This window comes from Perca flavescens, chromosome 8 (assembly GCF_004354835.1).
Source record: "Perca flavescens isolate YP-PL-M2 chromosome 8, PFLA_1.0, whole genome shotgun sequence".
Taxonomy (NCBI): domain Eukaryota; kingdom Metazoa; phylum Chordata; class Actinopteri; order Perciformes; family Percidae; genus Perca; species Perca flavescens.
This window is the reverse complement of record NC_041338.1, coordinates 694,141-837,500: the sequence shown is the minus strand read 5'-3', so window position 1 is coordinate 837,500 and position 143,360 is coordinate 694,141. Positions and strand designations below refer to the sequence as shown.

Below are 143,360 nucleotides of genomic sequence, written 5' to 3'. Positions count from 1 at the left end.
GTGCCACCCTAATCCAAGGAAAACTGCAGGTGAGAAAACACAAGGACTCCGGGGAATAAGCTCCCCAGAGCTACTGTAGTAGTACTGTAGTACTGTAGTAACAAGCATTTCTGGGACATGAATGCACACAGATGGAAAGAGAGAGGAGAGAGGAGCTCAGCTCAGACTTTTTAAAGATCACTTAGAATTTACAGTAAGCACCTAAGAGGTAATATTCAACAAACACACAACAAACACCAAGAGCACTGTAGAAAAGCAGTAGTAGAAAATAAAAAGTAGGAATAGGAAGGCAGTTTGAAAAGAGTAAGTTATACATTAGGCTATCAAAAGACATCTGTAATATTATCAAAAAAAAACATGAGGCATTAGAAAAGTATATTACTTGTGATCAAAAGTTAGATAATACATTTTATTTAAATTTGGATTTCAGAAGCTTTTTCTGCTTTATTGCTAGAGTAAAGGAATTTACAGCACCTTACCTGTTATTTAATCACGTTATTAGAAATATTGGACATTTTACTCCACTACAGCTTAAGTTACTAGTTACTTTACAAATTAAGATTTCTGCACACAAAACACATGTAGTTTATAAAATACGATGTTTTAAAGTACCCAACAATATCACGGCCTATAAATCCAGCTGAAAGGATTAGCCGATTAAACTCAAGAACTGTTCGGATCGTTTCCAGTTTCTAAAATGTGAGGATTAGGCTACTTTAAGTACATTTACCTGATGATACTTACATACTTTTACTGAAGTAACATTTTTAATGCAGGACTTTAACTCCTATTTTAACAGAGTAACAGTTTTTTACATTGTTGCCATCTGGCAGGAGGCTCAAGGTCCCACTAGCCAGAAAAAACGGGTCATTCATGCCCTCTGCTGTGGCTGTCCCAAACACAGACATCATAAAATACCCCCCCTAACAAAGACCCTCAGAGCACGGGACTCCTGTTACTGGCTCTGGTCCCGCCCGCCTCACTACTCTCCCATCCACCCTGCTCTATCTCTGATCACCAGCCCCCGCCCCCGCCACTCACTGCCAGTCAGCCCAGCAGCAGAACCGCTGGCCACGTCTCAGAACACGGCTTGGTACGCAACCGGACGGTCCGTCAGTGGAAGTAGCCGAGCAGCAGCAGCAGCAGCCGGCCGAGGGGAGGAGGACTGCAGGGTGTTGGGACAGAGAGCTCTCCGTAACCCGGCTACGTCGCCAGGCAGCACGACCAAAAACAAAGCCAAAGGTAAGGAAAATAATAAGATAATAAAATACATAAACTAACTCCTCCTTGGCCAGGAGCCTTGTTTTCTGTTCACCTTGGGGAGTGGTAAAAGTTAGCCCGCGTTAGTTAGTTTCCACGGGACCGCTGGGGAGAAGCTAGCGGACGCACTTTTTTTTTTTTTAGTACAAACCATCAATACCATTCGCTCTTTTCATCCACAACATTCAGACAAGTGCGGAAAATAACGTTTTTTGGTGACTAAACGCACACAGAAACTTTAACTAGAGCCTACTTGAAGCACATTCTGAGTCTATTAGCTAAGCACACAGAGGGGACTCCATAACACCCCATTATCTCATTTAGTATGGGTCGGTACAGCTTGTACCGGGTGTACCCGGGGACACACAGTTATTTTTAAGAACTGGGATAATTCCAATAATTGAAAAATTGCACATTAGACCTCTCTGAATCCCCCTCTGAGTACTCCTGGGGTGTCCCAGTTTGAGGCTCAGTGACTTAACTTGTTTGACCCAGAAAAGGAGTAAACTTATTTAAAAAAAATCTAAACTAATACAAATAATAAATAAAACTAATAAAGTAGGCTTTTTAAAAAAGAAAAAGAAAGGATGACAGCCATAAACATACAAATTGGGTCATAGTACTTCCATGACATGATAAACCGTTTGACCCACTACACTCTGGAGCCTATGGGATATACTGTAGAGTGTATGTGTATGTGGGGAATAGTCTGGCTGGGCAAATATGGTTCAATGAATCAGAATATTTATGGGATTATTTTTCTGATGTTGATTATATATCGCAACATAAGGCAAAACTCATGTAATAACAAAACAAAGAGTTAGAAGAGTGAATTATGCCTACAGCTGCTGACTCAGTAGAGATGATTAGAGAAGTCTATCTACAGGAGTATTAAGGCCTATTTGAAAGCAATACAGAATGCATGAGAGCCTTACTGCATTATATTCCATTATGTTTTTACATTTGGATTTTCATGTTTCCCTTTACATAAAGATATTTCCAGCATAAATTGATTCAGAAAAAGGTAGAAATGGGTGCATACAAATTCAGCAGAATGCAGGCAATTAAGTGTTTATTGCTCAACATTTTTGGGGAGGACATCCAGACCCCCCACATCGTATGTCACCCCACAAATCTGGAAACAAAACCTATGGCCTTCCTCCACAGTGCTGCAGATGAAGGTCTGACTAGTCCACACAGCATTCTGGGATGGGAGAAAAACGTGCTCTGGTTTATTGGCATTTCTTTAAACCAATCACAATCGTCTTGGGCGGTGCTAACCTCCAGATGGAGCCACGGTGCCTCTGCTAAATAATCTCAGGAAGGAACTTGTTTTGGTGGAACATGTGTACGTTCAAAAGTAGTTTTAGTCGTGCGAGAGAAAACTCTGATTGGACAGATAGTCTAGCTAGCTGTCTGGATTTACCCTGCAGAAATCTGAGGAACAGTTACCCATAGTCCTCACAAATCCACCAAAGGTTAGAACGCCAACACAAAGAAAGAGGAAGGGGACGGACATCCGGCCGGAAAAATGGATATCTGGTGAAATTTACGGCGGCACCGGAGCAATCCCGGAAGTGGAACGTCGTGGATATAGACTATTAAAAATGTAATTTCTCCTTGCAAGAATAATAAAGCATGTCTTCTTCTCTTCTTCTTCTTTAACAACATTTTATTACCTTTTCTACAGAAATGTCTGCATAGGGTTAAACACAATAAACTGAAGTTAGCCTACAACAAAAAGAGTTGATAAAGTGGGCAGCTGTTTGAGGTTGTTGTTGAAGAAGACAGCTCTGTAGTTTATTTTTACTCTGAACACAGTGCTCTTTCCTCTGATACTCATGGCTGTTCTCTGCATGCTGCCCTGAAGCAGCCCTGAGAAGCTTGTCGGGTTGTTGTTCCTTCATTTAGACAGCTGAGCACAACAAGCAGCTTTAGACAGCATGTTTTTGGTAACATAACACTGTTGCATTCTCAGCAATAAGCAGAACAACTAAATCTTGCAGCTGGGGCAATACCTTATACAGGTGCGATAATTATGCTTACTTGCAGGTCAATTTTTGTAACGCTACGATTTGTACCCTTGATTTTTTTTGGATGGTGAGTGAAGCAAACCTACCAACCACGTTTGCATATTTTACCAGCATTTGGCTAGTAGGTGGTGCTAATGTTTATCACAAGTGACGAAAATTAAAAAAAAACAAAAACAACTTTCTAACAATGAGAGTGAATACAGTCCTAAACTAGTCCTCAGTAACAATGAGAAATGGGCAATGCCTCCTGCACTGCAGACCCTGTTGCTGTAGTCTATATTGACAACATTCCACTTCCAGGATTGCTCCAGTGCCGCATTTTGTCAGATGTCCCTCTTTTTTGTTGGGATGTCCGTCCCCTTCCTCTTTCTTTGTGCTGGCGTTCTAACCTCTGGTGGATTTGTGAGGACTATGGTTAACTGCTCCTCAGATCTCTGCAGGGTAAATCCAGACAGCTAGCTAGACTATCTGTCCAATCAGAGTTTTCTGTTGCATGAATAAAACTACTACATACACATGTTCCACCAAAACAAGTTCCTTCCTGAGACTATTTAGCAGAGGCACCGTGGCTCTGTCCGGGGCTTAGCACTGCCCAAGACGATTGTGATTGGTTTAAAGAAAGCACGTTTTTCTCCCATCCCAGAATGCTGTGTGGAATAGCCAGACCTTCCTCCGCAGCGCTGTGGAGGAAGGTCTGGCTATTCGGGACTATTGTTGCTGCTACCCACCACTGTTGTCCTGTGGAAGATGTAGACTGCCACGTGTTTCCTATAATACATGTTTCTTTTCAAAAGAAACGTGTTGTTCACATCCAACTTCACTCCGTGGATGCACCACAACCAATAAGTGCTAGTGTTGCTGCATAAAATGGGCAATACAGATGTGAACAGGGTTCTGCAATGCAGTATTGCATTTCACAGTTGTTTGGTTGACTTTGGTAAAGTATATTCACACTTTTGAAGAAGTTAAGGAGGTGTGCCATGTTCTGTCAGTCAGTCTTGTGTTGCTGGTGTGGAACGATGTGACAGTTATCGAGGCATAGTATCGCTTTTTCTTTTAAAGCCAACCCCCCTTCTTCCTCCCGATAACCCTCGCCCTCTAAGCCCTCTTCAGCCGCACAGCCGTTACAGATACTGTCAGCGGGGCGGATGGTTAAGCCTATATTAGAGGAGTTGTTTCAGATACTTCCCTATGGTTACAGTTTTTCTCAAATGCTAAAACACATTTCACAAACGTTTCCTCCATGGAATGGCGAATCCATCCTTGGAAGGCGTCCACTGGGATGTCAACACAGGCCAGCTCCATTGCCCTTAGGAGGTTCTCTCTAGTGTATGGTTGTCATAAACCTTCCATCTCCACCATGAGAAGAACTCCTCTATAGGGTTCAGGAAAGGGGAGTAGGGTGGCAGACAGACGTTTAAAAAGTGGTTACTGTTGGTGGTGAACCACTCTCTGATCTGGTTTGTTCTGTGGAAGCGTACATTGTCCCAAATGATCACATAAATGTGATGTGCGGGCCCAGGATGGTGTTGTTGGCGGTCCAGGAGGATGTCTTTTAGCTCCTTTAGGAAGGTGAGGAGACGTTGGGTGTTGTAAGACCCAAGGACAGCATGCCGATGGACAAGCCCCTCCAAACCCATGGCCGCACAAAGAGTAATATTACCCCCCCGTTGGCCAGGAACCTCAGTGATGGCTCTTTGGCCAATGATGTTACGGCCTCTTTGCCCTTGTTTCTGCAGGTTGAAGCCAACCTCATCCAGGAAGAGGTACTCATGAGGTCTGGCCATCGTGTCCAACTGTAATATCCTCTGTGAAAATGTGCACAGGTGTTCAGAACAACAGTCAATCAGGTAGCACAGTATTGTCCAGAAGTAATGTAGGCCACTGAGCAACACAGTATGTCCACTAACTGTACTGTGAACATGGATGTATACTTACTTACACATACTCGTAACATAGGTCTTTGTGTCACGCAGAATTGCGCTCAAAGGGAACCCTATAGACCTGTTTCAACCGCATCTTTTGGCGCCAGAGAACTCTGTCTATTGTGGCCAAGCTGACATCATCAATGCTCTCAAAGTTGACATTATCGGCAATGACTTTGTCTCTGATCTCCCGGAGTCTGATGAGGTTGTTTTCACGAACCATATCCACAATGAGGGTTTCTTTTGCCGCTGTAAATATGGCAACCCTCCCACCTCTCTGTGGCATTCTTTCAACTCTAAAGAAAGAAACGTGTTGTCAATTGACATGTTTTACAATACAGTAACAACTGATTTGAAACCAATAGACTACTTTCACAGGCTTGTAAAATTGTATTGTGACAAAGAAAGCAATAGAGTACAATACCTGTTGTGTTGTCTGAATGCCCTGATAATGGTGGCCAATGGTGAACCTACTCAGGTTTGGACGGACTCTTAGTCCTGCTTCAGCCAATGTCATGCCATGGACAATGACATGGTCAATGACTGTTGCTCGCATCTCGTCCGTAATGATGGTGCGAAGTTGTCTTGCTCTCCCTCCTGGACCTTCTCCTCTCCCTTGTTGGCCTCCTCCTCTCCCTTGTTGGCCTGCTCCTCTTCCTCCTCTGATTTGAACTCCTCTTCCTCGTTGGCCTGCTCCTCTTCTTCCATGGCCAGCTCTTCTCCCTCCTCTGACTCGAATTCCTCTTCCCCTGACTCTGCCTTCATCCATTGTGTTTGTTTGGAATCTTCAGCAAACTGTGCACTCTGAACTTGCTTTTATACATGTGGTCACAGCATTAGCAACAAGTGTCTTCAATTTTGAGTCGTTGTGTGTAATGAATGACGCCATGTGTGTTCATTGTGTTCAAATATTGCTGACTGTGGCAAGCATTTTGCATCACATGAGCTTTCATTTGAGAATATGAGCAGAGTTCTTTTGCAACTTGTGTTTTAGCAAAGAAAAATATGTTAAGATTTATGAGAACAGAGGATTGTGTTTTGTGAATTGTGTCTTAATGTGAAATGTGTTTATGATATTGGAAAATGATGGCTAGATTTAGTAAATGTGTTCAGAGAACTGGTCATTTGGTTTAGAGGATTGGCTTTTGTGTTTTAGCATTTGAGAAAAACTGTAATACCGTAGGTATTGAAACATCATAGGTTCAAATACTATAAATATTGTATTATAACTATTAATAGGTTCAAATGAATTAATTGAAATACTTCCCTATGGTTTAGATTATTTTTAGAGAGACACACACACCCCCGCATTCGCGGGTTCTCGCTACAGCGGAAACCCGATGACGAGACAAGAGGCTTTTGATTGACAACCTAGATGTCCCCCGTATGAGGTCTGCTTGTCATACACACGCTGAGGGGTGCTGATTGCGTCGTATCTGACGCTGAGAGCCACTGGCCAAGCGTCTGTATTTAACAAGTTGGGAGTGCGAACGGGTTGGCCTCCTGCATTTTTTGTTTTCCTTTACAACAATAAAGATGTTTCCACCGTACATTTGTGCATACAAATTTATCAGAATGCAGGAAATGAAGTGTTTGACACTCAAAATTTCTTGGGGGAGGACCCCCAGAACCCCCACTTGATATGTTTCCACCCAAATGGCCCATTCTGAGCCAGGACAAACCCCTGAAAGGGTAATGAAACAGCATCTCAGATAGATAGTGAGGATAGGAAGCTCTCCCCTGTTGGATTGTTTTTTTTGGAGCTGATTCTACAGTTTAGTTCTGCAGTGCTTAGGTTTTACAAATCAATCCAGAGTTGTATTTAAATTCACGTTGTCTTCCTCCTGCAGACTGTTGAACAATCCAACATGGTCTAGACTTCAAGGAAATAGAAAGTTATTTTAAACTGCCAATTACCTGAATCCAGTCCATGTGAATCACTGGCAATCCCACCTAACTGTACGTACACACCGCCGCCGACTTGAGCGTCTAAAGATACCGGAAGTCATTAATTTTCAATGGAAGCTGGCTTCTCTCAGCTGCAAGGAGCGTCAAAACTGTCGGCGTTGCGTTTTGGTATGTTTTGAGCGTCAATCAGAAAGTTGAACTTTGGTCAACTTTATGGTAATGAGCTATGACGCGGTTCAGCGGCGGCAAGCAGCGGCAAACAGCAGCAACCAATCGGAATATAGACGTCCTTCTCGCTGGCTGATTCTGGAGAAACATACGATGTAAACTTTTGTTCCTACCAAGACATTAGTTCCATGAAAATGGAGGGAAATCTCATAATCGCCGTTGCTGGGTTCCCCTATCATTTATGATGTGACGTTGTTTGCGTATAGGGACCAGTTAACGTGCCGTCTCATGGTCTCTAACCAGTCCGCTCACGGTGAAGTCCGGTGTTCTGTCGATTTATGCTACCTATCGAGATGTGCTACTTAGCAGTTCTGCGCATGCGCACGACCCACAAGCATGGTCTGATTCCCCGCCCATAAATCTATGCAACCTTGCGGTCGGACATACGGCCGATACTGTGGTTAATAGAGTAATATCTAATAAATAATTTATTCATTGTACCTTTTGATAGGGTATATTTGTCTATCAGAATACGCTACCACTGAAATATTCAATAAATATAATTTAATAGAATATCAAAATATGCTCCTTATCTCCTGACAGTGCACATGGAGTGAGTAGTGGTGCAATATATTCAATTTTATTTTTCAATTCAATTTTATTTATAGTATCAAATCATAACAAGAGTTATCTCGAGACACTTTACAGATAGAGTAGGTCCAGACCACACTCTATAATTTACAAAGCCCCAACAATTCCAACAATTACAGTAATTCCCTCAAGAGCAAGCAGTGCGACAGTGGCAAGGAAAAACTCCCTCTTGGGAAGAAACCTCGGACAGACCCAGGCTCTTGGTAGGCGGTGTCTGACGGGCCGGTTGGGGGTGTGATGAACAGTGGCAATAATAGTCACATTAATAATGGAACAGTGACTGGATGTAGCGGGAAGCTGCCGGGTTCAGCCGGAAGAAGCATGACATTGCAGGGCACCGCTGAGCTCGGCAGGGAGTGCAGCAGGACCACGCGGCGACAGCTGGAACCAGGATCTTGGTGCCAACGTTCTCCAAGGAAATACGCTGGGGAAAAAACATAAGGACTCCGGGAGTAAACTCCCCAGAAGCTAGGATAAGTAACAAGCATTTCTGGGACTGGATACACACAAATAGTAATAGTAAAAGTAATAGAAAGGGAGAGGAGAGAGCAGCTCAGTGTGTCAAAGGAAGGAAGGAAGTCCCCCGGCAGTCTAGAACTATAACAGCGTAACTATAACAGCGTAACTAAGAGAGACAGGTCATAAGGAAAGGTAGCTTTTTCGGGCTTAGAACTCTCCCCTGCGGATCGGGCTTGGCTGGCCTGCCTCCCTCTACTTTGTTATGTATTATTAGTCTAACAATTATGAAGAGAAGCAGGTGGGCCAGTTAGGTGAACACTGCAACTCCTCACTCCCTAACTATAAGCTTTATCAAATAGAAGAGTTTTAAGTTCATTCTTGAAAGCGATTACAGTTTCTGCCCCCCGAACCCAGATCGGGAGCTGGTTCCATAGGAGAGGAGCCTGATAACTAAAGGCTCTTGCTCCCATTCTACTTTTAGAGACTCTAGGTACCACCAGTAACTCTGCATTCTGGGAGCGCAGTGCTCTAGTGGGACAATAAGGTATTAGGAGCTCTTCTAGATATGATGGTGCTAGACCATTTAGAGCTTTGTAGGTCAATAGAAGGATTTTAAACTCAATCCTGGATTCAACAGGAAGCCAGTGCAGAGAAGCTAATACAGGAGAAATATGATCTCTTCTCTTAGTTCTTGTGAGAACACGCTGCAGCATTCTGGATCAGCTGGAGAGTCTTAAGGGACTTATTTGAGCAACCTGACAGTAGGGAGTTACAATAGTCCAGCCTGGAAGTAACAAATGCATGCACTAGTTTTTCAGCGTCGTTTTGAGACAGGATATTCCTAATTTTGGCAATGTTACGAAGATGAAAAAAGGCAGTTCTTGAGGTTTGTTGTAGATTGGCATTAAAGGATATATCCTGATCAAAAATAACTCCTAAATTTCTGACAGTAGTGCTGGAGGCCAGGGCAATACCATCCAGAGTAGCTATATCTTTAGATAATGAGGTTCTGAGGTGTTTAGGTCCCAGTACAATAACTTCAGTTTTGTTAGGGTTTAACATCAGAAAATTATAGGTCATCCAGGATTTTATATCTTTAATGCACGTTTGAAATTTAGCTAGCTGACTGGTTTCGTCCGGTTTGATTGACAAGTATAATTGGGTGTCATCCGCATAACAGTGAAAGTTAATTGAGTGTTTCCTAATAATATTGCCTAGAGGAAGCATATATAAGGAGAATAGAATTGGTCCAAGCACTGAGCCTTGAGGAACCCCATGGCTAACTTTAGCGTACTTGGAGGATTTATCATTAACATTAACAAATTGAGATCGATCAGAGAAATAGGATTTAAACCAGCTTAGAGCAATTCCTTTAATGCCAACCAAGTGTTCCAATCTCTGTAACAGGATTGAATGGTCAATAGTGTCAAATGCAGCACTAAGATCTAGTAAAACAAGAATGGAGACAAGTCCTTTGTCTGCAGCAGTTAAAAGGTCGTTAGTAATTTTCACCAGTGCCGTCTCTGTGCTATGATGCTTTCTAAATCCTGATTGAAAGTCATCAAATAAACTATTGTTATGTAGAAAATCACATAACTGATTAGCAACCACCTTCTCAAGGATCTTGGAGAGAAAGGGAAGGTTAGATATAGGTCTATAGTTTGCTAAGACCTCAGGATCGAGGGTGGGTTTTTTCAGAAGAGGTTTTATCACAGCTACTTTAAATGACTGCGGTACATAACCTGTTAATAAGGACATATTGATCATATCTAGTAATGAAGTGTATACCACGGGTAACGCTTCTTTAAGTAGCCTCGTTGGGATGGGGTCTAAGAGACAGGTAGATGGCTTTGCTGAGGATATCTTTAATATTAATTGTTGAAGGTCTATAGGATAAAAGCAGTCTAAGTATATGTCGAGACTAGTCGTTATTTCTAGCGACTCTGCGTTTAAAGGTGAACCGTTAGAGGTTGAAGGCAAAAGGTGATGAATTTTATCTCTAATTGTTGTAATTTTATCATTAAAGAAGTTCATGAAGTCATCACTACTCAGAGCTAGAGGAATAGATGGCTCAGTAGAGCTGTGGCTATCTGTCAGCCTGGCTACAGTGCTGAAAAGAAACCTTGGGTTGTTCTTGTTTTCTTCTATTAGTGATGAGTAATAGTCTGATCTGGCCTTTCTTAGGGCCTTCCTATAGGTTTTCAGACTTTCTTGCCAATCGAAACGGGATTCTTCCACTTTGGTGGAACGCCACTTACATTCGAGGTTTCGCGAGATTTGTTTTAATTTGCGGGTTTGGGAGTTATACCAAGGTGCTAATTTCCTTTGCTTCATCATCTTCTTTTTTTTATATATAATGATTCTGTTGGGGGAGCATTATTTGATAGGGTATATTTGTCTATCAGAATATGCTACCACTGAAATATTCAATAAAGATATAATGGAGTATCAAAATATTCTCAAATAAACATAAGATGTCAATACTGTTAGAGTTATACCTCTATGGGATTCAGCCTGCTTGCACATTTGGAAATATGCAGGCAAATATATCACATGAGGAAGCACATTTCGATAGGGCAGCGCGACTCGATAGACTCTACTATCGATTTACGCTACGGTAGCATTTTTCGACAAGGCAGCATAGATCGTCAGAACACCGGCACGGGTCAACAGCTGGCGGCTGCTCGCTCTGCCTGCATTCTGCTGACAGACACCGCTGTGACCAACAAACAATACAAATGATATCCTTATATGTGTAATTTATAAAAGGTTTCTAGTGTCAGTGTATTGGTCGTGCAGTGGCTGCTTGTGCTTTTTCTTCAATCGTGTGTTGAACATGATCAAAGAATGCTCCAACGTCAGAGCGGCCAAAGCGTCAAACAGCTTCCCGGACTTTTTGACAAGCGTCCTCGACAGGGCGGCCAGAGCTTCTTTGCAGCTCAAGTCGGCGGCGGTGTGTACGTACAGTAAAGAATACGGTATGGGGCAACTCCTGGGGACTGTCCTGACCTGCTTTGGGCCAGAGAGTCAGAAGGGAAGTTTTAGATGCCCGTTTTTTTTTTTTTTTTGGGGGAAATGTAGCTGTAGTATGACTGTTTATGTTGGCATGACTGTTTGTGTTTTTAATGATGTGTTATGCCATCAATGCGGAGCTGCTAAATTGCTTTTTGTTGTCAGTAAAGCAATGACAAATAAACTATTCTATTGTATTCTAAATCACTGTAATTGGTTTGAATAGTCCACTATTTTGGGCCAATCAAGGATATTAGAAAATCACTTTTGCCTTATGATTCGCTATATAGTCAAATTCGCCAATGAGACATATGATAAAGCACAGAAAGTTGTAATATCAAAAGTGGGGATGGAGTTGAGGCTACAAAGACCCATATCACGTTTGACCATTTTTGTTTCCCAAAATGTCAAAGTGATTTGGTATAAATACAACAACAAATTCAAAGGGATTTTATTTATCAGACAATAATTGTTCATATTGATCAGTGTTTTCCCTCGGTTTGTGGAAGACTTAGGTGCGCATATTTCGCACGGGGGGGGGGTCTCTTTGTGGGATTTTGTCTCATTGTGAATTTTTGCATCTCTTTGTAGTTGTGTTGTGTCTCTTTTTGGTAGTCGTGTGTCTCTTTTTCACATCATTTTGTAGCATTATTATCACCATATCTATGTCTAAAACGTTGGAAAAGCTAGAGCCACTGGGAACCAACTACAATCATTAGATCTGAGAAAAGGCTTTAAGTTACATTCATTCGGCTTAGGTGGTGCCCCTAAATCTTATAATGAGAGGGGAAACCCTGTGAATCTGGTATAATTTTGTAATCGGCCAGGGCTCGACATTAAGTCCAACAATTAGCGTCGCAAATGTGCAAAATTGGCCATACATTTTTGTAAAAATGCCCATTTTCTAACTCTACATAGTTGATTTCTCGCATAAAAAAGTCTCAGAAGTGAATTTGGTGGTGAAATAGCGAACGAAAATTGTCGGACTTCAGAACCACCAGTCTTACGTGACAAGCCAGCTGGTTGTGGCCGGCATTGCCTACTCGCCAGTCGGCCAGTGAAGCTCAGAGACCCCGCTGTCAGCTGGAAGTCTCTCCACACCCCCCTCCAAACTACCATGCCTCCTCATTTGAATTGACAAGTGTCACTTCAAAATGAAAAGCCTTAATGTTACCAGTAAATAGAAATAGCAAATGTCAAAAGGCAATTACCAAATGTAAAATTCAAAAGAATTGAAAATTGAAAATTATTAAGTGCAAAGACTTTTTTTTTCTATTTGAGATTTTAATTTAAGTATTTCTATTTAAGCTTTTCCATTTCACCTTTTGAGTTTCATATTTTATGTTTCTGTCATTCAATAAAAGATTTCAAAGATTTCAGTTTAAGCATTTATAGTTAAGCTTTGCATTTTACATTATAATTTTACATTTCCACATTTCCTTTTTCTCTTTAAAATTTAATTATGGCATGATTTTTCTAGTAGCGTAGTAAAATAATACTATTTTTAATTTGATCTTGCTTCGTTTTGACTTTGGACTTTCAATTTATGAATAAATATATCCTCCATAATGGTTAACCTACTGGTGAGCCCAGCTAGCCTTTTCTCTCTGAGGGAGAAGAGGAGTAGGCTAGCCTCTGATGCCTCCTGGGTGAGCCATCTCCATCAGAGTGGATTCAATATCAGCTAATAATTAACTGTGTACAAAATCACCCCCATTGTTTAACAAGGGTTGATCACAGTCTTTCGTGTGTATTCCTGGTTTGGAGATCAGCCAATCTGATAAAATGAAGCCTTTATAGCTTAATAACTACTAGGGACGGAGGGAAGTAAAGAAGAGGGAGATGGATGTGTCAGGATGTCGGGTGTTTACCTTTCTATCCTGAGGGTGTAAAGGTGAGAAGCTCGTGTCAGGGCTTGTTCAAAAGCACAACATATTAGGTCCGCTAGCATGGATCCCCTCAGTCAGCAGTGATCTTGATCTCCCACTGGGACAGTCCCAAACACTGCGTCTGTTTCTTCTTTTTGCTCTTGTTTCTTTTCACTGTTTGCTGAATGGATTCATTTAGAGGCTGGGATCGACCTGCCTTTAGTCTAACCCTAAAAGAATATTTCTGTTTCATTCTCCCAAGATGCTCTTTTTCAGAGGGGTTTCCACTCTCAAACTCTTTGGAGAAACACGTCTAACCTAGGGGTGGGAATCACCACAGGCCTCACGATCCCATATCATCACCATACTTATGTCATGCTACCATATTATTGCGATTTTTAAACATATTGCAATATTCTGCGATATATTTTTACAATGTAATACCTTTTTTCCAACTCAAAATTTTTCCCAATTTCAAAGGAAAACTTTGTCAACATGTGATACATTTCTCTGTTTGTTCATATCACTTCAATGTTATTGCTGCAAAATGGGATTGTCAAGCAGACAAACTGACCAACACATATATAATAACAGATCCAACTTGGCGTCTGTGTATCAATACAGTGTTGCCACGGAAAATATCGCGATACTATGCTGTATCCATTTTATTCCCCAACCCTATTATAACCTTGTTTTTTTTTTTAAATGCTTTGCCAGAAACTTGAAGTTTTGATTAATAAAAAGCAGATAATACAAAGCAATAATAGTGTATCACTGCCCACTGAATATGGAAAAACATCAAGGCATGAGAACATTTTTGACTTCCATCTCATCTTTTCAGCTCACCTACAACGTTTTCATTACTGGGAGATGAAGATAAAAATATTTATATCACAAACCGCAGAGGTGATAAAACCCCCCTCACATGTCATCATCAGCACCATAAATTCTAGCAATAAAGTACTTCTAACGGCAGGTCTCTGGTGCTGATAGCCACTGACCAAGCGTCAGTATTTTATGAGTTGAGAGGGAGAACGGGTTGGTTGACGTGCTGCGGTCAGCCCAGCTCATTGTTGCAGCTGGTCTAACAATGGTCCAGCAGCCGTTAGTTCCTCATTGGTTCCTATTTTAATTCCTTTGAAATACGTGTGTGTGTATTTTGTCAGACATGAGGCATGTCTGTAAAAGTTATTTTGACACAATATTCTGAGCTACACTACATGACCAATTGATACAAAAAAATGTTGTTCCTTCAAAAAATGGTTGTTTTTATCATGGAGAGAACAGAGGAACAGCAGTCTGTATATTCATGAATAATTACTATTTATTCATAATAAGTACAGACAATAACGTGATTTCAAAATAGAATGTCGAATACGAAACATTAGAATTCCATGTCAGATGCTTTGATCTTTATCATGTTGTCAAAATGAACTGGTTTTAATTTCACTGCAATGAATTTGAAGCCACAGTTACTTTGTGAAGAAATTATAAATTTAGCAAACTCCATCCGATGATGAAGACCGTGAGATGCAGGAGAAAGTTACAAAAGTTGACTTTGATTAAAACAAAAATTAACTTCTACTTTTGAAGGTTTGATCATTTATTATGTCACAAAGAAGAGCCCCCTTTAACAATGGTAAAACATTAACGGGACGTCCCAAAAACTGGTGAATCCCGTTTGTTTTTTAAAACTTTAAACAGTACGATACTTGGATGATACAACAAGCTTCTTTTTTTTTAAACTGATGAACTTGTTTACTTAACAGGGTATTACAACATTTATGGAAGGTGACTGTGCTTCCTTCCAGTAATTGAAATAGATTTTTTTTCTTTACCAGAAATATTCCTATTCTTTTACCACGGACCAAGCCCTGATGAAACAAATATTGTGAATAACTTTATAACACCATCATTTTATGAGTCATTTTGTTTGTACTGTAGTTTGTATTGTTTTATTTCCTCGGCCAAATGGAAAATCCTATTTTAATTCAGATCGGCACAAATATGTGCATTGATTTAATTGATTCAATTCTTTTGCTGTCTCTGCCTGTAGAAAGTAGCCTACATTTCAATAAAAATAGTATGAATCTACATCCCTTGATGATATTATTCTTCATATAAAACCTGCCTATCTATTGTTTTTAAGCGCAACAATAAACATGGAAAATATTTGCCCGGAACCTTTCCCATTTGACCGGTAAAATGAAACCATACAGGTCACATGCCCGGTACAAATTTTTTGCATTACAGTAAACAAATACTGATGGTTCCGGAGGGACAGAGCCAGGCTGCAGGGTAGAGGTGTGTGTCCAATGTCAGCGTCATTTCAACTCTTCCCATTCATTTCAGTGGAAGCAGCCGTGCAATGCATTCTGGTAGTGTCGCGGGGACTTTAGAGGCGCGTCAAGTTGCCGGCTCCTTATTTGCATAAAGTTGAATCCAGCCAACTTTATGCAAATAAGGAGCAGCCGGTTCGGCTCGCCGCCTCTCAAAATCTGATGAAAAACTTTGAAACTGACCTTTGTCAATCTGAAATAAAGACAGATTCAGCAACTGCTGCATGGCCTAATTCTCGCTTAAAATGTTTTCAGAAACACGTTTTGATGAACTATTTTCGTAAAATACGAGATCGTATTCATCGTGGTTGGTTTTGAAATTCGGGAGCAGCCAGACTCATGTGATGCATTCGTCCAGTCAGCTGCAGCCATTGCGGTTGTCGGAGGGCGGAGCCTATTTTCTTTGCTTGTCAGTGGTCAGTGAAGAGAAACCAGAATGCATTGGACGGCTGCTCCCATAGAAATGAATGGAAAGCAGGGAAATGACGCTGACAATGGACACAAACCTTAATGCTGGGAAGCGGGGCGATCCCATCTGTGAAAACAACACGTATATGGACATGTAGGGCGCATGGCAGCCTGCAGACCCAGCAGTAGTCCTGCAACTGCATCACTCCTGTCCTACCTTTGAAACCAACATGTTTAGGTCTCGCCTGGTTGTCAGAGGACATTTGCTTTAAGTTGAACAATGGATAGCCACCTATTGCTGTCCCAGCTTTGAAATTGGTATGTGTGAACAGACAGGCCTGTGTCTGCTGTTAGTTGGTCTTGTGCTCTGTTTTTGTGAACTTGTTAATGGGTTACTTCGGAGGGGGGGTTTCAACCTGGACCCTATTTGTTTCATCCTAAAGATTCAGCGTGCCAAAATATCTATGTTGCTCTCTCTCACTCTCTCGCTCTCTCCTCTCTCACTCTCTCTCGCTGTCTCTCTCGTTCTCTCTCTCTCTCTTTCTCTCTTACTAAATACAAATTCAATTTGCTTTATTGGCATGACAAATCAATACATCCGTGTTGCCAAAGCATAAGAACAAACATACATACAAACAACAACAAGGAGTAAATACATCTGATATAAGCAAACAGGATAATTATGATATAATTGCAGATAAAAAACAAGTTCTGTGTATGTCCCTCAACTTTCTCTCTTTCTCTCTCTCTCTCTCTCTCTCTCTCTCTCTCTCTCTCTCTCTCTCTCTCTTTTTCTATCTCTTCAATTGACTCTCTCAATAACCCTGTCTTTTTTCTGCAGCTGAGGCAACACGCAGCTCCACAAAGGGAGAAATATCCACATCAGGCCCCGGAGACCGCCTGTGATCCTCAGCCATCATGCCCCGCTGCAGAGTGAACCTCAGCACCATGATTTTCCTGGTGATCCTGCAGGGGGCGGCAGTGGTGCTGTTCTGCGGCTGGTACGTCCAGCTCAGTCCCTGCGCCTCTGCCCCCTCCAACGGCAAAGTTCACATTCTGCTGCTGTCCTCGTGGCGATCCGGCTCGTCCTTTGTGGGTCAGGTGTTCAGTCAGCACCCGTCCGTCTTCTATCTCATGGAGCCGGCTTGGCACGTGTGGACCAAACTGCAGAAACCCGGCGCACGGGCACTCCGGATGGCTGTGAGGGATCTATTACGGAGTGTATTTCAGTGCGACTTGTCCGTGATGGAGGCCTACCTGCCAGAGCAGCACAACGTGTCCTCCTTGTTTATGTGGAGCCACAGTAGAGCACTGTGCTCGCCGCCGGCCTGTCCGCTCACGCCACGCAACCAGTTCAGCAACCAGACCCGGTGCGTCCAGACATGTGATGCTCGCGGCCTGCAGGCCGTGGAGGACGCCTGTGGCACGTACAGTCACGTGGTGCTAAAAGAAGTGAGATTTTTTGAGCTGGAATCTCTCTACCCGCTCCTGCAGGACCCGAGCCTAGATCTCCGCATCATCCACCTGGTCCGGGACCCTCGGGCTGTGGTGCGATCCAGGGAGGAGTCAGCCAAAGCCTTCGTGAGCGACAACGCCGTTGTCTTGGAGCAGAGGAGCATTCCGGCTGCCGAGGTGCAGTATCAAGTCATGCAGGAGATCTGCCGTAGTCACGTGCGCATTAATGAGAGGGCCATCCTGAAGCCCCCGCCGTTTCTCAAAGGCCGCTACAAGATAGTCCGCTATGAGGACGTGGCGCGCAACCCACTCCAGGAGATCACTGCCATGTATGACTTTGTGGGCCTGGAGATGACCAGACAGTTGGAGGAATGGATCTACAGGGTGACGCACGGAAAAGGCAAAGGCTCCAAGAAAGAGGCCTTCAAAATCACTTCACGCAACGCTGCCGACGTCTCCCAGGCTTGGCGTTCCACGATGCCACACAACAAGGTCAGACGTATCCAGGAAGTGTGTAAAGGAGCCATGTCATTGCTCGGGTACAGGACGGTTAACAGTGAAAAAGAACAGAAGAGACTTGACATAGATCTACTTGTGCCACGGGAACCGTATCAGTTCAGCTGGTTGCCAGCTAAAACAGAGCATCCCAGTAATGGTTAAAATGACGTTTTAGTATCTGAATGACAAAGACACCGAGAGACTACATTGAACTGAAGTCTATCTTTTTTATAGGCTGTAACGAGTGCTACCGCAGACTGATTCATCAACTGAGGGACCACTGGCATGTTGACTGAAGTTAAAGCATTGATTTGTGACGAAGACACACCTCACACTATCAGTGGAGTGAGAGGATTCAAATTAGGGCTGCACAATATATCGTTTTTTTTTTTATCAACTGGCAATTAACACATCGCGAAAGGCTGCGACATATCGTAAAATGAAACAGAGATTTTCTTGTTTTAGTCGCACGAAAATATCAGTCGAAAACTGCACTTTAAAATGCAACTGTCATTCTTTACTTTACTTTATATTCAATATAACATTCAATTTGTTCAATGAAACAATGTCCCTTCATTTGTTTTAAATTCAACAAGCAGTTTATTTAAGTAGAATATTGAAAGCAGCCGAACTGAATACACTTTTAATCTAAAGTTTATTTATCGCAAGTAATATCGTTATCGCGATATTCAAAAACGTTATTGCATATTGTCCTCATATCGTGCAGCCCTAATTAAAATGTGACAAGACAGCACAGCAGTTATTGTATGATAATACAATACATGTACAGAGACAGAGGGGCTGATGCAAGGGCTAGAAAATACTATATCCCATACATTTGGAACTAAACTGGAAACTACATTATGTGATTTACTAAGATTTACTGACATTTTCCCTCAGTCCCTGAATTCGGAAGCCTGGCTCGTGTGTAAAAATGACGCAACTAACGAGGAGTGAGCCTCTTTATATGGTGAGCTACCTGGGTGCTCACAATTTTTTTTCTTTGTCCATTAATCATTAGTTGTTTGGTCTATAAAATGATTAAACATGTGGATCAGTGGTTCCCAAAGCCCAAGATGACGTCCACAAATGTCTTGTTTTGTCCAAAACTCAAAGATATTCAGTTTCCTGTCACAGAGGAGAGAAAAAACTAGAAAATATTCATATTTAACAAGCTGACATCAGAGAACGATTTGTTCTTTTCATAAAAAAATTACTCAAATCAATTAATTTATTATCAAAATAGTTGGCGATTAATTTGATAGTTGACAACTAATTCATTAATCTCTGCAGCTCTAGTTTACAGGAATTGCTCTTCTTTTATTGGTTGATTGATGAACTGACCAGTGTTCTGAGTATTTAACAATGATTGAGGATCAAAGCGTTCAGCCAACAGCGTGAATGTTAAATCATGTTGATTTTTACAAATTAGAGACAAATTGAATGAAGCTTAGTAGAAACTTCAATCAGGAATACTCCTTTTACTCGCTCATGTATTCCCATCTCTCTCCGGCTTCTACTCCGTGGACGGTCACTCTAAGTAGTCCAACCAGATCTGGCCATTATCTCTCACAATTCAAGATTCAGTACTTTATTGGCATGCAACTAAGTTGCTAGAAATTTGGTGCAATGTGCTCATTACAAAAACAAAATCAAAAAGCATTCATAGCAGGACAGTCAATACCTGTTAAAACACATAAAGACACATATAGACACAACCCCCCCTCCCCTACATGTTTAAAAAAGAACGATGCAAAAAAAACTCACAGAGCAGATTACACAAAGAAAACAGAAGCAACATGAGAAGTGGCACTCCCATTGAGCATTTAAAGGAAAGCTCCAGCATAAATCACATTAAGACAACTCCAAAATAGCAGCTCATCAAGAAATACTAAAATGTCCTGAGCATTTGTGTGTAACATTACCATTTGACACTCTAAAGACTTCACCTGACACATTGTAGTGAAAGCATTTGTGCACCAGATGTTGAGTTAGCTCAATGGCTAACTGATAAGTTTGCAGCTTCTGGCACACACTTAGATCAATAAGAAGTGCTTACTGCCAAAGTTAAGGAATAGTTTAAAAGTCAACATATTACAGTACATCTTACTGTGTTGAAAGAGTTAATATCGCTGAAGACGAGAGTCTGTTTCTGTGCTCTGCGTGTCTGCCTCAGACATATGGAACATATGGAACAAAGTGTTTGTTGAGTACACTGTGTACTCTCAGTGTGTGTGCAGAAATGTTGATGGATTTCCCAGTGGACCGAGTGTTACTGTATAATGTGTGCTGGCCTGTCAGATATTCTGCCCTTTGCATTAATACAAATCTGTTTAGCTCGGATGTGTTAAAAAGAGAGTTGAACAGCACACTTCAAACAGCAGCGTTATCAATATTGTTAGATATAAATCACAGTAGAGTTTTTTCCCCGTTTTGCTCCTTAAGGCATCACAAATCAAGCACACATTAACACTTATGTGGTCGTTTTACTCACTGATTCTGGTACTAAAGAGTGATTCATTGACGTAACATGAATGAATGGAGTTTCTGCACTGTAAAACTTTAACCACAACAGGATCAGCAGTCCAAACTCATACTGTATGTGTAGACAAACTGGCGATGTGTTAATGCCCTGACCCATTTAATATGTTGGGGAAACTATAGAACATCAACATAATGTGTTTTTCACTGTGGAATGAATCAAACATTTTGTGAAAAGTCGCCACTGATTTCATTAAGTGGCTGAACAGTACAGTTAACGTGTCCCTATGCAATGTGAAAAATATGGAAGTTTATTCTTATGTTTAGCCCTCTTTATATTCAGTGTATGGTTTAACCAAGCGTCTTCTCTTTCTAAAGTGTTTTAGTTTGTATGAAGAGTAGGGATGCACTGAATCCAGGATTCGGCTTCTGATTCGTCCGAATATTGGGCTTTTTGTCCGGGTTGGGTTTCTGCCGAACCTTAGAATTTGTTCCCAGGGAACCGAACCCTACGCTTGCACTCAGTGTGCTACGCTGGTCACCGTAATGACGGCGCCGTTGATTATGGGAAGGTGTTTATGTAGATGGAGCGTTCAATGCAGTAGGCTGTGAGAAAGTGGACATGGAACTGGTGAGCAGAAAAAATGTTGTTTGGCACTACTTTCAGTCAAAAGAAGGCCATTCAAGTCCAGCTACATGTTCAATCTGTAATGCTGATTGGTCTGGTGGTGGCGAGGACCCTAAACTATAGGCCTACACAACATGGCCGCTGTTACAACATCTGGTCTGAAACATCTGAAAGAATACGAGTTGTTCATGAAGGAATCTCCAGACAGCAGCCAGAATGCAGCAACTTCAGGTACAGCAAAGGAAGGACAGTCCCCGTTTACTTCATTCATGTGTTTACTGGGTTCATGGACTGAGGATGGGACGAGGATTCGGTATTCGGTTTCGAATTCAGCAGAATCTTAACCAGTGGATTCGGTATTCGGCCAAACCCTCTGGATTCGGTGCATCCCTAATGAGGAGTCAGTTGGCAATGTTGGGACCTTTCAGAAGGGTTGAGCTGCCAGACCTGCCAATTTGTTCTTGTATTTAAATAAAGAATGATATGGTACTAATGACTGCAATAAATATGTACATATAACCTTTAGATATTTCTATTCTGTTGCCTTTAACTGAAAGCTGGTTATAAACCTGGCTTCTCAATGTTTGTAAGAAGATGACAGGATTTTCTTAGCAGTACATCATTTATGTTTGGGCGCCATCTGTTGGCTGAGTCTAGTAAATTATGGGAATGTAAACATTACAAAATATTCATTGTGCCTCTACACTGATTCAATATTTACTGAGGAAAGACCCTGTATGGAAAGGTTTTATATATAGTAACCACAAAATGATCCCTTACTTTTGTATAAAGGGTGTTTACTTTTACTAACTACACTCCCCACACTGTTCACACTGTTGGCTGCCTGAGGTTTCCTCCGATATCCCACTTTACACTTTTCCCAAACATAATTCAAGTAGATTTACACATTTATGACCATTATCCTACAACAGTATTGATACATGTTATATTGTCTGTAATTAGTCAATGAATGTCCCTCCATATAATTATACATAACATTTACAAAGACACACTCTATACACATACATATCTAAAAATACATACTGTATAAAAATAAATACACGATAGGAGCATAACACACACACACACACACACACACACACAAGCAGCTGTTGAATATGGCTTAGTACATTTACATTCTACAGTACATATGCATTCTGAAGTCCAGTCAAAGCTATGAGGCTCCAGCAGTCAGAGTTCGCCAAATTAAAAATTCAAGTCAAGTTTATTGTCAGTTCTGCAATATGTGCCGGACATAATGTATGTCTGTATGTCCGACCCACGGTGCAATGAGGACACATGCAACAAGTATAACATAAAGGATAAAACATAAGTAAGTAAGTAAAGATAAAGGAAATACATATATAATATATACAAACAACAAAGAACAATATGTAGTATATACAATTAAAAAAAGATAAATAATATGTACAATACAGTTATACATTTTAATTCAAATGTAAAACCAAACAGTATAGAAAACTAAGGATAATGAAATGGTTATCTTCCTAATATACTGTCTTTTTGGTTTGACATTCCCCTCTTTGTGTTACTATTCCTCCTGTCTGGATCAGAACCAAATGCTGGTTCTGGGGGGGAATTGTTGGGTCTTTTTAAATTATAGAGTGTGGTCGAACTCTACTCTATCTGTAAAGTGTCCTGAGATAACTCTGAATATGATCTAATTGAATTCATTGAATTGAATCAACACAAAAAGGGAATTTCAGACAGATGCTAGCAACACCTGCATCTGTGTCTTCCAAATTTAAATCTCAGAACTTTTATATTTATGTAAACGACAACCACATGGTAGGAAAGGATATCTGAACATGTTCTACCTCCTTGTTTCTCATGAAGACTGTATGTAGCCTTCAAGTTTGAGACAGAGGAACTGAAGGCCAGACATGTAATGAGAACAATTTCTTCTGGAAAGTGATGTGTGTATAGTGGGATGTGTACACTGCATGTGGAAAGTGTTAATGTTGGCAAACATTTCCTCTGCTTTAGTAATTGTTGGAAAGTGTAGTCATATATAATTAAGAGACAAATGCAGGTGCAGTGTTCTGCAGAGGGAGGATGCTGCAACAAGATAACATAGAAGCCAGAGTAAAACAGGAAACTAAGCGATGTGCCTTCAAAATAAAAGGTTTGATAGGTCCATGAAGCATTAAAGACTGACACAAAGTGAAACATATTCTCCTGAATCTCCATGGGAGTTTGGCAGCTGCACATAGCTAAACAAATGGTTTGAAATACACAACTTATGCTGAAAAAATGCAGTTATTGTGTCACAGTGTTCATTCTGAATGTTACCATGTAGAAATGGATCATATAAAAACTATCATATTATTACTTTTGTGCTATAAGCATTGTAGTTATTTGCGTTCTCTAAAACCTTGTCTTGGTGATAGCGCCATGATGACATTATGTAGGCTAATGCGTGTACAGAAAATGAAGCTGTTGAATGCAGGGAAGAAGCAACTTGCAGCTTGGAATCTAACTTGTCATTAAATTCACCAACAATTCAATTAAAGGTGCAATATGTAATATTGTGTGTAATACTGGCAGCTAGCGGTTAAAATAGTTACTGCACTACCAATTCAAAATACTGGAGAGTCGTCTCCCCCTCCCCCTCCTGCCCAGACTTGAAGTTCACGGGGGTTGCCAGGCTGAGACCGCAGCATTCACAACAATGTAGCTGGACGCTTTTCTCACATAGCCAGACATTACTCCACAGCCCAGCGGAGTAGCTAACGGTAGATGCTAGTCTCACATAGCCAGACATTACTCCACAGCACAGCGGAGTAGCTAACGTTAGATGCTGGCTATATTGACAGTCATAAAAGCCCGTGCTCACGCAGAGCTCTGTAACCAACTGACAGACACACTTTTTTGGCTTAAAATTACAGTATGAACCGCTAAAAACACAACAACCTCACTGTCCTCTCCACACGCCAGTCAGGCACACTTCCTCGGCTTAGAATTACAATACGAAACGCTAAAAATACCACTACCTTGCCGACGGAACACACTTCATTGGCTTAGAATTACGGCAACAATCGCTAAACACACTGCAAACTCATAGTCCCTTCTTTCCGATTTACAGCCCCCCTCTCGTGGCTTAAAATAACTCACCGTTGTCGGCTCCGGCCGCTGAAGAGGCTACACGCTGTAAACAGCCATAGGCTGCCCGGTAACGTTAACAGTTAACAGGGTTAGCATGGCGGCGTTAGCCAGGACCAGTCGGGATCACTTTACTGGCTATGTCTCAATTGTTTTTGCGAGTAACCAACTCGGTTACTCTAGCTATATAATTCAATGTGAGTACACAAATGTTGAAATGACAAAAAATGCCCATCCCTAGTAGCTGTGATAAATTAGCCTGAAGCTAATGCTTACCTGTTCAGGAGAAAATAAGCCAACTCTGCGTCTTTTGGGCTCTAAGCTGTTTCCATCTTTCAAATACATCTCCAATATTTACCAGGGGGTTGTTACGTCTCTGGTCACGCAACTGTTAGAAACATGCTGTTTTCTTTTTTTATGTCATGTAGAATCTATCTCCGTTGATCCTGTTCATTTGTTTGCTGCTTTCATGGCTGTACTACCGTTACAGCTGTAGCGCGCTGGGTTTACGTTTTTACAGGTATATCTGGCAACCCGGCCTGGCTGTCAAACTGGGTCGTTGATAACAACACACAGATCAAAACATAAACGTAAATTCCGTCACGGAATGTAAATTTCCAAAAGAAAAAATACTGAAATTAGCATTGTTGTCAGAAAAGATAGTATTTCAGTTTAACATGTTTCCTTAATATCTGATGAGGCATTGGTGTCATTTTTGGATTTATTACAGTACAAATATTACATATTGGACCTTTAAGGCAAATGAAATGCTACCATAAAGGTAAGAAATTGATTTAAAAAAAGATATGGTGGGCTATACTTTGAAAAATAGTCCGCAGTAATGTTAAAACAAATGTGATTCAAAGTTAATAAGCTACAACATGCTAAACCATTTGGTCCCTTCATTCTATCATTAATTTATATTTGGTTGTTCTAACATATCCAAGACTATGGTAAAAAGATATCAGCTGTTTACACAATTTAAACACATTTAATAATTGAAATGTTGCAGAATGGTGGTTTGGGAGTAAGAGCTTTATTTCTTTTATTTGACAGTGGTGAAAAGAGCTGAAAGAAGAGAAGGAAAGTGTGATACCTGCAGTTAAACACTCATATGATATATAACTTTATTTTACAGAATCAAGGTCCAGATAGAAAAGTACACATAACATATTACAAGAGGGGTACACACAAACACACAAACATAAATACATACGGACATACTGACTACCACATATTACATAAAGGGAACATACAAAACATACATACAGAAATACAAATAACTATGCACAATAATTAAAACTGGTACAGATGCGTGTTCCAGTGTTTCCAGAGTTGGATTCTAAGTGCATCATTGTATGCCACCTTTATCTTATTTTTCTTTACACTAGCTGCACCATAGGTGAGCTACGTCATCACATAGTAAGAAGTGATTATGAAGTAAAATATTCCCAACCGTTTCCCTTCCCCTCCCCTCCTCTCGGCAACTAGCAGGTGGTTAATGCGACAGCCAATCACCGGCCGTTGATTGACATTCCCCGCAGATCCAATCGTCTCCTTCATTTGCCGATATGGCAACAAGCTAAGTCAAGACACCGCAAATTAACAAGACCGTGATCGGAAGCATAGTGGCTTCACCTTCAAAATTAAAGCAAAAGAGGTCAACTGAACCCTTGATTATGTTTTGGTCTTTGTAAATGCAGAAGAAAAAAAAGTATATAAATAAATGGCTAAACTGTTATATTGCAACCCAACTTTTTTTCCAGACGCGCCTGAAACAGATAACACAGACATTGCAGAAATATAGAACACATTTTAAATATTGTGATATGAAAAATATTCCAGGTTTGGAAACAAAAAACTAATATTTCCCCCAAAAATATATGGTAATATTTGTTGTTTTGACTGCAGGGGCCATTGACAGGTTATGTTTAGTATAAGAATGTATGTCTGTCTGTCTGTCTGTCTGTCTGTCTGTCCATGTATTGTTGCTCAAAAAGTTACACGTTGCTTAACATTGGTTTTATTTTGTTTAAACTTGGACCGGAAGTGCTGCGTTTATTACGGCTACCTTGACACTGTTGTGGTAACGAGGTGCAGCTGCAGTAGTTGAGGAGCAGTAGACGACAAGAAGACGACAGGAGAGACTGGGCCGATTAGTAGTTAGTCAGCGGATACCATCAATGGCCCCGGTGCCTAAGAAGTGAAGAATGGACTTCACGCTATCGCTGCCATGGCCAGATCCACCAACAGAAGCGCCGAGGACGGGGAGTCAAGGGTAACCGCCCCCACGGATCGCGTAGAGTCGCCCCGGGAACTGTCTCTGGAAGAGGTGCTGAAGTCGTACGAGCAGCCCATCAACGAGGAGCAGGCATGGGCGGTGTGCTACCAGTGCTGCAGCGGGTTGAGAGTGCCCCGCCCGCCGGCCGGGAGAGTCATTCGGGTGAAAGACCCGTCCTCCATACTCCTGCGCAGGGACGGAACCGTGGCACTGCAGCAGGAGCCCCGACACAACGGTAGGACAACCGGCCGTTGATGCCACCAACCTCCCTCTGCGTCGTCGCTTGTTTACAAGTAAATAACGTTAGCTGAGCTCCGACGCGAAACTCAACTATAAAAAAAAGTCAATTCTAATAGTGTGTCCACGCTGTGCAAAGTAAATTAGCGCCTAACGTGTGACACAACATGGTGTTTTAGCTAAATGTTAGGAGACACTTTTCAATTCGGCGTAAAGTTTTGTCCACGAACCACCATTCGTTTAGTATGTCGACTTTTTTAACTGGTCCGCCGCTAGCAGGTGAACGAACTGTGTGACCCAATATAATGTTTACATTTCACTAGACTATCTACATACTGCTTGGCGGATATCAGCGCCGAATTAAACAATGTCTACCAGTGATATTGAATATTGATACAATATATTGAATCATGTTTTATCCAGCAGCAACCTGAACTATAAACAATGCCACATAAAATGATCAGAACTGCTAACGGACAACATCCTGTTCAAACAGACGCATCGGTGCTATCCCGTCCCAAACAACATTTAATATTTTTACATAACCAACCTTACTACAACTACATTATTTGATGATAACCTTACACAAACGGACACAATGTTTTGTTTCGAATAGTCGCTATATTTTGTCGCACTCCCCATGCCAACAAGGATGACTCGTATTATGCCGGTAAATGATTAATTATTCATAGAGAACATCTTCACCCTAGCATTTCCTCTTGCAAAGACTGTTTTTGGAGACTTCAAAGGGTGGATGGAAGCCCAGAGGATTTTACGCAAATTCTAGTTGGTTCCCCCGCCGAATTTAGCCTTCTACCTGCATAATCTCCTACTGAATGTGAAGTATTTCTGTCCTCACTGCGGGCTGCATAGGCCCAGGAAACCTGTTCCAGAAGACCGACTAAAACACAGAGACATATTCATACCAAACTTAATTAAACTTAATTTAACTCATATTCTGTACTACTTGTGCTGTACCTTTTGTCCTAAAGCAACATACAGTCAGACTATTTGAATATCCTTCTGCTTTGTCCCTGCCAAGAGGTCAGAGAAGGCCAGGTAAATATTAAAAACATTAGTAAGAAATGTTGAGAAAAGCAGGAATGTGAGTTATCAAATCTTAGTAAACAGGATAGCCCTGGCTCTTGTTAACTATGTAACAACACCCTTTTTTGCTGTGTGTTTAGCACCTTTTTTAAAGGTTCACAGTCTGCCTCCAGGTGTTGCTCAGCGACAGGAGGCAATCTATCTTAGTTTATCTTAGTTTTATAGTGTTAACATAAATAAAATCAACATAAAAACCTAAACATCAGATCAACGAAGCGTCCTAGGACACAAAAGAAGGACACGCGTGAACGCACAGGCAACACAACATCCTAAGTAGTAACTGTAATAATTAAAGTGCTGCTGTATTTATTGCCCCCTGCTCTGCTGGGCTAAAATTTACTATTGGAGTTCAGCAGCTTAATGGACGTTGGGGTAAACGATAACTTTTTAGTCTGTTTGTTTTACATCTCGGCACACGGAATCTTCTCCCTGATGGCAGAAGTTATTATATATAATATTCCCATATTCAGGGAAGAGAGGGTGTAGAGAGTCTGCAGGGATTCTTTCAGCTTGTTTTCTAACCGCTTCCTCGTACCGTCTCTGTATGGGCTCGTACTCTTTCCCCCTATTACCCTCAGAGCTGTCTTGTGTGTGCTGACCAGCCTGCTTCTTTTAAGTTGCCAAACAATGTTGTAAGGACAATGCTGTTGGGTCAAGGACCATCTCCTGTGTTTTTGTGACATTTAAGATAAGATGGTTGGTGTTTGATAAAGGTGTCTATCTCATCGTGGTACACAGAAGTTTATTTTAGTTTATTGTCCCCGTGGGGAAATTAGGTTGCAGCAGAAATCACATCACACACACAAGGCATTTTTAGACCTATAGACATTACTACACATAACATAGACCAGGGCACTCATGCATGGGGTGGGGGGTGGGGGGGGTTCCAGATCAGCTGGGAAAACAAGAAAAAAAAACAAGCCTTCTCCAGAAGGGTTTATGTCCTTCTGGAGAAGGCCCAGAATTGCTGAATCATCTGCAAATGTATTATTTGGGTGTACTTTCCTGTACAGGTAATTTCATCCTGTTTGTAATTTATGTGATATAACAGACAAATGTAAAAAATGCTCACTGACATAGTGCCAGTGGCTAAAATGAAAATGATTGATGGCGCAGCCCGGCATATAGCATGCTTCCAACGTCATTTCCCGCTCTAGAAGGATTTTGAAATAAACCAATACCCATTTTGTAAACAAGCACGCCTCAGCAATGGTTTTGTTTTGAAGGAGGAAGTTACTTGAGTAAAAAACTGGACTCGGTCGAGACCAACTAGAATATTTGGCCAAGTTTGAGACAAAAGAACATCTGGAGTCTGGACTTGAGTACAGAGTACTACAGCACTGCTGTCTACATGGTGAGGTGGTAATAGTGGTGAGATTTGAATAATAATTACCATTTTGTATTCGATTCAACGAGACTGTAGTGACTTTAAAGTGTTCCTCATTTTGCTGGGGACCCATTGGATCCGCCTTACGGACCGCAGAGGGACAGTGGAACCACTTAAGATCCTGGCGAACCACCGTTGCAAACAGGCTGCTATGATCATTCATGTTTAGCTCTCATTAACACAGTTGTTTATCCATGTAGCCTGTGTTGGTTAACGCTCTGCTGATCCATAAGTAAACCCAATCCACATCAAAGCAGTGGTGCAAATCCCTTAACCAGCATGAAGTGGGTTTATTATAGTGAGTCTGTCTACATTATTAATGCAGCCAGTCAGCTGGAGGACCATTTGCATTCTTTAAGTGGCCAAATTCATCCGGTTATAGACAGCTGGGCTATAGAGGAAACAACTATTGTTGACCAATAATCTGAGGTCCAAGCTTCATTATTAACGCAGAATATTTTTAATTGGCCACTTTAATTGACATTTGTACCACTCATGCAAATTTGTGGTAACCATAGTCTCACTAGGGTCTGGCTAGTCCACACAGCATTCCGTGTGTACATTCAGAAGTAGTTTTAGTCGTGCAACAGAAAACTCCGATTGGACAGATAGTCTAGCTAGCTGTCTGGATTTACCCTGCAGAGATCTGAGGAGCAGTTAACCATAGTCCTCACAAATCCACCAGAGGTTAGAACACCAACACAAAGGAAGAGGAAGGGGACGGACATCTGAAAACGGACATCCGGCGAAATTTCCAGCAGAACGAGAGCATCCCCAGAAGTGGAACGTCATGGATATAGACTACACATTTAGTTGTTGTTGAGCATCCCTATCTTCTTAATAAGACTATATGTGAGCGTACTCCGCATGTTATTATATTCAATGTGTTTAATATGTCTAGGCCTTTACATATTAATGTTTAATAGGCCATACTCCTGTGAAAAATGTGCCTAATTTTGCTGTGGACATAAAGCTTTGAGGAAAAAATGCATTTACTATTGTTTAGTATACAAGCAAAATTTAAGTTACGTTTTAATTGCCATTAATCGCTTAATTGATTATAAATGTTACCAATGATCATTTAAGGAAAGTGCTTACAATTTGCAACCCTACTGTTTACCAAATGACATTCTGGTGTCTGGTGGTATACAGCCAGCAGAAAGCTTTCCTTTCCTCGTCTGTAATCTGCTTTGGTATGAAACATGACAGACCGTCCCTTTTGGTAAACATGAGTGCGTGTGTGCACATTACTGCTGTCCCTGACATCAGCTGTTGCAGTGACTATCTGGTTAACACAAACTGAATCATGGTACTGCAATAAGCTCATGTTAGGCAGAAATGTTATTTTTCCACCACTCAAGATGTGTCAGTGTTTTTATCTCCAGTAGAAGAACTAATCTCCTTTTAAACTAACACGCCCAAACCAAAATATCTCATCATCATTCTGGTATACTGGACATAAACAGGAGGCAGCGTGGAGACTCCGCCCTTTGCTGGTAGTTGCCATGGTAACTTTAGTAGCTTAGTCTCAGAGAATGAGCCGTCATGACCCAATCGGAGGGCGAAACGTTGGCGTCAGTGTCGGTGTTGCCAAAGGTCTCTGTTTTGGCCGCTCAGACTGTAACACAACCCCGCAGATTCCAAACCAAAACGGGTCAGAAGGGTTTCCTAATGTCTCCGGTTTAGGGGCTCGGAAACACCAGAGCAGGGGGAATGAGAGGGGGAAATGTGGCAAAAGATAGCTATTTGTTTTTAAAGCAAAACGTAGCGGTGTAAATGTAGCCTTCCACAAAAGCAGGGAAAACACTGTATAAATATTTCATTAGGGGTCCATCATTAATCATGTTGCCATTAAAACAACTTGTGTTTCTGGCCACCCGACATATAGGGCTGTATGATTTTGAAAAATCTGGATCTTTCTACATCTTTATTCTTATTTAAATTGAAAAACATCATTGTTATGGTGTGATTTTTGCGGCGATCTTTAGCAAACAAAGCTGTTTTCTTAAGTCTGTAGGATATGATGTGTAGACCAGGACATCTGTGGAGCATGTCAATATTTATTTAAAATGGTATTTAGACACGTATGTCGCCTTTAACAAATATTGTGCCTCTTGCGATTTGAAAATTGCAGATCAAATTTAGATTAATTGTTCAGCCCTAGTCCAATATCCTTATTCAGCTGCTAAATGCTCCACTATGTTCAGCAGCTAGTCGCTAGCTTTGGCTGTCTCTGTTTGGTGGTGTACAGTGGGGCAATCAAAGATTCAAAAACACTGTAAAAACAACACCAGTGTTTTTACAGCGAGTTAAGAGGCTAAAAATGTCCCTATGAGCAGGGGCTGCACAATCATTTGAACATTCATCGATAATTCACTAACTCGATAGTTCCCTGTAATTACCGTGATTTTTGCGTGGTATCTGACGCTGAGAGCCACTGTCCAAGCGTCCATATTTTACGAGTTGCGAGTGAGAACAGGTTGTTCATTCCTTCAACCAGCTTCTTGAAAAGGTCGCCGGCCTGTTGTGCATATCCAAAACCTGTTGGTATCCAAGTCTTTCATAATGTTTAAAAGTAGCTGTGTCTGTTTCTCCTTCTTATCTTTTGGCCATACATCTCTATTTGATAGTTGATTTGTGTATAGCAACCATAGCAACACACAGAGCTGACTGTAAGTCGTAAACGGGCGAGAGGCCGTAAACTGCCGTGAAAACCCCGATTGAGACGCATAAAACAAATGTACGCTGTATACGTGTCCAAAGATACCGGCATATCCCAGTAAAGTATAAGAGACGGAAATGTTGGCCCTTCACTTTATTCCTTTATAGTTTGGTTTTCTTTACAGTGAGAGGTAAAGCCTCACAGAGCTGATAGCATGTGTGAAGACTCATTGTCTTGTTGGCCCCTGTTATGACCAACAGTAATAACATTCCCATAAGCTCATAACCTATACTGTTAAAGCTAGGGGTGGAAAAATCATTCACCTAAATATTTTCTGTTCATACGGTACCGCCGACTACATCATATCTGTTTCCAGCAAAATGAAATAAATGTCAGACTGACTGACTGACGTGATGTGCATTCTCCTTAGAAAACAACTAGTTTTTAGAAATGTCTCATGATATATTGTCTCTAGGTAAATAAGTGTATTATTATTATTATTATTATTAATATTAAGTGTATCTAGAAGTGTATTATTCAACTTTTGTTTTTGATAAAGAAGGGAAAGACAATCCCAACACTCAATACTATTGAATTGCGATACTTCTAGAACCGCAATAGATGAATATCTAACCAGGGCAGCCAATGTATTGGGAAAGAATCGAATCGGGACAAATGCATATCGTCCCAGCCGTCGTTAAAGCTGATGTTTGCAATGCCTCCAGTTAGAAAAGCACTGCAGCTCAATGGAGAAAAACAGAACATCCCTCCCCTGTTTATATGGCTAACTGGGTTATTGGGTTTTCCACAACATCCAAGCTTCTGGTCTCTTGGAAGTCTTTTTTCGATGCAGATTCCTCTCCTCCTTTGTGTGTACTGACCTGTGACTGTGGGAAAGTGGGCAGAGGTATCATTGGTTACACTAAGTGACCCAGCCGTGCATGATTTGAACCTGTCTGACAGGTTTTGCAGCGGTTCATGTTATCATGTCTCATAATAGTTTCCTCGCCCCCCCCTGTCAGCGTCAGTTGCTGCCTTTTTGTTGCAGATGAAGCAGCGTCTGTGTTCACACAGGGAACAGAGTGACGCTCTGTTGGTCAGAGGTACACGTCCTGCTCACAGCACTTTATTTGTTGACAGGGGAGGAGGATGCTGCGGTAAGCTGACACCCCCCCTCCTTCCATCACCTCATGCAGACCAGCGCTCCCCATTTCTTATCTTTGTTTCTGCTGATCTCTCATCTCTCTCTTTTGCTTTGTCTCTCTCTTTTCTGATGTTTTTTTTTTCGCGGGTTGCATCTCTGTGTCTTTGTCTCCGTGTCCTGGTTCTCTCGTCCATCCATTCTCCTGTTTCGCTGCAGTGAGAGCTGCTGATCAAGGAGTTTCAGGCCTCTCGGGTGTCATTACTGACATCTGAGCTGAACTGGGAGAAAGAGACACACACACACCAAACTATCCTACAATAATGTGTGGGACATATGGAGTAATGCCTTTTGATTTAGTAGAAAATGTAATTTTTTTTTTTTTTTACTATTGCTATAAAATTTGCGATGTTAGGCACAACTATAAATGTGTCTCCAACCCCAAGAAATGACAAATCAAATGTAGCATGATGTATAAATCTCTCTTCTGCACATTACTGCAGAGGGTGCCAGCTGTTAGTTGAAAACTTTATTTTGGAAAGAAAATCAGAAACCTTAAATAGCACCTGTTTTGTCGTTGTGGTGTTCCTAAATGCTCACATTCATATGAAAAACCACTTCAGGAGAACGCTGACAGTGTTGGGGCAGTTTTAGTGTGGTTAGGGAGTGAGTTCCACAGAAAGGGGGGCAGCGACTGAGCACGCCCTGTCACCCCAGGTCTGGTGCTCGGTCCTGGAGGAAGGTTGGCGTCAGCAGACCGGAGGCTTCTGGAGGGGGGCAGGGGGAGGGAGTCAGAGAGGTGGGGGGGGCTTTGAGCATTGTAAGCATTGAGTAGAATCTTAAAATGAATCCTGTGTTTAACCGGGAGCCAGTGGAGCTCATGGACAAATGGGGTGATGTGGTTACGTGCACGCTTACTGGTAAATAAGTCTTTCATTAAGATAAGATAAGATATACTTTATTGTCCCTGAAGGGAAATTTGTTTGGACTCTGTCCGTTCCACAGCTTTACAAAGACAACATACAGAAAATTAGCATCTCTCAACACATCCTCTCATGCAACACAAAACATGCTCTCATATACATTAGACAGGTGCCTATATAGTTGCACATTAAGTCCTCCTTTCAGTGGCAGTTTTTAATTGAACAACTATGGAGTTATATTCCTATCTTTATTCAAGAGCGCATTCTTTCAATTTGAGAGCATTTCTCACTGATATTACGTTCAGATTTTGTAATAATTTCCCTCAAAACCTTGCTCTCACACTCAAATGGTCATGCTCGCGCTTGGATTTGCTCTGCTTGTGCTCAAACTTTGTGCTCGGACTCAGATATGTTGTTCTGTGGACAGATTTCCTGCTCTCAGCTTTGAACCTTCTCCTCGCACTCAGCCTGATTCTGCGCGCTTGCAAATCTGCTGCTCTGGATCTCTCCTGCGCGCTTGGATTTTTCTGTGTTACAACCATATACTGTCTATGGTTACAACACTATCAAAATTCCACAACCAATAGAATGCCAGGTGTAGTGTTGACCAATGAAATGATCCCTGCCCCGTTGAGGGTGCGTTCGTTTTATGTGAGAACATCCGTTGCGGCCGGCTCCTATGTAACCATGGGTCTGTAACCCAAGTTTATTTAACCCCGCCGTCCATCGCTTTATTATTAGTATATGTCAATAATGTGCACAGAATGGTCGACGGTCTTTCACCTGCACCCATCAGGAAACGGGAGAAAGCTTTGAAGTGGGACATATCAAGTTACGTAGCTACACAACAATAAGGGTGAGTAACATAAATTAAGCACATAGCATATGGCGCTAGCCATAGCTAGCCTAGCTTGATGTCCGTAAACAAATAGCTTTTCTTTATATCGGTAGTTTAGCTAGCTAGATAGATTGAACGACATACTGTATGACGGACAGTATGTCTGTATTTACAACTGGTATTTAATGACCCCACTTTGTAATTCGTCCTCGTTTGGTTAACCATGTTCCTGGGGATTTGGCTAATTTCAGACATGCTAACATACAGCCTAGCTTGATGTCCGTAAACAAATAGATTTTCTTCATAGTTTAGCTAGATTGAACAACATATGACCGACAGTATGTGTATTTTTCCTTGTTTGGTTAACCTTGTTCCTGGAGATTTTGCTAATTTAATGTTAGAGCCAATAGTAAAACCTAAACTGTAATATAAATGAAAGAACACCAGAAACTGGATTGTTTGTGTTCGTTTTTGCATCACTGTTGTGTGTTGTTCATCAGAATTTAGGCTTCATTTCTTCATATAACATTAGTTTGAAAATGATGGATTCATATCAGTCTGTATAAAACGTTGTAATGTTAAGTACAATGTTATCACTATAATAAAAACAGATCTAGAATAATTTGCTCCTTAAATAGCAGTTTTTTTTAATGAATACAAAGCAAACTGAACAGAAAAAACAAGCATTTTCTTTTCTTTTCTTTTCTTCCAGTTGAGAATGAAGGGCTCGACCAATGCTGCATCATAGCAGCAGAGTCTTATCACCAGCCCATGAAAGCTAGAAGTCACCCTGCTGCTCCAGATCTACCTACTGTATGACTGGCTACAGACTACAACCATCTGCAACATCATCAACAGCTGCAATTAAAGTCTCTTGGGGTCATATGGGACTCTGTTGTTCTCCATACTGCATCGTACACTATATTATTTTTCGGTTTTGTTATATTAGTAGTCTACAGACAACACTAAGTATCATTACTTAATCACAGTATATATTATTCTGGTGTACACTGTTGATGTGACTCACTGCTATTGATTATTCGTCACTTTAGCTTGCTACTACCTCATAACTTTGCCTTAATTGCTCTTGTTTAGTTAATTTATTTTCTACTAGTTATATATACCTCCTATTTAATTCAATTATTCTATAACGTGTGTTGCAATACCTGAATTATCCCTCTTGTGAACACTAGGCTTATCTTTATTTTAGTTCATATCATAACCCTGCTCACAAACTCACCTGTACCTGGGTCATCAGTTTGCCAATATCAATGTTCCTGCTACAGTAAATCCTACAGGCAAAGTGTACTGCTTCACAGGAGTATGAACCATACGCTTTTTAGGTTTTGTGTCAAATATTGTGCAGTTGGTTATGAATTACTTATTGTTTTGACAAGGTAAATTAAAGCTGTTGAACAACCTGCAAGTGTCCACTCTGGTAAATTTAATTATACTGTTTTTAGATTTAGATTACAGAAAATGAAAAACCTATTTGCCTTGATAAGGGTTTTAATTGGTTGCAAGTATGAACATGGCTTTAATAATCTTATTGCTCTGAAAAACCACAATGATTTAAGAAATATCAGTGATACTTAACATTTATTAATTGATTGTTTATGTGTGCAGACATTACAGGCACCTATTCATGTAAGCAGAGAACAAAATAGTTTGCTCTCTCTTTTATCACTTAGATTATGCAGGTGATGGTGCAGAAACGGGTGAAGTCCTTGTAGATCTCTGGCACTTTGAGGACAGACCGATCCAGCAACTCTCCACTGTTGTCTTTCTATAGTGTGCTCCTATTTAAAACAAATTCATAGACATCAACACATAAGGTATTAGGTGTACATAGCTTTCTTTAACATCATTACTATTATTACTTACCTTACCTTCTCTTCTTTGGATGTGTGGACATCACAGTAATTGTCTCTCCTGGGCCTTGTTGTGCACCCTGTGAATTTAAGCAAGAAAGAAATAAGTGTATGTAACATGATTTTACAATTAAATTATTATCAGACTTGCCAACGTACTTGGTTTGTGCCACTAATGCCTGCCCTCTGCACGCAGGTGAGTACAGGGGGAACCAATGGGATTTTGCGTTTGGAGTAATGTACTGACTGGAACAACACAGTAGTGTGGTTGTACAACACTGGTCCATGCACACGGTGCAGCTCAACAGGGGTACTTCAGCCCCACCTGGAAGAAGGGAAACTGAAACAAAATACTTGTTTTTTTTCTGTTCAATTTGCTTTGTATTGATTTCATAAGGGTAAAAATAAATAACTGCTATTTTAAATAGTGTTTTATTATAGGAGTGGAATTGTACTTACAACTTTCTATACAGATATATATATATATATATATATATATATATGAATATGAATGTTATTGTTAAAATAATGTTATAAGAATTTAGAACATCTGAAAACATGCAACCGTGATGTAAAAACTTATACAAACAATCCAGTTTCTTTTGTTTTTCAGTTATATTACAGTTTAGGTTTTACAATTGCCTCTAACATGTCTGAAATTAGCCAAATCCCCAGGAACATGGTTAACCAAACGAGGACAAATTACAAAGTGGGGTCATTAAATACCAGTTGTAAATACACACATACTGTCCGTCATATGTCGTTCAATCTAGCTAGCTAAACTACCGATATAAAAAAAAGCTATTTGTTTACAGACATCAAGCTAGGCTAGCTATAGCTAGCGCCATATGCTATGTGCTTAATTTATGTTACTCACCCTCATTGTTGTGTAGCTACGTAACTTGATATGTCCCACTTCAAAGCTTTCTCCCGTTTCCTGATGGGTGCAGGTGAAAGACCGTCGACCATTCTGTGCACATTATTGACATATACTAATAATAAAGCGATGGACGGCGGGGTTAAATAAACTTGGGTTACAGACCCATGGTTACAGAGGAGCCGGCCGCAACGGATGTTCTCACATAAAACGAACGCACCCTCAACGGGGCAGGGATCATTTCATTGGTCAACACTACACCTGGCATTCTATTGGTTGTGGAATTTTGATAGTGTTGTAACACAGAAAAATCCAAGCGCGCAGAGATCCGAGAGCAGCAGATTTGCAAGCACGCAGAATCAGGCTGAGTGCGAGGAGAAGGTTCAAAGCTGAGAGCAGGAAATCTGTCCACAGAACAACATATCTGAGTCCGAGCACAAAGTTTGAGCACAAGCAGAGAAAATCCAAGCGCGAGCATGACCATTTGAGTGTGAGAGCAAGGTTTTGAGGGAAATTATTACAAAATCTGAATGTAATATCAGTGAGAAATGCTCTCAAATTGAAAGATTGCGCTCTTGAATAAAGATAGAAATATAACTCCATAAACAACCCTCTCGGATGCATTCTCTGCAATAAGTGTAGCACAGCCTTTGCACAATGAGATATTGCACAAATAACATATTGCACAACCCCAATAGCCTACGTATTGCACAAATGACACATTTCCACATAACCTATGCAGTACACAATGACATATTGAGCAATCCAACAGCCCATGTATTGCACCACTAGCATATTGCATAACCCCAATAACCTACTTATTGCACGATGACCTAGTGCACAACCCAGCCAGCCACCCCGGCAGGGGGTGAGCCAGGTTGGGACTAAGACGGACAGAGCAACGGTGCCTCTGCAAACTAGCCGCGGGAAGGAAGTTGTTTTGGTGGAACATGTGCACGTAGGGAGCCTAGCTCTGGAATTCATTTGGCTGTCGAGTGTGTCTGATTGGAATTTTATTTAAAAAAAAAAGATGGAACAAAGGAAAAAATCCTGCACTCTGCTCTTGCTATAGCATCACTGTTTAGTTACAGAAAACTAAAGTTTCGGTCCCTCCAGACCTTCATCAAGAGTATCTCAAACAACAAACACAACCGGGCTTAACTACATTTCGCCCCTCCCATTCTCTGTCCCCAGGTGTGGGACGATAGACGATCACTTTTCAATGGGAGTCTCTCAATAACACGTGTCACATGTGCAACTTTTGACATTCATACAGGCAATCAATATCTTAATTCAATTGCAATACTACATACAACAATCTCATATCCATATCAGGAATATACAGTGACTCAAAAAAAGATAACTATAATTTGGTTGTCTGTTGTAGTTTGGAGGATGTTTCCCGAATCGACCTGAGTTTAGAATGGCAACACAAACAGAAGGTGAGGGACATCTGGCCGAAAATGAGGGGCATCCTGCGGCAATGGAACAGTCCCGTAGATGAAACGCTGTCGATATATAGACGGCTTGAGCGCTACCATAGTGGATATTGTTGCAGTAGTCGATCCTGGATGTTACAAATGAATGAATGAGGGTTTTTGTTTTTTTTATGCTGTTTAGAAATGACCTAAAGTGATTTAGCCCTTGAGTTTTGGCCGAAGTATGAGATGTAGAAACTGTCATGTTAACATTTAAATGGATTAAAAAGTTAAAAAAAAAAAAAAAAAAAAATCCCCAGCATTGTCCTTTGTGTAAAATGGTGTGTGTCTCAGGTCCTTATTGTTTGTTTGTCTCCTCAGATGACACTGATGGACCTCCTCCTCCTCCGCCTGCTGCAGAGCGTCAGGTGAGAAAGAAAGAAGAGAGACATAGAGCACGTCACTCTTTTAAATGTGATTAGTAAAATGCATTTCGTTGTACTATTTTTATTTTTAAGGTCCAATATAGTGAAATTATTTATTTTTTTATTTATAGTATCAAATCATAACAAGAGTTTTCTCAAGACACTTTGCAGATAGAGTAGGTCTAGACCACACTCTATAATTTACAGAGACCAAACGATTCCCCCAAAAGCAGGCATTTAGTGCTTTAGATTCATAATAATTATAGCAGTTGGTATGATGAACAGTGGCAATTATAAAAACAATAAAGATAATGGAACTATGACTAGAAATAATAGTTGTAGCAGTTCAGGGCGGAGCACGGCGTAGTAGGGCATAGCAGGGCGTGGCAGGGTGCCGAGCAGGACCACGGTGACAGCTGCAACCATGATTTAGGAGCCATCGCAATCCAAGGAAAACTGTGAGGCGAGAAAATATAAGGACTCCAAAAATAGGTTAAAATTGGGATTTTGCGTTTTTTGCTCATAAATATTAATTAGTAGTGGGCTGAACATTAGGGGGGGGGATAAGCACTTTTTATTTTACTATATCTCTTTATATAAATATTTTTTTCTACTACTATGGGCTAACCGTTAACATAGAAACAATCAGACATACATGTAAATGCCCTCTGTAAATAGACAGTATTTTACATGGCTAAGCTGCCACCTGCTGGTAACCCTAACCCATTCAATAAACAGAAACATAACTCTTGCAGTGCACGTGAACAGATGCACAGTATTAGCTCACACATAAAATACCACACTCGTGAATTAGCCTACTGTTGCTAATGTCCATTCATAAATCCTACATAACATCGTCCCGTACCCACAGGACATCAGACTTACTTATTGATGCACGCACAGAGCAGTGTCCAAAAACGTAGTCCAATGAGGGGAGAAAGGAAAGTGTGATAGTGTTCCACATAACGCCTTTTCTCTCTCACTCGAGACCGCTGTGTCCAAGCCGGGGCACAGAGCACGACCTTACTGCATGCTGATACGTTACAGTCTGCGTACGTTACTAGTCCAGGTAGAGCGAGCTGTTACTGACAGGGAGAGAGAGAGAGACTGAAAGGGGAAAAAAAAGTAGCTTCCACTTAAGGGGTCCTGTCTTGCACCTTGCGCAGCACAGCGCAAAGCCCGATGCAAGTCTCTTTGCTAGTTTCAGACCGAGGCAGTTGTCAGTTTCCCTCCAGCGCTCGCAACTAGGATTAGTGTTTCTGACAGGGTGGGGGCGTGGCATCACGATGTTGGCTCTCCATCGTGATGTTGGCCAGCCATCACGATGGACGATGATATTGTCCATTGGCACAATCCTAATCACCGGTGAATTAGCCATGCGCTACCCTTGGCCATAACCGGACACACCACTATCTCCTCACTGTAAACACTGAGTGTTGCTGGTTTTTCGAGGGTATTAAGTCCCATCAATGCTATAAAAAGTACCGGATCGAACTTAAATAAAATAACATGCTTCAACAACTCTGAATTATACAATAAAAGCTCCTTAATTTCCGGTACAGTAAAAATTTAAATTTTTAGAAGGAAAGAGTGTCGGCCGAGCTTCGCCCAAGCGTCCGAGGTTAGGTTTTGCAGTAACAGACAACGTAACGAGGCAGAAAGCCATTCTGTTGGTCATCAATCAAATGACCATGGCCTTTCTATCCATTGTATTTCTGTGATATTTACTATTGCCTTGTTGTATGTCCCCGTCCGTCCCTCCAGCTGGTCCAGTCGCTGGGTGTGGCCATCTACAGAGCTCTGGACTGGGGGCTGGACGACAGCGAGGAGCGGGAGCTCGGCCCGCAGCTGGAGAGCCTGATTGAGCGCATGGCCGGGGGGGACCAGGGGGGGGAGGAAGTCTGCACCGGCAGGAACGGCGCCACAGATGAGGGCTACAGCGGCCAAGAAGAGGAGGAGGAGGAAGAGGAGAAGCAGGAGGGAGTGATCAGGCCGGTGTGTACGTTCCGCCAGGTGGTGGCGCTGTGTGCGTCTCGGCTCGCCAACCCAAGCTTGGCTCCAGAGCACTACCAGGCCGTCTGCAGGGCTCTGTTTGTAGAGACTCTGGAGCTGCAGACCTTCCTCAGCAAGATCAGAGATGCTAAGGAGGTATGTTAGGTTGTCGTGTCAATATTAAGTTAAGCCAAGTCTCCTATTGCCTGCTCTATCTCCACAGCGCTGTGGAGGAAGGTCTGGCTACACCACAGATACATTCTGTGATAGGAGAAAAAATGCTCTGGGTTGTTTGCATTTCTTTAAACCAATCACAGTCGTCTTGGGTGGCGCTAAGCTCCAGACGCGGCGATGGTGGCTCTGTTAAATAGTCTTGGGAAGGAACTTGTTATCAGAATACTTTACTTTATTGATCCCCCTCAGGGAAATTATTCAGTTGCAGTTGCTCACAGTCACATTCAAGATAAAATAAGAGTAAGAAAAGAGCAAGTCAGTAAGTGTATACTGTAAATAAGTAGAGAGTAGAGAGAGCACCAGCCACCACAGACTTCTAAAACATCCTCAGCATCTTCTGACAGATGTTGAAGGACCTTAGCCTCCTCAAAAAATAGAAGCGACTACTCCAGAGTTTTTGATCCGGTCCAGTTTATTGTCTGTGTACTTCCAGGTATTTGTAGTCCTCCACTATGTCCACACCGACCCCTCGGATGGAGAAATGGGTCACCGGTGCCTTCCTCCTTCTCACTCCGTCCACTACCAGCTCCTCTGTCTTTGTCACATTGAGCTGCAAATAATTGTCCTCTCACCATGTGACAAATTTAACTGTTCACACAATACAGTAACGTGAGCTATTTAATATTTTGCAGAGCCACCGTCGCTGTGTCCAGAACTGCAGCCCTTTGCTTCATGTCATTTCCCCTCTCTCTCCCCTATCATGTCGCAGCTGTCCTATCAATGCCAAAAAATATGTGTGGTGAATTGTTTTTTGGTTTTCTTGTTTATTAGATTACCAATTTCAAGACGAAAACAGAAAACATTTCAAATTGTATTTTATATAATTTCTAAACTGTATGTATTTTATTTTCTATCCCTCTTTGCCACTTGTCAGGCCGCCTTTGTAAATAAGAACCTGTTCTTAATGACTTGCCTGTAAAAATAAAGGTGAAATAGTTTGATGAGTACAACCCCTTTTAGATCTTGCACATGTGGTAGCTAGTGTTTGAAATGTTACCGTTATCACTGTAGCTTGCAATTAATAAAATAAAAATAAATAAATGTGTCTTTGTTTTGTTGCACAGATGCTGAAGAAGATCACAAAAGAGGAAGCACCGGAAAACAGGCCTACATCTGAGCTGGACGCACTGAAACACACAGACTGGGTGAGACGAAACAAGGGAGGACAATATGGCAGTGTGTTGGACTAAAGAAGGCAGTGTTGTCGTGCTGACGCGTGCTGATGTGTGTGTTGTTGTTTCCATCCCAGGCCCGTCTGTGGGTGCAGCTGATGAAGGAGCTCCGGCAGGGCGTGAAGCTGAAGAAGGTGCAGGAGCAGCCGTTCAACCTGCTGCCCACCGAGTTCAGCCTCACACCCTTTGAGATGCTGATGCAGGACATACGAACTCGCAAGTTCCAGCTACGCAAAGTCATGGTGAGAGGCAAGACTTGGTTTAAACTAGGGATGTCCCGATCCCAGTATCGGTGGGGTATCGGCATTCACCCAGTTTACCTTACTCCGATCATGTACATCAGCTAGTAGTGACCGCCGCCTTTCATCACACACGCTCTGTGCCACAGACGCACCGCCAGACTGCTTGGATGCCGGCACCTTTAAACCAACATGGCGTGCGGCCACTCACCAGTGTCTGTCACAGTGTCTCGCGGCTTGCCGGCCCTTGGCAACAATTTATAAAGTCCATCTTTCTTAGGTTATGTTCACACTTGGTGCCAGCTGCCACTGTCTGTTTTACATTATAATCCTATGGAGTAAACAGTGCTTTTTTGAACGCCACTGCCGACTTCTTTTCTGCAGCTCAGAGCATCTTTCTCATAACAAGAAAAAAATGGAGTTGAAGCACAGCGAGTTATACGGTATGACCGCGTGCTCCCTGTACAGGGAACTCTCTTTGTTTTATGTAACGTTAGTAGCACTGCTCTCTCTCTCTCTCTCTCTCTATTCTTTTTTTAGCTCACTCCACCGCTTTGTTTTATTTAACGTTAGCACCGCTCCACATAGCGCTCTAGGATGCTGTAGCTGTTGTTATAGCAACAAAAGATGCTCCGGGCTACTTTTTGGAACCAAAACGCTGCCAGCAACTACAAAAGCGCTCTAGTCAACTTTTCCTTGTCAAAAAAGTTGTGAACATAGCCTTAGTGACCCGTGTAAACACGAAAAGAAAATCAAAGATTGAGTATTAAGTGCAAGAGCCATCACTAAGTGTAGTTTTCGTAGTCCAGCAGGGAACCTAAAACAGTTTATTCTTTGGTTGGGTGTTTGCTGGGATCCTAAAGAAAACTGTTTTGGCGTTGAGAGAAAAGACTCACTTGCTGCACTAATGTAAATGTATTAAGCGTAAGACATGTTTGAGTTACTTTGTTTACTTAGTTATTTTTGTAAACAAAAAAAGGTGTGCAGCTCTATTATCTGAGCAAATACAAGTATTTGATCAGGACGCGGTATCGGCAGATATTCAATATTTAAAAAATCGGATCAGGCGTCAACAAAGCTGATCTCTCGTTTAAACTAATCAAACATTAGGTATGATGTGAATATGACAATATGAAAGCAGTTAAAATGTCTATGCCATGAACGCAGATGAAATGTCAGTTGAAGAGTAATAGCTGAGAGCAGATCAGGTGAACTGTAAACAATTATAGCACTTTAAATTTCAGTTGTAGACTAAGCGACAGAGATGATGAAAGTGTCTGCTCTGCATATCGTTGATATCGTCGTTAAATGCTTAAAGCTGTTGAAATGTCAGTGAGTGACTTTGGTTTTCTTCAACCTGGACTCTATTTCCCTATGTTGTTGTGTCTAAGTGACTGATGGGAACAACTATCTTTGAAATTAGTCCAGTAAGCAAGACTGCCACTGACAGACTCAGATTATTATTGATTAGTGTCTGACAACATTATGGAAAAGATCCCAACAGAGATGGACCTTTTTGTTAAAGTGCCCATATTATGGAAAAATCACTTTTTCTGGGATTTGGGGTGTTCTTTTGTGTCTCTGGTGCTTCCACACTTTGAAAAAAATCCATCCATGGTGTTCTGAGTGAGATACGGTTTCTGAATGTGTCCTACCTTCAGTCTCCTGGTGAGCTGTTCAAAATCGTGTCGGACTGTGACGTCACAGTCCGAAATGAGCTGGCTAACCACAACCGTTAGCTTGTAGCGTTAGCGTTAGCATGCTAACGCTAGCATGCGACGTCGTTCTCAATAGCAAAGCACTGCTACAACACACACAAGTTCACCATAATCTACAAAAGAATTACTAACATGTGCTCCCTCATTTAGAAGTCTCCCAGCTAATCCTGCCTTGTAACTGACCAAAGTTGGAGAAACAGGCTTTCTTTTACTGTCTCTAGAGTTAGCTAGCTGACATGCTCTACATCTGAGCTACTGAGCATGTGCAAGTGCAATCAAAGATAGTACAGAAGAAGAAGATGAAAAGAGGTCTCACTCTGTAGCTAAAACAGAAATCAGGTGAAAAGAGGATCTGCAGCAGTGAGAGAGAGCTGTGCAGTACAACAAAAATCTGGTGTTTTTAGAAAATTAAACCATGTAAACCTATTCTGGTACAACCTTAAAATACAGTTATTAACCTGAAAATTAGCATAATACGGGCGCTTTAAAGAGTAAAAATGTAGTTTAATCAGAAGCGGCTCTGAAATCTGCATCGTCAAACTCAGCTGACACTTAAAATAAACATCACTTTTATGAGCCAGCATATCTCTACATGTAAATGGGTGAATTAAGGGTTTATTTCAACCAAACCAGAGTGGGGATTGTTGGAACAGTGGTAAGATGAACCAAGACAGCTTTTGGTAGTTTTATTTAGTTTCTGTCCACTTTGAATGAAGTGTGTTTTGCATTGGTAAATTACTGTTTAGTTAAATCTAGTCTGGTGGGTTTGGTGATAGGGATTTTTTCACAGTTTCATGTTAAACTAAAAGGATCTTACTCTTTAACTAAAAGGTCTATCTCTGTAGGGATCCTTTCCATAATGTTGTCAGACACTTAGAATAATAATCTGAGCCAGCAGCAAAAACAGAACTTTTATCAACCCTAACTGACGATTTTGACACTATATGTTTTGGCCCTACGTGATTAAATTGCAGCCCGGTTTGTGGCTGCCAGTTAGAGTTCTCCCTCAATACTGGACCAAATTCAAATACGGTTGATCACATTACTCACTTAGACGACTTTGCATGAGAAAATAGGGTCCCAGTTGAAAAATACCGAAATTCCCCTTTAACTCCGGAGAAATGTTTTCATCATCACTTGACTCTTCTTATTTACTGTTCCAACGGGGCACGGGGACGTTGAGGGCAGACAGGACTGAGACTGTGACGCCGGTCTGTCATTTAAAGACCTTGAAGACACTCTCCTCTGTTTTCAGGCACTCCACTGCACCATGTACGGTATAGGCTTTATTACAGGAGGAAAATGCAGTCACCTTGAGGCCTTCTCCACGGGCAGATACATAATTCAGCCTCAGAACACAAATATTAATGAAGGCTTCTCTCAGCCTTCTGTTCTCGCAACTCTGCAGATACCCTCAGCTCTACGGAGCACTTTAGCTTCTTACAGCTCTTTGTTTTGGTTTCATGACCTCAACCTAACCCTTTTGGTTCAGTCTCTTTGCTCTTATCAACTGTGTCTCCACCAGCAGGCAGCTCTTTTCAGTGAGAAAGCTGCTGTACTGTACCTGCTCAACACCAAATGGCAGACAAAGTTAGCAACTCTGCTGAGCATTTAGCAGCTAAAGAGAGATTTTATTTAAGATGGTGCAGAAGACCCGGAAACACTGACCAATCAGAGCAGACTGGGCTTTTTTGGAAGGGGGCCTTAAAGAGACAGGTGCTAAAACGAAGCGTTTCAGACATAGGGTGAATACAGGTATATTCAGAATAATGTGTTTTGTTAAACATTAAACATGTAAACATGTTTCAGTAGAAACCCAAAATACAAGTATGAACCTGAAAATGAGCATGGTACGGGACCTTCAAGAGTTGGTGGAGACCCAAACAGAGCTAAAAGGAGAGTTAATTGCTGCGGGATGTGTTGGTGGGTACATATGCTAACATGTTTGCCATATCCCCTTTATCAGGTGATATGCCAATGTGTTGACAGCTTGTTGCATTGCTGCGTCACTGTATGATTTACAGACACTACAGTTGGTGTGGTGTTTCTTGTTTTACTCAGGTGGACAGTGACATTCCCACGAGTGTAAAGAGAAATGCCCATGAACTGATACTGGATTTCATCAGATCAAGACCTCCACTTAAACCAGTGAGTGGGTTTCGCCTTTTAATAGAAGTTCACTACTGCAGTGTGAAGAAGGGTACATGTGTGCAGTTGTTCTTGCCGTTTACAGTATACCCTGAAAACCTCTGAGTGGGTATCACACAGAATCGGTAGAGAATGCTGTATGCAATAACCAGACAGGTAGAAAGAGACTTGTATAGATGAAAGTGAATAGTATTTGTCTGTAAAAAAATATGTATCCATTCCTAATAGACCTGTTTTAATAACTGTTGCCAGCATTTTCCACAGTAAAACCATCACCCTAGCCTTGATACATACTGATATTAATAATACACACCCAGGGATGTGTTTTGCATTAAGTTGTAAACTTAGAATAATTTGTTCTGTGATTAGATATAACTGTATATAGAGTTACACCGGTTTATCAGCCATTTTATAATGCCTCCGCCCAAGCGACAACCGTGGCCCAATTTTTTCGGGTTGTCCGTCCCATTATTGTGAACGCGATATCTCAGGACCTCCTGGAGAATGTTTTTTTTTTTTTTTTTCTCTAATCTTGCACAAACGTCCACCTGGACTCAAGGATAAACTGCTTTGATAGTGGTGGTTATAACTCAAGAATTCCTAGACTAATTATGACAACATTTCACACAAATGTCTTAACAGGATAAAATGATGAAGTGATGATATATCCAAAAGGTCAATTTCACTCTGACATCATAATGTTCTGCAAAAACACCGTTTCTGGCCATTATTCCACAGCCATAACTCAGGAACACAAAGGGCAACATTTAATCGTGAAACTGTGGTGATTGTTTAGATCTTCTGTGCTGCCGAGTTGATGATGTGTGTGAAGCGTGTTTTTGCCAAAAAAGATACACTTAATACCTTTTAAATTAAATTGCTTCAAAGTCTTCACAACCTATATTATTTGAGTCTGGATAGACATGGATGTAAACTGCAACTTGACATACAACTGCAAGCCGGTGATTCTAGTTTAGTATATTGGTCAGTCAGCAATGTTCTTCACTGATATATCATGGCTATGGTGCTGTTTGCTTCATTACATTGTTGTGAATTATGCTCAAAATGTATTACTGAGTTTTTACCATCAATCGACTAGTACTACATGTTATTCTGTGTTTCACTGTCTAATGACGGTCTAAACGCTGTTTCAAAAGCTTTTACACCCAGTCGAAAAAACACCGGAGACATTTTGAATGGGTGGTTACATCATATCTTTAAAACATGGCACCTTTTCCTCCATACATGTTTGTATACATTTTGGCCTTGACAGCACCAAGAGAAGCAAAATCTTATCATGTCTTTTAGGTTTCTCAGAAGTATGGATATGTTGTAATTGTTTCTCCTCATTAGGTTTCAGAGCGCAGCCTCCCCCCTCCTCCGCCGCAGCAGCAGTGCCTCCATGACCGGGTCCTGGCCGAGATCAAGCAGGAGAGAAAGCTCCGGCCCGTGGTCCTGCCCAGTTCCAGACGTAAGGGCACAATCCTTCTCCTTGGTTTGTGGTGCTTGGGTGGGAGATGTCTGGGATTTCCCCCTTTCTGGTCTACATATCCCTGCCTCTGCTCAATTATTTGTATTAAACGACTGTTGGTCAAGTTGTTTACCTTTTTCGGTAATTGAAGCATTATGTGGAGATGCCACTAGAGCGGAGGTCTGCATGGGTTACCATGGTTACACGTCTCCAATGGCTAGGAGGCTCTCAGGAAGTGATGTACAAAAGTATGTTGGAACGATAGTATATATATTGAGTATGTAGAGCAGAGTATGTATGTATGCAACCAATGACTTCAGGGCTGAACTATAGACTGTACATTCTGTACTGTAGCCTGTGAGGGTCACACTACAGTTAGGCACTGCACACAAGTCTGTAAGCTGTAGTGTCTAATGAGTATTTTTCCATTTCGAGCTTCAGTGCATGTGTAGGTGGCATTGGCATTTCATAAACATTGACCAGCTATTTACAGATCAAGGTCAGTGTAGTCCGGTGTGTGGGTCACTGATAAAGGAGTGACACAACACACCACCTAAACAACACCGTGACTGGACAACTTGCTTTGTTTAGAGCTGCTGTGGGTTATTTGTGAAAAGGAGGAATCGGATTTGTACAGTCGGGTGACCTAATGCTTAGGTGTGCTGTCCCTTCAGTTCAACCCTTTTTAGTAAGCCTCATACTTTCTGATCAGAGTCAGAAAAGAGTTTATTGCCACAGTAAGTTACACCTACGTGGAATTTGCTTTCGTGAATGGTGCATACATACACAAACTAACATGTTACACATAAATAGGAAATAAACAATAAATACAGAAACATAATAGCTATTTAGCTTAAGAAAAAAAGAGACTGAATGGGCTGAGTGTAGAAGAATGCACCAAATTCTGTTGTTTTGTAAAACAACAATATCTTAGTAAATTAAATTATTTGTACTTTTAAGATGTACAAATGTACTTTCTATCATTTGAAATTAAACATACAGTGTGTCGTATTTAAAAGCAGTATACTACGAGTTTGCATGCTGCCTCCTGTTTACCCCGGCATGCACATGTCCAGTATACCAGAATGTTGATGAAATATGAGGTTTGGGCGTGTTAGTTTAAACAGATTAGTTCTTCTACTATAAATTTAGCTCCAAATACGACTCGTTGACTCACAGCAACATTAAGAGAAGTGGAAAAGCTATATGGGGACTGCAACATAGCTTTTCCAACATTGTTGGTTTACATTAATTATACTAATGTCTCAAAATGAGTGTGGTAATGTGTTATTGATGCTAAAATGCTACACAGGGTACATCTCAGAATGACTGCCCTCTGATCTCACCGTCTCTGACTTATTTGTTCCCTGACGGTGTTTTTTGGTTCCTCCTCCCTCAGCATTTGGATCACTGCCTTGCCTGGCTCAGACTTGTCCTTGTAAAGGTAAATCTACTTCATGCATCGACCTGTCCGTGTCCGAGCCCGGGCCTCGGCCGCCGTCCCGCCCTCGCATCCTGCTCAAGGCTCCGACTCTGGCAGAGATGGAGGAGATGAACATATCCGAGGTGAGGCCAGGCAGCAGCTTGTTTAGGGGGTAATGTTGGAATCATTAGCTGTGTTTGAAACTGTTCACTCATTTACTCATTCGCTATTCCCTATAGACTGTTTATTAAATATATACATATAATATAAACTATATTGGGAACGACCAAAGATTTGAGACCCTGAAAACATCGTTGTGTCAGTAAATGCTCCAGTTCTTTGTTTGACGGAGGCGGGCGCGCCCACATCATGTTAACAAACCGAAACAAAAAGACTTGAAACAAACGGAGCCCTCAGGAGGAGAGTAAGAGGTTTTATATACTGTATGTTGCATATTACATTTCCACTGTTTAGAAACCCAAGCCCGCTCCATTTTTCCTTTTTCAGTTTTTCTCCTCCGGGAAAACGTGGCACTTTACAGATAGAGTAGGTCTAGACCACACTCTATAATTTACAAAGCCCCAACAATTCCAACAATTACAGTAATTCCCTCAAGAGCAAGCAGTGCGACAGTGGCGAGGAAAAACTCCCTCTTGGGAAGAAACCTCGGACAGACCCAGGCTCTTGGTAGGCGGTGTCTGACGGGCCGGTTGGGGGTGTGATGAACAGTGGCAATAGTAGTCACATTAATAATGGAACAGTGACTGGATGTAGCAGGAAGCTGCAGGGTTCAGCAGGAAGCAGCAGGGTTCAGCAGGAAGCTGCATGACATTGCAGGGCACCGCTGAGCTCAGCAGGGAGTGCAGCAGGACCACGGCGACAGCTGGAACCAGGATCTTGGAGCCAACGTTCTCCAAGGAAATACGCTGGGGGAAAAAAGGACCAAAAAAAAGGACTCCGGGGAGTAAACTCCCCAGAAGCTAGGATTAGTAACAAGCATTTCTGGGACAGGATACACACAAATAGTAATAGTAATAGTAATAGAAAGGGAGAGGAGAGAGCAGCTCAGTGTGTCAAAGGAAGGAAGGAAGTCCCCCGTCAGTCTAGAACTATAACAGCGTAACTAAGAGAGACAGGTCATAAGGAGAGGTAGCCTGTTCGGGCTTTGAACTCTCCCCCTGCCGGATCGGGCTTGGCTGGCCTGTCTCCCTCTACTTTGTTATGTATTATTAATCTAACAATTATGAAGAGAAGCAGGTGGGCCAGTTAGGTGAACACTGCCACTCCTCACTCCCTAACTATAAGCTTTATCAAATAGAAGAGTTTTAAGTTCATTCTTGAAAGCAAATACAGTTTCTGCCCCCTGAACTAGGCTCTGGTGGTACCTAGACTCTAGGTACCACCAGTAACTCTGCATTCTGGGAGCACAGTGCTCTATTGGGACAATAGGGTATTATGAGCTCTTCTAGATATGATGGTGCTAGACCATTTACAGCTTTGTAGGTCAAGAGAAGGATTTTAAACTCAATCCTGGATTCAACAGGAAGCCAGTGCAGAGAAGCTAATACAGGAGAAATATGATCTCTTTTCTGAGTTCTTGTGAGAACACGCGCTGCAGCATTCTGGATCAGCTGGAGAGTCTTAAGGGACTTATTTGACCAACCTGACAGTAGGGAGTTACAGGATACAGGAGTAAAATGTAGGGTACATCGTATGTACACTCAAATTAGCTGTGCATTAGGGGTATTTGATAGTGGACTATATAGTGAATGAAATTAACCGCTGAGAATTAAGACACCACTACAAAATGGCGAACACACTATATAGGGAACTATTTCTGTGATAGGGAACGGTTTCCAACACAGCTAGAGTTGCCGTCCCTTACAGGGCTCACTGGTGTTTTCCACAGTTACACGTACTTTGTTTCCCAGCTTAAGTGGGTTAAGATGCCTCTGCACAGTTGCATGATGACACAGAGGGTGGAAAGTGAAACAATGATTGAGATGATCCTCTTCTCTTTTGCACAAAGACTCAACAACATGGGAAATCATCTTTAGAGGGAAAAAAGTAGCATAACCATTTTCAAAGGGGTCCCTTGACCTATTACCTCAAGATATCTGAATGAGTCTTAAGTCTCCGCTTTACAGACAAGCGCACTTTATGCTAATCCCTTGCAGTTTGGGCAATAGACATGCAGTTTTTCTTATGCAGTATTCATTTATTTCCACCTGTTCTAAAATGGTGTATTAAAATATGTCTGCATAATGGGGACTGGGAAGCTGAGACTCTTGTGTGTGATGATGTAAGTCCCCATTGTAGCCATTTCAATTTAGTGAGACCATTTTCTGAAACCTGACCTCCCCATTAGATGATCTGTTTTGACCTCAGGGGTAATCTCATCCTCATGACCCTTTACAACCACAAACTGGAGACCGAGGACTTTCAGAGGAGGTATTGCTCTCCTTGGTTTGTTGACTATCTTTCTCAGCAGTTTCCAGAACAGAAGTGCTCCCTATCCAATCGCCGAAAAACTTAATTCTCGCATAAATCTCCAAATGTCAACATGTTTTGAAACCACATCGCAACATGGCTTTTTCTATGGTGTTCCTCAAAGTCTTGGTGTCTTAACGTGGTATTTTTGGAGAAGATTCTTGACACTTTTTTATCAATTCTCGAGTGATCAGAAATAGTTAAATGCTGCACCAAATCTGTGTAACAAATGGTATCAACCGAAACGTGCTGCAACAACCTATTAGACATCAGTGGGCATGACATCATCACATAAACTCATTTCATAATGTACTGAGCCCTTATACTCATTTACAATTAGTTTTAATGATTTAATAGGGATGTAACAAGGCGTTGTGAACTGGTTACAAATCAAATTTAAATGTGTAAAGATAAAAAATTAATCGCGATGCAATTTTTGAACAGCCTAGGTTCGTGACGCCAGCTAACATACAGCAGGTAACGTTAGCCTACCGTTGGCTAGTAACGTAAGCTGGCCTAAACACGGTTAAAATGCTGACTGAGTGTGTCTGTATTTCACTGGGAAGGATTCCAACAGCGGGACGTACAACAGTCTGCAGCTAAAGACACGGAGGAGATTGGCTGCACTTTGAGACAGCATGGACACTGCTACTGTCAGATAAACAGTGAGGGGACAAATTCCTTGTATGTGCAAAAAACGTACTTGGCAATAAAGCCCTTTCTGATTCTGATTCTTTAGTGTTGCGTTTGGGTCCGGCTCCGTAAGCTTGTTTTGCGTTTAAAGTTGTTGTAAAACACCCCTTTAAAGTGATGGTTCGTGGTAATTTCACCCTATTGTCCTTTGCACCATGACCTCGAGCCAAACACCCCCCCAGAAGCTTTTTTCAGCTGGGTATAACATTGGGAGAGTTAGCATAGCAGCGTTATCAGCTGAATAGCTTAGCGCAGGGGCTAATGGACCCACGTTTGTATCTCCTAAATGACCCCACTAATGATGCCCGAAATGATGTTTGGCTCGAGGTCATGGTGCAAAGGACCCTAGGGTGAAATTACTCCGAACCATCACTTTAACCATCTAGTGTTTCTTCATTTTGTGGTTTAACAGCAAACCAAAAGTTGTTGTTGTAAGTTATGATTACATTTTAAATAAATCATTTTAAATTTAACTATATGGCCTTAGCAATAAAGAAGCTTTTCTTATTATTTATTTTATTTAAGATAGAATACTATTTCAGTTGCACTTTTGATAAGAGGAAACATCTGCTGTTTTGCAAAGTTTGTATAAAGGAATATTTTTCAGTCATTTAATTCTGTTAAAATAAATTGTGAGGAAATCGTATCATGAACTTAAAATCGTAAGTTGAGTGTATCGTTACATCCCTATTAATGAATCAACTAATATATATTTCTGATGTATGACTAGACACAGTACTGAGTTGCATGTCAGAGTAGCCCCCAGGTTCCCAGCTTTCAAATGCTGTGTACCACTTCTATGTGGAATCTACTGTTGACCTGTTATCAGCCCCTAAACATCCCCTGTCCCCCACCACTACCCCCCCTATCCTCCCTGGCCCAAATGAACCACTTTAAAGCAGATTGGAGATTAAATTCTGCAAATATTTCATGAAGGACCAGCTGCAAAATATTGGATTTTCGATCCCCATCTTTTTAGGTCCCCTTTTATTTGGACAGGAAAATTATCATAGGGTGTAAAATAATCCCTTGACTATTTACAGTGCTAGAGTAATACTGCCTTTTTTTCTTTTTACAAGTGCTTTGCATTTCTGTATTTGCCAAGCTGATTGTGATTTTGAGGCTGTGTGGTTTTGAGGCTGCTGAGGCAAAAAGATTGTTGAACTAAAGTCTTAGTTTAGCAGTCCAAGCAGACCTTGACTTTATGAAGTTAGGAAAACTGCTATTTTTGTGGTCAATCTATGAAATCTCCATGACTCAGTCAACATATTGTGTCGCCCCTTTGATCAAACTTTGAGGAAGTTAAGGAAGACTGAAAGTTCAGAGGAGTGTTTCATAAACCAAGATTACCAGTTAAACCAGGCTTGTTTTCAGGATATTGTTTCATAAAAGGGGGCTAAAATAAGTCTGGCTTAAAGGCGCCCTGTGGACTTTCTTGTAAAGGAACAAAAATTATGTTACAATCCAGCGTTACTCAGCCAAATGCATTGTGTGGATCTTTGAGATCTGCTCTGCGTCAGCTCTATGAAAGTTTAATCCTGGTTCAATTTGTTAGGTTCATTCAAAACAGGCTACGTTTTGGTTTAAAAACTAATATATTTTGCTACGTTTACACCTCGCATTCACACAGCCCCTAAACCGGAGACATTAGGAAACTCTTCTGACCCGTTTTGGTTTGGAATCTGCGGGGTTGTGTTGCAGTCTCAGCGGCTCCAAACGGAGACCTTTGGCAACACCGACACTGACGTCAACGTTTTGCCCCCTGATTGGGTCTTATTGGTCACAAGTCCCATTCTCTGGGACTAAGCTACTAACGTTACCTTGGCAACTACCAGCAGTGGGCGGAGTCTCCACGCTGCCTCCTGTTTATGTCCAGTATACCAGGATGTTGATGAGATATTTTGGTTTGGGTGTGTCTACTGGAGATAAAAACACTTGGTGCACAGAGATCACTTTTGACTTAAAAACCAAAACGTAGTAATGTAAATGTAGCCTAACAATACTCTACTACAATACTACAGTTCTCCATTTGCAGCAAATTTTTTATCCTGTGTCGCCTTCTGTCCTTCACTTTACCTTTTCTTCATGTTCCTCCTTCACATCTAACTCCTCCTAATGTTGCCTCCTGCCTTACTTTTACTGCATCTGCCCCTTACACAACCCCCCCCTCTCCTTGCAGGAGGAGGAGTCCCCAGACAGCGGGGAGCTGAGGAGGGCGGAGAGCTCGCCCACCCCTCTGAAAAGAGATCGCTCCTTTTCGGAGCACGACCTGGCCTTGCTCCGTGCCGAGATGCTTCCTTCACTCTCTGAGTCGGCCCACCTGGGCGGGGGGGTCAGGCTGAGGGGGGAGAGGCCTCAGTCCAGGACGCTGAGCGGCGCCGGGCCGCCTCCTAACCACAGAGGTCAGTGTGTGTAAATGGAGACTGACTATCCTTGGTTTATACTTTTTTTATTTTTTATTTTCAAGTTTATTTATTGGGGACAATGCACACTAATAATACATAAAAGTAAAATCTGCCAGAATTAGCCTGGAGGCCTGGTGGTAAGGAGTCACCTCCTTCCTGGAACAGACCCCAGCACATCAGCTGAACTGTCAGGCCAGATCTCTCTCTCTCTCTCTCTCTCTCTCTCTCTCTCTCTCTCTCTCTCTCTCTCTCTCTCTCTCTCACACTTACACACTCACACACACACACACACACACCGATCAGGAGAGACAAGATGGCAGCATGTTTTAGTCCCTAAATTAATGTTGACAGTGCTGACTTCTTGTTATCTTTAAGTTAAGTTTAAAAGAGGCATAAGATTTAAGATTTTAAGTTTTCAATTTTTTGGGATAGAGTTCCACCCACAAGTAGCCCTAACTGAAACAGCTGTTTGACTAAATGCACTATTCCTTAACGGGACAGTGCATTCGTCTCTTGCTGCACTCCGTGTGGATCTGTCACCTTTATGAATGGTTTCTTCTATATAGAGCAATATACAGACAAAATACCCTCTCTTTTTTTTACAGGGCACTCGTTTTTAGATCAATGCTGGTCATGGAATTTCTTCAATATCACAGAATTTAGAGGATTCCAGCATTCCAAATAAGGAATATACCAGCAAAATTAAGTAATAATAATGGAGTTTAATTGCTTCACACATTCATTCAATAGTGGTTTTTGTCTCATCAATAGTTTGAACCAGACATCAATAGTGAAAACTTTTTGAAAAAAACTACTACAGTGTGTATACCTCCTACAGAGGCTCAAAATTCATTCAAGAGTTATTTTCAAAAACGTTAGTCTGGATTTCCATATAGAATCATGCTGATTTTTTGACCCTGGGAATAATTTTCAAGTTTAGTATTTAATTAAATCAGAATAAACGCCTTCAGATGTGTCATCTCATTTTCAACGGGCCCCCGCTAATGACCAATGAGTGAACCACCCTTTCCTTCTTTCAATCATTTTATTTTCTATTTCAATTTTAAACAGGTAATGCGCATGAAATAACGTGTCAGCGCATTAAAATAAAAAATGTTACATAATAAAGAAACTTAACTCCAAGAACCACCAACCATACAAACCCAATCAGACTCACAGACAAATAACAAAACCAAAAGCAAACAAAAGGGGGGACAACAACACAAACATTCATCAAATCATCTTCCATTTGACAACCACAATAACTGTGAGATGTTAAATGTGGACAAAACAATATCATGAGTGATTCATGATGTCGCGATATAGGGCTTAAATTTCATTCATCATGGTCCTAAAAAGGTCTTAAAAAGTCTTACATTTGACTTGGTGAAACCTGCAGAAACTGTGACACCAAAAACCAATGAGAAACATGTGAACAGAAAATGCAGTTGTTGTTCTGGATACTGTCATTTTAAAGTTAAAATTCTACTTTTGTTAATGGTCTCCCCAACCTTTGATGATAGAAATGCCATCACTTTATGCATTGAGGAGGCGCATTAAGGTTTTTCATCTTCCAAATGGAGTGTGTGATAAAAGGGCCCAAATATTATGAGAAAAATAAATAAAGAGTTGTGAGTAAAAATATATATAAAGTGAATCATAAATGAACACATGAGGGCACTATTGCAACTAAAAACATATCAGTTGTTCCAGTTTGCTCATGGCCTAACTTTCTACCAAATGTCATTGAAATGAAACTGGCTCTCTGTCACACTGCCATGCTTTACTGGAACACTTGATTATTGCAGAGCCAAGGTAATACAAGGTAACACCTGTGCTCTCCTACAGGACTTTCCTACTGTACATCTTCTTTTACAGGTATTCTAAACCAGGCTTTGTTAATATTCAGGAGTCTGAAGTTAGTTAAAGGGATAGTTTTTCTTTTTACGTGTGGTTGTGTGAAGTACTTCTCTATAGTCAAGGTATCAGTAGTCTTTCCTTGCCAGATCTTCCTCTTCAGTGCCGCGGAGGAAGGTCTGTCTAGTCCACACAGCATTCTGGGATGGGAGAAAAACGTGCTCTGGTTTATTGGCATTTCTTTAAACCAATCACAATCGTCTTGGACGGCGCTAAGCTCCAGACGGAGCCACGGTGCCTCTGCTAAATAGTCTCAGGAAGGAACTTGTTTTGGTGGAACGTGTACGTTCAAAAGTAGTTTTAGTCGTGCAACAGAAAACTCAGATTGGACAGATAGTCTAGCTAGCTGTCTGGATTTACCCTGCAGAGATCTGTATGGAGAAGTAGCTTTATACAACCCCACTTCTTAAAATGCGAACTATCCCTTTTAATCCCAACTACCTACTGCTGCAGCCCTTTTTAATTGGTTAGATTCTCCTTTTAAGAAAAGATCATCTGCTGTAGTGTTTGCTGCAGACTCTTGGCCCTCTGTGGCAGATGATTCACACTTCAGATGTTGCTTTCATTCTCCTCACCAAAAGGAGACACAGTGTCAGTTCTACTACAGCACAGTCTGTGGGGATTTTGATTTTACTTACAATTTAGCCAAGAACTGACATTAAACCCAAGCGCCCGCAAAACAGTTTATCTGAGTGCATTTAGATCATCGATATATTAGCCTAACACCCTTTTTAAAGTACCCAGCTCCTCTGCCTTCAGGCCTGAAAGGAGAGCAGTTGTGCATTAACCAGAAGGTCATGAAAAACCCCAACAACTACTTCTATTATTTTCATACCCCTTGTAACTATAGAATATCTATTCAATTGAAAGTAAAATGTTTTTAAAGCTTTCATTCCAAACAAAGAGGCAATAAAATGATTCACTTTTTGTGGAGACATTCTGTTCCCACTGCCTCCAATCTATCTCTATCCTCAGTTATACCTCAAGCACTAACCTCATTAAATTACTGTTACCTCACCGAAATAAGAGCTGAATAACGTGTCAGCTCATCGTGCTGAAGTCCTGACAGCCCTTGCTGACACGGAGTTGCCTGGTATTACATCTGCCTTACGAAGCTGTTGTGATGGATTCTAATCAAATATAAAACGTGCTGATAAAGTCTAATTGAGTGAAGGATGGGAGAAGCTAATGGCTTTGAATTGTGTGCTGCACGTAAGCCACAGGGAGGATGTTATCTGTTTGATGGCTGTGATTCGTGCATTAGCAGCCTGGCCGTCCATATCCAGAGGTAATTGTTTGAAAAAACTTGACCTGAATCCATTCTCGGTCCCTACATGGCTGAAAGCCGATCCACTCCGCCGCTGCATGCCACAAGCCTTAGACAATAAGAATTAGGGCTGCACGATGTGAGGAAAATATGCGATAACACTGTTGAATATAGCGTTAACGATATTACTTGCGATAAATAAACAGATATGCAAATGTGCTCACTTCTGCATTTCTGCTGCGTTCAGTATTCTGCTAAAATACAACACATTGCTTGTTGAATTTAAAACAATTGAAAGGAAATAATTTCCAACATTCTTTTATTGAACAAATTAAACATTGAATTAAATAAGCCCCACTAAAAAAAAGTGACTGTTACATTATAAAGTGCAGTTTTTTACTCCTATTTTCTTTCAACTAACGTCTCTGAGTGTCTTCTGCTATGTGTTTACTGCGCAAGTTGATATCGCGATGACGATATAAAAACGACATATTGTGCAGCCCTAATAAGAATAATGGATTGTATTATGTAGTAACTTGGCTCTGCCAACAGGGGACTCTCCAGCCTTAACCCAATGTGAGGATGTAAAGCCTGTAAGCCCCGGCTGTCACTGGCAGCTGATCCAAATTATATGTACTGCTGATGTTTACCGGCCTGTCCTGGCCTTCCTCGCTGCCTGTTTACTTTCCATTAGAGCCAAATTGACACCTTCCATTTGCAGGGATCGAAGAGGCACCCAGTTCCAGCTGTGTGTGGTCTACTTTTAACCCCCTCCCGCCATTAGTTAACTGAGCCTCTCCTGAGTTCCCCTTTTATAGACCAGCGGCTGAGCACACCTCTCACTGGGACCTAAGTTTCAGAGGCAGCAGCATGGGCTGAACCACTCCACTGAAGTCCAATGAATAATACATGACCGTGGTAGAGTCCATTGACACGCACTCCGATGGGCTGAGATCTGAGACGGAGCTGAGTGAAAGAGGCTGATCTGTAATTCATGGACTTGTTAGACTGGGATTTGTGTCCTCATTAGATCTGGTCGTCTTTAGTTCCCTCTGTCAAACTCTCATTATTTCCACTCTGTCTCTTTCACTTTTCATCCACCCCCACCCCAGCTTCTCTCCCAGTTCACGGCTGGGTGCCGCCCTCTCCGGCCCGCCTGTCTCTGAGTTCAGTGGACGAGACCACGGAGGGATCAGAGGCGGTGTCTGGCTCCAGAGCTGGAGACGAGCACCAGTGGATGGTGAGTTGGAATCACAGTCCTTTGCTCCATGTGAGGTCTCAGTGCTCCCACTGGTAATGACAATGCAAACAACTGCAAAATGATTCATCCCATCAAGTCAGTTTCAGCTATTACTGAGTCCTTAACGGTCCCACATTGTCCAACGTCTTCAATTATATAGCAGGTCAAGCGGTAGTCCGATGGATTTCAAACTTGACAGGTGTCTTGCTACGGGCACAAGTAAGTGCAGTGCCAAGTTTGACGTTGTTTGGATTAGAAATGCAAAAGATATCGTTAAATATATATCGGTAAAAGAAGCACACATTGGCTTTTGCTGCTCTAGCCGCTGGCCGCTTTGGCAGCTAAAATGTGACATCACCTCAGACCACAAAAATAGTAGCACTACTTTGGGCTGTTTTTGACTTTGAATAAACAAACGACAATTCCCAAATTTAAGGACGTTTTACAATCCCACACATGGAAAGCACAACTAGCTACGGACAACAAGTGGCATACAGAGCGTGATGCCACTTATAGGCAGGCTGTCTATCTAATAAAGCCAGACGTATCTGTATATATGTGTGTCAGTGTTTGAGGGCGTGTTTGGGGTGAAGGTAACCTGCACATCACAAGCAGATGCCACATGCAGAACGCTTTACAACGGGGGGATGCTTTTCTATTGTATTAAATTGCTATGAGCTGGCAGAATATAACATAATCTCAGAGATTATTCCTTCACAGTGCTGTGCAATGCGAGAAAATCTCAGAGCTGAACCGGGCAGACACATCAATTTTCATCAGAATCACCCTGGGTCGGGTTAATTAAGTCTACTGCTAACTCACAACACTAATAACATTACCGTTGCCAAAATACCCCCACTACTACACCTTTAACTGTCAAGCCTCTAAACCTGTATGGAAATAAACACCTCTGCTGAAATGTTAAATTAGTTAATGATCATACGACATGAGACATCTCTCTCTCTCTCTCTCTCTCTCTCTCTCTCTCTCTCTCTCTCTCTCTCTCTCTCTCTCTCTCTCTCTCTCTCTCTCTCTCTCTCTCTCTCTCTCTCGCGCAATCGCCGTTACAAAGGGCACTGCCCTAGGACAGTAAATACGGCAAAGTATTAAAACGCTCAAACCACAGACAAATGCACACAGCTTGTGTTCAGAAACGGTGCCTTTAAATGAGCCACCAGGACTCCAGGAGTGTACGTTTGTGATGTCACAACTATAATATAGATAGAAAGAAAGAAAGAAAGAAAGAAAAAGAAAGAAAGAAAGAAAGAGAGAGAAAGAAATAGGGCTGGGCAATATTGAAAAATATCACAATACCTTAGGACCAAATACATCAATGTCGATATTGTAGGGTTGACTTTTTTGTGCTTTCACAAAATATTGACACAATGAGAGTTTTGATAAATAATCATCAGTTATGTGGATACAATGACTAAGTGGGTAAAGGTAAATGATAAAACAGCTAGAACAGTCTGGTAAGTTCAGAAAATGACATCACTTTACTGTAATGCAGTCTTTAAAACCAGGAAAAGACAGGACTTATGCCATATTAGGATATTACTATATCCAAAATCTAAGATGATATCTAGTCCATAGCTGCCAATACTCCCGTTTTTCCCAGGTTTCTCCCGTTTTTTTGCCCAACCTGGCAACCTTTAACCCTCAACCTGGCAACCTATAACCCAGGTGGGCAGTTGATCTCTGCGCAAGCTTCACGGGAAGTTCAGACCCGAAAGCAAGCAGATTAAAATGGCAGGTGAAGGCAGTGTTCCTGCAAAGAAATCGAAATATAGCTGTAAATTTCAACATGTTGGGCACAACCATTTACATGCATCTTACATATAGTCATATCGACAACCTCCACGCTTTTTGTAAGGTGTGTCGCATTGATTTAAATGTAGCGCACGGCGAGGAAAATGACATCACCCGCCACATTAGAACACAGCGGCACGATCGCGCAGAAGAAACACATAAGGGCACACGGGCGATTTCATCCTTCATCATGGAAGAACGGACCGAGGCAGAACACGTGAAGCAAGCTGAACTCAAGATGGCAATGTTGGTAGCACAGACATGCCCCCGCACAAATCTCCCAGATTTTGAAAACCAAATGTTGGCAGGTATGATCTAGTCTCATATATCGATATAATATCAATATATTGCCCAGGCCTAGGTAGAAAGTGCCGCTACAGTCCCGTTACAGTGTTAGTCATTCCCCGACTGCAATGACGGTGCAGAGACTCCGAGAGCACCGATATTAAAGTGCAGGGGGCGGCCTGGTAGCTCACCTGGTAGAGCGTGCACCCAATATACCAAGGCTCAGTCCTTACCGCAGTGGCCCAGGGTTCGATTCCAATCTGTGGCCCTTTGCTGCATCTCTTACCCCCTTCTCTCTCTCTCCCCCCTTTCCTGGCTACAGCTGTCCTATCAATTAGAGGCCAAAATGCAAAAAAAAAAAAAATAGATGCAGTGCAGGATAGAGTGTCCTCAAAAACGTTTACGGTGGAACAAATAAAGTAGTGTTCATAATATAGAGACTCATTTTTGCAATGTTTTGCCTGAGATTGCAAAGTGTCACATAGATGTCAGATGACATCTATCAATCTACTGCTCACTATAGAGTGAACTATTGAGTGGACTGACTGACTGATCTCCGCTCTTCTTCTGCTGTCGGCTGTGTTCAGGAGGAGTTCAGCCACCCAGTGGAGAGTCTCGCATTGACAGTGGATGAGGTCATCAATGTGCGCAGAGTGCTAGTCAAAGCAGAGATGGAGAAGTTTCTTCAGAGTAAAGAGCTTTACAGTAACCTGAAGAGAGGCAAGGTAATGGACTGGAACTTCCTTTGTTGCTATGTCACAGTACTATGTACAGTAAATGGACTCAATTTTGTGTGTGTGTGTGTGTGTGTGTGTGTGTGTGTGTGTGTGTGTGTGTGTGTGTGTGTGTGTGTGTGTGTGTGTGTGTGTGTGTGTGTGTAGGTTTGCTGCTGCTGCAAAGTAAAATTCCCTCTCTTCTCATGGCCATCTACCTGCTTACTGTGTAAAAGGTATCAGAGAAAACTTTTCCTCTCACCTGTTAAGGATTCATGAAATGTTTAATCCACATTTATCTTTAAATGCTACATGATGTTTGGTCCAGGGCATTAGCCAAGATTTTACTGGGGTCATAAGTCTATTTTGTGACTGATGGGAACAACAATCTTTGACATTGGTCCAGGGATACACATGTTAAAATATGTTGGCTCTTTACACGCTAAAAGCATTGTTTTTTTAAATGGAGTCTGGTGGGTTTAGCTCTAGCGACTTCAGAACTGTTTCTAGTTAAACAGAAAGAATCTTAAAGAGGTTTTATAAAAGTCTATCTTTGTAGGGATCCTTAGCATAATGTTGTCAGACACTTAGAATAATAATCTGAGCCTGTCAGCGATAAAAACAGAATTTATAGTGGACAGAATTGACGATGCCCCATGGGGTTACATTGCAGCCTGGTCAGTCAGTCAGTCAAAACGATATTGTAGTGTTGACTATTGGTGCTTTCACAAAATATTTACACATTTTTTTATAAATAATCATCAGTAATGTGTATATAATGATTAAGTGGGTAAAGGGAAATAATAGAATAGTTACAACAGTCTGGGAAGTTCAGAACATGATATCACTTTACTGTAATCCAGCCTTTACAACCAGGAAAAGACACCACTTATGCCATATTACGATATCCAAAATCTAAGACGATAGCTAGTCTCATATCACGATATCGATATAATATCGATATATTGCCCAGCTCTACACAACACATAGGAAAATAGGGTCCAGGATGAAAAAAACGGTAGTCACCCTTTAAGCTATGATGGCCTCAAATCAAAACAAGGCATTATTTTAACAATTTTAATAGTGAAGCTAATTATTGTTAGTGGAAATGCTTAACAGCCCAGTTAACCCCCCCCTGATTCATCATGGTTATTGTTGGGTCTGCCACCTTTTAGTCGATTAGTCGACTAATCGGTCGTTTTGGTCTTAGTCGACTAAGATTTCTTTAGTCGATTAGTAATTTTTTTATGCTTATTCATCCTTAATTATTTATTTCAGGAAACTTCTGAGCACATTTATGGTAAACACAAGATTTAAAGTGGTGCTTTTGCAGGATTAATTGTGGAGAAACTCAGTTTTACAGATGGTTAATTAACTACATTTATATTGTGCTTTTCTAGTCTTAACCACCTCTCAAAGAGCACAGCTCTGTCAATTAAATCAACTAATCGATTAGTCGACAAAATCCTGTAAGTGTTAGTCAACTAAGAATATCTTTAGTCGAGGACAGCCCAAGTTATTTTATGATACAAGCTAGGAAAAATCTTACTTCTTATCTGTTTAACATTCAGGAATACAGGTGTATTGATTCATACTTGTTTCTATTACAGATCTGTCTGCGGCTCCTGCAGTGCAAAGGTAACTTTAAGAATTTATAAGCTGTGTTAGTGATCAAGTGCTTTTAGCTGTATGGCTCTGTGCTTGTTTGGCTATGTAATTGCTTTGCAAAATTGTATATTGTACCACTTAACACATTATTTTAGTTTGTCAAGTCAATCAATTTTATTTGTCACATGAAATCGTAAAAGGTGCAATTCCAGTGAAATGTAATCCCAGTACATCGTTTAGTGAAGCGTCTGGTATTTCTGTTGACGTCATTTCTTCTGTTGTTCTTTTGTCGGTTTTGATCTGTTGCCTCAGTCCCAGCCCGTGTTGGATGTCTGGTTCTGTGCTCTGTAGGTTTGAAATTTAGGCTGTTTGGAGTTTCTGTGTTTTTTGTGGTTATAAATGATGTGTGTGCTGTTTGTTGGGGTGCTGTGACTCATTTGTGTTTTGTAACATTATTTTAGTTTCAATAAATACTTTCCTCCCCCCCAAAACAACCCCATAGGTCATTTGTACAAGTCATTTATAACTACCCATATTTACGTTTATTGTGGCGGCGACCTCTAGTGGCCGTAGTCAGGTGACGTAGTATGAAGGGCTACAAAGTCTGCGTAGGGAGCAACCCTGTCACTGCCCCATCTGTACCTGACACCTGATTTGTTCTACACGTCGTACATCCTGCACATGTCAACCCAATGTAGCTGGCTATTTAGCTGTCTAACTGCTAAACTACTTCAGACTCGCTCGACTGAGTTTGAATGCTGCTGCGTGATGCGTGCCTTAATCAATTCACGTTCTGAATGAAACCGAATGTTTGTTTTTTCTGAAGCTGATGATGGAAGTATCTAAGCATCTAGTTGCCCATGCACAGTACCGATCGGGCAGGATGTACGGATTGGTGCGAAAGCCCCCAGGATGAGCGCTGGGCTTGAAAGTCAATTTGACATCGGGGCCATGTAATTATATTTTGCGTGATGCCATTGGGCCCAACATACTTTTTCCCATAGACTTGCATACATTGTTAAAGAGACATCTGTAAATCAGCGGATCATTTTATTAAAGTTACATCAACCTACCAGTGTGAACACTTAAATAGCCCTTATTTAAATCATTATTTTCCTTCCTCTGCTCATATGAATGAGCAACAGATTAGTTTAAAAAATGTCCCGTGGAAGATCCAGCAAATTTTCTACACAAAAGTCCAAATTTTTTGGCCTCATGCGCTCATGTACTGAGCAACCTTTATAGGAATAAACCCTGTATACAATTCTTTCATACATCCGCGATCTAGACACTACTCTATGAAAGTTGCTCAGTGGCGCACTAAGCCCAAAAAGTTTGACTTCGGTGCATAAAATTACCCAGATCTTGAGTTCAGCTTCAGCGCTATTGGGCCCACAGACCAGGCGCATTAGAGACTTAAGCCGGCCAAAAAGTGTTTTTGTAGCCCAGAGGCATCATGCGACAGACCCGGAAGTTGTAATTCCACGGTTTGGCCACTATGAGCTCATACTCTGCTTCTGACTGGCTAGCTAGTCTTTACCTAGGTACTGCACATGTGTGACTCCCAACAAAAATATGATGTTGTTTGAAAATGAAACCATGTACATTAACCCTATTCTGGTACAACCTCTAAATACAATTATGAACCTGAAAATAATATGAGGTCCTTTAAACTGCGACCATTACTTTTTAGTTATGAGGACATGTGACCTCCTACCACCAGTAGGGGTACTAATTTAGGAAACACTCCTGCGAGTCGTATTAGAGGTTATGAACAAGGACCAATGTGGTCGTATGGGTTGGAGGACTGTGTTTGATTAGATTATATGTTCATTTGTGACTGTGTGAGTTGTGTGACAGCTAATTGTCATGGTTATTTGCTGTGTAAGTGTGGCGTCCTTAGTTTTTATGTATTTTGAATCAATAGGCTGTACTTGGAGACTCTCTAAATACTTTAATAAAGCCTGTTGTGTCTCCTCACAATAAAGCTCTCTTCCTCTTCTCTTTTCTCTGTCTCATTGTTGTCCTCTTGTGCCTCTTCCTGTGCTCCAGATGAAGATTCCCTCGAAGAAGATGGCCCATATTCCTGTGTACACTGTAGGCTTCCACAGCGCCCCAAAGAGCCATGGACACAAAAGCCAAGTCTATAAGTGAGTCTGCATTTATCTACAGACCCACCACAGAGAGTGTAAAGGCTCAATTATACTGTACTCCCAAACAGACAGCTGTGGATACCGCGGATGCGTAGTAGTTCTATTTATACTATCCGCTTGGAAGCTTTTTGGTTTTTGGCCCCTTTTTTTAGAAGAAACAACTCGCACATCCAAAAATTCTTCTGTGCAGGTGCATTCGAAAATAACATCAACTTGGTTTTTGGCCCCTAAAATCTTTGAAATTAAATAATCTAAAAAGGAAAAATCTATGTTTTGAACTGGCCACACCCTGTGACATATGCAACCTGTGACGAGGGGTCGCATAGCTTAATTTTAAGAAATATCACAATCTAAGCGGCAATTTGTCACAAGATTTATTGATCACATTCATACTTTATTATTTTATTTATTTTATTTAATGTTTATTTGGCAGGGACACATGCATAGAACATTGCTTTATAAAGAATACAAAGTAGATGCCACGCATACAGGTTTATAGCCATGACTAATTTGCAACCCCTGTCCCTGTTTAGGCTTTTAAAATTAAAACAAAGTACAGAGTATTAATATAAAATTTGTAACTATTAAAATATATCTATATATCTTATATCTTGTATACTCCTCAGAGGTGCCACCCTATGCATTTTGGACTTGCCATTGGTCCAAAATGGTGCCACCCTTTTTCCAATTTCAACCTTTCAGACATCATATCTCATAATCTAATAGACAAACTAGCATGTGCCGTGCCTAACATCAGCATGTTGAAACCAGCTGATGGTTTTGCTGCGACTCAGCTGTTCAAGTCTCAGAGGCTGGTTTTAGAATGTAGGCGTCTCCTGTTTCAACAGCCAATAGAGAAGTCAGCTATAAACTACTCAAATAAAATTATCCATAATCCATTTTATTTTTATGTTAGAAACAGCTGGTCAAAATGGCAGAGTTTTAGACGGAGCCTCAACGAGCACCTGAAAGCACGGTAGCGTTATATGGTTAAGCGAGATAGAGAGAGACTGAAGAGAGAGAGCGCCCAGTAGCGTTAGAACAAAGCTGTGAATCAGAAAAATAAAACGGGTTTTCGCCGATTCATCACTAGTGTAACTGTAGCAAGCATCTATCAGTAATGTTATCCACATTCATATTTAGACAAAACAAATGATATATCCAGCTACAAAAAAAAACAACAGTCAGAAGTTAGAACGGAAGTACAAATGGGCCCTTGTTGTGGAGATGATCCAGCGTCTCGTCTCATTGGTGTGAACCAGCAGCTTCCAGAACGCTGCAGACCGACTCTTTGCAAGAAGTTGCAAGTTTCAACTTGTCTCGTCACCTATCTTTGGTGTAAACTGGGCTTTAGACAACTGACAATTTGACCTGATGATGGTGCTAGCTTTAAAAATCCACTCTGTGCTCACCATTGTTTTTGTCATACACTGTATAGAGACCGAGCGCATTTAAGTTTTCGCCCCCACCGGAGGGGTAAAGAACTTCATATAGAACGTCATATATTGCTTTAAAATGACAGCCCCAAGCAAAGATGTCTTATTTGTTAAATGGCTGTTGCCTCGATGCGTCTCTTCCTCGACTCCTCGGCTCCAGTCTCCTGTGGGCGAGACTAAGGCTGCATCTCATAACCCTTATTTATGTTATGAGATGCATAGTCTTGCTTTGCCAGACCTTCCTCCACAGCGCTGCAGAGGAGGGTCTGGCTAGTCCACACAGCATTCCTGGGATAAACAACGTGCTTTGGTTTATTGGCATTTCTTTAAACCAATCACAATCATAATTAAGCGCCGGACAGAGCAACAGTGCCTCTGCTAAATAGTCTCGGGAAGGAACTGGTTTTGGTGGAACATGTGGACGTTCAAAAGTAGTTTTAAAACTCCGATTGGACAGATAGTCTTTACCCTGCAGAGATCTGAGGAGCAGTTAACCCTAGTCCTCACTAATCCACCAGAGGTTAGAACACCAACACAGAGACAGAGGAAGGGGACGGACATCCAGCCAAATTTCCGGCAGCAATGGCGCAACCCCAGAAGTGGAACGTCGTGGATATAGACTATGAGATGTATTGTCTGACGCAAGGAGGGGAGGCGAGGAAAGGAATCGGGGATGCACAATCTGCTACAGTCTGCCCCTCCGTCAAGCCGCTGATTGCTAACCTTCTCCAACCTAAGCACGAACCGCCTCTGTGCTTACCTCAACCAATAGCAGATTGCCTACTCAATCCCTCCCCCCCTCATCCTTTTGTTATATAATCAGTGCAGGGCCTCTTCCGAGGCCTCTAAGCAGCCATTATGTAATAATTACCCAGCTGTCATTAATATCCTCACTCCTTGTGCCTGTGTGAAGACAGACAAGGAAATGAGAGTAAGAGATGGACGGAAAGAGGGATGAAGTGAGAGTGCTAGACACTGAGTTGGAGTGAGAGTACTGTATGCAGGCATGGTGACACCTTTCATCAGCACCCGGCCGCGCAGCTATCGGGACAGAAATAGTAGGATTTATATAACGCAAATGTTAGCCTTATTTTAATCATAAAAGATGACCTTAATCTTTTTGTTAGTGACCATGCTGGTTCCATCCCAGCGCGGCTTGTCTTTCTTTTCATTTGTTGCACAATTGATCATGTTGTGTGTTTATGTTAAATAAGCTTCGAGAGGCAAACAAGAAAATAGTCTAGCTTTATTTTTGCCAGCTGCTCAGCTGAGTTACTGTGAGAAATTACAGTTACAGTATGTGTTTATCTTTTTGACAGTCAATAATAATGTATTCACTTTTGAAAATGCTGCCACAAAAAAGATATTAACCCTCATGTTGTCCCCGGGTCAAATTTGAAGTTTTCTTTATACCAGAAAATATGGGACGTCGAAATAAGCACCAAAAATGTAAAAAAACAACAACAAACTAATGACAAAATGTCTGGAAAAGCAACGTCAAAGCTTCGGAAAAAGGGCCCAAAACGTCAGAAAAACCACAAAAATCGTCAGAAAAAGTGCCCTAAACATTGAAAAAGATATAAATGTTGAAAACGTTAACAAATTATAAGTGGCACAATATACTTAGTGAACAAGAGCACAGTGTGACTGTATATAACAAGTGAAAAAAAATGTAGGACTACTCCAAAAATATATCTGCATTTTAGTTATAGTACCTCAATTTTTGGACATAGCCTATTACATTAACTGTGCTCCACCTCTGTATTGATATAAATGAGAAACCTTTTTCCATCCTCCCTGTCCGTCTGCAGGTCCCTGCGCAGCTTATCCCGCCGCTCAGTGGAGGAGGAGTTCCCCCACCTGTATGCCCACGGCTGCACGCTGCGTGACATCTGCGCCGAATGCACCAAATTCGTCGCCGACGTCATTTCTTCCAGCCGCCGGAGTCTGGACATCCTCAACAACACTCCCAAGAGGGAGGCCAAAGCTGCTGCTGCTGCTGTCCCTCAGAGACCACTGCTGCAACGCCAATCACACCTCAACACTTGCCCTGATTCACATTCTCCCCAACCTCACCCTCAGTGTCACCCTCCACCTCACCCACAGCCACAGTGTCACCCCCAGCTCCCTCCCCAGTCCCATCAGCAGCAGCAACAGCAGCGGCTTCATGCGTCTTTGCCGTCTCATTCGCCGCAGTTCCACACCAAGACTATCAACAATGCGAATCAATGAGTAGAGTGACTTTTTATCCCTTTCTGCCCCCATATACACACACACACAAACACACACACTCATAATGAGTTGTGCTCCTGCACTACACTGTGTACACACACAGAGAGAGTAGGGTTCTTTAAGGGTTCACGTGGTGTATGCACATCAGCAATAGCCATGAAATTGGTTCAAATAAATATTAATCCATAATCCAGGGAGGGTCCTTCAAAGTTCTTTTAAATATTGTTGGTGATGGTCTGGAGCATTAATTGTGTTATTTAATTGGTGTGCTGATCTATAAACTTAAAGATTTCCCCCCACCCGGAGCTAAACTGTATAGAACCCTTTTTAGTAAGAATCTAGGGACTCTAACCACCATCCCCTCACCATCCAATTCCTAACTACATTATCTTCCATATCTAACCATCTCACCCAGCAGATGTGCTCACATGCACAGAACACCTCCCCCACCCCACCCCACCCCCTATTCACTTTATAGGTTTGAGTAAGAAGCAGTTCAGTCTGTATCTGCCATATCTGCAGCACCATGACTCCGCTGCCTGATGCTCCCAGCTGCTGGGAGGCGGGGGCAGACGAGGGGAAGTACCGGTGGTTCTGGGAGGAAACCCTGAGAGAGAAGAAGAAGGCGGAGGTGGTGTTGGGTGCTGGTAGTTTGAGGACAGAAGCTGCGCAGCAAAGGGTCAACATGTTACCCTAGCATTTTAGCTCTCTGTGGTTGCCTTGTTCTTGTCACGAATGTAACATAGGACACAGACACCGAATTGTAAAATGATAAGCTTGTACACACAGCATAATGACATTTATTTTTAATCATCCAAAAAGGGATTTTTAACGAGTGGCTGCTGCATAACGAGGCTTCTTTTGCATTTTAGACGTGCTTATAAAGTCCCAGGTAGAGCTGGATGAGGTGTGATAGCGGCGACACTGTGAATGTATCGGTGCTGAAGCTGCAGACTGACGCAGCATGATGATGATGATGTTGATGATGATGATGATGATGATGTGAAGCGAGCAGATGAAACTCCCGCCTCTCTCACTCCCCATGGACGCTTGCAATCTGCTCTGGTTTTGTAAACACTAAGTAAACCTCAACTGCAATAAAATCTAATGACAAACACGACCGAGTGCTCTGTCTGGGTTTTACTGTTCACTTGTGCGTGATGTGTTCAGCCACATAACAGCCTCACTGGTCACAGAGCTGCACTTCATAAATAAATGGAAACTATTTTTCTTTCTTGGAAGAAAAACCCCATTGGTAAAGATTAAATATGCACAAGTAATAGCTAATGAACCCACTCTTATAGGATGATTAAAAGAGCATTTTGTTGGTACATACAGTAGAAAACCATTTTTAATAAAAGGCCTGAACAAAACTTTTAAATTACTCTTACCTCATCTGAGGATACCTTATTCTTTTACCAGGATTTACCCTTACTGCACATAATATAACTATTATGATGTGTTGTACAACGGCCAATGTGGAAATGTGTTGTCTAGTGGCAGTCTCTCCATGCAACGTGAACGTGAACGTGCAGAGTGATGCAACAGTCTGTGTACTTTATGTCTGTATGTGTGTACTATGTTGTGTGGAATTCTTAAAGAGAAGCAGATATTGTTTGTCTATGAAAAATTTCCTTCAGGACAATAAAAAAATCTATCTTAACAACTACAATAGATAGAAGAACTAAGCAGGGAAGTTGTCTTGATTAGTTAGTAATTTGAACTAGATATTTATACAATACATACAGGTCCTTAATGTGAGGCCATATTGCTGCAGATTATTTACATCCATCTATTTCCCTCTGTTCTTTAGTGTTGAACTTGGAAGTGAAAGTCAAATTCCCAACATCTTTATGATGCACTTCCTGTCAGGCACATGCCTAGAACATTAAAAGAAAACCATCCCCAAAGTGGGGCCCCTGCCACCCACAACCTCTCGTACCCTTTTTCCACCAAGATAAGTGCATGAATGAAGGTTTTTAAATGTGGGAAAACTTGCTTAAAATAGGCAATAGACTCCTATCCCGTTGCCAGTAGATGTCGTCACAAATGTGCCAGAAAACCGAGTCGGTGAAAGCAGCATGGAGGCCAGTTACGGTGGTTACTTCTTTCATCATTTACTTATTCAGTCTCTCTTTTAACCCTTGTGTTGTCCTCCGGGGTCAAAACTGAAAATCAACAATCAATCAATGTTCTTTTTTTAAATAGTTTATTTTTATATAGTTTTATCGCCTTGTTAGATGCTTTTTTGCAAAGCTTTTATTCTGATGTTTTCCAGGCTTTCAATGCCAAAACATGGCAGGAAGTAAAATAAGACATGACGCAGGAGAAACAGAAGCTGAATCTCATCATCCTTATTTGACAGCTCCTCGGTCCTCCGCTGACCCGGAAGTGGTTCTGTCCCTCCTCGGTGAAGGCTGTCTAAAAGATCTTTTTTCGTCCCCGAGGAGCGAGGATGGTTCACCGAGGAGCTATAGGCAAGGATACACGAGAGCAGCCTTCCTGGAAGCCATGCAGCTGAAGGAGTTGCTAACTCTGCCCAAACAGCTGACCAATTCATGTGAATCTTCAGAGGAAAGACATCTCATCCTGCTAAAAACACAATTGTTCGTTGCCTCTCTCCTCCCATGATTTCCTCGCGTCTCTCAGAGGCCTCCTCGGTGGGAGGAAGGGAGGCAAGTGGAGGAGTCAAGGAGGCAATTTAAGTGCTATGGGACGTACCCAAACGTAAAGTAAAACAGCAAACTCAAGCATGAGACGTACACATGGATAGAACAAGGAAAACCAGAGAACACAGAAAGAACATGGGTAACACACGGCCAGGAACAAACAGGGAAACATTAACATGAACACACAGGGAATGAACAGACAACATAAAACAGGAAACAGTGGGAACAATAATACAAGGACTGATAACACAAAGACAGGCTGACAAGGGTGAGACAAGCAGGTAAGGACTACAGAGACACGAGGCCGTAAACAACAAGGAAACAGAGAATGAATTACTAAAATAAACAGGACAAATCACAACCGTGAGAGAGACGGCCATCAACGAGTGCATGGCCTGACCTATCAGAGGTCTGTAACCCGGATAATGGGATTAAGATTTATAACTCCTATTTTATTTCACTTCATTAGCCTGTCCAGTGAACACACATTAGGTTTTCCATCACTCAACTCATCAAGTTGTTTGAACAAGACAAGGAAACCAGTAATGTTCTGCTAAACAAACTCAGTTGTCACTTATCAGGGTTAGCTAGCTCAAAATAATGCAGTGTAATATATATAACAGTAAAACAGCAGTAACTCCTTCCAAATGTTCAGTTTTAGACTAACAGTATATGGTCATTTTTGGAGGCTGCAGTTTGTGGTGCTCTTGAATTGTATAGATTTAAACTGACCAGTCTAATCTCTTTATAGATAGACAGAGCTTTTCCAACATGACGGTTGCATCTTTTCAATGTTTTCCTCGAGTCCAATTTGACCCGTTTTCAAGACAATTCTTCAGAAAATAGTTTTGCTCTTTTTGTTTGCTCTGTTGTTTGTGGGGAAAAAAAGCATCAGTTGGTTTTGACCTGGGAATATCCTGGCTAATATTTGACATATACCAGTCTATTATAATCCAAAACTTTAATTCCTCACTTTACTCAGAAATTACATATCATCATCATTTATCTATGCATTTTAGCCTGTTTTACTTCTTGGTACTTTACTAGTGTTGGTATGTACCACGTATGTATCGATTATGAGATTTATAATAGTGTTTCCTCCGCTCATGCTGGGTTTATTGAGTGTTTCCTTAATTACAAAGCCACTTATCACTTCTGTGAAGAATGTTGTGTTGCATTTTATATGTGTGAAAGCTGCTATACAGATAAAGTCTGATTGATTAACTTATTGTGACACCTGTGGCCATGTAATCGTCTACATTAGGCAGAAAATCTGGATAGAGACAAACGCAGACATTTTCCAATTAATGTATAATCATTAAGAAACATGTTATAGTGTCTGTCCCCTTGTAATCACTTTGTCACACCACAGAAGAGATGGCTAAATATAAATAACATAATTGATGTTATTGTGATCACAAGCAAATCATATTTTGTGAGCTCAAGAAAAGAATCTTAAAATTACATTTTTGTGAACTCAACAAAAGGAAAACAACACAAATGGCCCGAGGGAGTTCTTGCTTCGGGATTAACTTCTAGTCTGATATTGATTTTGTTTTGTCACGTCTGACTTTCCTGTGATCATTCATCATCATCATCTGTGACACAATGAATGACTTGGTTTTAACAGCTTCTGTCTAACATGGACGCAGAATAGACAGCAGATAAACAAATGCTAATGCATCTTTACAGAGGATTAGGGCCACATGTGATAAATGTATTAGAGTTCTGAATTATCAGAATTATGAGAAAAAAAGTCTGAATTCTGGGACGAAAGTCTGACTTTTTTTCTCAGAAATTTTGACATGATTCTCAGAATTATGAGTTTAAAGGCAGAACTCAAATACATTTTTCACATGTGGCCCTAATCCTCTTCCGTACATCTTTATATAGACTTAGAGTAGGTCTATAAAACAAGCAGTGCCGATTGTTTAGATAGGGATGTTATTGGCTTCAAGGACAATGAACATAGTGAAGTGCAAATAGTTGCATCTTGACAGTCTGCAGTTCTATTGACTTTCTACTTTGGGGAATGGCATTAAAACCTTCCAGCATATGAAAACAAAGTGTATAGTAGGTAGCAGTATCCATTAATAGAGCCAATACAGTGAGTGAACTTAAGTAGGCTTTGTCCCCAGTCAGTGGATCTATAATGCGTCTATGGACGCCCCGCCTCTCTCATCATGAATAAACGATGTACAGGTCTATTGGCTGTCTCTGTCTGTCATCGGCTCCCCGTTCACTCTTCACACTGACAAGCTACGTCAAGATAGAATGAATGAAATATAAGGAAACCGGAAGTTAGGTGATTGTACTTTCGAAATAAAAGCAGATAACATTTTAATGCTTTTTGGGTACTTCCTTATCCACCTGCAATTAAAAACCTTCAGAGAACCTTTAGAGAACGTTCCTAAAGGTTTTTTAAAAGCCATTCAGAGAGCATTAAGATAACCTTTGTGTCAAATATCACTGCAGATTACATTGTTAGCGGTTGAAAGTCCCCTGCAATAAAGACGCCATGGAGACCTAGTAATTGTGTCGTTGTGTTTGTATATTTTATGGATGGGATGCTGAAACAAGGGGGCAGAAAATACAACTGAGGGGCCAAAGCCCCCCTTTGCCCCCTCGTGGCGAACCTCTGCTTCGTTTGAACAACCAGACAGCCGACTTATAATACTAGTGAAGTATTTCTGTTGGACCCAAATGTTTGTGGTTGTTTTCATTTTTGTCGTTTTTATTACTCCAAAATCTGACCCAAAACAAATGTTTTATTTTGAAAGATGTGAGCGGATATTGTGTTGTTCTGGACTAACTTTCCAGTGGAAGTCGGACAGCTTTAGAGCTTGAACTCAACAACAAGCCCTCAGGCTGGCCCGTCACAGCTAGTTGTTCTTTTCTTTTCCTCTCCCTCTTTTTTTGGAAGTCCTGCTCTTCTGTTTTTTCCTCGGCCTGTGCCTGCAGTCCCAGTGTGAGTGGGTGTGTCGACGCGGGCCAGTGGAGCCTAGTCGCTGCTTGTGCGCACTCTGAAAAAGAGGAAAAAAGTTGATGATGAGTTCAGTGTGAAAGCGGCCCGCCTCGGAGCAGCAGGCAACCGACTAGGAAGGCATGGCAGTCTGGACCAGAGCGGACAAAAATGGTCAACTGGACCTTCTGCTCCGCGACCGCTGGATCCGAGTGACCGCCGAACTGACCCGAGAAACGCTGACTTTAACGGCCGAAGCGGAGGTAACCGGACAGGGGGGCAACCACTGGGACTACAACAACTCTTCGGCGGGCCTGCGAAATGGCATTTCGAACGGGAACGACCCGGGAACGAGTCCGGGGAACCTTGGACGTGGTCAGACCCCGGGTCAGGACCAGAACCATGGGGGTAGGGGGCGCAGCGGCAGCCCGGGGCGCGGGGTTGTCAGTCGGGGTCAATACGACGGTCTGAACAGCCCCGGGAAGTACCACCCGAATAACGGCACAAACTCTGACTTCGGAAGCCCCGGATCTAGCTACGGCAGTCCCGGGTCCAGCTTCGGGTCGAGACAAGGCGACGTTCCCGTCACTTTGGGTTTGGACGGCCCCTCGGAAGCGGTGCGTAAAGTCCGAGTTGTCAAACAGGAGTCTGGCGGGCTGGGGATCAGTATTAAGGGGGGGCGCGAGAACCGGATGCCCATCCTCATCTCCAAGATCTTCCCGGGGCTCGCCGCCGACCAGAGCCGGGCTCTCCGGGTGGGCGACGCGATCATGTCGGTGAATGGGAACGACCTCCGGGAGGCAACACACGACCTGGCGGTGCAGGCGCTTAAGAAGGCGGGGAAAGAAGTCACGCTGGAGGGTAAGTTGGCCAACGCGAGTGCGAGGACTTGCAAAGGCCAAGATTAGACTACTGACACACCTCTGTACATTTCTCCTTTTTCATATTTCCAGTTATTGGCATAGGCAAACCGTTGGATTTGATACAATTTTTTTTTTTTTGTATACATAAGCACATATCCGTGTGAGTCCAACCTGAACATGCAATATATTATCAGACATATAACTTTATATAACTTTATTTTACAGACTCAAGGTCCATATAGAAAAGTGCACATATTACAAACACACAAACATAAATACATACAGACTACCACATATTACATAAAGGGAACATACAAAACATACATACCGGTACATACATACATACATACATACAAATAGCTATGCACAATAATTAAAACAGGCCCAGATGCGTGTTCCAGTGTTTCCACAGTTGGGACAGACTCTGAAACATTGAATATTTTGTTACTTTGTCCCTAGAACTGTAAGTGGAAAAGCACATTAAATACAAGAGTAGCTGTATTCAATGTGAATGATGCTCCTGTTATTCTAACAAGATAATCCATTCATCAGCACCACACATTTGGTCCCTTTTTTATAAGTAGTATAAGAGTACTAGGATGCACACTGCCATCACTCAAGCTTGGAGAACTTTCTAGATACTCCACACATGTTTAACTTTCACCACACAAATAACCATTCCTAGAACACGTTATATGATATAACAACAGCCATGCTGCCATTAATCAACAGGCAGTAACAGTGACTCTTTGACCAGGAGGAGGAGGAGAGCTTGAATAATCTCATCAGAACAGAAAGCCTTTGATTTAGTTTAAACAGGAAAGTAACCACAGTTGTGTGATCATAGTCCGAGTTTGATACATTGTACTGTGTATATTTGAATGGCTGTGGGTTGCTAAAGATAAGAAGTCACTGTGTGACTACACTGATCCTGTCCAGGTCAGAGAAAGAGGAAAACATGTAAATGATCTGTGGGGAAAATCACCATGGGAGAGTATAAAGCAGAAGTATACAACAGTGGAATACACCGAACAATGGATAGGATGTGAAAACATCAATGTATCAAATATTGTATGGGCAAAGTTAGATCCATGTATTCATAAAATGTGTTATTACTGCATTTAGAGCATGACATGCAGGCCTAAATATGAGACACTTTATCAACATGTTGTTAATCTTGGGATTTAAGAAGTAATATCTGTAAGTAAGTCCAGTAAAAGTTTTACTGCTGATATGGGGCAGACTAGAAGTAGCATGTTTTGTGATCTTCTTTGTAGTTTTTTCGTGTTTTCATAGTTTGTTGTAGGGCTGGGCAATATGGAGAAAATCAAATATCACGATATTGATATTTCAGCAATATTCTAAGGTTGACAATTGGTGCTTTAACAAAATATCTTCACACTTAGATTTAAGATAAATAATCACCAGTAATGTGGACATAATGTCTAAGTGGGGAAAAGGCAAATAATAAAATAGTTACAAAAGTCTGGTAAGTTCAGAAGAGTATATCACTTTACTGTAATGCAGCCTTTAAAACCAGGAAAAGACACTTATGTCATATCACAATATTACGATATCCAAAATCTAAGACGATATCTAGTCTCATATCAAGATATCGATATAATATTGATATATTGCCCAGCCCTAGTTTGTTTTCCAATACAACTGAAAAAAAACAGAATAAAATTAAACCACTTTGCCCTTCGTTTGATCTTGTTTAAAAAACAACATTAATCAATCAATATTATTATTATTATTATTATTATTATTATTATTATTATTATTACAGCATTGAGTTAGTCTTGCTATCACCAGACCAAGCTCAGGGCCGGCAGATCGGTCTAGCATTGAGTCCTATGACTGTGTTATTTGAAAGTGAAAGCAACTAGCAGGTGAAGAGGCAGCGAAAGGGCCAGAATATTTTCTCATAAGTTGGTGGACACCAAAACAGAGCAAACGAATGAAAGAATGAATATTGGACTTAACATTTGTCATGTAGCCAGAAACACAACTCCAAATGAATGATGCTCTGTCTGCAGCATGGTAAAGTAATTTTTTTTAACTTTATAAGCTAGAAACAGTATGGTGGCTGTGAGTCTCGTAGCTAATTTAAAAAGAATATATTTTTCTGCCCACTAATGACAAACAATTATTATTTATTTTTTAATTTAACCTTTATTTAACCAGGTAAGCCAATTGTTAGGATAGGGGTTCCCAAACGTTGTCACGTTAAGGACTGTTAAACTGACACAACTTAGACCATGGACCCCCATTTGATAAGATTTTGTCACAGGGTTCCCCATCGGATAGGATTTTTTCTTTTTGATGTATTATTACACAAAGTGTATGAAACCGATGACCATAATAGTCCTAGATTCTGTCATTGTGTTACTTATAGATGGAATTATAGTGAAACTAAATAATTCCAATTTTTGCTGGGAACTCCCTGGGACCCCCTCAAGGACCCCTGGGGGTCCCTGGACCACATTTAGAAAACCACTGAGTTAGGAGATACGTACTGGCTTGAGTTCAGATCCTAAACTGCGCTGATATATAGAACTGTTCAACCTTTAGAAAAGTGGAAAAAGAGCAAATTTGGGGGGGGCACAGAGCCCTTGGGGTTCGGAAACTTCAGGCCAGGAACAGCTAAATGTAGTGTTTAATGGTTCGGAATGAACGCAGGATGAATACTGACGAGCAGGAATTGTAGGAACTAATCAATGTGTGACACATTTACCACTCAAGTCAAAAAGGAGGCCTGTTTTGTGCCTCCCAGAATAAACTAAGGTAAAATGTCCTAGAGTATTTAGGCCATCCACTGTGCTGATTAAATAAAAACCAGAGGCCCTGTATAAAAACCGGGGTTTCCCTACCATTCTAAGGCTTAGGCGCCGTTTGGGCAGCACCATAGCTGTACTTTTAAAATCAATGTAAGCATCAAAACTGACTAAATGACTTTTCTCAGATTTAATGATTGTAGTTCGTCCCCCAGTGGACATCTTAACCCTTGTGTTGTCATCCCGTCCACCTGCAACTTTTTGTTTTTCTGGGTCAAAATTTTAAACTAAAATTGTTTGACACTTTGTCACTTTTTTCCAAGTTTTTTGTTGTTGTTTTTTTTGCCCTTTTTAAAAAATGTTTTATTATTATTTATATTAAATTCATTTTTTTCTTCAAAATGCAAAAAAATTGAATAAAACACCCAGATTACTTGAGTGTGTTTGTGTGTATATATATATATATATATTTTTAATCTGCTTTAGCTATTCCAACATTTTAGACATGGATATGGTAATAATTATGGTCCAAAATGATTGATGATTCTTTTTGGATTGATGGATAGAAGATACTTTATTCATCCTGGTGGGGAAATTTGTGTATCCAGCAGCACACACATTTCCATACACAACACAACAATTCCCTATAATAAATACAATGCAAATGCATTGAGCGATGCCTCCTTAATCCCCTGCCAAATACTTGCACTAGGGCTGCATGATATGAGCAAAATATCTAATATCTAATAACTTACCTGATTCTGTGTTATGATTCACGACATTGAAGGGAATGATAGCTTTTGTATCATTCTAATTTTCATTGAAAAATATAAAAATTATAAAACTTAAAATGATTATAGTGTGATTGTTGCGAGTTTCTGTACCAGATCTGTACCAAACAAGGATTTGTGGGCTGGGACGTCTCTGCAGCACCACAATACTTAATTTAGAATAGTTTGGATTTGGATATTGCACTAGTCCTTATTGCGATAAAGTTAATTTTGCAGCCCTAACTTGCAGCAAGGCTTTCAACAAACCTAGGGAAAACACTGAAAAATGGTATCAACATCAGCTTTTCCATAACCAGAAATGATCCAAAAATACACAGCTTTTTCAGCCTGTTGATGGAGATCTCCACATAGGCCAACAACACATGCAAACCTTGCGCAGAATGTAACACACAGTAGAAGTGTATCAGTGTAACTGCTGGTGGAATTTGGCCTTTTTGCAACTGACAGCTGTATAAAAACCCAGTTGCAGCAACCTTCAGGCGGTCTCCTGCCACACAGCCACAGTCCAGACGTGGGCCTCTGTTTGGAAGAATGTGTCAGCTGCCCGTCACTGTTTGTCAGTTCGACAGGAGGTGAGCTGTGTTGTTTGTGGACCGGCTCTTCCTCCCAGTCGTCTTCTGTCTCTTCTCGGCTGCCACAGCTCTGAGAAAAAAAACAGCAGTCAGACAGAACGAGGCTTGAGTTTCCAGACTGCTGTGCCATGTACACAATACATAAACCCCCAGATATTCTCACAATTAGCTTAGGTGCCCGACATTCCTGACCTCCGCTTGCATGTGCGTATTTAGGGCAAAGGTCAACACTGGCGGCTTCGGCTTGGATGATTCGTGCTGCTCCACGCTTTCACTGATTTTTATTGAGAAACATTTGAGGAGGTGATGGATGCAAAAGTTTTTTTTTTTTTTTTTTTTTTTTACTTCTAACCAAACCATTTAATCAATAAGCACGTTGCCTGAATAGGTTGTCAATCTAATTTTTATATATATAAATTAGATTGACAACCTATTCAGGCAACGTATAAATTAGATTGACAACCTATTCAGGCAACGTGCTTATTGATTAAATGGTCTGGTATATATATATATATATATATATATATATATATATATATATATATATATATATATATATATATATATACACAGCTATAAATATAGCTATAAATATTCAGCATAAGCTATTAACCCTCCTGTTGTCTTCGGGTCAAATTTGACCCATTTTCCAAAAGTTTGTATATCATAAATTTGGGTTTTTAAAAATTTAAAACAAAATAATGTGGATGGTTCCCTACAACACTCTTCACAAGTTTCAATATATGATCAGTTCACTACTTTCATTGAATTTGGGTGTTTTATTCAATTTTATAGCATGTAAAGAAAAATTGATAAAAGAACGTTGAAAAACGTAGGAAATAAATGTCAAAAAAGCACTGAAAAAAGTGACAAAAACATGGAAAAAGCTTAATAAAACGTCAAAACAGCACAAAAATATTGACAGAAACTTGTATACAAAAGTGTCAAAAAAGACGACCAAAACGTTGGAATGTTTTTTACATTTTGACCCAGAAAAACTAAAAGTTGCATGGCCGACAGGGAAGACAACACAAGGGTTGAATATGCCAGTTGCCTGAGATCATTTCTTTTTTAAACTGCAAATCAATCATGTCTTGTTTTCTCAGTTACTAATTAAGCTACGTGGGACAAAGGTACATTCTAGAAAGTTATCTTATTTAGGGTGATTCAATCTGAGTTGTTTTTATCCAAGATAGATCATCTTGTCAAGCGCCATTTGCACTCAGTTATTAAATTTGTTTTAAGAAGTCCAGTCCATGCTAACCAGTTAGAAAATTAGGTTGGATGGTTGTCACACTAAAATTACTTTTGGTTTAACAATGAATCACATGACTATGTGTAATGTGAAAGATGTCGCTCATAGTGATGAACCCACCCAGAGCCCAGGATTAATACCAACTGAGCTTTTCAGTGCATTTCACCTCATTATTTTGGTTTTCTGGCCCACAAACTCAAATTCGACTTGTTTCCAGTAGCAGGCAGCTGTTTAGAGTGAAAAAGCAATTCTATTTTTGAATGTCTTGTTAACTCCTAAATTGAGCTGAACTAAAATATTATAATGTTCTTTCAAGAACCTTCATCTTGATTTGATCTTTTACCTTAAAGTTTCTTTACATTGAACTGCTTTTAAGGTCACATAGTCTCACTTTGCCAGACCTTCCTCCACAGCGCTGTGGAGGAGGGTCTGGAGCAATCTCAGAAGTGGAACCTCGTGGCTATAGACTAAAGGTCACATAGTGTTTTGTAGCGGCCCACTTTTATTTCAAGAAATTCAAGTTTGTTACCAGCTAATTTCTCTAGCTCACACAATATTTTGTATTTTTTTGCTTTCGTCCGCCTTGGCTTAACAAGTAAAACGGCAAAGGGAACAAGTGGGATCTTCTCTCCTGCTGTTGTTTCAGCCTGCAGAAATCTCCATATTTAGTCTATTACTCAGACTAATTTCCTCAAACAAAGAGTTATAACATGATCTGTATGAACTTGTTTAAACGTTTTCTAGAATCAAGTGTCATTGATTGAAGTGCAGTGATCTGCCTCCTGTTTTGTTTTGAAGGTACTGATACTGACTAACGCTAGAAGAAGACACACTGGGAACAAATGGTCTCATTTTGACTTATTCTTCATCAAAGAAAACCACTTGTTTTGATGATGTTTTTGCCTTAATAGATGAACTTTTTTTTAATTAATTTTTAGGCGCGTATAGCTGTCATCTTAATGCCGGCTGTAAGATTTAAGGTTTGTTGCTGTGTGAGGGTAGTTTCACACTCCAGCGTAGAGCTATTCAATTAAACGGCAACTGTTTTCATCATTGATTAATTAAGTCTGTTTTTAAGATACAAGAAAGTCAAAATTCTGAAATGCTCCCAGCTTCTTAAATGTGCATATTTTCTAGTTTCTTGACTTTTCTATGACTTTAAACTGAATTCCGTTTACTTGTGGACAAAAGAATAGGGATCGACCGATTTTTTTTTTTTTTTAGAAACTTTCAACATAACACCCAGTAACAGTAACATTCATTAACTTTATCAGTTATCAGGCAAATAAAACGCAGATATAGATCATCTGCAAACTACCAAAAAACAGCCTGATAATCAGCCAGGGCCGATAATCAGTGTATCCCTACAAAAGAAGACATTTGAAGACGTCATCTTGGGCTTTGGAAAACACTTTTTCACTTTTTTTCTGACATTTTAATCGATTAATCGACAATGAAAATTATCACTAGTTAGTTGCCACTCCCAGGCCATACGAATGAATGAATGAATGAATGAATGAATGAATGAATGAGGTTTTCTTAAACAGACTTTTTCTGCCCCATTAATACTTGACATACATATATCCCAGACATGACATGCCGCTGGTTAATCCCCCTCCCCTCACCAGCTGACTGACAGACACAATATCCCATATGTCCAAATGATTGGCTGCAGATTGCTACAGCTGCCCCTTGCGTCTCATTGGCTAAGCCTGCTGGTGAGAGGAAGGAGACGCAGGATGAGCCCTTTGTTTGAGTAATTGGAGGAATAAAAACGGCACATAGCAGACACAGAGGCTATTGATGAAACGGGGACAGCCCTGACGAGGAACAGTTCTTTTCTTTTGTTCCGAGGCCAAAGCTAGCCGACCGTCCGTTCACTGTGTCGCCCGGTGTACTCATGGGGCGAGATCTGCCACGGAGCATGAATCTGCACAGCCTGAAATAGGCCACGTCAGTTTGTCAGCTCTGTCGCCGTATGAACTCCACCGCCTTTGATATCCATCTGCAGATATGTCTCTGGTATCCAGCTGTTGAGAGAATCTTAAATGAGCGTCTGGAATGTGACAGAAACTGACATTTGAATTACATGCACTTGCTTTAGTTTGGCTGATACCGAAACTATTAGCTTTTTAAATATTAATACAAAATACATTCATATAATAAAAAGAAAGACAGACTGTTGTAAAACAAGTTGTTATTGCTCTAGGAAGTCAGCTAATGGTAGCTTTTACATCAAAAATCTAAATAACCGTAAATTGCAGACATAATTTACACCCATAAATTGTAAAAAGAGAGAAGAAATAGTTTAATTGATTCAACCTGCGCTGCTCTCTCCATTGTGAAAGTTTCTTCTGTTGCGTCTCAGTTACATTACTCCCCTTTGAACAGCCTCTATACTGTTATTGGCCCGTTGACTTTGTGTTTACATCCAGCGTTTCCTCCCTGTGGGGACCTACTGTGGATAAACCAGCATCAGTCTGTGTCCTCACTGCCAACACAATGGCTAGACATTTGTAATCTTTTTAGAAGTCACTACAGTAGAGAATGATGAATGGGATTATTTTTGTCCATAATCTGCTTTATCCTTTGTAGAAAGTTGGCACACATATTCAAATACACTTCTGGGCCATACACTGGCCTTTAGAAAACTGACTTATGTAATTCCATAAATGTTATAGTGTGGTGTTGCAGATAAACATTGTTCATGTGTTTACACTTCAACAGCATTCAGGTTAGAGGACAACAAAGAGGAGGGGACAGGTGTGACTCTGTGTTTGAGGGATCAAGGGAATACTTTCTCCTGTTATGATCTGTGTGTGAGAGATAGTTTGTGCGTAATAGTGTGTGTTTGTCCATTATAATATGTGATTATACTGCTGTGCAGTAGGGGTGGGGGAAAAGAATCGATTCACGTATGTACCGTGATTTCTTTTCCTAAATACAACTACATGACCAACCTGCAATGGACATGTTCATAATGCCAGTGTTAATGTATCTGCACGTGTATATGAGAGGAGGGACCCCATGAGGATATCAATCCCCCCCACACACACACACACACAAACACACTGTTCTCATTAGGTTTCTGGCACAAACGGACTTCGAGGGAGGGGGGGAGGAAGAGAGGGAGCTGACAAGATTAAGAAGGAAAAGACTGAGGTCGGACTTTATGAGAGGTAAGGGAACAGAGGAAAGAGAGGGATGAAGAACAGGAGAAAGAGTGGGACAGCAAGAGGGAGGTGAGAGACCGAGGACTGTAGATAGAGAAGGAGGGAGGGAGGAGAATAAGAGAGGAATGAGAGAGAAGCGAGTCAGTAAAGAGTAGCAGGCCAAACCACAGGGGAATTTCTGGGCAGTTTTTGGGGAAAAATACAGAGGCTGGGGTCTGACTGCCTCACTTGCTGCTCTGTAAGCTATTATTTTGGCCATACCATAGTGTGTGTGTGTGTGTGTGTGTGTGTGGAGAAAGAAGAGTGGAAGGCGGGCAGTTTTACGGGTAGCTTTTTCGCCACAACTAACGCCACAACCAAATATGTGTCGAGTCAGACTCTTCTGCTTTTTGCACTCCTCCTCTTCTACATGTTATCCTTTTTTTCTTCTGTCCAGCCTCCTCCGTGTTTCCCTCTTTCTTTCCCTCTGTTGCTGCAGGCAGAGAGATATGAAGGGAGGCAGATGAGTTGACCTCATGGGATGTTGGTTGTCCTCTCTGGGGAATCTCTCTTACACACATTAATACACACACACACACACACACACACACACACACACACACACACACACACACACACACACAAATGAGCCGGTAGTCCTCTGTGTACAGACCTAATTCACAACAGAAATGGAACTGGGTGAAAGGCCTGACCGAACTAATGAGTTCATTTAACCGCACCAAATGAGAGAGACAGACAAACAGATGTGATGCAAGCATAGACTGTAAAAATGCAAGCACAAAGCACTAAAATATGCAGGACAAACTGGGGAAATATGTAACATTGAAAAGCCCCAACTGCTGGTATTTCATATATTCCCAAAATTGTTTTCAAGGACTAGACAGGATGGCCAAAAATGTTAAATCTCGAGCTCACAATGTGGCAGGTAGAAACAGCACAATGGATACACCTGTAGTGCTGGTAGCACCTCAGCTGTTAAAAGAGGCTACATCCCACGACCATGGGTTTAAATTCTGTGGCTACATCAAAGAATGCAACCGCTCACAGCCCTTTCATTTAGACCAAACATAAAACTGAACAGGAGCAGATGTACACTGGTCCACTCTGCCAACACATTACACAACAGAGCATTCATAAGCCTCACAGCAAAGTTTTCTGAACCAAGATTAAAGAAATGTTGGTTGTGAAGCTATCTGACAACAAAATAGGAAAGATACGACAAGAACCTAATTATTACACATTTCAATCATAGAACCAAAAAAATGGATATTAGGATTTGCCATAACAGGATTTCAGGTTAATACTCCATTGTCATCCATTCTTGAGACTTTGCTCAAGATGCCGTTTTTAGTATCCGAAGTGCATAGAGATTTTAGCTTGGACTTGTCCAATATATTGGCCACTTGGTTATGTCTTACATAATACAAAATATCTACTTGTCAGATAACTATCTTAAATGTAGTGCTACCAGTATGACTGCATTTTATTATTTATAAAAAAAATAATTTAACCTGGCTACAATGCATCAGGTTGATGCCAACCTCTATTAGGGAGCAGGCTTGTCTGCTTGTAATCAACCAATCAGACACAAGAAAAGCAGTCGGGTAACCTGTCCCCAGCCAAAAATAGCTCCAAAGCAATGTCAGACAATACAATGATGTAATGCACAATCGTCACTAGGTGTTGTTTTTGCTTCACCTTTATTTATCAGGGTGAAGTGCACTGAGAGAGCAATGCTCTCTTTTTCAGGGCCGCCCTGACTACATTCACACAGTTACACATTTACACCTGAATAATATTAGCATCACTAAAATGGGTCCACAGTGTCATCATCATCAGCTGGAGGTCATAGGTTGCCAACCAACAGATTCTCCGAATCCAGTGACAAGATTAATATATATTCTGAAAGCTAACCAACCCGTCATATGAAGTTTGTCAGTGCTTACTCATAATGATGATAACCTGCTGATAAACCAGAGCTTTCATGTGAAAAACCACCATTGTGAAACTCCCTGCCGGTGTTGGGAAATGAATTGTTCCCATATCCTCTTTTCATGTCCTGCTAATTAAAAGGCTTGTTCAGTAAAACATTAACCCCTATGCACATATACTATACAGTATTAGGTCCTTCTGTATGTTTCTCAGATCAGACTGGCTGAAGTTAAAGTAGCCAACGATCAATTGGGATTGACATTAAATAGAAAGCTGCAGAGAGCAGGGGTCTCCAACCTTTCTTAATCTAAGGGCTACTTTAAAAAATGAAAGTGGCTAAGAGCTACTTGCATCACATTGCTTACATTTATTTACACAACACACATAAGCTGAATGAAGCTACTGTTTGTTCTCGTACGAAATACCCATTTTGCAATACCCAAAGCTTATGAAAAATCTACACTTCACACCAGGGTTCATGACTATTTTACATTTCTTTTAGCCCACATAATTAGTTAATATTCCCATCAGGGTCCAAGAAAACATTACACTTCTACGGCCCACGAAGTTAGCTACCTCACTTTTAATATCGTGGTAGTTTTGTGTCTCAGTTTGTCAACTTATTGGCGAGCTACTGGAAACCTGATCGCAAACTTCTTGTTGGAGACCCCTGGTGTAGGCATGTATGTGTTTTTGTCTTAACAAGTATAACTTATTTTATTTGTTTATTTATTTGATTAGGACAATTCACATTAATGAAAATTTCTGTAAATGCGCTAGTGTAAGCCAGTCGGCTAATTTTCAACTGTAGTCCTAGTTACCTAGCATGCATGTCTTTATGGTGTGAAGAAACTTGCGCAGATTGTAGGGTAAAATGATTGAGCTGATGAACTCAGTCTCAACAAGAGGTGGGCGTTGTTTCTAGAAATGTTCCAATACCATTTTTTTTCTTCCGATTCTGATACCTGAACTTCCCTATCAGTCGATACCGAGTACGATCCAGTATTATTGCCAGACCTTCCTCCACAGCGCTGTGGAGGAGGGTCTGACTAGTCCACACAGCATTCTGGGATGGAAGCAGAACTGGCTCTGGTTTATTGGCAGTTCTTTAAACCAATCCCGATCGTCCTGGGTAGCGCAAACAGAGCCACGGTGCCGCAACGTGTGGACGTTCAAAAGTAGTTTTAGTCGTGCAACAGAAAACTCCGATTGGACAGATAGTCTAGCTAGCTGTCTGGATTTACCCTGCAGAGATCTGAGGAGCAGTTAACCATAGTCCTCATAAATCCACCGGATTTTAAAATTCCAACACAAAGAGAGCGCAAGGTAACTGATATCCAGCCGAAAGAGGGACATCGGGCAGAATTACCGCCAGCACCGGCGCAATCCCGGAAGTGGAACGTCGTGGATATAGAAATGAATTAATTATGAATACATACGGAGAATAAATGCCATAGTACATTCTTTTATTATTTAGTTTGACAGTCAGTCATAACTGTAAAAAAACACAACAAAACTGCTTTTTTCAGGGCTTAATTACATGCTATCGGATCTGTGCAAAGACTTTTACCATCATTTTAGGCAGTATTGGAGGTAACAATTTTAGTTGTTTCCATGGACTATTTCACCCTCTAACATATTCAAAGGGCCACACTGGTCTGCCAACATACTACTAGACACCACTCTGTCCTGCAAAGCCAACAATTCCCTCAGAGCATCAACACACATAAATTCCAAAACTTTCTTAACTACAAAACTATATTAATACAATGTAAGAGTATGTGTAACTCTGTAGTATCAAAATGTTGCTATGTGATGCAGAGACTTATTTGTCTCTCTTTATTTTATGTGCCAACTTAAGGTTTTTGGGCAGTAGTATTCAATTTCAACTTTGACATTTGCTATGATTGATTATTTCTTCATTCCCTGTCAACTACATCCCATTTTTTTCTATAGTGTGGTCTCAGTCATTAAAGTAGTGACAGTATTATTAATAGGAGGATTATAACTACCATTGCTAATAACTGTAGAACTGCTAAGAGATAACTGGAACGCTGATAACTGCTGTACAGTGATGCTCAGTGAGCTGTCGGTTTAGTATTTGAAGATATAAACATGTACAACCACAGAGAGTTCTGGGTCTGCTCCGCGGACGGAAAATATCTCAGCTGAACATCTCTGCAGCAAATCTGATTATTAGTCTGAAAGAAGGGCCTTGCAGCAGAGACACCCACTTGGGCATTCAGGAATGCTCTAACACTCACTTACTTACTCCAAACCACTTACATTTGCAGAAGTGATCCCAGACCTTGTTGGTATGGGCGCTGTGGTTATGAGGGCCGGTCAAATCAGGCTTCAATTTCTTGGCTTGATGCCTTAGCATTACTACCAGCCCCGCCCTTCAATCTGAGTCATACATACGTAATGGACACACAAGCTGCAGGGACTCAAGCATTGTGCAGCTCTTCCTGCTTCTCTGGCTCAGTCATCTCGCCTATGTATCTCTTGCTGAGATCATTTTAGAATCATAAATAAGCACATTGTTGTAGACTTATCTTTCTGTAGCTCTCATGCACACATACTGACACACACCTTCACAAGCCTAATATTTCAGTCTACATTCAAGAATGACCTCACCTCCTGAGAGTCTGGTCTCAGGTTTCATACAGAGCTGAAGGACCCAATGGTCCAACACACACACATACCCAGGTCCCAGAAACTCAGTGTTTGTCTCTTTTCATTTCTCATATTCACACTAGAGCTGCAACAATCGATTAGTTGATGGATAGAAGAAAAAAATCGCTAACTGTTTTGATAATTGTTTAATCATTTTAGTCTTTTCTCATGCAAAGATGTCAGAAAATGCTATTTTCACTTCTCAAATGTGGAGATTTCTTGCTCTTTTCTGTTTATATCATATTAAACCCAGGGTTTCCGTGGGGTCTTAAGTTTCAAGATCCAAATTTTAGTCTTTAAAAAGTCTCAAATTTGTTCAAGTTTTTATGTTCTTAAATAATTTTAAACAGGTCATCATTTTCCTACATCCGTGTAACGTTACCTCTAATGTTCATTGAAAAGCTCCCTGAGCGCTTTAGTGTGATTTGTTTTTTAATTCCGTGGTGTTGTAGTTCTTTCTTTCTTTAGTCCAAATATAATTTTGCTGTGTTACGACTACAAATGAGACCAACATGCTACGTATATTGCAGCCATTATGCTTTCGCGAGTCTCTTTGGGATTGCACCATGGACATGAAACTGATTTTATTCTTCAGCTATGGGGAAGTGAAAGTTTAGTGATACTTGACTTGAATAACTTAGTTCAGGGTTTGATTAGTCTATATCGACGACGTTTCATTTCCACGATTGCTCCAGTGCCGCCTGAAATTCCACCGGAAGTCCCTCATTTCGATCAAACGTCCCCTTCCTCTTTCTCTGTGTTGGCGTTCTAACCTCCGGTGGATTTGTGAGGACTATGGTTAACTGCTCCTCAGATCTCTGCAGGGTAAATCCAGACAGCTAGCTAGACTATCTGTCCAATCTGAGTTTTTTTGTTGCATGACTAAAACTACTTTTGAACGTACGCATGTTCCACCAAAACAAGTTCCTTCCTGAGAGGCACCTTTATTGTGTCCGGCGCTTAGCACCGCCCAAGATGATTGTGATTGGTTTAGAGAAATGCCAATAAACCAGAGCATGTTGTTCTCCTATTCAGGAATGCTATGTGGACTAGCGTGAGTCTAGGGCTTGGTTGAAGCCAGTTGCTTTTGATGTCGTTATATAGGTCTTAAATGTTATTCATAATGGTCTTAAATAGTCTTAAATTTGACTTGACCTGCAGGGACCCTGTAAACCACATATCTTTGGGTTTTGGACTGACAAAACAAGCCATTTTAGGACATCGCCCTTGGGCTTTAACAAACTGGGATGGACATTCTTCAACATTTTCTAACATTTAATGGACCAAATGATGATGATGTAATAGAGAATGAAAATAATCGTTACTTGCAGCCCTAATTTGCACTCACACTTACTGTGCATGTGCACACAAGTAAACTATAAGGTCTTGCATTGGAGGAAACGCTGAGGAGATAAAAGGGGCATGTTCAAAGGAGGATAAAAGAGTGCAAGAGAAAGTGACGGCATATGACTGTGTGCCAGGAGGGGGCGGGTGGTGTACAAGGCAGCAGGACCAAATTTGGAAAGTGAATCCATCACATCGGAGCAAAAGCCATTGTTTTACAAACCGCGGACCTGCCAAGCTCACAGCTGGACGGCCATGTTAACTCTTATTTTTCTACGATAATTTCAAACGGGACCACTATGTCCTTTTAAGACATGCTGGAAGATAGCAGGAACTGTTTACATTCCAAGTTGTTGGCCAGAATATGATCAGTGTCCTTTCCATTTGAATGATTTACTGTATGAATAATTGGGTATGATTAAACTTTAGGTTGGACAAACACAGGACAGGACACAATTTTCCATCCCACATGAATTTACTAGCTGATTGTTGACAGAATCAAACCACAGCGTCCTCCAACTATGTTTAAAAAGTCTAACCCTAACCGGGCCAGATTAAATACTTACTTCTTGCAGAGAACTTTCAGAGTGTTTCCTTATGGCCTGGTTTATAGCTGGCTGCACCATATATTCTGAGTGTTATTGGGTGGGATCCCACAGATGGTCAAACTATCAACACACTATTTCCTTGAGATCTGTGGATATTCAACAGCTGTCCCCAGCAAACTGGTGTGTTTATTCTATTGTGATAAGAAGTAGAGTATCTGTGGATCTCACATATTTGTAAAAGATTTTGCTTAATTTGGCCAATTAAGATTATTGTTGTACCTAGGACAACTTTATGGGAATTATTTGTTGCCCCTTGTTTGTTTCTCTACGTGAAGCCATAGCATGGAATAGATTATGGAGCATTTGATGCTACATTTGAAAGAGACATTGAAAGATTCAGTTAATGCTTATTAGAAACCTGCCGCACTGTCATTCTTTTGGAGCTTTACAAAAGTTCAAATTATAATAGATTGGGTTGAACATTTAGCTGGTTCCAATTTAAAGCTGCAACTACTAGTTATTTTCATGAACAATCAATCATTTGCTGTATAAAATGGTATATAAAAACTCAAAAGAGTCTTAAAGGGTAACTTTGGTGTTTTCCTTAGACACCAATGCATGGGAAAAATAGGGTCCAGGTTGAAAAATACCGAAATTACCCTTTAACCCTTGTGTTTTATTCCTGTCAACCATGCAACTTTTTGTTTTTCTGGGTCAAAATTAAAACTTTTTTCAACTTTTGTCACTTTTTTTCAGATTTTTGTTTTTGATTTTTTTTTTGGGGATAGTTTTGTTATTTTTATCCCACATTTGTGAAGTTTTTCCGGCATTTTGTCACTTTTTTCAATGATTTTTTTCTATATATAAAATATAGTGGCCGGGTGTGCAATTCCGACCTGCGGCCCTTTGTTGCATGTCATTTCGTGTCTTCTGTAAAATAAAAATGCAAAAAACAAAAAAAAATTAAATGTTCACCAAGTGAGGTTCAGCATATGGGTAAAATGAGTAGTTCTGTCACAGTGTAGAACCCACAGAATGGGATGAGGAATGTAATGGTATAACTATATCGCCCAACCTGGGTGCAACTCAATCATGCCACCTTGTATTGGCCTGTATTGGATGTCCATCGGTTGATATATGCTATATCCTCTTCTGTGTTCCTCCACAGTGAAGTACATCCGTGAGGTTTCTCCGCTCTTCAAGAAGCCATCCCTGGTGGCCGACCTACCGTGGGACGGCGTCCGCCCACAGTCGCCCAGCTACAGCGGCAGCGAGGACTCTGGCTCGCCCAAACACAGCAGCTCCTCCTCCTCCAAAGACAGAAAAGTCATAAGCCTGAAGATGTGCTTCATCAGCAGGAACCTCACCATGCCAGATCTGGAGAACAGGTACGATGTGAAACTCCTCAGTAGGGTTGCAACTAACTATTAATCTGCTCATCATTTTCATTCCATAAAATGTCAGAAAATAGTGAAAAATGTCCATCCCAGTCAGTGCGTTTACATGCTACTTTGCAGTCCTTGTCCCTGGTCGGGTTTTAAAAAATCAACAAAAAACAAGATCATAGAAAATACAGAAAGAAAGAAAGAAAGAAAGAAAGAAAGAAAATAAAATTTAGATAAAAATTGTGTCGCTAAAAGGGACACTATTAGTGCTCACATCTCTGTTGTTGTTTAACCCTCTGATTCTGTTTGTGATTTAATTTCCGTGGATAAAAAATTCCATAAGTGTGAACCGTTTACTGACAAGAAGGATTGACCAAAATTTGTTCTGCACATTGGGACTCTAAATTTCTGGTTAGCTACTCCTCTTGTCGTGGTCCGGCCATTATTTCTATGTGCAATGAGACACAGCGCCCGTGCCCAGTCCATTTAAACATTTAAAAATACATTTGCTTTGTCTCATTCAGACTTCTGGAGCTCCATTCCCCAGACGGCCAGCACACGGTGGTGCTGCGTTGTAAAGACGGCCCCAGCGCCAACTCCTGGTTCACTGCCGTCCACACCAACATAGCCGCTCTGCTGCCACACACCCTGGCTCACGTCAACGCTTACCTGGGGGCCTCGTCTTCGGCCTCCACGCACCCCCATCTCAAACACATTGGCTGGTTGGCTGAACAGGTAAACTCAGCTTTGTTTAGTTTAACAGCAACATGCTACATATGTCTTAAACATTTGTAATAATGTGGTCTGGGGGGAATACTCTGTTCAGATTGGCTGCAGGTTGTCCATTTAAAAAAGTGATATAGGACACCTTCTAATGAGTTCTGGTGAAACTGACTGTTGTTACCGCCTGGTTCAAGGCTGGCAACAAAAGGGAGGTCACACACAGATATATCAGGCAAAAGTAGTTTATTTAAACTAACTAGACATATTAACACAAACAGTGAAGCAGGGGAAAATGGCTAAACTAGCTATGTTAAAAGTGTCACTGACACCAAAATTAGTTTTTTTTTATTTTGGATGTGGTTGCTGGTTGGCAAAATATCAATGTATCAATATAAGGCTAACAAATAGGAGAAAAAGATGGTCTGTTTTTTTGCATTTCTTTAAACCAATCTCAAATCTTCTGGGGCGGCGCTAAGCTCCGGTCGCTAAGCTCCGGTCGCTAAGCTCCGGTCGCTAAGCTCCGGTCGCTAAGCTCCGGTCGCTAAGCTCCGGTCGCTACGGCAGATCTGCAAAATGGACTCAGGAAAGAACTTGTTTTGGTGAAAGATTTGCACCCCGCAAAAAAAAAAAAAGGCCACATAAAATATTAAATAAAGTTAACTGCATATAACTGCAATACAGTAACGTGAGCTATATAAATTAGCTGGATGCATGGTTAAACGTAATCAGTGTATCTCGGTGTGTATTTTGTCAATAGTAAATCCCCGCCCACAATCGGCCCCAAAAAGTCCCAGTTAGAGAGTGAATGCCGTAAACATATGCTTTGTAAATTTTTACAATCCTTTCCCGGAAGAACCAAGCAGACCTGCCTTGTTTTGCACGATCCAAAATTTCTTGCCATTTTCATGCTCTAGCTTGCTAGCTCCAAGCTTGTTGTTTTTTTTTCCCTAAACTGACAGAGTTTTGCCGGCCAACAGCTGGTTGGTCCTCGGGCAATAAAAATGTTTTGTTTAATTATGTTACCATGACATTTGTTCAATTTTAGGGTTAAATACATATTAAGGCAATATTATACTGTATATTCTGGGACATTTGGCCAAGATAGAATATAATCACACTATACAGTATCTTTTATCAGCACATGCTTTGATCGTAGTGTGGGAATACAGTGCATTTTCAGGTTAAATAAATATATAGTTGAAACACATATTGCTCTCAAAAGGAAATAGTATCAGTGTTTTCCCGTTTAGTTTGCTTCAGTACCTATTTCATTACTCCAAATCACTACACATACACTGACCTCAAACATATAAGCGTGCATTTCTGCTCTGCAGTAACACACAGGAAGAGTGTGTTTTCTTAAATTAGCTTTGGTCCTAACGTTGAAAAGTGAACCAGGGCTACTCTCTACTCTGAATCATATCTTTCTTACTTTGATAAAGTGATGAAGTGTTCATTCAAGGCCCTGTTGAATGGATGGATGTTTGGTGGTGTTTATCTGGACCGGGCTCAGACAGGAAACACAAATGCAAGTTTCCGTTGCATTACACTATTTCCTGCAGAGCCCACCTACTCACCACAGTTGCACAAACAAACACGCTGTGTCTTTTATTGTTATTGCTTTTCACTGTAACTCCACCAACACTCCAGTCCCTCAGCCATGACTCCTCTCACACACACACACACGCACACACGCACGCACACACACACACATCGTGACATAAGTATCGTGATGAGACTTAAACCCAATGGTAAAATAACTGTAAATTACTGAACAAAACATGAAGTAAAACATTAGAATTTTTTGACATTTGTATTTGTCTTTTAGGTTGTGTTGATATATCAGTTTAAACTAGTAGAACTGACCTATCTTCCTGACTTCCGTGTTTAGGTCCAGCTGGAAGGTGGACGGCAGCAGTACAAGCCCATGGTCATGGCACTGACGGAGAAGGACATCCTGCTGTTTGAATCGGTGCCGTGGAGCAGAGAGTCCTGGTCCATGCCTCTGCTCACACATCCGCTGCTCGCCACAAGGTAAAGACAACAGACAGCAGGGCAGCGCTGGAATGGAACTATGTAGATTTACTCAAGTACTGTACTTAAGTACAAATGTTGAGGTACTTGTACTTTACTTGAGTCTTTTACTCCACTACATTTCAGAAAGAAATATTGTACTTTTTACTCCACTACATTCATCTGTTCCAGCTTTAGTTACTAGTTACTTTAGTTATTCCACTACATTCATCTTTTACAGCTTTAGTTACTAGTTACTTTAGTTACTTCGCTACATTCATCTGTTACAGCTTTAGTTACTAGTTACTTTAGTTACTTCGCTACATTCATCTGTTACAGCTTTAGTTACTAGTTACTTTTGATTGTTTTCTTTTTTCACTTTAAAAGCATGTTGATTGTTCGAGATGAATAAAAAACTAAACAGAATTTTACATAGTAGGATTTCTGCACACAGAACACATGTAGTTTATAAAATCTGATGTTTGATTCTAAAGTAAACTAGCCGACAATATAACTGCTACAAGTCCAGCTGAGATGATGAGACCATTAAACACACAGCTGGTTGGATCCTTTACACACACTACAATGGGAGGAGGGTTCTGCATTTAGCCTTTTTTCTTTAATACTTTAAGTACATTTTCCTGATGATACTTACATCATTTTACTTAAGTAACATTTTCAATGCAGGACTGTTACTTGTAACAGAGTATTATTACAGTGTGGTATTAGTACTTTTCCTTAAGGAAAGGATCTGAATATTTCTTCCACCACTGCAGCAGGGTCACTCAGCTGAAGCCAGAATGTTCAAATCTAACCTGACTGGTCGGCTTTCCATCTATCAGGAAACAGCTTACATTACTCTTTTACAGATTTTACCTTTTGCTCAAAAAAGGATAACTGTCATCATAATAGTGAATTGGGTTTAACATTTCTTGATGGTACAGTTAAAATGCATTTGGATGAGACATTTTTGCAAGGTTTCAGCACATATTCAACAGCATATTATTATTAGCTGACTGTCAAAAAGAACGGTTTTAGCAGGCTTTCTGTTCCGCACTTTCAATCTACTGTCAACATATGTTCAATAAATACATTTAATGGTAAGTACCTGGAAGTTTACAGTGCTCACATTAAAATCAAAGTGAAAAAATGTGCTAGGTCAGTGGTAACCTGTTTAGTCTAGAAGGAGGGTTTTTGGGGGGGAAACTTCAGCTGGGAACCCCCACCAAGACCCAGTTCATCCTATTTAGGAAATTACACTAACCAGCTCAGTCAATGCTGTGGTGCAGTCACTTCAGAGACTATGGGGTATATCCCAGGTCCTTAAATCTCATCCATGTTTTCTTGCCTTGCTTCCCTTCCTGGCGTCTTAGTCCGTCCCACCGAGGAAGCATGGGAGAGGTGCGAGGAAATCATGCAAGGAGAGAGGAAACGAGGAAATGTGTTTTTAGAGGGATGAGACCTTCTTTCCTCTGAAGCGTCACATTAATTCGTCAGATGTATGGGCGGAGTTAGCAACAGCTTTCAGCTTTCTGAAAGGCTGCTGCCTCAGAGATCTCTCCTCCATCCTCCATCCTTGCTCTGCCAATGCAATGCCAATGCAGATTATCTTTGTAAGTGGTCTTTGAGAATGTTAAAGGTCTCTGTATTTTCACATGTCTCTCCCTTCAGACTCGTTCATTCTGGCAGCACCCGGGGTTCTCCTGCCCAAGGTTCAGACCTGGTGTTTGCCACTCGGACGGGCACAGGGCGGGGAATTGAGTCCCACATCTTCCGAGTGGAGACCCACTGGGATCTGTCTTCATGGACTCGAGCCCTTGTGCAGGGAGCCCACACTGCCGCTGAGCTCATCAAAGAAGTCTCTATTGGTGAGTGTGCGTGTCTGTAGTAAGAGTTTAAAGTCAGTACCAAAACTCCCTGTGGACATTGGTCTTCTAGGCAAACATGTACGGTGGTTGGTTTCTGTTATATCATCATTCATGGTACTGGGGAGGCTCCACACAGAGCTTTGGCCGTAGCCTACGTAAGTGGCCTAAAGTTTATACTTGTGCGTTGGTGTGTGCGTCTATCTCTTTAAGAGAATAGCAGGGCCGGGGTGTGTTTTGTGTGTGTGCGTGGGGAGTGTGTGGTAGAGCGAGTGGGAGAGTGGCTTGGATTGGAAAAGTTAAGCCTCTCCTTGATTTCATGGAGAAGGAGAACACAGAAATGAGTAGTAGGGGACTGCAACGCTACCAAGCCACAGCCAAACGGACCAATCACAGTCGTTGCGGTCTGTGTCGCAGTGATGTATAGTTACATGTTTTGAGAGGTGCACGTCAGGCTACGACATAGGGTCGTTATCTACACATACCTACGTACCCATGGTGTCGATTTAACGCAGAAACATAAATTGGCCTTTACATGTATACCACAGACACAATACCACAGAGTGGATTGAGCACCTCGGGCACAAATGGCTTGTGTTCACGTTTGGATGAATGCATGTGTGCTTGTTTTAAACACTGTGTGTGTGGTTTGTACAGTACACACAGGTTAGCAGCAGTGGTAGAGTAAGTAAGCAGGCCTTGGTGTGGGTTCACCTTTGTGCATGAAATCAGAATGCTAACAAGTGAATGTTGAGTGGAAGTTAGTTGTCTAGAAAGAATATTTGTTCACAAGCTAAACCCCATATAATGCTTTCTTCTCCCAGGTACGCACAGATAAACTATTTGTATGTATATAGGCCTTTAAATGCCAGAGTACTTTGGCAAATATGTCCGGAAGCTTCTGACAGCAACTGGCTCACTAGCAGTGTGCAGCAGCTCACAGAGAGCAGCTCTGTGTTGGAAAAGCAGAAGTGGGAGCCAGCAGAGGGGAATGTTTCCACTTTGTGCAGAACAATAGTTGGCAGCCGGAACAGAACTGGAAAGCCTCAGCCATTTCTTTTTTCTTCTTCCCTTCTACAGTTGTGCAGGATCATTCAAGCCAGTCAAGTTACAGTAATACACATGGAAATGCTTTTGGATCAAATTACTTCACAGTTTAGGCTGCAACAGGCAGGTTTTTTAAATATCATTATTTTATTTAGCAAATATTTTATTATTATCATTCTACGGTTATCTGTGAAATTGTCTCTGTTTTTATAATGTGAAGCACTTTGTGTTGCATGACCTTTTTATGAAAAGGGCTATACAAATAAAGTTTGATTGATTTATTGATTGATGTAAAAGATACTCTTGTCTTTGGGCTGCAGCAGAGAGGAACATCCCATCCAGGTTGCTGTAGACTAACTTTGAGTGAGCTATTATTCAGGCGACAGTTAGTGTCACTGCTGGGAGGAAGATAACAACATACTGTACCTCTGAGACATTGAGAGGAAGAAATGTGGTCTGCTGTCAACACATGGTATGACTTTGGGGTTATTTAAGTTTGTCTTTTGTCAATATGTATACATGCATTACACATATTACTCACCCTCCGCACACACTTGCACTCATCCACTGGGGCATTGCTCACCCGTGCTCACCCACACACCTGCTATTCTTGAGCTTTTTCTCTCTCTCTCTTCCAGGTTGCACATTGAACAGACAGGATGTTCGGCTGACGCTGCACTATGAGAAGGGCTTCACTGTGACGAGGGAGCCGGCAGATCCAGCCGGGGGCGCCGTGCTGTACAGATATCCCTACGAGAAGCTCAAAATGTCCGCCGACGATGGAATACGCAACCTCTACCTTGACTTTGGAGGGCCAGAGGGAGAAATGGTAAGTTAAGACAATAGAATCCAAGAAATACTGTTACTGTATATTTGATATGCTGTCACATTAATTTTTGAACCATTTCATACTCCAGCCAGAGAACAGTTGGATTAGTTTGGTATGTGACACAAAGTAATTGTAACTCTCCATTACCCATTTATCAATCAGTTATTTTGATAAATTGTGTAGTCTAAAAAATAATTGACTGTCGACTTTTTAAGTCATTATAGCATCTTATTCTAGCAGACTATTCTGATGGTTTTAGTTTGTAACCATTTTGAAATGTTAAAGGGGAACACTTGGACACATGGCTACAGAGAGAGCTGCACAATGTTACTGACATCACTTGTTTTTAGCCGCATAACACACCTGAATCTCCGACAAACTGTTGGTGGTCAACTTGCATTATGGGTAATGTAGGCACCAGATTATGACAAGGAAGAAGAAAGCGTGGAATAGAAAAGATGATTACGGTATGAAACCTATACATTAGGGCTGCACAATATATCGTCACATAAACACATCGCAGAAACACTCAGAGATGTTAGTTGAAATAAGATATGAGTAGAAAACTACACTTTAAAATGTAAGTCACTTTATTTAGTGGGGCATTTTATATTTAATTCAATGTTCAATTTGTTCAATAAAAGAATGTTGGAAATTATTTCCTTGATCTGTTTTAAATTGAACAAGCAGTTTGTTATTGTTGCAATATTCAACAACGTTATTGCATAGCGCATATTTTCCTCATATCGTGCAGCGCTACTATATATATTATATTATATATGCTTTTATCAGACTGAAGTAACGTTGCCTTGTACTTTGAGGGTAAGGCAACGTCACTGATTTGATTTGTTTTTGGTCTAGAGCAGAGATCTTCAACAGGTGGTCCAGGCCCCTAAGGGGTCATCAGAGTTACTGCAAGGGGGGCCTCCAAATTATTGTTCAATTCTTAAAAGTTTTTTCAGCACAGAATAATACTTTGCACGTCTATAATGTGAGACAGGTGTGTCGGAGGGGGATAAGTAGGACGGAAGTTGCAAAGAAACTCCTGCACGCTGTCTAACTTGCAAAAAATATGTATAAAGGCTTTAGGCTTTTATTGTAAGCCTAGTTTAATATGCAACTTAATTTTATAAAATATGTAGTAGGGGGTCCCCGCTCCGTCTCTCTCTAGATAAGGGGTCCTTGGCTTAAAAAACGTTAAAGCCCCCTGGTCTAGAGGACAGAATTACAAAAATTTTAGATTGGAACCACAACAATTGATAGTATAATAAAGTGGCTGTACATATAATTTACTAACTAAAACAGGATGTAGTGATGTGAGCTAAAATACTGTAAATGATCTGCATTCAAGCAAATAAAAGGGGGTCTTATATCTCAGAATAAAGTATCAAAACTACATATTACCCTTCATCCTTTCCTCCCTCACTTTCTCCCTCTGTCCTCCAGGTATTTGACCTCCACTCGGGTCCAAAGCCGGTGGTGTTTGTCCTCCACTCCTTCCTGTCAGCCAAGCTCACCCGTATGGGCCTGCTGACGTGAAACAACCAACAGCAGCAGCGTGGACGAGAGGACGGGCCAAGGCACAGCGAGGAGGGGGAAAGACACTCCCAAAATGATATGATACTGGGAGTTGATTTTTTCTTTTCTTTTCTTTTTTCACTCCATCTTCTCCATTCACAGCTGAAGCTGCACGGAAGATTTAATCCGCGAGTCGTATTTCCGATTGTCTGAAATTTGTGCCTTCTCTTCCAACTTTCTCCTTGGCCTCTTGCAATCATTTGTAGTGCAAGGTCAGGTAAAAAGGATGTGGCACTTTGCTTGAAGTCATGCTGTGTTAATGGACAAAAAGCTATTAACAATCTCATTACATTCCATGTGATGAATGTCACTATGATTATATGATATGATGTAAAAAGATGCTAGGATGCTTTGATGTGCTTATGAGATGCACTTCAAGCAAAGTGTTACTAAAATATATTAAGGAAAGGGAGGATTTTTAGACAATTAATACACAGCCAAGCACAGATTGGTTAATGTTACTCGTTTTTACTCTATGCCTATCATTCCATGACAGCCTTCCAATGTACTTTGGGCTCTTTTTAATGTATATTTGTTTGTCTTTGAGAAAGAAATGTGAGTGAAAGACGCTGTTTTAAAAATCAGAATGCAGTTAACTGTGTGTGTGTGTGTGTGTGTGTGTTGTGTGTGTGTGTGTGTGTGTGTGTGTGTGTGTGTGTGTGTGTGTCTCTCTCTATACTACACGCTTCTGTTGGCTTGGCAGTGTGCCTGCTGTTTGATATTAACCTTTTTAGCACATTATCCCAAACTACTGTTGTAATCAGGAGTGCCAACTGTGCCTTTTTACATGTAGTCGAAGACACTCTTTGTAACGTTTCCTTTTTTATTTTTATTTCATACAACGAGAGAATTTGAAAATTTCGACATGTGCAAGCAATAGTATTACTCTTCTAGTGTAAACCGTGTTACTTTGTTTTATGTTTTTGTTGTTTTGTTTAAGTGTGTATCTCATGACAGCATAACTTCCAGACATTGAACTCTGTATCAGATGATGATATATAACATGAGCATGTGTTACCTCCCCTCCTTGACCTACACTATAACGTTGTCTCCGTCTCACTGTCGCTATCATCTCATTTCCCTTTGCTTGAGATTACCGGTCTCTTGTTACCGTTCCTCCAGCAGCATTTCTCTGGCTAAGGATTGTTTAACAGGCTTGTTTCAAGGTGGGCCGCCACATGACAGAAGTACCATTGTATTTTAATAATCGGAACTGTAATGGTCGAATACGTCTCACCTCCTATGAACCCCCGCAGTAGAGAGGTTACTATACACTTTATGTCCTTCAGCTTCTTGCAAGGCTGAAGAAATGCTTAGTCGACTAAACCTCATGATTAACTAACATGATTTTGTCGACTAATCGATTAGTTGATTTTATCGAGTGTGCTTTGAGTGGTCGTTAAGACTAGAAAAAGTGCAATATATAACAGTCCATTTACCATGGTAGTCAGTAGAGCCTCTGTGATCTTTTGGGCCTCAAACAATGTAGCATTGTGTCCACTGACCATGCAACATAGGAGAACAAGATATCCCTTCTGTCCTCGGATCACCAGTCCCAATGACCTTTATTCTATTTTGGACTCTGATGTCCTTGTGATTGTTTAACCCTCCCGTTGTCTTTGTCTCACATTTAGCCTGTTTTCAAAGTTACTATGTGAGAAATATGGGTTTCTTTCAAGCACATTGCCCAAAAATAACATAAAACCGCTCTGCGCCGGCTGTTGCATTGATTTCCTAGGGGGGGGTGGCGCCCAACTATGCTCTGCGCTACCACTGGCGTCGCGCACTGTTCAGATAGCTCAAAGTTCAAATTATTTCAACTTTGACCTAGTTGCCGCTGACCTTTCGAAAGCTCAACCAATGAGATAACAGCATTTTGTTACCTAGCGGTGTGCAGAGAGTAAATCGCGTATCATGCGTAGGCGGCTTAAATGGTTCTGTACAATGCTCTTCACAAGTAAAATGTATGATCAGTTCAATACTTTCATTGAATTTTAGGTGTTTCATTTAATTTTATAGCATGAGAAAATTTCAAAGTTTCAAGTTTCAAAATAATATCCTGACTAAACTTTGACATATATACCAGTCTGTGATTATCCATCAACATACGTTCCTCTAATCTTAACTATTAGTCAAAATAATTCATAATTTCAGCTTTTTTAACTCACACATTATGTAAAAATTCATAAATGAGGTCTATTGACCATGAATTCCAAAAATAAGTGTAAAACTAGTGGTAATAAGTTGGCGGTATAGTTAAAAAACGATCAATGAAAAACGTGACAAAAACGAAAAAAGCAACACAAAAATGTTAATTTTCAGATTTGAGACGGAATACGGAAACTTATTTTGGGTTTTTTGTGAATGTGAAAAAATATACACTTATAGTTGCTAAAGCTACATAGCTCTTTTTCAGGCTATAGTTTTCTTTAAACATATTTTTATTGAGATTTTCATATTGCTTTTGAATATGAACATTTTAACCGATGAAATGAATACATTATCCCCCCCAATCTGGCAGAAATAAATACATAAGATCACAGCATTGCAAAAGTTACAGAAAGTTTCAAAAGAATCACAATATCGAAATCATGACTTTCAAAAAGTCTATGTAAGGACTACACAACTGAGCAAAGTTCTTATCTTTCTTTTTACAATATAGTCTCTCCAATACTAGACAGGCCTTCAGGTCCTTTGTCCACGTTCCAGTAGTAGGTGTTTTCAAGCTATACAGGGTTTCCGCCGGGAGTATTAAAAAGTCTAAAAATTTGCTGAAGTATTGTGTTCTAGGTCTTAAATAATTTTAAACAGGTCTTTATTTTCCTACGTCCATGCACTGCTACCTCTAAAGCTCATTTTCTTTAATTCCGTGGTGTTGTAGTTCTTTCTTTCGCTAGTCCAAATATAACTTTGCTGTATTACGACTACAAATGAGACCAACATTCAGCTTAAATTGCAGCCAATCAGCTTTCGTGTTACTGGCGCGAGTCTTTTTCGGATCGTACCACAGACATAAAACAGATTTTATTCTTTAACTTTGGGGAAGAGCAAGTTAAGCGATGCTTGGCTTGAAAAAAAACCTGAATTTAGGGCTCAGTTGATGTTGTGATAAAGGTCTTAAATTTCATTCATAATGGTCTTAAAAAGTCTTAAATTTGACTTGGTGAAACCTGCAGAAGCTCTGCTATAGTGAATAGGCTTTGTTAAAGGAGAGCAGCCTTCCCTTTGAACATCATGTGTTTGAGGTAAACATTTGGCCTGACAAAGTCTTGTTCCTGAGTTGCACTCCATCATCCTACTTCTTCGCCTACTTTTCATGTTATGTTAATCATGATTCTCTAACTCACTGCACAGATCTGATTGTCTTATGTTGGTCAACCTTAAACAGGCTGCAGGCCGGCCCTCCTGGATCTTTATGCCCTAACCTATCGAACCCCTTTAAATCTGTGAATGTACACCTCTCCTCTCCTTCCAGATGATTATTTCTCATCTCCTTTCTCTTTATACTCTGAGATTGTGGCTGTCCTGTCTATGCAAAGCAATGCTTCAAAGAAGGGGTTATTTAAACCAAAGTTAATGTATGTGGCAGCTTGCGTCCAACACAATCATTGAACTGAAAAGTCACAACAGGATAAAGTGCTGCTGCAACAACCTGTCATATGCAAAGTATTTTAGACTTCCTTCCAAGATACTATACAATGTGTGATAGCAATGTAATAATCTCAAATGTAAATACCTACAATAAAACTGTTACAAAGTATACGGGTTGATGTGTGGCTGGTTTGTTATAAAGACAAGATTTACAATTAAATGTTATGCATTGGCATTTTTCTCGTGTGTGTGTGTGTGTGTGTGTGTGTGTGTGTGTGTGTGTGTGTGTGTGTGTGCGTGTGCGTGTGCGTGTGTACTAGTGTTATAGCACCGATATGGCCGCTAGGTGGCGGCAACAGCACTTCCTCAAAGCATCTCCCACTTTACCATTCGTCAAGTTATTTTGCCGAAAAATGGGAATTTTATTTAGCGAAGATCCTATCCTTTAAATATTCTTGATTAGCTTCGTGAATATTTATATTCTGTCATTTTTAGGTCAAACGCTTGTGTTTTATTTTTGAAAAGTTTAACCGGAACCTATTGTTGTATCAATAGCGCTGTTGCTGTGTTGGTTTCGTTGGGTCGAGGCAGAGCTGTCATACTAAGCTAGCTAACGTACTAGCCATTGTTTTGTCATGTCAAGAACAGTCGGTCCCCTCACAACACAGGGCTGGTAACGAGTTCATATCTTCACATATCCGCCTGTGGGTCAGAGGATAGAAGTCTGGGTGGAGAGCACAAGAGTGAGATGAAATGACAACGTCAACATTACAGGTAACGTTAGGCTACTACTAGCTAGCTAGCTAGCTAGCTAACGTTACCGTTAGTCTTGCTACAGCAGCTTGAATGCGAGCTAACTGGCTAGCATAACAGCTGACGCTAAGCCCGCCGATGTTGTGAGCAAACCAGCCTGCAAACACATTTCATTGTCGTGAAAATAACATTAGAGTCAACAAGGTCTAACGTTACTGTACCAGCTAACTACATACTATACAAACCATAATTTTAACTAACTGGTGTGGGTTATGAATGTGTGGATTGCTAACGTTAGCCTCTGCTGGATAATGTTTATAATGGTAACGTTAGCAGATGAGATGGGCTGTAGCTACTGCTCGCAGACTGTTAACATGACAAACTAATATTTTCTACGTTTTGGAACATTTTAGTCTGGTAATTGCCTTAAGAAATAGCCCAGTGAATGGTGTAGACTCGGAGAAACTATTAGTATTCCATTGTATAACATCGTATAACTTGTGCTTTGTTTTGGTTGTGCTCCAGTGTCGACATGCAGATTACTAACGTGTAACGGTACACTCCCTGCCTTTGTGTCTGTGTCTCCACCCCAAGCCATCCCAAATCCCTCCTCTGACTGTATTTCTCTGCATCTGTTGCAGAAAGCGATTGATCTTGTGACCAAAGCCACAGAGGAAGACAAGGCAAAGAATTATGAGGAGGCCTTGCGACTTTACCAGCATGCTGTGGAATATTTCCTACATGCTATCAAATGTGAGTACTGTCTGCAGCCGGACAGGTTGTTGGATTAGTTTTACACTCTTATTTTTGTACTAACATTGGTAGGTTTAATTTACATTGTTGTTTTTCCTTTTTAGATGAGGCCCACAGCGACAAGGCAAAGGAGAGTATACGAGCAAAGTGTATGCAGTACCTGGACCGAGCGGAAAAACTTAAAGACTATCTGAAAAATAAAGACAAACAGGGCAAGAAGCCTGTCAAGGAAGCCCAGAGCAATGACAAGTATGCTGTCTATCTTCTCCCCTCTCAGGAAACCTGTTCAACTCTGTGGGCTTTACTGTATTTGTGTCAACCTCTGTGTTTGTGTCCGGTCTAGGAGTGATAGTGACAGCGAGGGTGAAAATCCAGAGAAGAAGAAACTGCAGGAGCAACTTATGGGTGAGTGTGTGGGTGCAAATAGTCCTCACAGGGGAATTAAGCCGGTTGATATGATGATCAGTCTGTCATTGATTTTTGCCTTAATTGGACCAAAAAAAAGGGGTCGGTACCCTATTTCAGCAGTTCAGTGACATGATCATCGCATGTGTCTCGGATATATTTATATTCATAGGTATATCTTGTAGGGGTGACCCCAAATATTTGACTATTCGTCAAGTTGATCTAAGGAGCCTGTATCGACTGCCACTCTCACAGTCAAATCATCGTAGTGTCTGAAATGTGGTTATGAAACAAAGGATTGTTCCATTCGGGCTATATGGAGGGTGCTGAATGTCTGATTTTAGAATTGCTATCAGCCTATTAATAATACTGTGAATAACAATTGGAAGTAAGGGTAATGGACAAAAATCAGAAGTGCCAGTACTTAGTACTGGTTGGAACTGGCCCATTTCAGGCACTGATCATTGAATAACCCCCAATGCTTCTTTATAAAAAGATCTTCACCTGAAGTAATTGTAAGGAGAAATTCTGAGAGATTCAGATTTTTATTTTTAAGTAGTAGTCTGGGGTTCTGTGGGGTTATGAGTGGGTCTTGTTTGTGCCAGAGCTACAATCACCTTTTATAGGGTTTCTCCTGTTTGCATTGCCAATCTTAATCACGCTCTGTCTATGTGTCCAGGTGCCATTGTAATGGAGAAACCCAATGTCAGGTGGAACGATGTGGCTGGACTGGAGGGAGCTAAGGAGGCTCTGAAGGAAGCTGTCATCCTGCCCATCAAATTCCCTCACCTCTTTACAGGTACTGTGGGATGTTCCTGCTCTAAATCTGTTCACACCTACTAATTATCACACTGAAACCAAATGGTTAACCCTAATGTTGTCCTCGGGTCAAATTTGACCCGTTTTCAAAGCTTCTATATCATACATTTTTTCTTTTAACCAAATTGCCCCAAAATAACATGGATGGTTCCATAAGATGTTCTTCACAAAGTAAATTAAGGATCAGATCTCTATCTGGATAGAATTGTGGGTGTTGTATTCAGTTTTATAGCATTATCCTGACTAAACTTTGACAGATGTGTGATTGTCCATTACCTTCATTCCTCTGATCTTAATATTACTCAAAATCATTCATGATTTCAGCTTTTTTCTTACACAAAAATTATAAAATTTCATATAAATGAGGTTTATTGACCATGCATTCCCAAAAATAAGTAAAAAAAAAAAAAAAAAAAAAAGCATATCGTGGGGGAAGAGCAACAAAACATAAAAAAAGTGTCTAAAAGAGTGTTAATTTTGACCCGGGAGGACAATACAAGGGTTAAAAGATGTAAAACTGAGTTTCTCCAAAAAGAAACATGCAAGAACATTACTTTAAATATTGTGGTTACCAGGGATGTGCAGATACGTTTCTTGGAAATAAATAATTACGACCAAGGCCGGTGGAATTTCTTTTCGGTACAGTATATATTATTCTGCAGCCCAATACATCAGGCAGTCAGGGAAATGCATCCGTGAGAAGGGGGCTTAGTAGAAAATCCAGACGCACCCAGGCTATTCTTTCACGATACATAGGTGCCGATTCAATTTTATGTTTTCGCAATTGTGATTCGATAGTATTGAGTATTGGGATTTTCTTTTCCTTCTTTCACAAAAACAAAAGTTGAATAATAATTCTAGAGACGATATATCATGAGACATTTCTAAAAATGGATTGTTTTCTAAGAAGAATGCACATCACAGTATTATACTTATTTACTTTTTAAAGAAGAACATAACAGGTACAACAGTGTATGTGTGATGTTTTGAAATGACTGTCAAATAGTATTTTAGCATCACACCCTGTTGGATAGTACCCTGACAATTTGCACAGTAGTATTTCATCCTGTGACCAACATTAATTCTGGTCTCTGTGTTCTCAGGCAAGCGGACTCCGTGGAGAGGCATCCTGCTGTTTGGACCCCCAGGGACCGGGAAGTCCTACCTGGCTAAGGCCGTGGCCACCGAGGCCAATAACTCCACCTTCTTCTCGGTCTCCTCCTCAGACCTCATGTCCAAGTGGCTGGGAGAGAGCGAGAAGTAAGTCTCTTCTGTTGTCTGAAGCTGTACTCTACACAGGGAAAGACAAGTTTATTGTAGTTAGGGCTGGGCAATATATCAATATAAATCCATATTCTGATATGAGACTATTGTCTTCGATTATGGAAAAAATAATAATCACGATTATTTTGGTCAATATTGAAATCACGATTATTTAACACGATTACTCATTAACATTTGGATATAATGGATAGTGTCCATAATATAATGTATAAGTATAATCTGTTAGTGTCCTTTATCTCACAGAAAGAGTCTTTGGATCAGAATAAAATCTGTTTTACTACTGTGAATCGGTTCAGCTTTACAGATATCACACATAATGTTACACAGCTAATGAACAGTTCCACAGACATAACACGTGCATCTCACATCACATGTTCACTCACTATGACCACTACTACTGTCATTACGAAACAGTGGGCCAAAATATCAACAATAATGTTGCCGTCAGTGGGCTTATTTGCTAGCTAACCTTAGGAAAAATCCAGTACATAGACGGTACCGTAGAGTAACGTTACGTGAAACAGGTTATTTAACTTCCCTGCTCATTTACATACAGTTTAACAACTGAGGGAACATTACTATGTTTTTTCATGTTGGTTTTGAGCAGTATGCCTATGCACCCCCACTAAGCTGGAAAAATTTACTGGGGTTCTATATATATTATACTATTTTGGTGATCGTTGAGAGCCGAAATTGAAATCAAAATTCAATTAATTGCACAGCCCTACTAATATGACATAAGTGTTGTCTTTTACTGGTTTTACAGGCTGCATTACAGTAAAGTGATGTCATCTTTTGAACTTTCCAGACTGTTCTCGCGGTTCTATTATTTTCTTACTGATGATTATTTATCACTAATGTCATTGTGTAAATATTTTGTGAAAGCACCAATAGTCAACCTTACGTATCTTCGCAATATTACAACTATTTACTCTGCTGTAGTCTGGAAAGACACCAGAGCATCCGGGCAAGACAACAGCTTCTTCCCCGGAGCTGTCAGATTCCTTAACCCCCTGCTGCACCCAAGCTCAACATAACGAGCACAGCCCTCCCCAAAATCCTATATGTACTGAACCGCACTGTATATAGATGGATGACAATAAAGTCTCTCTTATGTCTCATCTTATATCAGAGGCTTTTTTTTTTTTTTCAAACACACTGTAATGACGGACTATTAAATGCTTACAACTCCCAGTAAATCCATTTCCAAACCAGACTCTCAGGCTGTTTCTCAGTCTTTGTCAGGGGCATTTTGCTTGCTGTCACTTATATGGAACGTGCCTCCTTTTAATATTGCTGTCCATATGTCTCTCTCATTTTTCCATCTCTCCCTGTGTCTCCCAGGCTGGTGAAGAACTTATTTGACCTGTCTCGCCAGCACAAACCCTCAATCATCTTCATCGATGAGGTGGACTCGCTGTGCGGCTCCAGGAACGAGAACGAGAGTGAGGCTGCCCGACGCATCAAGACTGAGTTCTTGGTCCAGATGCAGGGTGAGCCAAATGAGATGGGGAATGAGAACAATAAGCCTGACACAACATGATTCTGCACAGTGAAGAATATGCAGTATTTAATAATATGTATTGTATGTAATGTACAAGGGACAATCTTAAATATGTAAATGCATAACCCTGCATGGACACTGGAGCAGAAAGTTCATCTATAGAGCTGACTGAAGCTCTCTGGGTTTCTAGGTGTGGGAAACAACAACGATGGCATTCTGGTGCTGGGGGCCACCAACATCCCTTGGGTGCTCGACGCCGCCATCCGCAGAAGGTCAGAGCTCGCCTCAGTACTCCTCCATTAAATGTATGTTTGTCTCGCCCTGAATTAGTTTTATTACCGGCCACGACAGCAATGCTGCTATTGTTTACTTCTTGTGAGTCTGTGTGTGTCATTGGTGTGCAATCATGCAAAACAAAACGTGCAAAAACACTTATTTATGATCCATTCAACCAATACCCAATGGAAAATAATCTCAAAATGAAATAGCACAACGTGGTGTTGTCATAAAACAGCACTTTGAAGAAGTGGAGCAGAGTTCACTTTGCGGCGAAAACAAAATACACCCAGGAAACACTTGTTTGTTCTTCAGGAGTGTTTTAACCACAATCTTTTTCCTAAACTTAAAGGTGCTCGAAGCGATGTTGGGTGACGGCCCTTCTTGTTGACGTTCAAAGTATTTTGAAACAAAGCGAGGCTAGCTCGCCCCTCCCTCCTCCCCATCCCGTCCCCTGTCCCTCCCTTCCATGCTTCTGTGAACTAACCCCCAAATCCTTCTTGTCGATTATTGGCTGGAACACTGTTTGTTATGTTTGGTGGGGCAGGTTGGCGCAGTTTGTTTTTGTTGGCGTTTGTGGAGCCTGGGCTGTCTACAGAGACAGTTTTTTTTTGTTTTTTTAACAGTGTGTTCAGGGGACAGGCAGCTAAGCAGATAGTGAGGAGAGGTTTGCTGTATGTGACAACAAATGTTGTAGCCTAAAAAACGCGTTACATCACTTAGAGCACCTTTAATGAGTCGTTAAGGTGCCTAAACTTAACTGTCATCTCTGCATGACGCTCACCTTTTCTGGCTAAACTCCACCACCACGGCCCCTGACAGGACGGTCATCTGGCGGTGCCCGTACCCGGCTCTCTGTCACCGGTTGGTGGCTAAACAAGTGCTGCTGGTAGTCGCCGTCCTGGAGCTCTGTAGCGGCTAAATGGCACTATGTGTTTATGTTACAGCGCTTTACTTAGTTTAAAATACTTCTATTTTAGGTATGTAATATATGGTCTATTGGTGAAGAAGCATTGATAACTTTGAGTGGGGGGATACATTCGTTCCCACTGGGGATAAAAATAATTCAGCAGAGGGAGGGACATGTAGACCAGAAAGGGGGAAATCCTCTTCCATTATGGCTTAATACACAAGAGGGCCAACCCAAAATATGATAGTTGTATTGTTTTCATCAATCTTGCTGCTTTGCTCAACACAATTGTAAAATACTGTCCTGCATTTTTATATTCTTCCCTCTTTTATAGTTTCTAAAATTCAGTTCCAGGCAGCTTTCACAAGCTCTGTAAAATCTTATAAGTGTGAAACCTGCAAGCACGCTGTTTGTTATGTACGTTTTGAATGATTGAATGGATCTCGTCCTCTGTGGTGTGTCAGATTTGAGAAGCGTATCTACATCCCTCTGCCGGAGGAGCCAGCCCGGGCTCAGATGTTTCGTCTTCATCTGGGCAACACGCCACGTAGCCTGAGCGAGGCTGACCTGCGGCAGCTCGCCCACAAAACGGACGGCTACTCCGGCGCCGACATCAGTATCATCGTCCGGGACGCTCTCATGCAGCCTGTTAGGAAGGTCCAGTCTGCCACCCACTTCAAAAAGGTGACCATAGTGTTTGACAACATTATGGAAAGGATCCCTACAGAGATAGACCTTTTAGTTAAAGAGTAAGATCCTTTTAGTTTAACATCAAACAGCCCCGAAGTCACCATCACCAAACTCCACCAGACTCCATGTAAATAATCAGGACTTTTAGCGTGTATAGAGCCAGCATATTTCCACCAGACTCCATGTAAATAATCAGGACTTTTATCATTGTCAAACACACTTCATTCAAAGTGGGGAAAAAAACTAAATAAAACTACCAAAAGCCATCTTGGTTCATCTTTCCACTGTTCCAACGATCACCACTCTGGTTTGGTTGAAATAAACCCTTAATTCACCCATTTACATGTGGAGATATGCTGGCTCTATACACACTAAAAGTCCTGATTATTTACATGGAGTCTGGTGGAGATATGCTGGCTCTATACACGGTAAAAGTAGTGATTATTTACATGGAGTCTGGTGTAGTTTGGTGATGGTGATTTCGGGGCTGTTTCATGTTAAACTAAAAGGATCTTACTCTTTAACTAAAAGGTTTATCTCTTAGGGATCCTTTCCATAATGTTGTCAGACACTTAGAATAATAATCTGAGTCTGTCAGCAGCAAACACAGAACTTTTAGATAGGTAGAAAAATTGCGGCTGCCGGTTTCAGCGTTCTCGCTCAATACTGGACCGATTTCAAAGATTTTTGTTCACATTAGTCACTAGACACCATGACAGTCAAATCCCTGTAATAGTTTAAAAATGTAAACCTTTACAACTGAGCTTGTTTTTTCTTGTTCTTCCTCCTGCAGGTTCGTGGTCCATCCCGAAGCAACAACCAGTTGATGGTGGACGACCTCTTGACTCCGTGTTCCCCTGGTGACCCTGGAGCCATAGAGATGACGTGGATGGATGTGCCAACTGATAAGCTACTGGAGCCCATAGTCTGCATGGTGAGATGCACATATATTAATGTGGTCTGTGGTTTATGCTATATACCTGTCCCTATACAAATAAACATTAGAAAATAATGTTGGTTGATAATTATTAGCCAACATTATTTCCGTTAATCCAGACTAGATCCACAGTAACAGAAAAGCTGTAACCTGTCCAATGAATAAATGTCTGGTAAACGTGGACCCTGGATGGTGGAGAAATTGAATATTAAAAAACCAACCAATGTGAACCAAAAGTGACTTGTATTTTGAATGCTTTGCAGTCGGACATGCTGCGCTCTCTGTCCACCACGCGTCCCACAGTCAACACTGAAGATCTCCTGAAAGTCAAGAAGTTTACAGATGACTTTGGGATGGAGGGCTGAGAGACGGAGCCCCCCGGTCCACGAGAAGGATCAGACTACTGCTCCCAGCAACACTCATAACCTCCCCCACCACCACAACTACTGCTGTACCATCCTGTAGGCTTTCTTCTCTCAGCTCACGTCTTGCTTCTACTCATCCAAGGAGGAAGTTGACCAAATGCTACAATAGAAAATCTTGGTGTGATTTGGTAGTTGGACAATAGAGCCCATGCCTTTCTCCCATTTCCAGACAATGTTCCATTACAAAGCAGCTGCTACAGTGTATTCACTTCGACAACTTTTTTATCTAACCTGCATTGACGTGAGGAGAGTAGTGTTTGTCCCTCTCTGAGCCGATTCTATCTGACTGAAGGACTGTACTTTTTTTTTGCCTGTGTGCACTTTGCTTTGAAGGACAGTGACATTTGAAGAAGATAGTTCTCCTGCCAGGCATGCAAGTGTGTGAATGCATCTAAGTGTTTTTATGAAAAGTGTGTGTCTTAATGTTAATGTCTATAAGTTGAGAGTTAAATTAATGAATCATCACTGCCTCAGTGTTCCTCTACAGCTCTTTGTGTGTCTGCATTAGGCCTGTTTCTCTGTGCTCGCAATTATTTTCTGCACTCCATTTCCCAGAACACACCTGTCTGAGTGTGATCCGTACTGTGATGTCTTCCCTCTTGGATTTTGGTTTTATTGCAGTTTATGTTGCAGTCTGTTCTGCATTAATTTGGGCAATGCTGAGCATAAATACTCTCTTCCTGTTAAAAGAAAATCAATCAAGCACATCTCTTTAAATCTTAACATTTTGATTTGTTTTCGTTTGCCCTGCCATAAACTGTTCAAGTGTTACGGAACACTATTTATACAACTTGACTGACTATAATAGTGATACAGTATGTTTACACTTAATTTATTTCGTTGATGTTTTATGAGTGAGCTCAGTAGAAGTCCTTTTCTTCTGGGAGGCAAATATACACACCAAGTTCTACTCTGAGGCAGACTCCACCATATTGTTTCATGACTGTCTGTTCAGGGCTGGCGTTTTCGTTCTCAAACCTAAATAGTATCTGTTCTGTTGTCAGCTTACAGACAACAAGGAATGCTAACCCTGCTGGCTATCAAGAATGGGACCACACTGTTAAGTCTCTGTGAGATCTCTATCACAGCAGAACCACAGGCTGGTCTGCTGACTCAGTGATGGGACTAGATGGGTGATAGCCCAGTGCTAGTATCGCTGTTGGTTTGTGGACATATATGTTGGTTCAGTGGGATTTTATTTATTAACGTCTCTGTAAGGGGACTTAACCTGCTGCTGGCCATGTAACCATTACTACTAATTGAACCTGCATTAATAAAAACTGACATTTCAAATGAAAAAAGAGGCAAAGTTTCTGGTTTGACATTTTTATTATGTTCAGTAGCTCATGGTTTAAACATATTTAGAGGCTCTACGGTGGAATTTACAGTATCTCTCCCAGTCAAGTAAATATCAGTCTGAGATAATCAGTCCCATGTTCTCTACCTATTTATTGACAGCCACGTGTCAAACACAAGCAGACCAGGTAACGCCACGTTTTCTACTAGAGTAGAGCTTTCTACTAATGAAGCCACTGTTCATGTTTTAGGCATGCAAGCTGAGGCTCTTATAGACCAAATCACAATGTTTGTTTAATATAACTTCTGGATAGAAAACTCTGTCCGACCGGCGGTGACATGTTGCTGTTCCTAACATTAGATTTGGTTATTTCACATCAAGGACATAAAGCTGGCCGACCCAGTGTAACTGTGGGCAGACCTCAAGCAAGTTGGTTCAGTTCCTACTTGTCATGTCTTTTCAGTTTTATAATTTCAATGTTCAGATCCAGACTGATACCAGAATAGCAGTTAGAATAGACAAATGCTCGACACTAAAGACAAAATCCCTCAGCATATTTGTCAAGGCCACTTTGTCCTCGTTACTTTTACATTTCATGTGCAGACCTTGGCAGCAATGCGAACATTAAAAAATATAACCAACAGGAGATTTCTACTGAACCTATAAAGAGCACACAGTACTGCAAGACAATCTGGGTCTACGTTAGAGAATGTGTGCTTACAGTTACTATGATCTCTGTGGCATTATACTGAACACTGCAGAGTTCTGTGTAGTCTCGCATTGCCAGACCTTCCTTCACAGCGCTGCGAAGGAAGGTCTGGCTAGTCCACATAGCATTCCTGGATTGGAGAAAAACGTGCTCTGGTTTATTGGCATTTCTTTACACCAATCACAATTGTCTTGGGCGGTGCTAAGCTCCGGACGGAGCCACGGTGCCTCTGCTAAATAGTCTCAGGAAGGAACTTGTTTTGGTGGAACGTGTACGTTCAAAAGTAGTTTTAGTCGTGCAACAGAAAACTCAGATTGGACAGATAGTCTAGATCTGAGTAGCAGTTCACCATAGTCCTCACAAATCCACCGGAGGTTAGAACGCCAACACAGAGACAGAGGAAGGGGACGCACATCCAACAGAATTTCAGGCGGCACCTGAATAATCCCGGAAGTGGAACGTTGTGGATATAGACTAAGTTCTGTGTCCATTCCTAAGAATGTCACCATCTCAGGGTGGTGTTTGAGTCCAACGTCTCATCATCAGACTTTGCTCCGCTTGGAGTGGCTCTCCGCCGGAGGGGCAGCCCGCTTGTTGCGGTGGTGGGGGAAGGTTGGCATCAGGTCTGGTTCACAGGCTGCACGGAGGAGCACAGGGACAAAATGAATGACTGACATGTAGATCACATGGCAAGGATCACAGCTGATACATATTCCAAAACTCTTTCACTCACGTAGAGGTTTCTCTTTGAAGTAGGAACTCTCCAAACTATCTTTGGCTGTAGCTCTGGATCAGGGAAACAGACAATAATCAAAGTTATGGGTGGCTCTTGCGAATTTAACATATCTGACGAAGACTTGTTACTACTGTACCCTGTGGGCCAACAGTTGTGAAAAGTAACACTGGATTTAAATACACTTTGTGTTTTGACTTCCTGATAAATAAACCAAATACTGTTAAAGCCTGGAAACCACAGAAATAATGCACTTGCCCTTAATAGTATAGTAAATAAGTCATAGGTAAAAAAAAGAAAGTGAAAAGTAGTAGGAATATATTTTACCGTTTCTTTTTAAGTTGTAAATCAAATTTTGAGCGTCAAAGACGCCTGCATTCTGATACATTTCTGGGCACCAACTTATGGTGAAATGTCTTCATTTATGTCAAGGAAAACACAAAATGGTGGCAGGTTACAGTTCAAAATATAAAAATGGAACAGAATATGTAATGCCGTGAGGGGGCTTTGGCATCCGGGACCTGGACCCGGGTCCAACTACTTTACCCCAAAGTCCAGTTCCTTTAATTAATAGAAACAAGGCTTGACGGTAACTGGTTTCCCCAAGGAGCACGTTTTGCTCCTCAGTTGAAAAATGTAGGAGTGACTTACATAAGGTAACTGTTATTACTGCTGTAGCTCATTTGTACAATTACACAATTGTGTTATGAATACAAAACTTTAGGAAGTGTAATGTTTTCTATTTTGACCCTTGTGATTTTCCTGTGGCGCTGGCTGAAAACCTCTTTGGGGGGGGTGCCGAAGCTTTCTCTATGCAGGAAAATGCCTACAAGTACAATACAATATATATTTTACAAAAGCATAATGGACAAGTACTTTTACTTTACGTGTGTGTGTGTACCTGCGCTGTGGGTTGTACATGAAGAGCAGGTTGAGCAGTCTGTGTCCGGCTTCAGACAGCCAGGTGAACTTGTTCTTCAGGTTGTTGTACGGCTGCTTCCTCAGACTGTACTGACCGATGAGGGGCAGCAGAGAAAAACCCTGGGACATGGACACACACAGACACACACACCTTTAACATCAGACATGACAGAGAGTTTAGTTAATGCTGTAGATGTACATATATTGAGAGCTGAAGTCTCACCGGCCAGATGTTTTCATTGGGTGTACCCAGCAGCTGGACTATCAGGTCCACCTGCTGGATCTCAGAGGTCCCGGGCAGCAGAGGCTTGTGAGCCAGCAGCTCAGCCAGGATACAGCCCACGGCCCTGCAACAACAACCGTATGCCAAGTTCAGTGTCGGCAACCATTCTTCTTCTTTTCCCCATTGTGGGAGAAAGTCTAAAAAATATCTCTGATTGTGATTAGGTTTAAGAAAAATAGAGGTTAAATGCAGATAATGAAATTATAATTCTCCCCTTAAAAATAATTTCCTTCTTATTGCCAATTTATGCTTCTGTGTTAAATAGATGAAGTGGCTACGTACGTAGCTACGTAGAGATACCGACTCTACACCAGACCCTACGCCGTAGCCTGACTCAAAAAATATAACTACACGTCGCTGCGACACACGTGGCTCGGCTGTAGCTTGGTAGCGGTGCGGTTTTTATGGTTTCTTAACCTGGCAAATATACTGTAGTTTCAGTTTAATTTGAGTTTTTCTTGAAGATTTTAGTTGTTATTTAGTTTTAGTTCACTGCTTGTTTTTGTTCCTAGTTTACTATAATAACCCTGATTAATGCCGGAGGTTGGAGCCTTACCACATGTCCAGAGCTGTAGTCTGGGTCTTGGTCCCTAGGAGGAGCTCTGGAGCTCTGTACCTGCAAACAGATTGGGGGGGGCAGAGACAGAGACCTGGTCAGCCCAAGGTGACGGAGCCAATAAAGGATTACCGAGAGATTAAAAGGAGGATGTTCACCAAGTCTGCACATGCACAACGTCAGCAGCACAGAGGTCATCTACAGTGCACAATCCACTCCTCCGGCAGACACTCACCACAGTGTGACCACTCGGGGCGTCATGGGCTGCTGGGGGATGCCGTACATCCGGGCCAACCCAAAATCAGCTGGACAAAGCACAGACAAAAACAAGATCCTTACAAGTGATACACATTTTCATTATCAAGTAATCTGTTGATCATTTTTTTGGAATTAAATCGATTAATAACAGGAAATTACCATCCAAATTTCCCAGAGCCCAGATGACATTACAAAAGCTTTCAGAAGAAGAATAAAATCCGTTTCATGTCTGTGGTACGATCTGAAAGAGACTCGCACCAATAACACGGAAGCTGATTGGCCGCAATGCAAGTTGCATGCTGGTCTCATCTGTAGTTGTAAAACAGTGAAATGATATACCTCTAATGCTCAAAAAATGAGCATTAGAGGGAGAGTTGCATGGCGTAGGAAAATTAAAACCTGTTTAAAATGATTTAAGACCTAGAACACAATACCTAAAAGCTCCACAAATGGTAAGTGGACCTTGATTTAAGATGCATTTTTCCAAAAGACTACTTACAAACTTGCAAATGCAAGTGATTCAATCATAAAAAAATGTTTGGGATGTATGTCAGCACAGGAATAATGTGATTATAGGGAGAGCTGCAGAGGTTGTTATGGTAGAAGTGCTGACTCACCAATCTTAACGCAGCCGTTGTCCGTCATCAGCAGATTAGACACCTTCAGGTCCCTGATAACAAGATTAAAGAGGACAATGAGTGAGCCAGCTCCTACAAGATACAAGCCTTTCACCCCCTTTACTTGTCACGCATTTGTAGAGTTGAATGGAAAACCACATTAAACCCTAAATGTAGGCAGGACTTCCTTGGCTCTAAGAAGGGAGCAACACTGCATTCTATTAATCTACAAAGCCTTGCTTAAAGAATTGCCTGTATATTTAAGAAGCTTGCTGAATTTTAAATAATATCAGTATGGCATCCACACTAGGGATTCCTTGGTCCTAAATATTCCATTTGTTAGGACAGAATTAGGCAAAACTGCATATGAGTATTATGCTCCAATAACCTGCAGATTCTTATGAAATTGGACAGCCTGATTCCATTTAATCACTTTAAATGTCTTCTTTATGAAGCCATGTACACTGAACGTACATGTGCACTTTGAGTTGTTTAATATTCTATAATTGCTTTGTGTATTGCAACTGTATATTATATATTAATTACTATTCAGTAATTTTACATGTACTGTAATTCTAATATGGCATGTAATCAGGGCATCATTGGGAATTAGAGCTCGCTCTCAATAGGCCCTCCCTGAATAAAAAAAAGGTGATATATATAACTCTTAACTAACAAGCTGCCGTTATAAAAACACAAATGTATTAAGTTCCTGTTATTGGTTGAGATATATGTATGTAAACTAGTGAGTGGGTGCTTATAACTTTCTCTCTCTAGTATACCAAGTACAGTAGTCGTTGGGTTTCCAGTAAATGTCTGGGACTGACCTGTGTATGATGAAGTTGTGGTGGAGATACTCCAAGCCTCTGAGCAACTGAAGGATGATACACTTTACCTAATAAAGGAAAGCAGAAGAGAAATTATTAAAATGCCGACAACACAACCTGATCCAGAGGATGTTTTATTACAATTAGTTTTAAGGAGCCCTCATAAATAAGTACATTTTCATATTTCTCTGTTCTTCACTACAGATTCATCTCGTTCAGATATGTCCACTGATTGGCATTTGTAATCATATAACAGCTGTCACACTAACTGCAGTTTTAAACAGCTATGGGGGTCCCATGGAAAATGGTATCATATGAGTGATGGTAGCATAGTAAAGAGTATGCACACTGTCCTACCTGAGCCTCAGAGAACGGCGTCTGCATGTTTTCCAGCAGACTGGCCAGATCCTGTTCGCAGTAACTCATCACCAGAAACAGACTGAAGAAGAAACACACAATTACAGAAAAAGAGATGATCAATAGTTAAGTTAACAGACAGCAGGAGAACATCTTGTGATGACCAAGTTTAAAAACCAGCTGGGACAAAATGACAGATTCTGAATAATTACATTGCACACAGAGAGATGTGCAGCAATAACTGTTGCTGTAGAATATTCTGTTATTGTTTCTCAATCCACTGATGTGCATCTACCCTAACATTAGTGGGCATTCACACCAAATAAAATGACCCAGCGATTTGCCGCCGGGCCCTTCAACAAAGCACAAGTAGATAGGTAGGTGTGTGTGTGTGCATGTGCACTACCTCTCCAGTTGACTGCCAACAACCACTTCCTTCAGCTCCACTATGTTGGGATGTCTCAGCCTCAGCAGCAGGGTGATCTCCCGGAGGCTACTGATGGGGATCCCTGACAGAGAAAGAGAAGGTCCAACAACTTTTACAATAAGAAAAACAGGAATTAAAGCAAAGGGTCCTAGTTTGTCAGAGCATCCACATGATGCGAGCCTTCTCCACACCGTTGCTAACAGGAAGGATTAGAAGAGGTAATTATCTTGTCATTTTTATGTCCTCCTTGTCTCCAAAGCTGAACGCTGCTGTTGTCCTTTCTCAGCGGTGATATAAAACGCATCACCCGTGTTTCTGCACCATTTTGTAACCATAGCCACACTGAGAAATACAGAGATGTGTGGAGCTGATCGGCTTAATTAGCTACATATCAACTTATTTGGCAAGGGCTTGAATGTAATGGACGTTCATTAATATAAAATTGTTGCGCACTATAGCTTTAGACTTAGACTTCTCTTTATTGATCCCTTTGGGATGACTCCCGCAAGGAAATTAGATTTTAAATGGCTCAGGCATTTTGGACACCATGAAACAAAAACTGTAAACTGTGGATTCAAATTATTTATATTTTGCAAATGTTTTTTTGCATCGCTAAATGTGGGACAAAAGGATGACAGTATAAGTTAGCTGTGATGTCCAACACTGTGTTTCAGAGCAAGATACATCTCCATAACTACTCCCTAAACTCCTCTATGCTCCAACCTAGGCTAGGCTAAAACTTCCACATGACCAATGATGCTCCCTACATTCCCCAAAAAGGTTATTAAATACAAACACATGAACAAACATACATTCAGTGCCTACAAAAACACTCACACATATGAATCCGTGTTAAGAGTATTGATCTCACCATCTTTCTCTTTGTCCATCCGGACCTTCTTCAACGCCACAATCTCATCCGACTTGGTGTCTCGCGCTCGGTCTATATGAAGAACAGGAAACAGTTGTGAGTTACCCAGCAGTTAAAGTGATCTGCAATTTTTAATTTTCCTAGTTGAATCAATCTAAAGTCTGCGACATTGATGACTTACACACAATACCGTAAGTTCCTTCTCCGATGCGGTTAAATTTCTCAAACTCTCGAACACTTCTGCAGCTACCAAACTGAAAAAGATTGAAAAGATAGAGATGGCACAGATGTTCCCTTCACTTCAGTGAACTTCATGCATCATGCTTGTCTCCAGTAGTAGCTTAGTTGGTTTTACAGTCGGGGCATTTTAAATTAAACATGACCTACAGGATAAAGCCTAAAGAATTAAAGTGGTCAACGGACAGACACTGGGAAGTTGCACTATTCCTCTGGATGGATCCATGTGACATGTCCTGTGTATTCAGAATTACTAACAGTAAAGTGAACATTGAGTAAAGTTAAAATAAAATGACAAACAACAAGAAATCAATAAAGGGATCTAATGGTGTTGATCAAACCAAACAGGAGCCACTAAGAAGATTTGGGTCTTCGAGGAATTTGCCATGGAAAACAAATTAAGGCCAATGCACATCAGATAGCCTAAACAATCTGGGACGGGTCACCGAGTTGATTTACTCAGTCCTCCTAAAAAGGTACCGTGAAGGAAGAGGACACAGTGAAGGCTTGCCAGGGAATGACTCGATGACGCAGAGAGTTGGGCGCTTTAACAAGCAGGCTATGTGTTCGTGGACGGCAGTAATAAGCTTGGCAGTAGTGAAGTGCACAGACCTTAGGTTTACCTTGGAAGTTAAGTGCCTCGTAAAGCCAAGCCGCCTCACTAACTAATTACTTTTTGGCAATGTGTCCTCATCATAAGTCGTAGTGTAAACCGACGTACCAGATGGAGAGAATACCAAACTCTATTTAAAAATCAGCAATTTTAATAACCAAGTTACCTTGCTTGTCAATAAACACTGGCGGTTCCAAAAAAAAAAAAAAAAAAGATTGGCCCACCGGTGTTTTTTCAGCATATATGCGTATCGATTACATTTTAACTTGGTACAGAAGCTGATTTAGTGTTTTTTGTTTGCTAATGTTATTAGCATTAAGTTAGCGTGATACGGTTTTGTATGCTTCATGTGAGTATTGAGCAAAAGACCTCTACACAGCGACATATATACCTATTATACGTAATGTTGCATGTGTCAAATATTTGCCGAATTTCAGACTAGTATCAACCTGTGATTTATGAGTTATGTATTGTTGCCGATAGGCGCTACATCATTAAACTATCCGAGTGCTGAACAGAGTTTGGCTTCATTTCCTCCAAACACACGACGCTAACTCTCTTACCCTATCATTTCGAGGCACTGTAAATGTTCTATTGTTCTTGATAGACTTGAGCTTTATAGGGTCCTGTTCGTCCTCTCCCACGGTGTCCATTCCTTCGACTCGTTTGCGGCCTTAGAAGACAAGAGTAGAGTCCGTTTTGGCTTTAACTCGCCGGGCCGCAGCTCACTCGGGCGCCGCCATTGTGTTTTGGTTTTATGCCACCAACAGGACAACCAAGTGCTTTCCCGGAGTTTGAACAGGCAGAGTACATCAACGCGTTGCCATGCGGTTTTGCAACTGTGTGGTATTTGTGCAGTCCATTTTGAGTTCTTCTTTGAATACTGCAGTAAAATACAGAAAATAAAAAAAAAATCAAAGAGGAAGACATTTGCTGGGACACAGAGTATGGGAGAATCTACAGGATACCTCCAAAAACCCTGATCACCAATTAATAGACACAATGTAATTACTCCAAGAAAACATGCTATGAAAATCATCCCATCTCCTAATTGTGACCTATGTACACTTGATGTCACAGGGTCGTTTATACAGTCATAAACCAGCATTAAAAAGCTGCTCACACCGAACAAATCAGTAAAAACAATGTTGCATAGTAAGATCATTTAGTTTTTATATTTAAGTAAAGTGTGCTGCTCATTCTGCTGTACTTTTAATTATTTTCAGTAAAATGTATTTGAATACCTCTTTAAGAACCTTTTTATAGTTTCTGTTTTTTTAAGGTTTCTCTGATCCTGAATTGAATTTGTTTATTTGCACAGTAAAATCAAGACAACAGTAAGATTAAGAAAGAGATTAAGAAAACCCCTAGGGGCTTATAGAAGGAGAGAAGAAAAAAATGATATATAATGAGCAATTACAAGAGTCCTAAATTCTACAAATTGAACACAAGTAACCACTGAATTAAAAAACAAGCATGAGGTTGGCTACATAAAACAACAAAAGCATAAAATAAATTACAAGAATATAGAGAAAATGATGTGAGGTATTATGTGTGTTTGTGTGAGTGGTTAAGAGAGACAGGAAGGCCAAACAAAATCAGATATGAATAGTTCAGATCAATAAAGAACCAGGTTTGACTCCCATTTTACCTCCTGCAGGACATGCTGAGTTATCGATTGGCCACAAATTTGTTCCCTACTACGAAGGGTGTGGAAGAGGGCCTCCGCTCTTTGATGGCGTCAGCTATAGTCACGGTGGATGGCGAGGCATAGAGGTCCTCTCGTGATGGAGCTGTGACGATGATGGCAGGTCGAGGTGGAGAGGAGTGAGCTGAATCTGACTCAGTGTTGGACTGGGGTGTGGGGGGACTCTCTTCAACTGAGAGGGGTGTCAGAGAGGTGGAAGATACACACTGATTAACACCAAACATTTACTATATTACTGTAATATTTGTGTGCGTGCTTGTGGCTGCAAAGATTAATCGATTAATCGGTTTGAGTCAAAATCCTCTGATTCCAGCTTCTTAAATCTGAATATTTTCTATTTTCTTTACTCCTCTATGGCTTTAAACTGATAATCTTTAATTTTATAGACCAAGAACTAATCGATCGAGAAAATAATTGACAAATTCATCAACAATGAAATTAATGTTAAATTGCAGCCCTACTGGTGTTTGTGTGTGGACATGCTTAGTTTTTCTGTTTGGTAGTTAGTGCAACAGAGCCTGTTAAATTGGATTGTGCTAATTTCTTAAGAGCGTTAAAGCTTTGTCTGTCTTTGTCTATCGTATTACACTGCTGAACACAACAGTACCTCTGTAGATGAGGGAGCTGAGGCATAGTACAAACTGTACAAATTAACATAAGCCTAAAGAGGGCGTGGTATACCAATAATTGTGCAGCAGCTTTGTTGGCATGGTTGCTACTAAAGCTGATCAGCATTAATAATAATAAAGACAGGTGGTCATCTGCACCTTCATCTCGCAGGACACATCAAATCTAACATCTGTACTGCTGATAGATATTGAATGTCTAATGAATTCTTAACTTGATGTTAGGATTGTGTAGCCATCTTAGAATTACTGTAAAGCTCATACCCCTTGGCTAGGACAGGTCATGTCTATGTTATTTTATTCATGCATTATTTAAATGAACAAAAATAAGACTTGATACAAGGTAAAACATTGTGCAGTGGAGGTTAGAAGCCAAGAAAAGGCTCATAAAGATACCACCTCTCTAAGTAGCACTAGTTACACAAAGCAGCAGTGAAAATTAGAAAAATATATAAATAAAATAGGGTTTAAGTGTTAAAAAAATAATTACAATACAAAATGAAAAGTCATTGTTGGTAAGTGACCTTTTCAAATGTTTCTTTGCTGGGCTGGGCAATATATCCACATTATATCTTTATATTATATTAATATTGTTATATGAGACTAGATGTTAATATTTTGTGAAAGCACCAATTGTCAACCCTACAATATAGTCATCGATGTATTTGTTGAAAAATATAGTGATATTTAATTTTCACCATATCGTCCAGCCCTAATGATGCCGGTAGACTCTTCCAAAGAGATGCTCCTCCGTATTTCAATGTATATTGGTTGAGGTTAAGCTCATGTCCTGTTATTAGAATTTACTCTATGGCTGATAGCAAAAAGAAATACAAACTTCAATAGTTATCAGGGTGGTAGCTCAGTAGACTCATAAGTATTTCCATTTACAGTCCATGTACAAATATAACTCCCCTGCACTTTAAGACACACACACAAACAGAATATTGCGAAGAATATGGGTCAAATTTAATTTATTCCTAAAGCAGCAATCCTTAAATCCAATCTGCCGATTCGGTGATAATATCATTGGTATGTTTAATTCTTTGTCCTTTCCCACTGAGGCCCATTTGAGGTCCTGTGTATGTCATTCCTACCTGGATATTCCTTCTGGCTTACTCCAGACCCCATTTGACTTCAGTCGGCGGTTGTACAGTCCTTACATGTCCACATACATGGTGCTCACATTTTGGCCAGTCTATGCTACATTTAAGAGTACGTGCTATATCTGAGGCTACTTCTTTTGTCAATCTGCCTCTCCCTGTCTCTGCCACTCCCTCCCCGTTTCCGTCACTCGCTCTGTCTGGTGGCAGACACTAATCCTGTCATAGTAAGAGCTATTGGATTTAAAGGGCAAGTAAGGATAAGTAGAATAAACTCTTGTTTTATTATGAATCTTCTCCGTGAACCATCACCTTATCGTGGTGGAGAGGTTTGTGTGTCTCTGTGAACCTGAGGGCTGTGTTGTCTGGAGCTTTGTGCTCCTGGTAGGGTCTCCCAAGGCAAAGTGGTCTCAGGTGAGGGGCCAGACAAAGAATGGTTCAAAAACCCCAATGAAGAAGCAAGGTAGAGATGGAGTGACCCTGCCCGGAGGAAGCCCGGGGCCCCGCCTGGAGCCAGGCCCAGACGGCGGGCTCGTCGGGCGAGCCCTGGTGGCCGGGTTTGCCACGGAGCCCGGCCGGGCACAGCCCGAACAAGCTACGTGGCTCCCATCTCTCCAGCCCATGGGCCCACCACCTGTGGGAGGAACCGTTGGGGTCGGGTGCGATGCCACATGGGTGGCAGTGAAGGTCAGGGGCCTCGACGGACCAGACCCGGGCGGCAGACGCTGGCTCTGGGGACGTGGAACGTCACCTCTGTGGGGGAAGGAGCCGGAACTGGTGCGGGAGGTGGAGCGCTACCGGTTAGATCTGGTGGGGCTTACCTCACGCACAGTCTCGGTTCTGGAACCATACTCCTGGATAGGGGTTGGACTCTTTTCTTCTCCGGAGTTGCCCAGGGTGTGAGGCGCCGGGCGGGTGTGGGGATACTCACAAGCCCCGGCTGAGCGCCGCTGTGTTGGAGTTTACCCGGTGGACGAGAGGGTCGCCTCCCCACGCCTGCGGGTTGTGGGGGAAAACTCTGACTGTTGTTTGTGCATATGCACCAAACAGGAGTTCGGAGTATTCGGCCTTCTTGGAGACCTTGACTGGAGTCCTGCATGGGGCTCCAGTGGGGGACTCCATTGTTCTGCTGGGGGACTTCAACGCACACGTGGGCAATGATGGAGACACCTGGAGAGGCGTGATTGGGAGGAACGGCCTCCCTGATCTAAACCAGAGTGGTTGTTTGTTGTTGGACTTCTGTGCTAGTCATGGATTGTCTATAACGAACACCATGTTCGAACATAGGGATGCTCATAAGTGTACCTGGTACCAGAGCACCCTAGGCCAAGGTCAATGATCGATTTCATAATCGTTTCATCTGATCTGAGGCCGTATGTTTTGGACACTCGGGTGAAGAGAGGGGCAGAGCTGTCAACCGATCACCATCTGGTGGTGAGTTGGGTCAGGGGTGGGGAAGACTCTGGACAGACCTGGTAAGCCCAAACGTGTAGTGTGGGTAAATTGGGAACGTCTGGAGGAGGCCCTGTCCGACAGACTTTCAACTCACACCTCCGGGCGGAGCTTTTCGTGCATCCCTGTGGAGGCTGGGGCATTGAACCCGAGTGGACAATGTTCAGAGTTTCCATTGCTGAAGCTGCGGCGAGGAGCTGTGGTCTTAGGATCTTAGGTGCCTCAAGGGGCGGTAACCCATGAACACCGTGGTGGACACCAGTGGTCAGGGAAGCCGTCCGACTGAAGAAGGAGTCCTTCCGGGATATGTTATCTCGGAGGACTCCGGAGGCGGTTGCAGGGTACCGAGGGGCCCGAAGGGCTGCAGCCTCTGCCGTGAAAAGAGGCAAAGCAGCGGGTGTGGGAGAAGTTTGGAGAAGACATGGAGAAGGACTTTCGGTCGGCACCAAAGTGTTTCTGGAAAACTGTTCGCCACCTCAGGAGGGGGGGGGGGAACCATCCAAGCTGTGTACAGTAAGGATGGGACACTGTTGACCTCCACTGAGGAGGTAATAGGGCGGTGGAAGGAGCACTTTGAGGAACTCCTGAATCCGACTAATCGCCCTCTATGTTAGAGGCAGAGCTGGAGGATAACGGGGATTGTCGCCGATTTCCCAGGCGGAAGTCACTGATGTAGTCAAACAACTACACAGTGGCAAAGCCCCGGGATTGATGAGATCCGTCCAGAAATGCTCAAGGCTCTGGGTGTGGAGGGGCTGTCCTGGTTGACACGCCTCTTCAACATTGCGTGGAAGTCTGGGACGGTGCCAAAGGAGTGGCAGACTGGGGTGGTGGTTCCTCTTTTTAAAAGGGGACCAGAGGGTGTGTGCCAATTATAGGGGTATCACACTTCTCAGCCTCCCTGGTAAAGTCTACTCCAAGGTGCTGGAAAGGAGGGTTCGGCCGATAGTCGAACCTCGGGTTGAGGAGGAACAATGCGGATTCCGTCCTGGTCGTGGAACAACGGACCAGCTCTTCACTCTCAAGGGATCCTGGAGGGAGCCTGGGAGTATGCCCAACCGGTCTACATGTGTTTTGTGGATTTGGAGAAGGCGTATGACCGGGTCCCCGGGAGATACTGTGGGAGGTGCTGCGGGAGTATGGGGTGAGGGGGTCTCTACTCAGGGCCATCCAATCTCTGTATGACCAAAGTGAGAGCTGTGTCCGGGTTCTCGGTAGTAAGTCGGACTCGTTTCAGGTGAGGGTTGGCCTCCGCCAGGGCTGCGCTTTGTCACCAATCCTGTTTGTAATATTTATGGACAGGATATCGAGGCGTAGTCGGGGTGGGGAGGGGTTGCAGTTTGGTGGGCTGGGGATCTCATCGCTGCTCTTTGCAGATGATGTGGTCCTGATGGCATCATCGGCCTGCGACCTTCAGCACTCACTGGATCGGTTCGCAACCGAGTGTGAAGCGGTTGGGATGAGGATCAGCACCTCTAAATCGGAGGCCATGGTTCTCAGCAGGAAACCGATGGAATGCCTTCTCCAGGTAGGGAATGAGTCCTTACCCCAAGTGAAGGAGTTCAAGTACCTTGGGGTTTTGTTCGAAAGTGAGGGGACAATGGAGCGGGAGATTGGTCGGAGAATCGGGCGCAGCGGGTGCGGTATTGCATTCAATCTATCGCACTGCCAGGACGAAAAGAGAGCTGAGCCAGAAGGCAAAGCTCTCGATCTACCGGTCAGTTTTCGTTCCTACCCTCACCTATGGTCATGAAGGCTGGGTCATGACCGAAAGAACGAGATCCAGGGTACAAGCGGCGAAATGGGTTTCCTCAGGAGGGTGGCTGGCGTCTCCCTTAGAGATAGGGTGAGAAGCTCAGTCATTCGTGAGGAGCTCGGAGTAGAGCCGCTGCTCCTTTGCGTCGAAAGGAGCCAGTTGAGGTGGTTCGGGCATCTGGTAAGGATGCCCCTGGGCGCCCCCCCTAGGAGGTGTTCCAGGCACGTCCAGCTGGGAGGAGGCCTCGGGGAAGACCCAGGACTAGGTGGAGGGATTATATCTCCAACCTGGCCTGGGAACGCCTCGGGATCCCCCAGTCGGAGCTGGTTAATGTTGCTCGGGAAAGGGAAGTTTGGGGTCCCCTGCTGGAGCTGCTCCCCCCGCGACCCGACACCGGATAAGCGGACGAAGATGGATGGATGGATGGATTTATTATGAATAAACAAATTACTGTATGTTGCTACCAGATGCCAGTTCAGGGGTCTAGTGATTACTAGTGATGTTACATTCACTACTGATTAACTTTGAGATATAATACAAACATGTATAAAATGCCTACTAATAATACTAATTTACAATTAGTTTTACTGATTTTATTGTTTGATAACAGAGCTAAATACTTCATTCTGATAGGTCACTTCTGACATTCTATGTTCTGTTGCTATAAATAACAGGCTATAGACGGTTGTGATCATAGACTCTGGAGCACCAATTTTAAAATTATTTTTTGGCCTTTATTTGATAGGACAGCAGATACACGCTGAAGATAGGGAGAGGGGAAATGACATGCAGCAATGCTGGAGGATGTAAAGCGAGCAAATCATTACTGTGAATTAAAACCCTTCAGGTTGTGGCCGGGTTGGATCAGTGGGTAGAGCAGGCGCACGTATACTTGGAGGTTTATGCCCGACACAGTGGTCCAAGGTTCGAATCTGACCTGTGATGATTTCCTGCATGTCTCTCACCTAGCTGTCCTATCAATTAAACTTGCTTCTACTCTCACACTGTCTTACTCCCCCAAGGGCTCTTGATTCTCAAGCACTAACTTGTCTCTCAGTGTGCAACTTAAACTGACTCCAGAGAGCCTTCAACAGTGTGTGCATGAGTATCTGCCCAAAAAACAGCCCAAAAAAGAATCTTTAAAACAAAAACCTTCAGGTTGATTCACATCACCCTGGCAGGGTTTAATTCACAGTAATGACCTGCTAGCTCTACATTTTCCCTTTCATATTTTATAGTGTATCTATTTTTCTCTTATTTTTATCAATTTGTTAGATTTATTTATACTCTCTTTAAATTATATTTATTATTGTCAACGTGTGTCTTTTACTTTTCCTCTTATTCCTTGCTGCTGCCTCAAGAAGACATGGGGAAGGGATCTGAATACTACACTGGATGATGAGGAGTGGGACAGAATCTAAAGGAATATTAAAACTATGTCACGCGATGTGAGGGTGCGCCTCATTCAGTTCTAAATTATACTTTACTTCTATTGGACTCCCTTCACATTGTTAAGACTTGGTTTAAAAGACACACCAAATTGTTTTGGAAATGTAAAACAGAGGACGCTGACACTTTGAAACACAAGACATTCAACAATAACAATCATTTCTGCTTATTTATTCCATCCTTTCCTCTTTTGTTTGTAATGCCTGTGTGTTGTGGCTGATGGTGTGTCTATGAGGGAGTTAATTCGCCCAGCGCCGCAGATACTCTAAATCATCTTCAATTTCATCTTCGTCCATCTTGGCTTCGGGAAAGAAAAAACAAAAATACTGTGAACAATTTGCATGAATTAGTAGACACTGCAGTCAACTGCAGCTTGTATTGTGCCATGGCATGTTGAGCTGTTATCATCTGCTTGTCAACTCCTTTTTTAAAGAAACTAACACGTCAAGTTGCACACTGCTAAATTTGCATGTCATTTGCTGCAAGTGGCTTCATGTTAGATCTATGGTGTGACAAGTCCTCTGCTTCACCGACTACACTAGCCAACAACGTTTTAGTATCTGGTCTTCAGATGGTTCTTACCAGGTTGGGACGGTGATGTAAGGGACAACACTTTGACAAAAGGGACTCTCTCTTCCGTTTTGTCCTTCTCAAAGAGACTAGGATCCAGATTCTTCACCAGCCTCTCCAGCTCTGCCAGCAGCTCATCCTGAGACGCACACACACACACGTCATTATATAGCAAATTATATTGATCAGAATAATGCACAAATACAAAAAAAAGACTACTCAGTTCATACAAACAAAATCCATGTCTGAAATCACAAAAGTTACCCTAAAATTAAATTCCTGAAGGAATTACCGTCATTGTACCTCATCAAATTCCACTCCAAGGCTCCCAGATGTGTGGAGGGTGTCTGACATGTCTAGAGTGGGATCGTGCTCCTCTGTAATGTCCTTGATCAGGTCATTCATCTCGTTGAGAATATCTCTGAAACAGCCAGCAGAAAGTGCCTGGAAACCCTTTTTTAAAACTCCACATTAGGCATGTTATAACAAAACGAGTATGTTATAACATTTGCCATGAGCTGGATCCAAACTCATGGCATCATATGTAGACAAATAAATAACACCCACATACATTTACTTAGCTTCAGAAAGTAGCATTATAACCTGTAAACATAATCCTCTCAATTATCTATAATAACTGCTGACATTTTGTGTCTGAGTTCTGTTTTTATTCTGCTCCTTTTCTTGCAGATATTCATAAATGTCATCAATTCAAAAGACCTCCTATGCTGATGTCTTTTCCCTTACATATTTTCATGAGCGGACCTCATGGCCTTAAGAGCACAGTCAATGTACTTGATGTGTTTCTCATGGCACTTCTTTCTTCTCAGCGCCTGCAGAGCCACTGTGAGAAGTGCATAGGGAGATACAGTATATGAGTAGGAATGTGAAGAAAAAAAAAACATGACAAGTTTTAAACTAAACAGCAACAGCACAGTCATCCCACATATAACTACTCTGCAATGTTATCTTAATGGCAGCTATAATTTTTACTGTATAAAATTAGTCTTTTATCAGAAATGTGTGAAAATACAGGAGGCCTGCAGATTTCTTGACAGATACCTGAGAGCACTAAAGTACAGACACACACTTCTCACACGTCACTATTAGTGTAGTCTCGCATTGCCAGACCTTCCTCCACAGCGCTGCTTCTCACATCAGATATGTTGACTTGTCACAGCAGAAACAGTACATATGTAAATACTCATGAATAAATGATGGCTCAGTTCCATTATAACCCCAGTAAGCTATTATACAGTGGCCTGGTGAGCTACCATGCACAATACCCGGGACCATGAACTGGTGCTATTGCAGATGTTATTGAAGTTTAGGGTTCAGTGATATGATGATACATTTTGGATATGTATCTTGTCATATATTGCCATACTATCTACACTGTGGTATATCTGCCTTTAACATCTCTCATTGTAGATCATTCTACACAATAACGTCAATCAGTTAACAATACTCATTTCTGACCATTTTGATCTCTATACATTAATGTGATAAAGTATTTCAAATGTTCAGAGGTTCAATACATAAAAACATGGAAATGACAGCACTTTCATCTTAATCAGCCAATGCTGATGACCAAAAAAATAATACCATACCAAACAGATCAACACATCTTAAAAATAATATAAAAGCCGATTTAGATTATAGTTCAACTAAGCCATAACGTTAACGTTACCCCATGAGGGATAAAGGAGAAACTACCGTTCAGAGTGTGTAACAGGTGCTCTTAGTAACATTTGTGGGATTAGCCCAGAACAGACACTTCTGTGTTGTTGGGTTTCTCAGTTGTTCCCCACACCTGTGCTTTTCTCTCGCCATGTGGATCACAACATGCTGATGTATTATTTCTAACGAACATAACGGCTATATTTGGGTTAGAAATGGCCTGGTTGCTTACGGTAATGGTAGGTCAATCTGCAGTTCGTTAATTAGCTAGCTAGCAGGTTGTCACTGATACATTATTAACTACAATGGCTCATTGTATGTTTTAATGATTATTAAAGAATTATACAACGTATACGGTTATATCAACAGCTTTAAAAGTCTCTGTCTCACCTCTTCTGCTCCTAATGCCGTTTTTCTTGGCCACCTGAAGTTCCTGGTCGATCTTTGTCATCAGAAAGTCTCTCTTCTTCATCAGCATCTCCTCTCTCTCGGGGAGTTTCTCCATCTCCTTTAGTTGGCAGGGGCAGGCCATCTTTCTCGCCTTCTCTCCTCCACTACATAGCTTCCCAAACAAAGGCATACTGTATCTGACACACACACACACGGACAGCTTAGCTAATTAACGGGGCTCCGGCCCCGGCCTCGATCGCCCTGAGTAGTGTGGGTTGTAGCTATGGCTCCCTGTTACCTGGAGACCACATGTAGCTACTGTAAAATACATAATAATGCTAAAGTGTTTGTGTGAACCGTAACGTAGCTATATATCGATGGTGTGAACCATATTGAACATTTATTGGAACAAGACTTGTCTAAGGAGTACAACAATGTCATATTAATACTATTAGCCTATATATTACGCGATATGCTTAATTTAAATATGATTATTATTCAAACATGCAAACAATCGTGAAAAGTGTACAAAAATATTCTACTTAAGTCAATTCAATTTATTTATAGAGCACATTTAAAACCAACCAGGCTGATATATGAAAAATATAGACACAATGAACATCATAACACTTCTATACAAATGTCCCTAACTAAATCAAGTATGATTACTTTGATTTTTTTTATTTTGTATTACTTAAGTAGGTCTATAAGTAAACTTTAAATATACAGAGAATTATTTAATTCACACCCAGCAAATTAAATACAAAGTCTGTGTTGTTTGAAATAAGTCAAGTTACCCACTGAAAACCTCCCTCAGGCTAAGCAGTTTATGTGAACATCAGTGAAGTTCAGCTAACGTTTCTATTATGAAGACCTAGACTCAATGATAAACACAACTTCAATGACTTTTTGATTTATTTGAATGTTGTTTTCATGTGAGGACACAGGCGGGAGGTCAGATTCAGAATCACATTTGATACATGCAGTAACATTAGTCTTGGAGACAGTGGTGCAGACATTTATCAGCACTTTCTAAAGAATCCCAGTGTAACAGGTACTGTGACAAAATCAATCACACAGCAGCCTCAATAGTATCCTTATAGTGGGAAGAGAAGAGAGCCACTGAAGGTGCTGTAGTTATTCCTATCATCAAAGACTGCATGGTCTGATGGGAGATCCAGGTGAATTTCATCTCCTGCTTTCAGCTCCAAGACAACAGAGTTAGTGAAATAATCAAGTTCCCCTCCTTCCTTTACCTTATGATTATACATGATCCTTTGGTTGTTCTTGTACAAAAATACAGCCATATAAAGTTTTTTGGAACCACACACAGTGAACTGGAGATAGTAGACCCCGTTGACTGGTGCTGTGAAGAAACCTACAGAGTAAGAGCAGAAAAGGATTTCTGTAGATTTCCATGACCACGTGTTGATGTGACCTGCAGTATATTACCTGTAGCTGGATTGTAAGCATTGCCAATGTTGGTGAAGACCTTGCTGTATTTCAGTGTGATGTCTGTGTTGTACGGTCCAACATTTCCTGCTTCAGTCAGAGCTGTATAAAATGCCACCTTCGGTTTCTCTGTAAACACAAAAAAAGTCAATGCATGTCAGTGTGTGTGTGTGTGTGTGTGTGTGTGTGTGTGTGTGTGTGTGTGTGTGTGTGTGTGTGTGTGTGTGTGTGTCAGTCATCACCTGCATTTTTTCTCTCCAGCTGGTCAATCCTGGACTCACTGCTGCTCAGTCTGGTCTGCAAGTCTGGAGTTAATGACATTGAATCACAGAGCAGAGCAAACTGTTAAAGTGCTCATATTATACTCATTTTCAAGTTCAAAATTGTATTTAGAGGTTGTACCAGAATAGGTGTACATGGTATTCATTTTCAAAAAAACGCCATATTTTTGTTGTACTGCACATTGTTGCAGCTCCTCTTTTCCCTCATGTTGAGCTCTCTGTTTTTACTACAGAGTGAGACCGCCGGCTAGTCATGTGACATCGGCTACAGAGCTCCATGCTACAGAGCGTCAGTGGCTAGCTGTTTAAGCTGCTACAGAGCTTTGTGATGCGGCAACAGACCTCTGTCACAGCTTGCTGTATCAGCGGCAGTTAGTAGATGTGTTAAGCCACTACAGAGCTCTGCGACACCGGCTACGGTGCTCCTGATGTTCTCCGCATGTTGAGTGTGAGCTGGTTACAGATCACCGCAAGCTGCTGGTTGTGGTGCTCCGTCAGGTCAGCGATTGTTGTTTGTTCAGTTACCCCAGAATAGGTGACGGGTAGAGCACCGCGAGCTGCCGGTCATCAGTGTTTTGTTGCTGCTTTTCAAAGAGTTATTTAAGTGGTGCATGTGTGTATCATTCTGTTGCAAACATTCCATTAAAAAAGGATTGTTACATTTTGATTGCAGATATTTATCTCAAGTGTTGTGTCTTATTTGGCGTGTGTGAAGAGTTTTGACACAATGAGCCACATTCCGCAACAATCTGTAAAAACTGTAAACCATCATATTTGTCAGTGAAATACCTGCATTCTCTTCTTCAAGGTCTCTTGTTTTGCTCTCGATGGCAGTCAGTCTAATTTCTTGGACTGAAAAACAGAAGTTTGATTTTGGTTTATGAATGGTTAAATCAATTTCAATAACACATTGAGCTCTGTTGTATTTTTATGGTTATAGATTATTCTTTCTATACCATGTTGATGTTTAAAGATGTATTCTGCAGCTCACAATAAGGGCATCAGTTCACTGACACACTTCAGTCCAACTGTTAAAGGACAACAGTATTTAACAGGAAAAGTAAACAGTCTATAACAGAAGTCTCTCTCTGCTGTGTGTGTGTGTGTGTGTGTGTGTGTGTGTGTGTGTGTGTGTGTGTGTGTGTGTGTGTGTGTGTGTGTGTCAGTCATCACCTGCATTTTTTCTCTCCAGCTGGTCAATCCTGGACTCACTGCTGCTCAGTCTGGTCTGCAAGTCTGGAGTTAATGACATTGAATCACAGAGCAGAGCAAACTGTTAACATGCAACTTGGCTTGATAGAAAATAACTGATTTGAGACTCAACTTGGGCTTGGAAGTTAAAAAAGCTATGAAAATGTAAGCACTGTAATTTGTATGATTTACACTTTTAATGCATTCGAACAGGTTAGATAAATTGGCCATACAAAACAAGAATTCCAGGAAACACACTGGCCAATCAGAGCAGACTGGGCTTTTTCGGGAGGGGGGGCTTTAAGATTTTTTGTTTAATGGTAAAATATATAATCTATGGGTGCCCTCCAAAACAACTGAGCACACAGTTACAAAAATGATTGATTGTACATATTTTGATTTTGTACAAAAATGGAAACAAAGCTTATGTTATACAATAAAGATTTCAACAGGGGGTCCGGGACCCCTAGGGGGTCCTCAGAGTTGCTGCAGGGAGGGTCCACCAAATTTTAGTTTGATTATTGTTTCAAAGTTCTTGTTTTTTTCCAAAATTTAAATATGTCTGAAAATATACAATACATTAACATGAATCCAACAATACATTTTTTTGACCTTTAGATAAGGTAGCCATCCACAGATACAATTAAGCTCAAGGATTTACTATGCCATATTAAAACATCATATGATGTATATATACTGTATATATGAACATGTCAACAAATATTTTAATAGCTTAGTATTGCATGCACCATAAAACCATGGAAGACCCCTGTTCTACAATGTACATATTAAACCTTTAACACAGGTTGAAATAATAGGATATAAAATAACATTTTGCTTCAGTTTCTTTGTTAAATCATTGGCATCCAAACTGCCGTTCTACTATTTCTGTTTTAGTATTTCTGTCTTTCGTGTGTTAATCATGAAAGCTGAATGACTTTACAAAGAGCACAGGATGTATCCTGAGGGCAGAGAGCATAATGTGGAAGAGATGCCAGGCCTGACCAGAGATAAGAAGAAAAGCTACTGATTGCATGAGCCGAATAACTAACTTGACTCCCAACTCCTTTAAAAAGACACTGTTGTGAACAATCTTCACTCATTTTCTGTACTTATGCTGAAGTGCTGTAAAGTGACTGTACTTGCTGCAAGTAAACAAACTTAAGAGAACTCCAGTGATTTTGTCCATTCTTTGATAAATAATTATCCTAACAAAAAGTAAACAGTCCGTACCAGAAGTCTCTCTCTGCAGCTGCTCCACATGGACCTTGGTAACGATCAGCTCAGTTTTCAGTTGATTCACCTGGCCCTCGCTATACTTCACTCTGGCCTCCATGTTCCTCAGCTCCACCTGGAGCTCCACCACCATGTCTCTGACGGCCCTCACCTCCGCCCAAATGTCAGGGGTGGTTTGCTTTGTGGTCTGCTCAGTCTGTTCATCACCTTCATCTCTTGGACCTGCCTCAAGAAACGTGTTTATCTCACCCACCTCACCAGGGCCTCCATCCTCCCCCTGAGCCCCTGAGCCACACGGACCAAGCAGCAACAACAGCAAACCAAGAACAACCCTCATAGTCCAGTGACACGTCTACAGAAAGGTAGAGTGGTAGAGTTGGCCTGTCTTATATAGTCTCCAAACTTTAGCTGGCTAAACGAATGGGAAAAACAACAAGTGTTTTTGTCTGATAGTGGCTGCAGATGATCCAATTTGATCTCTGTGCTTGTGAGAAAATACAAGCTGCTACACCCTTATGTTAATGCTGAGGCCTTTTTTATGCTCAAGACCATATTCTTTCAACCAGTAATTATACATGATCATTTGGTTATTCTTGTACAATTTTACACCCATATCACCTACTTAGATTTTTCAGAGTGAACTGGAGATAGTAGACCCCGTTGACTGGTGCTGTGAAGAAACCTACAGAGTAAGAGTAGAAAAGGATTTCTGTAGATTTCCATGACCACATGTGTTGATGTGACCTGCAGTATATTACCTGTAGCTGGATTGTAAGCATTGCCAATGTTGGTGAAGACCTTGCTGTATTTCAGTTTGATGTCTGTGCTGTACGGTCCAGGGTACATCAAATACATTTAACAAATTTACCTAGAGCACGTGTCAAACTCAAGGCCTGGGGGCCAAATCCGGCCCCTTGCCAATTTTGATCCGGCCCATTTCAATTTAGGTTCACAGCTAATTTTGGCCCGACTAGTTGTGCCCCACAAAAAAAAAAATAAGCAATCTGTTTTTCATACTGTAACTATGCAACACTGCCATGCAGAATTTGACAGATTTGCAGACTTTGAGACTTCAAACTCCCCACAGAAAAGAGTTTAATATTCTGGCAGGTTGTGGTGAGTAAACTGGGTGGTAGCGGTGGTTTTTTTATTTGTTTTTCATGACTTGCTAAATTTTACAATGGCTAAGAAACTTTTGACTTTAGGGTTTTAAGTCGACCAAACTGTATGGGAGAAAGCTATATGAGACGTGCAATAATACAAAGTTAATTGACCTAGAGAGATAAATGCTTTTTATTCTGCCTCTGTTTAACTTCTCCTGACATCCGCTCATCCTCCAGCTCCTGGCGACAATCATTTCTTCAGCTGCTCTTGTAGTGGAGTTTTTCCTGCTCGTTAGATATATTATATTTCAGCATCTCTTCAGTAAAGTAACAAGCGACTGAGAGACAGATACACATACACACTTCATTATACATACAATAATACCCCCCTTATAAAAGAGCACATCACGTATGGGTGGGTAGCTTTCATAATCAAGACAGACTGGTGAAGAGACCCATTGAAAATAGACCTGTGGTCCTACAGCCGAAGCTATGGAGGAGTTTAGTTGGTTACGGCTTGTTTAAAATTACTATCTACGTACAGCTGTTTAGGTCCAGTTGATAACTTCTAGTTAGCAGGGTGGGTTTTGACTACAGTCATTTTATTTTAGTGTTTAACAGAAGAACCACCAGATTTCAGAGGCAGCCTAAAGGTTAAAGAAGCAAGCTTATGACCAGGAGGTTGTCTGTTCAATCCCCAGACAGGATAAAATCTGGGAGGGAAAAGTGAAAGAGCAGCATTTGACCCTCCCTCATTACCACCATTGAGGTGCCCTTGAGCAAGGCCCTTAACCCCAACCACTCCAGTGAAGCTCAGTGGCCAGCAGATCAGACTGGTTGAACTGGGCATCTTCCAGGTATGAATGTGTGCAACTGTGAATGTGATCAGGGTGTTCCTGCAAAAGAGAGGCTGCCTCTCCGTGAACCTTCCCTGAAATAAAAGGTTTTTAAGAAAGGAAAAAAAAAAGTAGACATTGAGGATTTTCAACATTAGCAGGGGTGGTGTGCCACGGCATGTACAAGTAGATTGTTCAAACTCCAGTTGAAAACTTCTTTGATGTAAAAGTGTCATTTTATTATCTTGTAAGGGAAGGGGTTCCTGTGAGCAGAGTGTGTGAGTGAGTGGAGTCCAGATTAAAAAGAAAAAAAAGGGGCATGAGGAGGTGGGGGGGGTCCAGGTGTGGCATTTGGGGAGGGGAGGGGGGGTGTCACTGGCAGTCCACCAGGCACAGAGTGGCTATGCACAGAAAAAACAAAGTCTATATTAATAAAAGAAAAAGGTTCAACTTAATTAACCACATAGAATAAAATCCTCTTAAAAAGAGGACATATCACATATGCAGAACAGGCAGCAATTTCAGACAATACAGTGGGGGAAATAAGTATTTGACCCCTTGCTGATTTTGCAGGTTTGCCCACTTACAAAGAATGCAAAAATCTACAATTTTAATCATATGTACATTCTAACAGTGAGAGACAGAATCCCAAAGAAAATTCCAGAAAATCACATCATATGAATTTATTAAAATTGATAACCATCTGATGAGGAAAAACAAGTATTTGACCCCCTGGACAAACAGCATGTTAATATTTTTTGAAAAGCCATTATTGGCCAGCACAGATGTCAAACGGTTTTTATAGTTGGTGACAAGGTTTGTGCACATTTCGGCAGGGATGTTGGCCCACTCCTCCCTGCAGACAGCCTCCAAATCATTTAGGTTCCGAGGTTGTCGCCTGGCAACTCGAATTTTAAGCTCCCTCCAAAGATTTTCAATCGGATCAAGGTCTGGAGACTGGCTAGGCCACTCCAGAACCTTGATGTGCTTCTTCTTCAGCCACTCTTTTGTTGCTTTGGCGGTGTGCTTAGGGTCGTTGTCGTGCTGAAACACCCATCCTCGACCCATCTTCAGCTCTTTCACTGAGGGAAGGAGATGTCGGTCCAGAATTCCACGATACATGGCCCCGTCCATCCTCCCCTCAATACGATGGAGTTGTCCCGTCCCCTTGGCTGAAAAGCACCCCCAAAGCATGATGTTGCCACCACCATGCTTGACGGTGGGGATGGTGTTCTTTGGGTTGTACTCGGTGTTCTTTGCCCTCCAAACACGACGAGTTGAGTTGAGGCCAAAAAGTTCTATTTTGGTCTCATCTGACCACATCACCTTCTTCCAGGCCTCTTCTGAGTCGTCCCAGGTGGTGAATGGCGAACTTCATGCGGGCCTGTACATGTTTCTTCTTGAGCAGGGGGACCTTGCGTGCGCTGCAGGATTTCAATCCATGACGGGCGTAGTGTGTTACCAACCGTTTCTTTTGTAACTGTGGTCCCAGCTGCCTTCAGTTGATTCATCAGTTCCCCCCCTTGTGGTTTTGGGATGATTCCTCACCGTTTGCATGATCAGGGACACCCCACGAGGCAAGATCTTGTGTGGAGGCCCAGACCGAGGGAGGTTGGCGGTGGTGTGGTGCTTCTTCCATTTCCTGATAACTGCACCGACAGTTGATCTTTTCTCTCCAAGTTGCTTTCCGATTCTCTTGTAGCCCATCCCAGCCTTGTGCAGATCAACAATCTTGTCCCTGATGTCCGTAGAAAGCTCTTTGGTCTTGCCCATGGTGGTGATGTTGGATGCTGGTTGTTTGGGTGTTGACAGGTGTCTTTTATACAGGTAACGAGGTGAGGCACATATTTGATGTAGATAATTGGTTCGGATTGGGGCTGTGTCTTAAAGAAAGACTAACTGGCTTGTAGGAGCCAGAATACTTGCTGTTTGTCCAGGGGGTCAAATACTTGTTTTTCCTCATCAGATGGTTATCAATTTTAATAAATTCATATGATGTGATTTTCTGGAATTTTCTTTGGGATTCTGTCTTTCACTGTTAGAATGTACATATGATTACAATTGTAGATTTTTGCATTCTTTGTAAGTGGGCAAACCTGCAAAATCAGCAAGGGGTCAAATACTTATTTCCCCCACTGTATATCCATCTTAATCAGAGAGTTTTGATATTCTAAATGCACAAGTCAAACCACATTTTTAGCAGGAATCTGATGACTTTGTCAATGATTCCAAAGGTGATCATAGACCGCAGCTCATCTCGGTTTCTTGATAAAATCTCTAAAGACTTCAACTCTGCTGAACATAGACCTACTCCCACTGAGACAGAGACTTTTGTTCAAGGCTGGGCTGTTTCCCAATTCTGATTGGCCATCTTAATCAGGCCTAGAACCTGGCAGGTGGAGGGGAATCATACAGATGATTTGGTAGAATGTATAAACAACATGTACATCATTAACTGATATATAATATCAGTGAGCATTTCTTTAGTAAAGTAACTTAAGCAACTGATATTTACCTGATCCTGCTGGAGACCTTTTCAGTAGAGATGGCTGAAGTGAAACTGACGTTCCGAAGCTTTGTCGAGATCCCGAAGCGCAGATGTTTCGAAACACTGATTCAAAGCGTGATTCAAAACACCCATGTCACGTGACTACGGCTAAATGAAACATCGGAGTGTTTCACAAGTGTTTCAACAGGTGGCATGAATCAGCGTTTGATTGACAGGGTCGGGAACACACAATCACACATCAGTATAAAAGTGAAGTCAACGCATCTTGACCTCGTGGGTTTTTGTGAGAGGAGTTTGATTTTGAGATAGCGGATTTTTGGTGATATAGTGACATTCATAGTGCGAGTTGTTTAGTTATATTTAGGCTTACATTTAAATTTACACATTGACTGATAGGCTAGAGACAGACAGAGTATACATAGTGACACATTAACATATTGATAGGTAGATACATATATAGATACACAGATAGATAGATATATAGATAGAGATATATAGATATAGATAGATAATTAGGATTGAAATATAATAAACTGTTGGGACATTCATATGTTTGAATAAAAATCCAAAAAGAATTGAGACATTGTGGCTTGATTTCTTTTATTAATATTCTTTTGTCATGACCAAAATAACATTATGCACAGTGAGGAGCCTAAAGGTTACAAGCTTCACATATCAGAAAAATACAATAATAAAAAATGGCTCATTGTCAAGGTTGTTTCAGATCAACACCTGCAAGTGACCACTAGGTGTCATCGTTGAGACAGGTGTCGGATTGATTCGAAGCCTCGACACAATATGGCACATTTGCTTCAACTGTTTCATTGTTTCATGAAGCCTCGATCTGCCCACCACTATTCAGAGGTGCGGTGAGGTTGGTGATTGTCTCTCTCCTGAGCCATTTTCAAAAGAAAGGAAAGTCACCAAAATTGTGTTTAAATACAACACAGCTGCTCGCTCATTGGTCAGAGATTTAGCCGGATTAACCAATGGGCATTACAGGCCATGGATGCCCCGCCCACTTGGGGGCTGGCTCTGGTTAAGTTAACAGTTGAAATTGATAACCTTAAGGATGGCTCAACTCCATCAAGTGTCCCAGTAAAATATTTCAGTGAGTCAGCTTGATGGCAGGCAGCCATCATGAATGGCTTTGAATACACTGCTTTTCTGCCTACTAACACAACTGCTTGATAATAAGAAATGACATGCAGTCACATGAACAGACATACATAATGCAGAATAAGATGAGAAATAAAATGTAGTAATATTTTCAGCTGGTTTCCCATTTGGTCTGTGCAGGTAGCCATGGTTTCAAACTACTCCATAAAGGTAATCAGTATATTAGTAGAAAATATCCATATCAAAGCAGCGTTCAGTTCATTTGGTCACACGTTGTTTTATTTCAGCATTTAACTTCATAATTTATTTAGCTTAGCAGTTTAGCTTAGTGTTTATTTTGACACTATGTATATTTTTTTCAGCATTAGTTGGTTGTCTGTGATGTGGATTTACTTCTAACTAAAACAGTATTTTGCACTACTCCAACTGAACTAGTAGAACAAGATGTTGGCCCCAGGAGAACTGCTGAAGCTAACAGCTGATAGTGATGGATGGAGGAAGTGGAAGACTACAGAAGGATATAGAAGGCTTTCATTTTGCCATTGCCCCGTTGTTGCATGTTTCTGGCAGCAGGCGGCAGACTGGCTAATTGAACAAGCCTTCTTTTTACATTCAGCACCTCCTCATATCATTTGGGGCTTGATTGGAAACTGTTGATTGGAAAAATCTTTATTTCAACAATTAGTTTTAACAGTTATTTACCTTATTTTCTTATTTTAAACTATTGAAAGGAAAGCATCATTTAGAAACCTGGAGCTAAATAACATTTGATAGAACCAAACAGTAGAGCATAGCTCTAACAAAGATATGGGACAC

At 41.3% G+C, this 143,360-nt stretch overlaps 7 protein-coding genes across 9 annotated transcripts; 4 read left to right on the top strand and 3 right to left on the bottom strand.

The window, feature by feature from the left end:
• Positions 1–984: 984 nt before the first annotated feature.
• Positions 985–19,044, top strand: chst6 (carbohydrate sulfotransferase 6). Its single transcript, XM_028585797.1, has 2 exons — positions 985–1,242; positions 16,873–19,044. The coding sequence occupies exon 2, from the start codon at positions 16,950–16,952 to the stop codon at positions 18,144–18,146; it is 1,197 nt and encodes a 398-aa protein (XP_028441598.1). The 5' UTR covers positions 985–1,242; positions 16,873–16,949; the 3' UTR covers positions 18,147–19,044.
• Positions 19,045–26,282: 7,238 nt separating this feature from the next.
• Positions 26,283–71,148, top strand: spire2 (spire-type actin nucleation factor 2). Of its 2 annotated transcripts, XM_028586214.1 has the most exons (15): positions 26,283–26,732; positions 39,340–39,386; positions 41,148–41,531; positions 42,674–42,754; positions 42,859–43,023; positions 46,800–46,886; positions 48,240–48,357; positions 49,757–49,923; positions 55,143–55,365; positions 59,665–59,792; positions 62,474–62,611; positions 62,768–62,835; positions 64,210–64,237; positions 66,260–66,357; positions 69,608–71,148. In XM_028586214.1, exons 1-15 carry the CDS (start codon positions 26,450–26,452, stop codon positions 70,026–70,028), a joined length of 2,436 nt encoding a protein of 811 aa, XP_028442015.1. In that variant the 5' UTR covers positions 26,283–26,449; the 3' UTR covers positions 70,029–71,148. The 2 variants fall into 2 exon arrangements, with proteins under 2 accessions (XP_028442015.1, XP_028442016.1); XM_028586215.1 differs by lacking the exon at positions 46,800–46,886.
• Positions 71,149–75,531: 4,383 nt separating this feature from the next.
• On the top strand, positions 75,532–104,790 carry sntb2 (syntrophin, beta 2). The gene is made up of 7 exons (XM_028585638.1): positions 75,532–76,520; positions 92,759–92,978; positions 93,500–93,710; positions 95,590–95,732; positions 97,383–97,579; positions 99,262–99,452; positions 100,899–104,790. Exons 1-7 carry the CDS (start codon positions 75,803–75,805, stop codon positions 100,989–100,991), a joined length of 1,773 nt encoding a protein of 590 aa, XP_028441439.1. The 5' UTR covers positions 75,532–75,802; the 3' UTR covers positions 100,992–104,790.
• A 174-nt stretch (positions 104,791–104,964) lies between these two features.
• Positions 104,965–114,681, top strand: vps4a (vacuolar protein sorting 4 homolog A). Its single transcript, XM_028586190.1, has 11 exons — positions 104,965–105,395; positions 106,016–106,127; positions 106,232–106,376; positions 106,471–106,532; positions 107,212–107,331; positions 108,455–108,611; positions 109,980–110,128; positions 110,330–110,411; positions 111,790–112,009; positions 112,809–112,949; positions 113,216–114,681. The coding sequence occupies exons 1-11, from the start codon at positions 105,375–105,377 to the stop codon at positions 113,315–113,317; spliced, it is 1,311 nt and encodes a 436-aa protein (XP_028441991.1). The 5' UTR covers positions 104,965–105,374; the 3' UTR covers positions 113,318–114,681.
• Positions 114,682–115,717: 1,036 nt separating this feature from the next.
• cdk10 (cyclin dependent kinase 10) lies at positions 115,718–123,957 on the bottom strand. Of its 2 annotated transcripts, XM_028585087.1 has the most exons (14): positions 123,735–123,957; positions 122,647–122,966; positions 121,415–121,487; positions 121,234–121,305; positions 120,342–120,444; positions 119,936–120,017; positions 119,579–119,646; positions 118,752–118,804; positions 118,112–118,181; positions 117,877–117,936; positions 117,261–117,384; positions 117,018–117,157; positions 116,117–116,169; positions 115,718–116,020 (listed from the first exon to the last, which is right to left on the bottom strand). In XM_028585087.1, the coding sequence occupies exons 2-14, from the start codon at positions 122,734–122,736 to the stop codon at positions 115,926–115,928; spliced, it is 1,083 nt and encodes a 360-aa protein (XP_028440888.1). In that variant the 5' UTR covers positions 122,737–122,966; positions 123,735–123,957; the 3' UTR covers positions 115,718–115,925. The 2 variants fall into 2 exon arrangements, with proteins under 2 accessions (XP_028440888.1, XP_028440887.1); XM_028585086.1 differs by lacking the exon at positions 123,735–123,957 and having other exon boundaries at positions 122,647–123,060.
• A 6,375-nt stretch (positions 123,958–130,332) lies between these two features.
• Positions 130,333–133,147, bottom strand: LOC114560561 (charged multivesicular body protein 4b). Its single transcript, XM_028586013.1, has 5 exons — positions 132,818–133,147; positions 131,495–131,591; positions 131,051–131,168; positions 130,760–130,886; positions 130,333–130,478 (listed from the first exon to the last, which is right to left on the bottom strand). The coding sequence occupies exons 1-5, from the start codon at positions 133,005–133,007 to the stop codon at positions 130,417–130,419; spliced, it is 594 nt and encodes a 197-aa protein (XP_028441814.1). The 5' UTR covers positions 133,008–133,147; the 3' UTR covers positions 130,333–130,416.
• A 618-nt stretch (positions 133,148–133,765) lies between these two features.
• On the bottom strand, positions 133,766–137,832 carry LOC114559595 (uncharacterized). Its single transcript, XM_028584338.1, has 8 exons — positions 137,736–137,832; positions 137,600–137,659; positions 136,975–137,199; positions 135,724–135,786; positions 135,340–135,402; positions 134,512–134,574; positions 134,270–134,398; positions 133,766–134,195 (listed from the first exon to the last, which is right to left on the bottom strand). Exons 1-8 carry the CDS (start codon positions 137,830–137,832, stop codon positions 133,915–133,917), a joined length of 981 nt encoding a protein of 326 aa, XP_028440139.1. The 3' UTR covers positions 133,766–133,914.
• Between the last annotated feature and the right edge of the window lie 5,528 nt (positions 137,833–143,360).

Excerpts from the sequence above, each read along its gene's own strand:
- sntb2 (XM_028585638.1), top strand. The coding sequence starts at position 75,803 with ATGGCAGTCTGGACCAGAGCGGACAAAAATGGTCAACTGGACCTTCTG. Across the intron at positions 92,979-93,499 it reads ATGCCAGATCTGGAGAACAG|ACTTCTGGAGCTCCATTCCC; the intron begins GTACGATGTGAA and ends TGTCTCATTCAG. Across the intron at positions 95,733-97,382 it reads CATCCGCTGCTCGCCACAAG|ACTCGTTCATTCTGGCAGCA; the intron begins GTAAAGACAACA and ends CTCTCCCTTCAG.
- cdk10 (XM_028585087.1), bottom strand. The coding sequence starts at position 122,736 with ATGGACACCGTGGGAGAGGACGAACAGGACCCTATAAAGCTCAAGTCT. Across the intron at positions 118,805-119,578 it reads CACAACTTCATCATACACAG|GGACCTGAAGGTGTCTAATC; the intron begins GTCAGTCCCAGA and ends TCTTGTTATCAG. Across the intron at positions 117,937-118,111 it reads CCCCGAGTGGTCACACTGTG|GTACAGAGCTCCAGAGCTCC; the intron begins GTGAGTGTCTGC and ends ATCTGTTTGCAG.
- LOC114559595 (XM_028584338.1), bottom strand. The coding sequence starts at position 137,832 with ATGTATTTGATGTACCCTGGACCGTACAGCACAGACATCAAACTGAAA. Across the intron at positions 134,575-135,339 it reads CCTTGAAGAAGAGAATGCAG|ACTTGCAGACCAGACTGAGC; the intron begins GTATTTCACTGA and ends CATTAACTCCAG. Across the intron at positions 134,196-134,269 it reads TGCTTACAATCCAGCTACAG|GTTTCTTCACAGCACCAGTC; the intron begins GTAATATACTGC and ends CTTACTCTGTAG.
- vps4a (XM_028586190.1), top strand. The coding sequence starts at position 105,375 with ATGACAACGTCAACATTACAG. Across the intron at positions 107,332-108,454 it reads ATTCCCTCACCTCTTTACAG|GCAAGCGGACTCCGTGGAGA; the intron begins GTACTGTGGGAT and ends CTGTGTTCTCAG. Across the intron at positions 110,412-111,789 it reads GACGCCGCCATCCGCAGAAG|ATTTGAGAAGCGTATCTACA; the intron begins GTCAGAGCTCGC and ends GTGGTGTGTCAG.
- spire2 (XM_028586214.1), top strand. The coding sequence starts at position 26,450 with ATGGCCAGATCCACCAACAGAAGCGCCGAGGACGGGGAGTCAAGGGTA. Across the intron at positions 26,733-39,339 it reads GCAGGAGCCCCGACACAACG|ATGACACTGATGGACCTCCT; the intron begins GTAGGACAACCG and ends TTGTCTCCTCAG. Across the intron at positions 49,924-55,142 it reads AGGAGATGAACATATCCGAG|GAGGAGGAGTCCCCAGACAG; the intron begins GTGAGGCCAGGC and ends CTCTCCTTGCAG.
- LOC114560561 (XM_028586013.1), bottom strand. The coding sequence starts at position 133,007 with ATGCCTTTGTTTGGGAAGCTATGTAGTGGAGGAGAGAAGGCGAGAAAG. Across the intron at positions 131,592-132,817 it reads CGGCATTAGGAGCAGAAGAG|TGGCTCTGCAGGCGCTGAGA; the intron begins GTGAGACAGAGA and ends CACTTCTCACAG. Across the intron at positions 131,169-131,494 it reads AGGTCCGCTCATGAAAATAT|AGATATTCTCAACGAGATGA; the intron begins GTAAGGGAAAAG and ends TGGCTGTTTCAG.
- chst6 (XM_028585797.1), top strand. The coding sequence starts at position 16,950 with ATGCCCCGCTGCAGAGTGAACCTCAGCACCATGATTTTCCTGGTGATC.